We start from the raw sequence: 135344 nt of genomic DNA, 5'->3' as shown, positions 1-135344 counted from the left end.
ACAAAATGGTCGACTCCCGACCAATCATGGACCAAGTGCAAGAGTTCCAGCTCATCATCCACGACCTCGCCGCCGAGGGAATGGCCATGCCTGAAGCTTTCACGGCGGGCACGGTCATTGAAAAACTTCCACCCGGCTGGAAGGACTTCAAGAGCCACCTTAAGCACAAGCGAAAGGAGATGAATCTTGAAGACTTGATCGTGAAGTTGAAAATCGAGTCAGACGTGCGCAAACGCGATGGTTTGGCTAAGGGTCATGGCCCACCTGTTGCAAAGGCCAATCTGTTGGAGCGGGGCGGTCCCTCCAACAAACGCTCCCGTCCAATTGCAAAGGACAAGGGCAATAAGAAGCAGCCTGCGAGGAAGGTTGAAGGCAACTACTACAACTGTGGCAAACCTGGCCACTTTTCCAAGGACTGCTGCAAGCCGAAGAAGAAGCCGGCTGCCCACGTTGTTGAAAAAGAATTCAAGGACTGGGATGAAAGTGACCTTGTTGTTGTGGTCACGGAAGAAGTCAACCTTGTTGATAACAAAGGTGGCTGGTATATCGACACTGGAGCTACTGCCCACGTTTGTGCCAATAAGAGCAAGTTTGCCTCCTACACCGCTGTTGAAGGGAGGAAGATCAATATGGGGAATCAAGCCTCGTCTCAAGTCCTCGGCATTGGAGACGTGACTCTCATGATGACGTCCGGCGTCACCATCACTTTGAAGGATGTGCTGCACGTCCCGGACATCCGGAAGAACCTAGTGTCAGGATCAATACTAGTGAATAAGGGGTTTAAACTTGTATTTGAATCTGATAGGTTTTCTTTGTACAAGTTTGGGAAGTCACTCGGAAAAGGCTTTGTAACCGATGGACTTTTCAAGCTTAGTGTAGCTGTACGCCATGTCCCTAAGCCGTTGGCTAATAATAAGAATGCATCTACTTTTTCTTACTTGAGCTGAGTGTTCTAACTTGTGGCACAATAGATTGGGACATGTAAATCAAAATGCCATTAAAAGATTAGTAAGTTTAGATTTACTAAAGGCAAATGAAGTAGAAACTCAAAACAAATGTGAAACTTGTCTTGAGGCAAAAATGACTAAGTTACCGTTTCATTCGGTTGAACAGAACACGAAACCCCTTGAATTAATTCACACGGACGTATGTGACTTAAAATTGGTGCAAACGAGAAGTGGTAAAAAATACTTTATCACATTCATAGATGATTGCACAAGATATTGTTATGTCTATCTTTTAAGAAGTAAAGATGAAGCAATCGAAGCGTTCAAAAATTATAAGAACGAAGACGAGAATCAACTTCGATGTAAAATCAAAATGATTCGAAGTGATAGAGGAGGTGAATACGTAGCCCCGTTTGAGGAATTATGCAACGCAAGTGGTATAATTCACCAAACGACTGCACCATATTCACCATAATCTAATGGTGTTGCAGAACGCAAGAATCGAACTCTCAAAGAGATGATGAATGCGTTACTGATCAGTTCGGGGATGCCCCAGAACATGTAGGGGGAAGCTGTTTTGACCAATTACATCCTAAACAAAATCCCACTCAAAAGTAAGGACGTTACTCCTTATGAGTTGTGGAAGGGAAGTAAGTCATCCTACAAATACCTCAAAGTGTGGGGGTGTTTGGCTAAGGTGATGGTTCCTCCTCCCAAAGAAGTTACAATCAGTCCTAAAATGGTTGACTGCATCTTCATTGGGTATGCACTTAATAGTAGAGCATATCGATTTGTTGTCCACAAGTCTGAAATACCAACTGCGACCGTGGGAACAACAATCGAGTCAAGAAATGCTGTATTTCTTGAAAACATATTTCCTCGCAAAGACAAGGAAAATATTGTACCCAATTCTGAGACGAGAATTGAGGATGAAGCCACTAGTTCTAAATCAGCGGATGAAGAGCCAGAATCGCGCAAGTGAACATGGCCTGATCCAAACGATGCGGTACTAAGACGTAGTAGCAGGGTCAGAACACCAAAGACATTTGGTCCTGACTATATTGCATTCATGTTGGATGAAGAACCAACATCGATAAAAGTAGCCTTTGCTAGCCCAGATGGGTTGCATTGGAAAGAAGCTGTTCAAAGCGAAATTGAGTCAATTTTGCTAAACCACACGTGGGTGTTGGTTGATCTACCTGAAGGTGCTAAACCTTTAGGATGCAAATGGGTCCTTAAAAGAAAGTTTAAGGCCGATGGAACAGTGGACAAGTATAAAGCTCGACTGGTAGTCAAAGGCTTTAAACAAAAGGAAGGGTACGATTTCTTCGATACATACTCACCTGTAACGAGGATTACATCAATGCGAGTGCTTCTCGCGATTGCTGCTGTGCACAATCTTGAGATTCATCAAATGGATGTTAAGACTGTGTTTCTAAATGGTGACCTTGAAGATGAAATCTATATGGAACAACCTGAAGGTTTTGTAGTACCTGGACAAGAGAAAAAGGTATGCAAGCTGGTTAAATCCCTCTATGGATTGAAACAAGCGCCATTGCAGTGGCACTTGAAATTTGATAACGTGATGTTATCAAATGGATTTAAAATCAACGAATGTGACAAATGTGTCTACATTAAGAACACTGATAATGGATACGTTATAGTGTGTCTCTACGTTGATGATATGTTAATCATGGGTAGTAACACCCAAGTGATTAACGACACGAAAGCCATGTTGAAGAAAAACTTCGACATAAAGGATATGGGTCTAGCCGATGTAATTCTTGGAATGAAAATTCTAAGAACATCCGAAGGAATCACCTTAACACAATCTCATTATGTTGAGAAAGTATTAAAGAGATTCAATGCCTATGATGGCATCCCGGCTAAGACGCCTATAGAGCTCAATGTTCACTTGAGCAAGAACAGGGGTGAGCCCGTTGCACAAGAAGATTATGCACGGGTCATTGGATGCATTATGTATCTTACTAATTGCACTCGACCCTATATTGCTTGCGCCGTGAACAAGTTGAGCCGTTATACGAACAATCCAAGCAAAGAGCATTGGAAAGCTCTCGTAAGAGTTTTGAGATATCTCAAGTATACTCAAAATCATGGGCTACACTTTTCGAGATACCCCCGGTACTTGAAGGGTACTGCGATGCAAATTGGATATCCGATAACAAAGACTCACTTTCAACAAGTAGATATGTCTTTACTATTGGGGGTGGTGTTGTCTCGTGGAAATCCACGAAACAGACATGTATAGCCCGATCCACCATGGAATCTGAATTCATAGCTTTAGATAAAGCCGCGGAAGAAGCCGAATGGCTTAAAAACTTTCTTGAAGATATTCCATGTTGGTCAAAGCCCGTGCCTCCAGTGTTAATTCACTGTGATAGCAAAGCCGCTATTGGGAGGGCAAACAGTGGCTTGTACAATGGTAAGTCTCGACATATTCGTCGACGACACAATACCGTGAGACATTTGATCACAACAGGGGTGATTACAATTGACTACGTGAAGTCATTGGATAATCTAGCGGATTCGCTAACCAAAGGGTTAAATCGTGATCAAATGAATAAATTGCTGGAGGGAATGAGTTTGAAATCCACAAACTAAAGAATTGTCATAGTGGTAACCCAACCATGATGACTGGAGATCCCAAGAACTTGGTTCAATGGGAAAACTAAGCTATGAGAGTTCGTGTGAAACACTCATCTATATCTATTTCCTAGAGAGCAATAGAGTGTTTGAAAAACTTGCCTAGTGGCGAGGTTAAGTCTATGACTTTTAATGATTCATAAAGGATCTCGTTGAGATGAAGTTCTCAAGGAGACTAAGTATGGCAAGATACTTAACGAGAAATCACCTATATAAGTGTGAAGTGGGGCCGCTTCAAACTATACACTTATGAATCCAAAGTGGTGTCCAAGGCCTGAAATGGACACAAAACGTGAGAACGGATGAGGTTGAGGTGTTTAAGTGTTAACATCATTGTCTCGGTGCACGCCGTGGAGGAATAGTTCAAAGCAACGTGCTACTAGTCCGCCTGTGTATCTGATGGTGTTGACTATGGATGGTTCAAAGCAAAAAACTACCTATCCTTATGCTTACATACCTCTTGAGGGTTGATCTTGTGTCTGCATACATATGCATTTTGCAATTTCCACTCATGTGGGGGATTGTTGGAATCGTGCTTGGTCAAATGATTTTTGACTAATAATAAATATTACAAAATATTTAATTTTATGAAATTAAATGCAATAACGTCGATCTACGTTCCGAGTAGATGACCGTAGTATATTCATTTTCTCAAATCCGATTCCCGGTGAGTGAGAAATAATATATTAAAGTTGGTCACAATAAAGCTAGAAATGAGCTATGTGAAAAGGCTAAGGGATTAATTAACTAAGTGTTAATTATCCCACATCGGGGATGATAGACTTCTTTGATGAAGTATTTAATCAGATGAATTATTATGTGTAATAATTATCGTGGAATAAGACGGGTGACAGAGCCCACACGCGCCCACACGCGCGCGCGCCGCCGTCGCCCGCCCGCGCACCGTGACCCGTGACCCGTGACCCGTGCCCCGTGCACCGGGTGCCTGGTGCCTTGGTCTTTGGGCTGTTTTTTGGAGCTGGTCGTTGAGCGTGGTTCGAGCCCCGCTTGTTCTTTTTAGACCACCCCAAACTCCACGCTATCCCCGACTGGTCTGGTCCACGTCATGGTCTCGCTGGACCCCGACGCATGACGGGAGACAAAAGGTTCCCGCTGGACCCCGACGCATGACGGGAGACAAAAGGTCTCCGCTGGACCCCGACTCACAACGGGAGTCAAAAGGTCCCCGCTGTACCCCGACGCATAATGGGAAACAAAAGGTCCCCGATGGACCCCGACGGTCCATGGTGTATCCCGTCGTGTAGCATGTCCAGGTGCGTCGTGTCTCTTCAGCTCCCACTGGCTAGTGCACCAGTCAATAACCCCCGGCGGTTACGGTCAAGCCATCATGGCACACATAATGGCTATTGATTCCATCAATGCCCTGCAGGTGGACTTGGCCTATAAATAGGCATGCATCCATTGCATTCTAGACATAGAATACATAAGCATTCCTGCATACACGCTCTCTCCGTCTCTGCATATCTTCCCATCGAAGCTCTGCCCCCGCCTTACTCCCGTTCGCCGGAGCTCTGTTGCTAGCGGTGCTGCTACTTCAAAGACGGAGCCGTTTTATCTTTGGGGACGACACGCCAAATCGAGAGCACTACCGGGGCGTATCTCGTCTTGCGGAAAGAGGACTCCTCGACTCGGCTTACCGCTTTCCACAGATATTTTCCTGTGTAATTGTTTCAGTTTTTCCGTGAAATTTTCCTTTGTTTATTTTCATTGTAATTTTCGCCCGACAAGACTTGTATCTCATTTCGACAACATAGTAGTAGTAGTAATTTTTACCAATTTATATAAAAAATTTATATCATTCAATTACCCCATATTTTCATATACTACAACCTAATTATAAATAACTCAATCATTCAATTACCCCCATATTTTCATATACTACAACCTAATTATAAATAACTCAACTAACATTGTATCAGTGCGAAAGTATACGTTTTCTCCCCAAATACCTTATGTAAAATTATGCCCTTTGAGAAATGATACGTATAGTATTAAATATCTTATTTGTTTTATTTCATATATTTACATTAATTCTATTACATTAACAGTGTTAATTGTATTTTTAATTCTATAAAGTTCATAAAAGTCAAAGTTTGATTTATTATTTTATTAATTTATTTGAAATAAAAATAAAGAATAAATCGAACTTTAATTTTATAACTTTTGTGAAAGTAAAAATTGAAATTTTGTACTCCATATATTAAAATAAAAAATATATATAAAATAAAACAAATAGCAATATACATCAAATGATGATAATACTCATATAAGATATGTACTCCATATTAATCACTACCAATACTATTTTTTATATTTAGTTTTGGTTGGTTTTATAAAAATATGAGTGTACAATTTAGTGGTTTATGTTCCCTTTGAATATAATATCGTTACTTTAAAAATAACAATGACTTAATTTTGAATGGTTGTTGGTAGTTCAAGTTGTTGTCTTTGACCAAATAGCTTAATAGTTGCTGCCCAAATTTGAATTATTCGTCTTGTAAATTTTAATAATATACGGGGTGTAATGTAGATAGTTTGATTATTCATGAAAAGGAATAGGTAAAATGAAAGTCGATGCCCCAGATGTGTAATTGAAATGGCCAAATTGAACATCAATTTTTTGTTAGTTTTAGTAACTTGGGTTATTGATTTGGACGAATTATTTTTTTATAATATATACTCCGTATTTGAATTCATGTGTTGATTATACTAGGACAGAATAAAAAAAAGATGCTTACAAAAAAATATATAGTAGTATTGCAGAATAAAAAACGACACGAAATTCATTTACAAGATCCACTGCCTTCTACTTTAAATACTATAGGTTTAGATCTATCTAGAATGAGAATGATTTAAAAACTACAGGTTTAGATCTATCTAGAATGAGAATGGTTTGGAAGGTTGATATATCCTATTTGGCTAATGTATTTATTCATTTATTTGAGTGTAGCATATAAGTTTCCTATTAATTCGGATAATGTGATATGCTTGGATGTACATAAGCTTTTTCATTAGTTTAACTTAATACTCTCGAAACAATTTTTACAGATATTGTTAATCAAGAATTATATAGTTTAAGTTATTAGTTTAAATAGTCGCTTGAGGTAGCACTTTAAAATTCATAGATTACATACTGATAAATAATAAATTTAATTGGAATAGGTACTTAAGATTGCACCATCCCCTGAATGGTAGTTACTGTACTACTTTTTTTTAAAATGAAGGTAAATTTGATTTTAAAAAAAGTAGGTCCACAAGATTGCATTATATAATTATATCGTAAGCATCTTCAGTCTTCTTATATGTTTGCTTACATGAGCATCACTATTGTTTAAGGCACTTAATTCATGCTAAGAATATCAATTTCATAGTATTACTTGTATAATTTGATTCTAAAATATTAAAATTTGTTATTGACACTTTTAATCCTATAATAAATTGCTAAAATTAAAGTTGAATATGATATTTTATTGTTTATTTTAAGTTTTAAAGAAAATTAACAAATTCAGATTTTATGATGTCGATAATAATAAGAGCATTGCGCACATATGATAAGGATTAAACCAATACTGTGTTCATAGACAATGCTCATATAAGATTAGTAAAATACTAACATTTATGGTACGATATTATAAGAATTAATCAATTTAAGAGTACAAAAATTTAATTTGAGTACTCGAAATATAAGATATACTTTTATTATTATTATTATTATTATTATTATTATTATTATTATTATTATTATTATTATTATTATTATTATTATTATTATTATTATTATTATTATTATTATTATTATTATTATTATCATCATCATCGTCATCATTATCTTCATCAATTAGTTCGTTGGATTATAATAGTATTTTACATGTCATGCCTATATTAGATAATATATTGTAATAGCAAAATATAAGAAATATGCATTATGTGATTAGCACAGAGACGGAACTACATAGTGCCAAGCATCCGCCCCGGCGGGGCTTAGCCGGCACCAAATGCTGATTACCCCTTACACGTCTTTCCTCCGACCAGTCTCCGCCCCAGAGAGGGCCAGCCGTTTAGTCATCAGACTTGAGCGCCGCCTATACTCTGAATCAGAAAATTGAAAAATGAAGGAGAAGAGAAGACTTGGGCTTAATAGTTTTGGGCTAATTATTTAATTGTTGGGCTACTGTTTAATTTTGGGCTATAATACCCTTTATATACTTTCGTCTTTTTAGTTGTATAAACTTATCTTCTAGTCAAATCTAATTAAAGTAATGACTAATTTTTTAATTAATTTGAAGAAAAGTTTTTTTAAGTTGATGCTCTCAACTTTATTTAGCGATCCGATTCAGAAATACTCCAATTTTAGTAATTATGAAATTAACATATGAATTATAATTTGTTTTTTATGGATTTTGAAAATAATTAGTTATATATTTGTGTTGTAATTTATGTTCTATGATGTCCATGAATTTGATAATATATTTATTCAACTTTTATTTATTTATTTATTTATTATTATCATTATTATTTATTACTCTTTTCGTCCCATTAAATATAAAATGCTTGTTTTTCGGTATAAGATTTTATATTGTGTTATTTTGTGAGTTAATAAAGAGAGACTAAAGTAAGAAAGATGTGCACTTCGGCACATGATTTTATGTATTGTTGTTTTGTGAGTTCACCACCCGCTGGGAGACTTTCGGTCTTAATCTGCAAGCCCGGTCAAGCAGGATTAATCCGATTCCACCGCAAGTGTGTTCGAAATGGTCAAACAAAAAAAGAGAGAGAATAAAGTAAGAGATGAAAAAAATAGAGATAATGTTATTTTCTTTTTATGAAGCGTTTCATTTTTAGTTGGACAATCCGAAAATGAAAACGTTTTATTTTTAATGAAACAAAAAGAGTAGTATTATTTAAAGTTTAGCACCGGCTTATTCAAATTCCTGGTTCCGTTACTGGACGAGCATACATCTTCGCAAAAAGACAAAAACTAAATGTAGATTTTATCATGTAAATGACAACATCATCAACATCATATTATAATGACAACATTATTAGCACGGCAAAATGCCAAGGCAATCTGGATTTTCAAGTGTTGTTGCTACTAAATAAATTACACATATCAGGCACAGGCTATTTTCTGTGCATGACTCAAAACTCGATATCTTTATAGATCTATGATTGTGCGACATCCAAACATAAATATTTGATTTATATTTAAATAAATAAAGAATAATTACTTAACATAACGTAAGAGTAATTTTTTTGAAAACATAGTGCATTAGAGCATCTCTAATGGCATTAGAGCATCTCCAATGGCGGCATCGGCACCGGCACGCCGATTTTTTGCGGACGCCGGTCCTGACGCCGAACCATTGCAGCCGGAGTCGGCGAAATCGGCGTGCCCACGCCGATTCTTGGGCTGACGCCGATTCTCACGCCGATCCGCACGGCGCCATTATAGGCCCCGGATCGGCGTCATACCGGCGTTAGATTTTTATTTTATTTTTAATTTTTCGAAACACTATACATACGCGCTTTGGCGTCGGTCCGGCCATCAGTTTTGTCGCCAACGGCAACCAGCATGATATGGGCTACTACTTGGCGGATGGGATATACCCTAGGTGGTCCGTCTTTGTGAAGACGATCCGGTGCGCATCAGATACGAAGAAGGCCTACTTTGCGACGCGGCAGGAGTCAACGCGAAAGGACGTGGATGGTGCATTTGGTGTGCTTCAGGCTCGATGGGTTGCAGTTAAGGGACCAACGCGTTTGTGGAATGTCGACTGCATTGCTGATATAATGTACGCATGTATTATCATGCACAACATGATTGTCGAAGATGAAGGTGTACAACTGACTAATTGGGCCAACAGCGATAATGAAGCAGGTCCAAGCCACGGCGTCGCCGCCGCCAACGTACGAGGTGGGGTACCTCACGATGAAGAAGCCCTCCTCCAAGTACATGCCGACATGCGTCAAACGGATGCTCATATTCGACTCCAAAAGGATTTAATTGAAGAGTTGTGGGGGCGGAGGATTGCAAGGCGTTAGTTTTTATTTAAAATTATGTAATTTTTTTAAATGTACTTTTTAATTTAAATGAAAATAGTATATTTTCGCGTATATGTGTCGTATATTTAATTCTGTATTTTGTGTGATTGTTAATTGTTTGTTTTTCATAATTTAGTGATGTGGCTGGGCTATTAAATGTCCAGTTACTTGTCCAGTTGCATGTCCAGATGATGTGGCAGGAGGATTTTAGTGCTGATGATGTGGCAGTGGCAAGGCTATGGGAGGGCTATTGCATGTCCAGAACCACTGGAGATGCTCTTAGAGCATCCACAGTAGGAAGTGGACAAGCAATAGCCCAGCCATAAACTCCTCTGCCACATCATCAGCACTAAAATCCTCCCTGCCACATCATCAGGACAAGCAACTGGACAAGCAACTAGACAAACAATAGCCTAGCCATAGCCTAGCCACATCATCAACACTACAAATAAATAATGAACAATCGCACAGATACGAAATTAAATTTACTACACATATACGAGAAAATTCAATAATAATATTAAAATTTTAGAAAGTACATTAATTAAAAAAAATCCATTAAAAAAATTACATTACTTAAAAAAAAACTCATAATCCACGCACGAGCCCCCGGCCTCCGCCTCACTCCTCGCCGTCGTCGCCGTTGTCGCCGCTATCCGGGACCCCCAAATTTGCGGCATCTGAGCCCGGGTCAGAGCCCCCACCTGTGCCGCGGCGGGATTCAAATCCTCTCGCATACTCACAAGCACCGCGTGAAAAAAACTCTTCTCCTCGGGGTTAGTTGCATTCTTCCATTGATCTATGACCTTGATCATCTGAGCCCGCGCTTGTTGACGCGCCAAGAAGACGAGGTCGACTGTCGAGCTGCCAACAGGGGGGATGCTGACTGGACCTCCTGGGACCTCTGGCGAGCCCGTTGCGCCCGCCTTTGACCAACCGGGCGAGTGCGGCGAGTAAACGCGGGAGGGGAAGGGGTCTCCTAAGCATCTTCGGGGAGGTCGTGGGAACCGCCGCTGCTGCCGCCGGCGTAACCACCGGAATAGTTCAGGCGCTGTTTCTTCGGCCAGCCAGCATCGACACCTGCCCGAAACTTCTCGGAGTCCATTAGCACCTCATAGCAGTTCCAGTAGGTGAACTCCTTGTAAAGCCCGTGCAAGGGGAACTCTTTCTCCGCCATCCTCCTGCAGTCCTCGTCAGTTTGGCCACTGGACTTCATTCGGAGGGCGTTGGTGTACAAGCCAGAAAATCGGGAGACCCCAGACCGGATTTGGTCCCACCCCTTCCGGCACTCCTCCCTGCTGCGTGGCCTCTCCGCCGGGCAAAATGCCTTGTAGGTTGCTGCTATTTTAGCCCACAAGTCGAGGATCCTCTGATTGTTCGAGGCGAGGGGGTCATCGCAGACACTCACCCATGCCTTGGACAGCGCGACGTTCTCCGCGTCCGTCCACTTCCTCCGTGGCTGGCTGTCGTCACTAGCCGGCTGCGACGACTCGCCGATCACCCTCTTCCCCTTCTTCTTCTTGGGCGCGCCCCGACCCCGCCCTACTCCCCCCGTTTGAACGGGAGTGCCCGCATCCCCGAGATCTATTCCCAACTCCTCTAAGGAGAAGGTCTCAAACCCTGTGAACTGCGTCTCCGCTGGGGTCGATGTGTGCGAAGAAGCAGTACCAAAATTAAAACTGGGGCGATAGACGTTGCCCCCCCGGCGTCTCCTGCATCCCCGCCCCCCCCGGCGTCCCCTGCATCCTCGAGTTCCCCTGCGTCATCTGCATCCTAGGTGCCCACCCCGGCATCATCGAACCCCCTGTATCCCCTGCCATCCCGGCGTACCACCCCGGGTGCCATCCTAGGCATCAGCTGCTGCCAAGGGTAGTAGTACCCGGGCATCGGACCCCATCCACCTCCCACGGTACCCGTGGGAGTTTGAGACCCGCTCGTCCCCGGAGTAGGCTCGTTGTTGTGCTCCATTTCGCGTTGTTGATCTTGTACAGAAATTAAGATAGAGAGAGTACTCGTTAAAACAAGTGGTGTGAATGAGAATGAAGTGCAAATCGCGTATATATAGTGTTTCGAAAAAAGGAAAAAAAAAGCTCGCCGATCGGGAGGCTGCAATAGCGGCCAGCGCACCGGCGAGCGCTCGGGAATCGGCGTGCGCTCGCCGTTTTGATCATCGATTTGGCGCTCGCCGGCTGCAATAGTTCGGCGAGCCGGTGCGCTCGCCGCTATTGGAGATGCTCTTAAATGCCCAATAAAGTGGATTTTTCGTACACAACCGCTGACGCATAGAGCGCTAGATGCCAGTATAGCCCACAACCCGTTGGCTGGCCCGCATAGCCCGCCAAATTTATAGGGTTATGGCTGAAAATTCATAGCCCGATAAAATTAAAACCCGATTAGCTCATACCCGATTAACCAGCAACTCGTTAGGGCCAGACCCGAAAACTTGATAAATTTTCTATTATTCTATTTTTTTACTTCGAATTTGACATTTCATTGATTAATTTTATAATATGTATATAACTAAAAAAATAACTTTCAATTTTATATTAAATACACAATTTATATATTGAAATTTTACTAATATAATAATTGATAAATAAATTAAAAACTTCAATTTCACTTAAAAATATTTAAATTTCTAAAATTTGCATTAAAATTTCACGAAATATCTCAAATATTAGTATTTGATCATGTTTATGATTGAGTTTAAGCATATATCTCAAATTATCATAACTAAATATTTTGCATTTTATGAATATAACTAATTTTCGTCATTATTTATTGGATTGATCGCTTGTTAATCTTATCGGCGGCAGCCCGATGGGCTGGCCCCCCGAAACCCGAGGTTTCAGGGTTAGAGTTGAACTTCCGTAACCCGAAAAAATTCACAACCCGATTAGTTCACATCCGATTGACCCGTAACTCGAATAGGGCCGGCTCGATTGACATCCCTAATACCCGCCCCATGAGCTACAAAACGACAAAAAAGAAAACGAAGGGAAAGGCCCCAACAACTAGTGTAGTGAAAGAGAAGTAATAAAATCCAGGCTTGGATTAAATTGGTAAAACATTGTTAATCAAACAATATTTCAAGAAAATTTAGAGAGACGCGTGATATCATCAACAATGTGAACTATGATCAAGCGTTTACATTTAATATCCTCTCTTATCTCCTGATTTACTTTTTGTCTCTCGTGATCTCATCTATCTTCTTCTTATTCTATCTAAGTATTAAATATATCGCGACAATCCGACAATCAACATTAATATTTAATGCCAAAAATTGGATACAAGTTATATTTAATGCAAATTTCACTTTTTTTTATAATCAAACAAATTATTCATTTGATTTACAATATATATGTAGAGATAAGAAGATAGACCATAGAGAAAAAAAACTAAAGATCATATAGGAGAGAAAGAGAATACAATAAAGGAAATGGACAAAAATAACCTTCAAGGATTTGAGGGCAATTTTGTAAAAAACTTTAAAAGTGAACAAGTTATTTTAACAATGATATATTAAAGGCCATAATCATTTGATAATATAGAGAATAAACATTAAAATAAAAGGAAATAATGTAGAGAATACTCATATTTATATTATTCTTCTTTTTTACTTTATTTTCATTTTAACTATTTGTTACTATTTTTTTCAAAATAAGTGTAAAAAATGAAATGATTTTACTACTATGAGATAGATGAAATAGTAAATTAATAGCCGTTTCCATCATTATTTACTAGTATGATCAATTTATTATCATGTAAACTCATGCCTAATTTACCATGATATAAATGACAACCCGATCACTTCCCATGGCATCATGTCATAAAAAATGAAATATCAAGGCACCATTTTCATTCCAAATTTGTATAACTAATTCCAAAATAATACCGCATCTCTCATAATTAGAATTAAGTGTTGATTGTTGTTATAATTAAATTTTCATATAAAGATAATTTGATAACCACAATTAAAGAATGCATGTATTTGAAGATTAGAGAAATTGGACATAGTAATAATAAAAAGTTTTATGAAGTTTATCATGGACATTTCCTTGTTTGGAAAGTATGGAGAAAGTGGCCCTAAACGAAATATAACAGTTTTTACTCTATTTCCGTTTTTAACCCGGTAATGTTTTATTTTCTGCTGTGTAGGTGGATCATCTGTCTCTACTCCATATATACACACACATATATATATATATATATATGTATCGTATTGTATGTATCACAGTGCCAAATCTCAACACCGAAACCCCTCACACCCCACGCACTCTCTCTAAATTCCCGATCTCTTCTAAAATAACAATCCTCCGCGGATTCTCAGTCTCATTTCATCTAGTACTGAATCACAGACACACGATTTTCGTTTTTGTCGAGTTTGTTTAGATTTATTGTTTCGATCATTATGTTTTATTGATCTGGAATTCATTTATTCCCGATCTAAGAATTGCGTGTTTCTGAGTTTTGTTACGCGAAATCGATTGTGTGCATGCATCGGAGATTGGACGGGAGCTTTATGTCTCTGGAGAAGGGGATTAATTACCGGAGAAATTGATAAAATTAGTGAAAATGACAGGGATAGCGCCGAGAATGAATAACAATACTATCTCTGATAAAAACGATACTAATACTTGTTACAGGAATCCATCTACGGGGAATGTGACGGCACCCTTCCATTCATTGAATGGTTCGTCCGATTCTAGTAATGGATTCTGGTCCCAGCACCGTGGTGATTTGAGCTACAATCAGCTGCAGAAGGTATATATATGCGTGTGTCTGTGATGAACCTTTAATTTGATTAAGATTGTTTTACGCCAGAATTGAAGAATTGCTACTTACATGTTTAATTGGATGCTTACCGTCTACTTTGGATTTTCTGTGGCTAACTATTATAGACTCGAATAAGATTGCACTGAAGGTGCAAGTAATATCTATAAACAACCGTCCAAGATCCGTTTCAATTACCTCTAAGTACTTTGGGTATGTGATGTTCCATTTATAACTGTAACACTGTTATTTTACTAATATGGTGGGTTGGAAAATATAATTTGTGTGAATAGCATTTGTCTACCAGAAAAATTAAAGCAGCACCTGCACATGTTTACTTTTGTACTGATCATATAAGGAATGTGTTATTAATCAGACCATTGCATGCATAGTTTCGCTGATAGTGCCGTTCACCAATGAAAGTACAGTGTATTCTTTAATAGCGAACCTAGGATTGTATTACCATTTCTCATTGTCAGTGATCTGATTTCTCGTGGTGCACAATCGATATAATGATCGAGGTGATGGCAAGTTTTAATTTAGGTTGCAAGCTACACCAACTGGATTTTTTTCATAGATAGTTATTTGTGTTGCAGTTTTGGTTGGAGATGACACCACAAGCCCGGAGGAATCTTCTTAGGATAGATAAGCAGACACTCTTTGAGCATGCTCGTAAGAATATGTACTGTTCCAGGTGCAATGGTTTGTTGCTTGAAGGTTTTCTGCAGATTGTTATGTATGGGAAGTCTCTACAGCAGGATGCAGTAGGGGACCCTCACAATGTTAGAGCCACAGATAATCAAATTAATGGAGATTTGTGTATGGACGATGGGTGCCATGATGACACTCAAGATCCATCTGTCCATCCATGGGGTGGATTGACTGCTGCCAAGGATGGGACACTCACACTTTTGGACTGCTACATGAATTCAAAGTCTTTAAAGGGGCTTGAAAATGTAAATATCAGATTGATGCTACTGATTCTGTGATTATGATTTTTATATGGCACATTTAGTTTACATGCTTTATTTAAATAAGGTGTTTGGCAGCGCACAAGCAAGAGAAAGGGAACGTGAATTGCTCTATCCTGATGCATGTGGAGGGGGTGGACGGGGATGGATAAGCCAAGGAATTGCAGGATATGGTAGAGGGCATGGAACAAGAGAAACATGCGCTCTTCATACTGCCAGATTGTCTGTGGAGACATTGGTGGACTTCTGGTCTGCACTCGGAGAGGAGACTCGGCTATCTCTTTTGAGGATGAAAGAAGAGGATTTTATTGAAAGGCTTATGTATAGGTATACTATCTTGTTTGGCACTGATATCCACTTGGTTATCTTGAATCCCTCCACCTAAATTATAAATCAATGGGGGACTATAGGTCCAAAAAAGTATAAATATATTGATGATGTTGGCTAATGTCAGACTTAAGATTCTTATAAAAAAGTTGAAATATCTGTTGGCATATGTCTTGTGGTGTATGTGCGCTATCATTACTTGTATTGTATGAAAAGTCCCCTGATTAGAGTACCTGGATACTTGTTTCTAGAATGTATTTCTTAGCCAACTAAACCCATTGACTAGTCAGGGATGTATGATTACTCAGAGGCTCATTTGTTGGAATAGGTGCTTGTAATAGACTAAAGATAGAATATAGCCTAGTTATTAGAAGGGCGTAATGTAGTTGTTTGGCTCCAGTAGCAGTCATGCCTAAATGCTTTTCGAGCTATACAAATATAATATTCATAACAATATAGCCGATCTTAGAATAAACTTCATTCCTACCCTCAATCTGGGACTAGGCTGGACTTCTAATGCTCAACCCACCTATTCTGAATGCTTAACATATATGAATCTCTCCTTTTGCAGGTTTGACAGCAAAAGATTTTGCAGAGATTGCAGACGAAATGTCATACGTGAGTTTAAAGAACTGAAGGAACTGAAGCGCATGCGAAGAGAAACTAGATGCACAAGTTGGTTTTGTGTGGCAGACACAGCCTTCCAATATGAGGTCTGTAATTTGGGCGGTGTTGCTATTGAATTTCCCTCATTTTAGAAATCAGATCCTCAGCATAGTATTATTGCAATAAATCATTTCTGGATAGTTGATTCATTTTTTATTTCTCCGTCTCAACTATCAGGTTTCTCGTGATACAGTACATGTTGATTGGCATCAGACATTTTCTGATGCATTTGGTACATATCATCACTTTGAATGGGCTATTGGAACAGCAGAAGGGAAATCCGATATATTGGAGTTTGCAAATGTTGGTTTGAAGTGGAAGGTGCAAGCACATGGTCTAGATCTAAGTGGCTTAAATGCATGCTATATAACTCTACGGGCTTGGAAAATGGATGGGCGCTGCAATGAACTCTATGTGAAAGCTCATGCTTTGCGAGGTCAACAATGTGTACATTGCAGGCTTGTAGTTGGTGACGGATTTGTAACTATTACTAGAGGGGAAGGTATCACAAGGTTCTTTGAACATGCAGAGGAGGCTGAGGAAGAAGAGGTAGTCAACTAGCAGTTTGAGTTCTGATTTCCATAATAATCCTTCCCCACATATTTGTTCTTCTGATCTTCTCATGCCATTTCCATCTGCTTTCAGGATGACGATTTTGTGGACAAGGATGGGAATGAACTTGATGGTGAATGTTCTCGTCCCCAGAAACATGCGAAGAGCCCTGAGCTTGCTCGGGAATTTCTTCTAGATGCTGCAACTGTCATTTTTAAGGAGCAGGCATGTTACTTTCACTTTCCCCACTTTACGTTTACATCTACTTGAAGTTACCTAATTTGTTTCAGTAAATAGGTTTGATTATTGTGCCAAAGAAGTATTCGTGAAAGGATTTTCTTTTCTTCAATGAGGCAATGTGTTTATCTATGTATGCTTAGATTTGTTCATATTTGGTTGCTAAATGTTAATGCAGCAGTGATATTTGCACAGGTTGAGAAAGCTTTCAGAGAAGGAACAGCACGACAAAATGCGCATAGCATCTTTGTGTATCTTGCTCTTAAGTTGGTAGAAGAACGTGTACATGTTGCCTGCAAGGAAATCATTACATTAGAAAAACAGGTGCTTAACATATGATATTGTTAGTTCTGGCTCAGTTGTTAGCCTCCTCACGTTCTTGCTCAAAATAGGATTGACCTGTGATTTCCACCATAATTGTGATTATATAGATGAAGCTTCTTGAAGAAGAAGAAAAGGAAAAGCGTGAAGAGGAAGAACGCAAAAGCGTGAAGGAGTACAGGAGGGCAAAAGAAAGGGAAAAGAAGCTTCGAAGGAAGGAAAGATTGAGAGAGAAAGAAAATCGTGAAAAGAAATGTACTGAATCACATTTAAATTCTGTGGTTGATGTTGTTTCAAAGGATGAGCCTACGACGCCCATTGATGAGGGGGTAAGTATTGCTAGCGGTAGAGACTCCAGAGAGTCTCTCAGTGGAAGATGTGAAGATAATCCTTCCAGTCCGTTGTCTCCTGATATTCAAGATGACCAACTTTTGACAGGGTACACTTATTCAAATATGGATAATTCTACCGAAGATAAACTGGATGAGGAATTCGGCAACACAAGAGACTGGAACTCCTCATATCCATGCGATCACTTCAAGTATTCTCGCAGGAAGCTGAAGTTCTGCAAAAATTCAGATAGGGATTTGAACTCAAAATTGTCTGACAGGAGAAAGGATGCAACATTATTGGAGAATGGGGTTGTCAATAGCAAATATGAATCCAGCTATCATGCAGATGGTTTTGAACTGACAAAGAACTTCAATGCCTTTAATAAGCAATTTAGAACCAATGGTGCAAAGTCTAATGTTAGAAATGGCAGCAAGTTCAGTGAAAAGTTCAAGTGGAGCAATAGTAGAACATGTGATAAATTTGCACCCTATTCTTGCCGCTGTGATCACCATCATGAGTTCAGATCAAGGCCAGAGTCGCATATTGTAAGGGTAGTGAAGGATCCTAAATATGTTAATAAGTCCGAGTCTCCAGCTTATGTCTCGAAACCATATTATCGTAGCAAAAGGTATACTCAAGCGCAGTGTGCACGTGAGATTACTGGGCAACCTAAAGGCAAGATTGCTGGCAACCCTCTTACCATGAAGAAAGTTTGGGAACCATTAGAATCACAGAAGAAGTGTGTCCGAAGCAACTCAGATTCTGGTGTTACGTTGAAATGCACCTCCAAAGTCGAAGTCTCTGAATCCGAACAGCTCCTCGATTGTTGTTCCTCTTGTTCCGGTGAAGTGGCTGATAATTCAGTTCAAACAGATCACAAGGATAATGATCCTACAGATTTACCAAGGTCTAGAGCTAAGAGCTGTGTAGAGATAAACAATGACTTCCAGACATATGAAAATTCCCATCACTACTCAAAGGAAGGTGCAGCAGAGGATGGTGAGTTATGCTCTACAAAAAGATCTACACTTGGAAAAGTAGGTTCATCCGTGAGCACCTCTTCCAACTCTGGTAACTGCTCATCCTGCCTCAGTGAGGGTGACAGCAACGCATATTCAAATCACCAAAACCTAGGATCAACATCCACATCTGATTCAGAAGAGTCTAGTCAGAATTCAGAGGGAAGAGAAACATCCCACAACATTGGGGTTGGGATAACTGCATCTCTTAGTGTTGTGGAAGACCAATGTAAATTAACTGAGCTGGATGCTACAAGTGAGGGGCCGGCTTCTGAAGGAACAAAACCGAGCAGTTTTCTTAAGAAATCTGCTCCATGTTTTGAGAGTGGGAGAGAAAATCTCACTACAAGCGCTCAACCTCAGAGTGTGCTCCCTCAGATGCATAATCAAAGCATAAACTACCCCGTTTTTCAGTCTCCAATAGCTAGTTACTACCATCAGACTCCAGTTTGGCCAGTTGGTCATACAAATGGGTTGATATCCTATCCTCCCACCAACCACTATTTATTTGCCAATGGTTTTGGATATGGTTTGAATGGGAATGCACGGTTGATGCAGTATGGGACCTTGCAGCCTCTGCCACCCTCATTACATAATCGTGCTCATTTTCCTATTTTTCAGCAGGTTATTGGCGTTGATGCAAAGGAGACTGCTAAGGTTGCTCAGTTAACTTCACTAAAAGCAGTACAGCATACCACACAGAAGATGGATCCAACTAATCAACCTCCTGCAGTAGTTGATCCCAAAGAGAGGGGGAAGCTTGAAAAAATGGCAATGGGAAATGATGGCTTCTCTCTTTTCCATTTTGGTGGCCCTGTAGCTCTGTCAACAGGATTTCAAACTGATCAAGCTACTGTGGAAGAAGGAATCATGGGAAACACTCACCTTTACGATGGCGATATGTTGTGCAGTAAGAAGGATTCCGTTGAGGAATATAACTTGTTTGCTGCAAACAATGGTATAAAGGTTTCGATCTTTTGAGATAATTTCATAGCAAGGCCATTTAAGTTTTTTTTATATACTTATGCCTATTCTGAATCCTGGAAAGCTTTGAGGAGTTGAAAACCTCTTCATTTCTTTTTTGTAGCTGAGTGATGAGCGATGCAAGCTCGAGAACTGTAAAATTTCTTGGTCCGAGAAAATTTTGTCTTCTATTTTCAGTGATTGTTGGATTTTTCTGTTTGTTATTCTCCGGTATCCAGATTTCATTTTGAGTGTATAAGATCAACTTCGTTTTCTTTATTTTAGCGGCATTCATGGCTGTGTTTCCCGTTGCATCATACATGCAAGATTTTGGATGTGGTTGTGTTTTTGGGGTGTGAATTAGGGGGGGAGGATCCCCTAATAACACAGTGCAAGATTTTGGATGTGGTTGTGTTTTTGGGGTGTGAATTAGGGGGGGAGGATCCCCTAATAACACAGCACCTCGTGCTGTGTTTTCCCCACAGTAGGGGATCCCCCCCCCCGTGAATTGAGATGCCCTCTGATTTCTGCGTGCGTGTTAACGATTTCAAAAGTTATAGAGGAAAATTAATGGTCTCCAATTGTGAAGAAAATGAAAAAATTTCACCTTACACTTGAGTTATCCAAGTCCATAAATTTGAGAGAAGCTAACTACTTTTTCTAGCATTAGTCCCATTAGGCTTGCACTGTGACTGAAAACCCATAAATCTTGTAATGGCACATTTAAACAAAATCAGTGAGCTGAATTGGATAACACCATTTGCGATATTGAAGACGAAATGGATTACACTTAACACATCTTCAACTGCAAGAAATGTATTGATCCTTTTGTCATCCTACTCCTGATTGAATCTCATAACAGCAAGGTAGATGCCAGGTTCGTCCACGAACTCCAGCAGTTGGAAAGAATGGTTAGCCATAGTGCTCTGCAGAGTCATTTTCTCTGGCAAATTGGAAACCACTACACCTGGATATTGTTGTTTCTGCTCTTCAACAGCATCCCTTCCATGGGGATGACTGATCACTACTGTTGCTCCTGAGAATCCAAAAATGAATGTCAGAATTATGTGAATCAAGAACCGTCACCACACTGATGCATCATAATACAGACATACAATGTATCAAACGTGATGAAAAAGACAAGTGGTAACTATGGAGGCTAGTGTGAACTATTAAGGAGTTGATAAGGAGTAATCACACAACTAACCTAGCACTAGTATTTCACAAGAAATGCAGTAGGCATTAACAAAAAATGAAAGCATAACAATCCAGGAACAATGTAATAGGCAAGTATCCAATCAACAAGTTATTCCCATTTTACCTGGCAAGCAGCGCTTAGCGAGAGCTGCAAGAACCTGATCGAGTTCAGAGGACAAAGCAGGGAGGAAATACAGATATACTACATCAAAAGCCGTCCATTTCTCAGGCACATCTATTAATTCCCCTTGCCAACATTTGACTTTATCATATCTTTCTTTGATGAGTGCTAGAATTAAAAGAGAGTCATGGACAACGAGTAACTGCTCACAAGGGGAAGAACAAACGATCCTATCTACAAATGCTTCAGAACCAACAGAAACAAGAACCTTTGATGTTTCTTTGATGTTTCCTGCAGAAATGATGCGATCAATTTTCTGCATATGCTCTCCATCAGTATCTGTATCATCAAATTCAAGAAATGACCAATCCTTCTCCAAAAATTCCTCAAACTCAACTTCGGACACTGCCTCTTGATTTGCAGCAATAATGGGAAACCGACGTGTGCATGTCCGATTGGGTGGGAATTTGACCAAATGAGAAGGGCACACATGTATATTAGGAATAAGACTAAAACTAAACAGAGGCAGGGAATTAAAACATGGTTGTGACACAAGTGAAGGCGGTCTAACTGGGACGAAAGAGGAAATTGAATGTAAGATATTCATAACAAAAACTCTGCGTGGATAAGCTATTCGCGTCTCAGCCTCCGGGTAGCTATACAAGCATGCACTTCCAGCATTAAGTGTCTTTCCAAGTGAAGATACTTAAAATTTAGCAACAAGAACAAAATGGAACTCAGCCTTTCTCCCTGCCCATTGAAACACTAGAAATTAAAGACAAGCAAAGTGATGGCAGGGCACAAGAAATAATCTTTACATTGGTACAGAATAGGAACAACGAGCAGGATATAAAACTCAAGACTAATAATCTAACGTGGGCCTACTTCAATCACACTGATTACATCATTGGAAAAACTATCAATCAAACCATCATTGGAGATGAATATCTAAATTCGACGCATTAGTATCAATAGCTACGATAATTCTTTCCCAACATTCTTCAGTTACTGATGAAGAAATGTATGATTATTAAGTCAATTAAACTGAAGAGGGCAAGGAAGAAGGAACTAAATTTAGCAAATGTTAAACAGAAAAAAATTCATTTGTGAAAAACATCTATAAAACGAAAATCCCAAGTTTATAACGAAAGAATGGTTATGTCAAACTAGGCATAAAATAATCAACGATTCACATGTTTTACTTACAGAGACTATAGCTCATAATATAAAATCAAACATCTATTGAACCGATGGAAAAGATGGGAGCAAAACAATAGAGCATACCTCTGAAACTGAGAATACGGGATGCGAGGTTTTACAGATAAAGAAGAAGCACGAAAGCAATGAATTAATAAGGTAGATATCACTTCACCCCTCTGTCTTTACTTTATTAACATTTTGGCCCTTAAACTCAACGCTTTTGCCTCTTCTGTCCAATTTTTTTGTTAGGTGGTAAATGTGAATGTGAAGTATGCAGTATGCTTGTAGTCTAGTAAAATATGGTAAATTAAACTATTAAAGTGCAAGCCATATCTTCAATTATGATTGATTGATAAGTTTACAGAAATTGCTAATAATTCCAAATTATGTTTATTCTTTATATGTTTCTTAGTTTAAAGATGGTTTAAACGGATGAAAAACTCTCTTTTATGATCTATAGACAGAATTTAAAGAGTCAAGAAGACACAAGTTGAGAAAAGGAAAGGAAAGGAAAGAATAAAAAGAAAAAAAAATGAATGGGTTTTGTTTGAGCCGTTTGAAAAACGCTCTACGTTTTGGACAGCTGAACACAAAATGTGTTGATGGAAGTCGAACTTAACATATCAAACTGCACTTTACACATTATGTATTTTACATGAATACAAAATGTGAAAATGTGTTGATGTGATGGAAGACAGAAATTATTAGTATAGTTTTACCATAATTATTTTTAGGCCTTAATTTATTTTGGATAGATAAATGAATTTAAATTTAAAGATCGCGCGACTTGAGCCTAAAAATTTTGGCATAAGACATTAACTTGAATTTTGGCATTAAGACATTAACTTCTCCATAGCTTCTCACAATAGAATGCCAGTAGCTTCTGGCAGCCAACTACGCCAAATTATAATTTAGTTTTAGGCCCTTAATTATAAATTCATTACTGTAATAGTACTATTTTCTTTCCAATTATATACTCCGTAGTAACGTTTACTTTGACTTAAAACATATTTAAAAATATAGAAAGTTGTTTCGAAGATAACTATATTATCCCTTCAGATTTAGCATTATACACATTATCATGAGATGTAACAATAAAATAATTTACCATTCGTGTATTCCACTATTTAGCGCCTTAATTATACCTAGGGGTGGGTAGGTACGGTATACCTTACAAAAACCACCATACCGTATACCTTACCGTAAATTTGGTATGCGAAAAAATCATACCTTTATCTTATCAAAATTTTGGGTATACCAAATTCGGTATACCTTATTTTCAGTATGGAGAATTTTCATACCGATATCGTACCTCATTTTCAGTATGCCGTACCAAAATTCGGTATACCATACTTTTGCGATATACCTTACTTTCAATATCAATGAAAATTAAATATTTGAGTTTTTAGAATACTATTTATATTTTATAGTAATTTAAATAATATACGGGGTATTAAATACTAGTATATTTTATTCATATTATATTATATTTCACAATAAATTTTATAATTTAAAAATATATAAAATACTTTCCATATTATTATATTCATATTTTACAGTATATACCTTAAATTACGGTATATACCGAATTTCGGTATGCCGCGGTATATAAAAATTCATACCTTTACCTTACCGAAATATTTCAGTAAGGTATCATACCGTACCGAAAATCACTGTATACCTAAAATTCGGTATTTTCTTTATTTTTTCGGTACAATAAGGCCGGTATTTTGGTATTTCGGTATTTTCCCCCAGCCCTAATTATACCATTATAAATTTCATTTCTTACCTTATACACCCTCCAGGCCCGGCCCTGGGGGGGGTCGAGCAGTGCCCCCGCCCCGGGCCCCCAAAACGTTGGGGCCTCCAAAATCCAAATACATACATGAGTATATACATGCTACTGGGCAACTTTTAAGGTAATAATATAAATTGTATGCTATAAATATTGTCTTGGATGTATTGAAGTGTTTTATTACTACTGTTGTTATTGTTACTATTAGTTTATAGTATTATTATGAGGCCCCTCTTTTAGTTTCGCCCCGGGCCAATAAAAACTCAGGACCGGGCCTGACACCCTCCGTCCCCGATTAATTGTTACTCTTTTTCATTTCGATTCATCCCTCAATAATCGTCACACTTTACTTTTATCATAAATGGTAAGTAGGTCTCACATTCCACTAACTCACTGCACTCACATTTTATTATAAAACTAATATAAAAAAGTGGGTCACACATTCCACTAATTTTTTCAATCAACTTTTCTTTACATTTCTTAAAACGCATACCAGGTCAAAGAGTGACAATTAATCGGAGACAGAGAGAGTATTCTTTAATTTCATCTTATTGTTTCTGATAATATCCAACTACAATCAATAATTTTTTTAACTTCAACTTCTAATTTTAAATGACACTCTAATTAGGAAGAAATTTCATTTTAATTAAGTAAAATTACACGCCACAGAGTAGTGTAATTTATTTATAACAACAAACAAAGCAACACCAGCACAAACGTAGACTAGATTCTACAATGGTGCGACCGGAATATAAACATCGACACGATCAGATTCCAGCGCAAAGTAGTTCCGGAAACAGGCCTCGAAACGGCCCATCTCCGCGGACGGCAGCGAAACCAACGCGTCGGAAACACCCAACAGATATCCTTACGGTGGCTGACGATTCCCCCACGGGAAAACCACCTCTTCAAATCCCAACCTCAACCAAGAACTCACCATATACTCTCCACACGGAAGCCCCTTATTGATTTCCAGCCAATCAATGGCCGATCTAGCGTAGTCGTCCGTCACTCTAGCGGGCCCCTCCGCCACCATCTTCACCAGAACTCCACCCTCTCGATGTCTTCACACACGCGTACGCCACCAGCAGCGCGTTGCCGCAGCTGCAGCCTGGGCCGGAGGTCGATCACGTTCAGCCGAGTGGAAACCCTCTCCTTGTCGTCCTCCTGTTTCGACAAGGCCTTGCACTTCCAGACAAGCGCCGCCACCACGGTCAAGCTGCTGATTCGGCCATTTCCTTTAACATCTTGACGTGGCTAGGGCTTAATTGGAACACTCTGTACTCCAGTTCCTCTCTCTTGCAGTCGAAAACCGGGGGGCCCGAGAGGGGGGCGAGGTCAGGCTTGAAGAACTCGGGATGGTCGAACGCTGGTCTTGGTGGAGACCTGGCGGACATGAGGCGGCGGTCGAAACATGGGACCACCGCCAATGGCTGGTCGTCGAAAGCCTGAGAAGCTAGGTTTTGGTTGAAACCCTTGGCGCTCATCCGGTCCATTTTAAAGACGTCACCTAATTCGGGAGTTGAACCATAGACGTCACCTAGGATTTAAATGAGATTTGTACAGCTGCTGATAGGATGATGTAAGAAAATGGATCGGGAGGAGCATATATGGAGTGGTAGTACTATTTTTAAAAAACAAATCTTAGGTTATATCTGATGTAGACAGATCATTAAATACTGTATAAAGTTCATCACACATATGTGAAAGATTAATGGGCTAGATTAGATTAATAGGAAATAATTCTATTGGGCTTGGTCCAATGTTACAATTATTATACTATATATATGTTCTATTGTAGAGAACATAATACAGAAAACCTAATTCTCTAAGAGAGAAAAGCGGCGCTACGTTCATAAGAGATTTCCTAGCTTTCTCTATAGAACGATTGTACCGAGGAATTGTTCCTGCATCGGATCAGAATACACGTGGACCTCGATAGTAGTGGATTCAACTTGCAGGACACAATCGTAGAAGAAAACAACACAACAAGTAAGATTTAGTTCCGTTGTGTATTACGTGCTTAACTTGCAATATGATTATGAATCTAGATCTATTATTCTTGTATGCAATTTCCGCTGCGCTCATTAGATGAATACAAGAATTCCTGACAGTGGTATCAGAGCTAAGGGCTCGATTCATAATTATTTTGTTTACAAATTATTTGTGGATTAACCGTGGTAATGTAATTGGATTGTATAGTCACATGAGAAATTAGATTTCAAGTTGGAAAATTGAAATTAGATTTCAATCAAAATTTACGTAATGTAATTGGATTTCGATTTACGTAATGCAATTGGATTTCAATCAAAATCAAAATTTACATAATGTAATCAGATTTCCTTTTAAAATAATAAGGCTGCTCGAAGGGTTTGATTGGATGGTTCAAGACATAGCCTCGAGAATTTACATGTATTGAATATTGGTTTACTACCATGTTCGTGAACCATATTTTAACAGATCAATTAAATATTGATTTGATTCATTCAAGATTTGATTCACGGTTGATTTGATTCACCGTTAATTCGATTAATATATTTTAAATAATGATATTGTGTATCTAATATTGATTTTGAATTAATCATGTACAATTATTATAATATAGATTATTATTTAAATTCATTAATTCGATTACTGAATACTAATAATAATAAATAGATTATTAATATTAATTTGGAATTAATATTAAATATGTGATCGTGATAATTTAAAATCAATAATATTAATCAAGCCAATAAATTATTACTTACTATTATTATTTTGAATAATAATAGTAAATGTGTTTTTAATATTGATTTAGAATTAATATTAAATATCTGTTTATATTAGTTTAGAATTGATATAGATTAGACGATAAATTTATTAATTGGATTAATGGATTAATGAGCTATAATTTGTTAATATTATAATTTTGGAATAATAAATAATATATGTGCTTGATGATGATTTGGAATTATTACTTGATTTACAAATATATTAATTTAGAATTAATATAGATTGGATAAATTTCGTTAATTAGATTAACAAATTGGGACATAATTATCATCTGGAAATGATAATATATACTCCACAGCACAATATTAATTTGGAATTAGTATTAAATATGAATAATTATATTAATTTAGAATTAATATAATTAAATCCACATTTAATTAGTGAATAAAATTTGATTTTATTTGTTGAGCATTATTTGATATCCTATGTGATAAGCATGCTATTTGATTTATGCTTATTTATTTAACTATAGTAGTTAGAGACCGTGTTATATTATGTCTGGGTAGGCGGCGCCCAGTATGTGTAGTCCGTGTTATACTATGTCTGGGTAGGCGGCGCCCAGTATTTGTAGTCCGTGTTATACTATGTCTGGGTAGGCGGCGCCCAGTAATTGTTTGAAATTTAATATTGGATATTATATTCACAAAATTAGTATCACAAAATTATTCCCCACAAAATATAAGTCTTGTTTTGAAACAAACGCGTCGTCCATCACAATTGTTTGATGCTCCTAGCCTTTTCGACCACGAGTTTTACGCCCTCGCGTTTACTCTAAATCTACAAGGTTTAGGCTCATTCATAGATGCATGGTTGGCATCGTATGATGGGGTTGACTTGCTTAAATTATTTTGAGTAGCCCTCGTAACCAGAATAATTTATGGACGTATATTAATTAGATTAATAAACCAAGAATTGTAAAATTGTTGTTACAATTGGCTTGGAGGCCTACCTGGTGATATTATTGTAGTCATCAGCCCTCGCAGAGGCTGCAATAATATAGACTTGGATCTTGGACCACTAAAATTTATATTAGATATAAATTCGTATTTTATGTTTGGGGGACATAATATATGTTAAAATTAGTGGGAGCTAATCGATACAATAAACCCTTGTTTGATTAGTGATGCGATTGTGATCTTTGTATGCTTTTCTAATTTTCTTTTCGTTTTATTTTCTGTTCAGATAATATGTCAAACTTAGCTTATGAGTGTATGATGGAAACAAACAAATTGACTAGGTCAAATTTCACGGAGTGGCAGAGAGACTGCCCAAAACTCAAGGCACAAGGTGCAATGAGTGGGAGCTCAGCTATGTTTGTCATTGAGATAAATATGTCTATGAATAACTCACAATCCTGGGTATTGGATACCGCTTGTGGTTCACACATTTGTAATAATGTGCAAGGTTTAATTGACAGCAGGAAAGTGAGGCCTGGGGAAGTAGACCTACGTGTTGGAAATGGAGCAAAAGTTGCTGCCGAACGCGTGGGAACTTATAGATTAGATCTTCCCTCAGGACATAGACTAGATTTACATAATTGTTATTTCGTTCCAGTTATTTCAAAGAATATTATTTCCATTCCGATGTTGGACATCGAAGGTTTTTCCTTCCATTTTGCAAACAGCAGGTGCTCGTTTTCTAATAATGGATTGTTTTATGGAAATGTCTCTTTAGAGAATGGATTATATATGCTTGAATGCAAACGGGATATTCTCAATGTGCAAAATAAAAGACTTAAGCTATGTAATACGGATAATGCTACTTATCTTTGGTATTGTAGACTTGGTCATATCAATGAGAAAAGGATAGCGAGATTGAGAAAGTTAGACTATCTAAATTCATTTGATTTTGAATCATATGTTGCTTGTGAATTCTGTCTCAAAGGAAAGATGACTAATAAGCCACTTTCTGGGAAAGGGGTGCGTGCTAATGATGTGCTAGAGTTGATCCACACAGATGTGTGCGGACCGTTTCCAACTCAAGCAAAAGGTGGTAATTCGTACTTCATTACTTTCACTGATGATTTGACAAAGTATGGATATGTGTATCTTATGAAACACAAATATGAGGCCTTTGAGAAATTTATAGAGTTTAAGTGTGAAGTTGAGAAACAACTTGGGAAAAGTATAAAAACTCTTCGATCAGATCGAGGAGGGGAATACTTGAGCCGAGAATTTCTTGATTACTTGAAATCGCATGGAATTCAGTCGGACTGGACACCTCCTGGTACACCACAAATGAATGGAGTATCTGAAAGGAGAAACCGAACATTATTAGATATGGTTCGATCCATGATGAGTTTAGCTAGTCTTCCTTTATTTCTCTGGGGTCATGCTTTATTGACTGCTATTTACATTCTGAATAGAGTTCCATCTAAATCAGTTGAGAAAACACCATATGAGTTATGGTATGGCAAAAAGCCTTGTCTTAACTATATGCGGACCTGGGGTTGTCCAGCTTTTGTTAAGAAACAAATGACTGATAAGTTGAAATCTAAAAGTGAGAAGTGTTACTTTGTGGGATATCCTAAACAAACTAGGGGATACGATTTCTACTGTCCTGAAAATCACAAGGTGATAACATCAAGGAATGTGACGTTCCTTGAAGACAGTTATGTCTGCAAGGAACAAGGTCAAAATATAGTAGATCTTGAAGAAATTCAAGAACCACAAGTTAACAATGAGGATGATGTATTGTCAAATGGTTTGAACAATAACTCAGTGGGAGTTTTTGATGATCTATTGGGAGGGGAAAATACTATTAGAGGAGACCTTAGAGGGACTCTCGAAGAACCTCCTCAAGACAATGAGATGCATCAAATACAAGATGATACAATAGTTGCATCACCTCTACCTCAAGAAGATCATAGTGATATTCCTGGGACTACTCACAATCAGAATGAACAGCCCGAGCCAGAAGAAAACCAACTCAATAGGCCTAGAAGGATTCGTCGTGCACCTGAGAGATTGAATCAAATGGTTGAGAACCAAGATGATGAAGTTGATTTAGATAACGATGAGCCGAAGACCTATACCGAGGCGGTGTCAGACACCGACCGATAGAAGTGGCTTGAAGCCTTGATATCTGAAATGGACTCGATGTACTTCAACTTAGTCTGGGAACTAGTTGACTTGCCAGATGGGGTTTACCCCATAGGCTGCAAATGGATCTTCAAAAAGAAGAGAGATGCAGATGGCAAAGTACAAACCTACAAGGCTAGGTTAGTGGCAAAGGGTTATAGTCAGCGTGAAGGCATTGACTATGATGAAACCTTTTCGCCAGTTGCTAAGATCAAGTCCATTAGGATATTACTTGCAATTGCTGCATACTACAATTTCGACATTTGGCAAATGGATGTCAAAACCGCATTTCTCAATGGAGAATTAGAAGGCGATGTCTATATGACACAGTCAGAAGGTTTTGTATCGAAAGAAAGGCCGAATGCAGTGTGCAAGCTAAAGAAGTCCATCTATGGACTTAAGCAAGCTTCGAGGAGTTGGAATATTTGTTTTGATAGAACAATCAAATCGTTTGATTTTGTCAGAAGCAAAGAGGACCCATGTGTTTATAGTAAACGCGAGAATGGAAACGTTGTCTTCCTCATCATATATGTTGATGACATCTTGATTATGGGAAGCGATCGTTCCATGATGCAATCCGTGAAAGAATGGTTGTTTAGTTCCTTTATGATGAAGGATCTGGGTGATGCTTCCTACATCCTTGGAATCAAGATCTATCGAGATAGACCGAATAGGATGTTAGGATTATCACAATCCACTTACATAGACAAGTTGCTAAGGCGCTTCTCAATTGAGAATTCTAAGAAAGGTTTTCTTCCTATGGGACATGGCATTGTATTGTCAAAGAAGGATTGTCCTTCTAATGACAAAGAAAGAGACAACATGAAAATGATCCCGTATGCTTCGGCTATAGGATCTATTATGTATGCCATGATTTCTACTAGGCCAGATGTGGCCTAAGCGCTTAGCATGACAGGCAGATTTCAGCAAAATCCCGGTGAGGAACATTGGAAAATTTTTAAGACTATTCTTAAGTACCTTAGAAGGACTAAAGAATATTTCTTAGTCTATGGTGGACAACCAGAGTTATCAGTTACTGGGTACACTGATGCTAGTTTTCAAACAGACCATGACGACTATAAGTCTCAGTCTGGATATGTTTTTTGTCCTCAATGGTGGAGCAGTGAGTTGGAATAGTTCCAAACAAGGTACAACTGCCGATTCCACCACCGAAGCCGAGTATATTGCTGCATCTGAAACTGCCAAAGAAGCTGTTGCTTTGTTAGAGTTCGTTAAAGAACTGGGTGTCATTCTGAGTGCCAATAGTGCAATACCTTTGTATTGTGACAACATTGGTGCTGTTGCGCAAGCAAAAGAACCCAGAGCTACGAACAGGAACAAGCATGTTCCCAGAAGATATCATCTGATCAGAGAAATAATTGAAAGAGACGACATAAAATTAGAAAGAGTACCCACTGATGATAATTTGGCTGATCCTTTCACCAAACCGTTATGTATAGCAAAACACAACAAGCACTTTGAGAGCTTAGGTGTTAAGCATCTTGGTAGATGGCTTTGAATCAGTGGGAGTTATAGTTTTATATGTCTTAGAAACATTTTGTGTTGAGACAATATTACTTGATCACATTATATGAAAATTTCTTTTCTATGGGTTTTGTGCACTTATTAGAATAATTGTTTTAAATGTTTGATTTTATTCTAAATATTTGTTCCCTTGAATTATGACTGTCGTTAATGGTGTGAGACATTAATGATATAGTATAATTCTAAAATAGCCCTAACCAATGATCATCAAGAATGGGATATTGATGATATGTTATAGGTTAGCATGGGGTTTGCAACACATTCTTCGAGAATGTAGTTGCTCTCACAACTATGAGATATTAGATACTCGTGATGGACATATGGTATACTTTGGAGAGTATTGGTATACCTTACTATTAAACTGTTTTGTTGAGTGTCTACAGTTTATTAGTACATGAAGTATGTAATAGTCCTTGGATCTGAGGTCATTACACATTTTGTTTATTGAGTGGTGTGCTTTGACCTTGTACAACGCTTTGCCTCCCCTCGGAGGATTAAGACACGGACTTGTGTTGGGTACATCATAAGATAAATGGAAATGGTAGTTGAGCCAAGAATGAGATTCATTCCTCGATTAGAATTTCGAGAGAACACTCAAATTCTCTATATTACTTGACCATTAAGTCATTGGCCAATGCAAAGATATATTCAATTAAAGTAATTGAATATGATCGAATGGGTCATTTAATAAAGATGAGATAAAGTGATTGAGCTATTTGGATGACACATGACAAATCTTAGGCTCAATCGGGTGGTTCGTGAATGAAAGGATATTACTATAAACTTTGTGTAAAGGCTTGTTTACCGAATTCACGTAAACGTCATTCATATATCGAGCTACGCTGCCAACGCAGTCTAGGAGTTTTGTGCAGACTTCGATTAGATCGTCGTCGATAATGAGGGCCTAAAGGGTCACACTATATGTGTATTTTGATCTGCTCAAGGGTACAATGTTAGAGCTGTGTATTATATCTAATGCTAGTCCAAGTGGGAGATTGAAAGATTAATGGGCTAGATTAGATTAATAGGAAATAATTCTATTGGGCTTGGTCCAATGTTACAATTATTATACTATATATATGTTCTATTGTAGAGAACATAATACAGAAAACCTAATTCTCTAAGAGAGAAAAGCGGCGCTACGTTCATAAGAGATTTCCTAGCTTTCTCTATAGAACGATTGTACCGAGGAATTGTTCCTGCATCGGATCAGAATACACGTGGACCTCGATAGTAGTGGATTCAACTTGCAGGACACAATCGTAGAAGAAAACAACACAACAAGTAAGATTTAGTTCCGTTGTGTATTACGTGCTCAACTTGCAATATGATTATGAATCTAGATCTGTTATTCTTGTATGCAATTTCCGCTGCGCTCATTAGATGAATACAAGAATTCCTAACAATATGTGCACCGTACCGCTACCGCATTAATTTGTGATTTGTAAGCGCGACTGTTTTGATAGTAGTATATTTTATACTTTTAGAGACGCAAATTTAAGTATAATAAGAGTGTATATATATAATATACATATCAATTTTCGGAGTTGGCGTTGAAATGGGTACATCATACGCGCATGTAGATGTAGGCCACAATTTTAAAGACACGTATGGATTAATTATAATAAATAATAGAAGTCGGGGCGGGGCGGGGCGGGGGCCTGCCAATCTAATATATTCATGCCACTAGTAGCTATATATAAGAGCAACCACAATGGTTAGGCGCGGCTATATTATAATAAATAATAGAAGTCGGGGCGGGGCGTGGCCTGCCAATCTAATATATTCATGCCACTAGTAGCTATATATAAGAGCAACCACAATGGTTAGGCGCGGCTATAGCCGCGCCTCGCAGCTAGCTCGGGGCGGTCCATAGTGGCGGAGGTGTCCGCCCACGGGGGGACGACGAATTTGGGGCGGTGGGCGGCGGACACTGGCGGACACACGTTCAAGAGGGGAGTGGCTTAAGCCCTTCCCAAACTTTTCTTTTTAATATATATTTATTGTAAAAATTTTAAATTTTTATTTGAAAAGTATCTACAGCTCTCACCAAATTGATGTCTTCGAAATATAATAGTTGGAGATTTAGTGAAAAGGAGGGGCTGAAAATTAAATTTACAGAGAAAACTACCTACATTTCATCAATGGCCGCTCTATATAATTGGGAAGAAGGAGAAGATAAACTGTTAAACTTAAATCAATGTAATAATAATAGAGTTGAAAATGTCAATTGCCTACTTAATCATTAAATACGTGGCTGTGGCATGTTTTTAGATTTAAATAATTTTAAAAGTGCCACTAAATTTAAAGTTATCATCCATCCAGTAGTAACAATTGTAAAAATTGTATCCTAAACTGACACTACCGTTTTTTATTCAAATGGCTATTGATAACTGAAAAGGGTTTCTCAAAATAGTTAAATTTGTGTTGGATTAGTTTTATGTAAAATATCTGTATGCATTTTTATAATTATTATTATTATATATTTCTTTTGTTCTATAAAAATAGATAAACTTATCAATGACAAGAGTTTTGATATGCAATCAGTAAAATAAGGGAAATGAAAAAAAAGTAAGAGAGAGGAAAAAGACAGTAGAAATAGTATTAGTGGATTATGAAATCTACATTATTACAATCCATATTATTAGTCGTAGTAATATAAAAACTTTCATATTTATACTCTAATTTTGGCGATGGCCCAAAATAGTAAAACTAATTTTTTTAGGATGGATGAAGTGTTTTTTATATATACTCCCTCCGTTCGTGAAATATTGTCCACATCCTAGCGCGGATTTTAAGAAATGTGAAGAAAAGTGAATGAAAAAAGTTAATGGAATGTGGATCTCACATTTATATATTAGTTTTACGATAGAATATGAGTGTATGATTTAGTTGAAAGTGGACTCCATAAAAATAGAAAAAAAACACAAAGTGGGCAACAAAGACGGACCAAAATGAACAATATTTCACGAACTGAGGAAATATGTATATTTTGTTAACAATAAAATTTTAGTAAAGCCCCTACTAAAATTTATTTATGCGTCCGCCACTGGCGGCGGACGACGGATAGGCGACGGGGGGGCGAGGACGCGGCTGCTCCCCTGTGCGCCGCGGCTAGAGCCGCGCCTCCCATAGCGGGCGGCGATCGGCGCGGCTGTTGACATTTTGTTGATTTTTTAATTTTTTTTTATTTACCTCTATAAATACCACTCACCTCCGACGAGGAAGCTGACTCCGACACCGAGTAGACGGTGGCGGAGTTTTTAGTTGTATTTTAGTTTAATTATTCGTTGTATAATTTTACCCGTTTGCAATACAACGAATATTCGGCCCCGATTACCTCGTTTTCTAATTATTTACGCTGCGATGATTTTAATTATACCTGATTAAAACTAAAAATATTTTAAAATGAAAATTGATTATAAAATTTGGGGCTATTGAAAGTGTCCACCATAGTGGGCGGAAACAAAATTTTGGGGCTATGAACAAAAAAACTGGGACTATGGACAAAAACTGGAATGAGGCTATTGGGGTATCCGCCTTATCGTGGATACCCTAACCAATACTTTTCATTATTGAAGAGTCACTCTTTTAATAATAAAAACAAGACAAACTGACCAATTCTGAAAAAACTACACAAACGGATCATAATTTGTTGGTCTTGATTTGTGGCCGGGATAGAATAATGATTCAGGCAAAAAGTATCAAGCTTGACTGGTATTTTAATTTAATGTTGCAATTAAATTTAGAACACGGATCAAACTCATGCAACCAAGCTAATTTGAGCTGTGAATGGCGTAATTAATCTAAATACTGTAGCTGGGAAACGATGTAAATTGTAATGGTAATGCTTAGCAAATTATATTGGGCATAAATATATTACATATGTATATCCCACCAGCATGGGATGACTTTTTTCCAACCTGAATTAAATTAAGATGCACGAACAATTAAACATGTATGAATGTGTGTAATCATTATATAGCTAAATCTTATTGAGTCGTCACTTGATTATAGAGTTTATTTTAATTATAATGCATACTAGTACATTTAACAGTTCATGATCAGCATACTATATCGCATACTAATACATAATAATTTTCTTTAAAGCTCCTCCTCAATGTATCCAACTATATCTCATATTTCCAAAAACTTGGGCTTAATTAATGGTTGAGAAATTGTTAGCAAATCACTGTTCACTATTGACTTTAAACACGAATTTCCTTATACTTCATATGCTTAATGTTATGATCTACTCATTCATTGACAACCATTTATTGCTAAATTAATGTTATATTAGCACCGCTCTCTTTTATTTTCAATTTTATCCTTAGTTTATTTTTTTATTTTGTGTTTGACCTATCTATTGGAGTACTACTATAAAGCATTATCTAAAAGAACATTATTGCAATTGGGTGTGAAACGCAGGAACACAGAGACATGTGTATTCACATGACTCCATATGTTAGCGAAACATGACTATGTGACATGAACTTATATGTTCAACTAGGGCAGGTAATTCGGTCATCGGTTAGTCGGTTAACCGATGACCGAACCGAATAACACACTTCTCGGTTAACCGATAACCGACAAATTCGGTTATCGGTTCAGTTCGGTTCCAAAATTAAGGCGTCTACTCGGTTATCGGTTCGGGTCGGTTCCAATCGGTTCTAACCGATTTGAACCGAATTACTCCTTTAAAGCTATTATGATTATTCTTTTATTTATTATTAAAAAATATCATAACTTAGATTTCATTCTTTCAAACCAGAAACTGAGAAAAGAAATGGAGAAACTATTACAACAAGCATCTAACTAGATTTGCTGTTTTGGTCCTGCCTCAGCAGAATAAAAATAAAAAATCATCTGGAAAATGGTGACACAAAGAAGTTTTGATGAACGTAGAGTTAAGCAGAAAGGTTTTTCCTTTTACTCATTGTATAGCTTAACTATTTTTGTTGCTAATGTTGATTTACCAGCGGAAATGGGAAAAAGTAGTCGGTGCATTTCTGGACTCTGGTGTTTACAATCAGCACAATTTACCAACGGATCTTATCCGCCAGTAACTGCGGGCACGTATCATCTGCTAATTCCTTTTTTATGGAGTAATTTTGTTTGTTTTTATGTTTCTGGTCGACAAATATCACCTTTTTTGAATTTCGGTTCCAGTTCGGTTAACCGGGACCGAACCGACCTAGTTCGGTTAGGAACCGAACCGAACCGAGGCAAATTCGGTTTCGGTTCGGTGCTTCAATTTCGGTTCCTTTTGATTTCGGTTAACCGGGTATTCGGTTCGGTTAGAACCGAACCGACCGAATACCCTGCGCTATGTTCAACGTAACAACAATGTGATGTCATATATGTATAATTAATTTTTGTAGTACTGAGTAATAAAACTAGTCGACTATATATATAAATATATATATGGTCATGATAATCTACAAACCCTCTATAATACAAACTATACAAACTTTAGGCGTTGACATTGTTGACGTTACCCCCAGTGACAGAATTTGTATTAGGCGTTGACATTGACATATGAATCCCATTTCTAATCGTTGATTACTTACAAGGAGTGTGTAGGATTAAAGTTTGTAGTTTGTATTATAGATAAGGGTTTGTATTTGATCACACCTCTATATATATATATATATATATTAGTTACCTAATTCATTATTTTATCAGATATTAAATTAACATTTGATCACACCTCTATATATATATATATATTAGTTACCTAATTCATTATTTTATCAGATATTAAATTAATAAGTGTGAGAATAGTAATTATCTAATACATTATTTGATCAGATATTAAATAGTAGTAAGTGTGAAAGGCAAGAAGTTGAATATTTGAGTGTAGTATATTGAATCGGCATCTTTTGGTATTGCATTGTTATTAAAATTTTTATTTTTCTAAATATATGGGAAGGAATTATTTTGTCACGTAGTTAGTCGTTTTTATTATTTTTTATTCAGTTTAGTGCAGATAATATTAAGTAAATAAACAAGAACGGTTATACAAATTCTTTCAAATTGGTTACTTGTAGATGTAAATTTAAAACTCAAAAACCCAAATAGATTTGGACAGTATATCGTAAATGATTGCTGCGTGGATTCAAAATCACTACTAGTTGATTTATGATATTGGTGTCGTAAAACACTGAATAACATAGAGATAAGTATTTTGGTGTGGTTAAAAATATATAAGCTAGATCTCAGTTATTATTCATTTTTTAATCTATTCGATTGATCTCCAGCAATGGGTACTTGTTATGCATTACTTTGATTTATTATAAGGTAAGGCTAAAGGTAAAGAACATGCTCCTAACATTCGGACGAATCATGATTGTATCAATTCTATATTCAACTCCATATGTTATTGGGGACGATGTGTCATTTTTTCACGCTAGAAGTACTAAATAGTACTCCTTCGTTCCCTTATATTAAGGCATTTTTAATTTTTTTGGTAAGTTCCCTCATAGTCGAGTCATTTCTGTATACGGTAACACTTTTTCTCACTCTTACTTTATTTTATCTACTTTATTCACTTTCTACTCCATTTTCTCTACTTTGTCGTTTCTCTTACTTTTTTTTTATCTATTTACTTAATACACTAAGCATCTCTTTCTTAAATTCCGTGCCAAAAAGTTATACCTCAACTATGAGGGAACGTAGGGAGTATAATTAGAGAGTTGTAGAATTAGAACGATACAACCTAGCCTATTCTGGAGGCTAATATGAGAATGATGAAAAATCGTCTAATAAGTGGAATAAAAGCTTATTTTTACACTAGCTGATTTGCGCCACTAGAATGGGTAGAATAGGGTGACAAAAGTCACCCGCCCAGGAAGAGGTCTCTGGAATGGTCTGAGTTGCTCACCCAATCGTGTTTATTGTCACACTTTTCTTTTTTCCTTCAAGTGGCAGGAGGAAAATTGGAGATGAGTTGTTTCTATTATGAATGCTCTAATACAGTGACGACGGTGTCAGAAATTTTATGTTGTAGGAACCAAATTTGAAGTATTTATTGGTGTCGCACCGTCGTAAGCAGCTGCGATATGAGCAACAAGAGACTACAGAGTGTTACAAATAGTAATGAAAGAGAAAAAAAAATTAAAGGATAAGTGATTGAAACAAGAGACATAAATGGTGGTTGTCGTAGCATCACAATACAAAAAATACATAGTAGTATTTCATAAATAGAATTTTAAGACTAACATAATTCTAAAAAAAATACATTATATATGTATCGTACTCCATAAAATATAAACAAAAATATTGAAAAAAGGGAAACATAAAAATAGAATATAAAAGAGAATATTGCGAAAAAAACATAACAAAAATATAAGAATTTTGATGAAAAAAGCATAAAGAAATCACACGGAGAACTATAATGGAAAATTATGAAAAAATTAGAAGAATGTTGAGGATAAAAAAAAATATACAAGGAAAAGTTTGAGTGGAGAGAGTATGCGAAAATTATGAAGAAATACGAAGAATGTGGAGGATAAAAACATAAAAACGGATGGAAAAAGTTCATAGTCACAGATGATCTCTTGACTTCTTCATTAATATCCAGCGGAGAAACCAACTCCACCTAGGGCTAGGAAAATATACCGAAATACCGCACTTACCGTACTGAAAAAATGCCGAAAATACCGAATTTTCGGTATACCGTACTTTTCGGTACGGTATCATACCGTACCGACAGTTTTAGGTACGGTAAAGTTATGCATTTTGTATATACCGCATCATACCGCAATTGCGGTATATACCGCAAATAACACGGTATACCGCAAATACGGTATATACCGCAATTGCGGTATATACCGGAAATCACGGTATACCGCGGTATACCGCATATTGCCGTATACCGAAATCACGGTACGGTATACCGACAAAAGCGGTACGGTAACGATATCTAAATTTTGGTATACCGACTTTTCGATATAACGCAATTGCGGTATACCGACAAAAGCGGTACGGTAAAGGTATGGTTTTTGGTCATACCGCATGGTACGGTACGGTATGCGGTATGGCCATTTCAGTGCGGTATACCGTACCGTTCCAACCCTAATTCCACCAACGCTTTGATATATATACTATAACAATTTCATACAGATACTCCCTCCGTCCCACAGTAATTATCACTCTTTTTCATTTTGATCCGTCCCAAAAGAATTGTCACACTTCTTTTTTGTCATAAATGGTAAGTAGGTCTCACATTCCACTAACTCACTTCACTCACATTTTATTATAAACCCAATATAAAAAAGTGGATCCTACCTTCCACTAACTTTTCCAACCAACTTTTCTGTACGTTTCTTAAAACATGTGCCCATAATAAAAGTAACAATTATTTTGGGACGAAGGGAATATATAATAACAACAAATTTTGTTGGGAACCAGCGCCCCCAGGCCCCAACGCAGCTTTGTCTCTATTCTAATGTCTTATGGATAGACCTGTCCACGGTTCATGAACCGGCGGTTTCGGTTTTGGCAAATATTGAACCGGAATCGAACTGTGAGGCTGTTTCACGGTTTCAGTTTCGGTTTCGGTTCCGAACCGCCGGTTTTCGGGCGGTTCGTAGCGGTTTAGGTTTGGTTTCACGGTTTTTTTTCCTTAATTTTTTTTGCCATGTAGTTTGAAATTATAAAATAAATTGGAATAAGGAAATTGACTGTTTAAATTGAATTAAGACGAATAAGGTGAAAATGATATCAAATTTACAATTCACATATACAAATTACAAGAATTAGGTGAGTGTGAGTGAGGATAGAAGGGAGTATTTGTAGATAAAAATAGGGGGAAATGAGATCAATTTGAATTTAAAATTAGCATTTAAAAAAAAAATTAATAAATCAAAATAAAAGAAATGATGTTTTGTGCAATCAATTTTGAATAGTGCAACTATCACTCACCGCCAACCAATCAATTTTGAAGACTACAGATTCATTAATCAATGTTAATTATAGTATTATGCTTTATTTAAAGTAACCAATTCTTCAAGTTTTACTAAACCATGTTGATAAATATTTATTAATAATGATCCACACTCCATAGACTCCATACGTAAAAAATTGTGTTAATTAATAAAATCGGAAATAGTATTATAAAGTTATTACCATAATAGAGTATAGTTTTCATATAAGAATTAACTATGTTTAAATTTATCATTGCATTGGCGGTTCGGAACCGTGAACCGCGTTTAACTGTCGGTTCGGAACCGTGCAGAACCAGCGGTTCGGTCGCGGTTTCGGTTTGAAAAATTTGGAACCTGAACCGAACCGCGGTTCTAAAATTCACGATTTCGGTTCAGAACCGTAACAGGTGGTTACGGTTTTGGTTTACCCGCCGATTCGATAAACCTTGGGTAGCTCTACTTATGGATCCAGCTATAGATCCGATGATTAATGGATATTATGACTAAATTTGCATGCATAGTCGGATAGTCCCATGGTACGTGGAACGTATGGATTCGGAAAACGAGTGTCGTTTTTTTGAGAGTGAAAATAAATTTAGATTAGAGCTTAACAAAATTCAACTCAAATCCGGTCCATTACCATTTCACAGATGAAAAGTGAGAACCATCAGTATTTCTTAATTCTTGCCTTGTAGCATGTAGTAAATTCGTTCAAAGAAACACAACAATGGGCTGCATAAGTCGGCCCACAGGATAATTTGTTTTAGAAATAATAAGTACTTCGATTGAAATGACTACTTGTGATATGATAAGCATGAGTTGCGAGATTATTTTAGTTATAAGGAAATGATTATGACTAATACTTATCATATAATTATCCATTTAAATTAAATAGTGAAATTCCATCTAAAGGAAATAGTGAAATTTTATCTAATGAACCAAACATACTACATATTTAATCATGAGATATAATCTTGCAAATTGAACAACTCCTAAAACTATTTATGTCGAGGAAATATAGAATTATCTTTGTAAAACAAATTTTTAACTATCCAAACAAACGATAGATTATTTTGGCATGAGAACAATTTGTGTTGCATCCGTGTGCGACATGAAAACAAGAAAGTGCACTGCAAATTCTAGCGAACCCGAAACTAGTTAATCCACTTAGGTGGTGTTCGGTTTTCAAGATAAAATAATATTTAAATATAATCTATAATTGAATTGTGAGATTATTTTAGTTATAAGAGGTTAGCTATGACTAATTATCCCATAATTATTCATCTAGAATTGAGTTGTGGGATTGAATTTTGCAAACCGAATACCTTATTATTTCAGCATCAAACAAAGAACAAAATATAAAAAAGACTGAAGGGATAAAATTTAAATAACAAATCCACCATTGACTCGAATGACTTGACCATTGACCCATTGGCCCGCATCGGAAACGAGAAACCCAATAATCTGGGTAATATCATTGGGCTGGCCTAGTCGGCCCATTGGGCAAGCATCCACCAACCTCTGCACCGTCTCTTCACTCTTACCCGCGAAAAACAGCTCCGTCGCCACCGGCCCCGGCGCCACGCAGTTCACCGTTATCCCGCTCCCCTTTAATTCCTTCGCTACAATCTTACCCATCATCTCCACCGCCGCCTTCGACGCCGCATACGCCGCGTACCCCGGCAGCGCCGCCCCCACCACCGAGGTCGATATCAGGATGATCCTCCCGCCGCCGCCCCGCGCCAGCCGGTTCGCCGCCTCGCGGCAAGTCAGAAACGCGCCCCTCGCGTTCACGTTGAACATCGCGTCCCAATCCTCGACCGTCGTGTCGGCTACGGCTGGATACTTGGGATCCGAAACTCCGGCGCAGTTTATGAGGATGTGCGCTGGAGTTCCGAATTCCTGCTCCGCTCGACCGAAGAGCGATCTGACGTCATCTGGATTAGACACGTCGGCATTCACGGCGACGGCGATTGGAAGAGTTTCGGCGGTGGCTTTGGCGTTGAGCTCGGAAGCGAGGAGATCGGCTTGGGTTGAGCTGGAGGTGTAGTTGATGACTAGCTTCGCGCCTAGTGAGCGAAGGTGGATGGCGATTTCCCGGCCGATTCCGCGCGAAGCTCCTGTCACTATTGCTACGCGGCCATGGAGATTTGCGGAGGCGGTGCTTGCTGCCATTGATGCAATTGAGAGGTATGAAACTGTGAATAATTGCAGGTTTTTGAAGCTCAATGCAAACACAGTTGCACTTGCAATATAAATAAATAAAAATTGGTACTACTAGTTTGACCATGAACTCAATTTCATTGGTAGTAATATATTTATTGAATCAAATCAACCATGTTCTCTAGTGAAGCTGAGGTAAGCGAATACGTAGCATACTGATCATAGAATCATGCCTTCGCACCCACAATCTATTAAATAACTTGTTGGCCTTTAAAAAATCTTATACTCTAATTAACTTGTTAATGTTTTGGAATCAAGCTTCTGAAAATGAAAAATAAAAACTACTAGTATTAATCTCTAGAAACACTGGTTAAACAAGAAGCTATAGATAGTGATTGGAAAGTGTGCTAAAATCTTAATTTGTATCATATCAAGGAGAGGAATATACATCCTCAACTAGAGTCTAGACACTTGCAAAAGTGGTTCTTTACATATCTCAAACACAGAGAAATTTGAAGAGGACAGTTTGTCACCGGTGTAATGGTGAACTCCAATCAAGATTCTGTTGAGGATAGCCTTTGTGCATCTCTTGGGGAGGAATGAATGTGTCCAAGGAAAGCCCAGGAACATTAAAAGCAAGATCATCAATGCTGTAACTCTCTTCCATCCTGGTAACCCCATGCCCTGCTCTGAGGTTATCTCCGAACCTTGTAATGACAACGCTGGATTGGCCAGAATGGGCGATCATCATCCCCTCCACAGGACGGTAGTCCTCCACTTTAGTGGACATGGTGGTTTCCCAGTATGTTGGGTGGCAGCCAGGGGTCTGGATTCTGGTCAAGTATGAGTCTTCCAAGTAGACGAGGAGGCCGCTCCTCTGGCTGAAGTAGCCCACACTCACATGCTTGATCATCTCAGCAGTGGTGTCGCTCCTCTCAGCTAGATCGCCGTGCTCTGCTGACACTTTGAGCACGAAGCAGTCGACACCTGAGACGTGCTTCTCCCCCATGTACTGAGCGAAAGAGAACACCTTTGATATGGCAAGTGGATCCAGTCCCTGAATAAGGATTTAACGGTTGGTGCAGGATGGTAAAAGAATAGGTAAATAGTGTCCAAAAAGGGTACTAACATTCTCATTGCTTCTATTACCTAACTATACCAGCAAAGAGCTAGACCACAGTTGAAGTAATAATTTATCATTGTGCCAAAGACTTGTAAAACTAGAAATGTTGCCAGCAATGAAAGAGAAAGATGGGGGAGGCTTGCCTGAAGAGCGCGTCGGAGAGGGCGGACGCCCCCCTTGGCGGCATGTGCACCGAGCCAGGGGGTGTGGCGCCAAGCCAGATTGCCGTCGCTACCCGCGACGACCTTGTGGCCGGCTACAGCCAGCTCGATCAGCCATTTGTCAGGAACCATTTGCCATATGACGAAGCAGCCCTTTTGGGGAACTCCAGCAGGGTCATCCACCATGGCCATCGCCACCGTGCCGGTTGCGTACATGTTCTTGACCTCTCCCTCGAGCCTCCGGCAGCCGGTTGCGGCAGTGAAGTGGTGGATTATGTATTGAGCCGAGGAAGACACCTAATTAAGGCATGAATTTAAGCAGGCAGTAAAATTGTTTTGTGTGGTTGGAGCGGATGAAATGTTAGTCGGCGCATGCATTAAAGTGTAGTGCAGCAATAAAATCGATTTGTGGGTGGTAGTTGGATGAAATGAATAGGAGATTCTTGGAGGCGAATATTGATTAATACTAGACAGCGAAGTAACATACTAATACTAAGAGTCAGGTCCTAATCTTAATGTTAATCTAGTAGCATAATAGAAATGATGTAAAAAGCAAAAAGAGAGAAGAAGACTGACTTGAGAAATGGGGAGGAGGGAGTGGACTGAAACGGGAAAGAGGGGGCAGCCCAGAACGCTCAAGAGAATCTTGAGATCAGATTTCTTGTGGAAAAGCTGAGGGAAATGGTTTCTCAGCCAGTTGGTCCACGTTTGAGCTTTCTTGCTGCAGCTTTCTTCATTTGAGAGCTCCTCTGATACAGGAGCCAGACTCACACGATTCATCTCATTGGCAACCTTTCTTCTTCTCTCTTTCGATTTGGTCTTATATTTAGACTAGAGAGAGAGAGAGAGAGAGAGAGAGAGAGAGAGAGAGGGGAGTCTGTTGAAGACTTCTTAAAGGGTGCACCTGGACCGGGATTTGGCCTTTTGCTCTAACCACGTGCACTTGATGCGCGTGTCGGGACAATGCATGACTCAGTGGTAGTTGTAATACTGCAGCAGCAACCAATGCACAGCAAGTTTAGTTTACTAAAATCGGAAGCACATTGACTCGTAAATCTTGACGCCATTTATTAGCCAGACTCAGATTAATCGCAGTGCCGAATTTTTGTAGCAAGGATGATGGAAATTTTCATGCAGTTAAGGTGTCGATGTATACTTAAATAGCCCACCCAAGCATGTGAAAATTGAAACTGTGGATTATTAAATTATTCGAAGATCTAATCGAGGAAAGGTAGTTAGCAAACTGGGATATACATATACTCCGTATTAGATTATTTAAAAGCGATAAAAACACAGAACCGTACGTCGTGAGCTGTTTCTGTTTGACATTTTGCAACAAAGAATCTGGAGTTTGTAAACTGAGCCCAAGAGAAAGAGGAGTTACCTATTATGTTACTCATCTATAGCACGAGACTTCAATCATTATCCTCTTAATCCCATTAACCCTGAATCTGAATCTAAACTTACAACTTTAATTATAATCACTCAAAAGCAAGGGCTTTTAGCCTTTTAGAGTGGGAAGTACTTGGGAAACCATATAGAATTAAGTAAAAAAATATTTTTTGAAAAGGATATTAGAAAGGCGCGTGGTAAGATTTGATTAGAATTAATGGTGGATGGGCACGTTTTATATTGGTTGGAATTATTTTTGTAAAGAGAGCTTTTAAGGGAGGCAAGGCAACGGCAGCCATTGCGTCTCTATCTGTAATTATGTTCTTTCTGGTATGTTTGGTACAAACATAGCTTATATTTATCCTTGTTTCCCCTTAGAGCATCCGCAATAGCGGACGTCAGATGAGATGGACGCGGACGTCCCCGACGGACGAGAGGTCGTCCGTCGATTTCAGCGAACGTCCGCTATTGCGGTGTGAGGACGGACGTCCCATTTTACTGATTTTTTTTCTTTTTTAAAACTCTATATATACGGCTCGTTGCACTTCGTTTCATTCGCACCACTTGTATTGACGAGTTTCTATCTCTCTACTTTCATTTCTTTTGAAGATAAATGGAGCACAACAGTGATTCTCCCTCCACGAGCGAGTCACAAACGCAGACGTTCCCTGTTGGAGGTGGGGGAAACGCCGACGGAACTATAGGGATGCCTGGGATGTTGCCCGGAATGGCAGCGATGATGCCCTAAATGACGACGATGATGGGCGGGTACTATGATATGTACCCTTGGGCGGGTGGGATGGTGCCCCAAATGTCGGGGGTGAGTAGAGGGATGGTGCCCCAAATGCAGGGGGTGAGTGGAGGGATGGTGCCCCAAATGCCGGGAATGATGCCGGGTATGGTGATGCCCGAGATGGTGCAAGGGGTAGCAGAGTGGGGGTCTCCCAATCACCTGGGGACAACGTGTATCACCCCTACATGGATTTATTGTGTAGTGACAGTGCTCAACTGGAGACTCAATTCACCGGCAATGAGACTTTCTCTTTGGAGGAGCTGAAGTTATCTCCGGTCAGGGAGTCTCCCACTGAGATACCATCGGCAGCAGAGGGACGGGGCAGGGGCAGGGGCAAGGGCAAGGGCAAGGGTAAGGATAAGGGTAAGGGCAAGGGCAGGGGCACTAGTCAGTCCTCGCGTGTCCTCATCGACGAGGGTGGGGCGGGGGACGAGGGAGAGGAGGAGAAGGAGGCCGGCGAGGGAAAGAGGACCGTCTGGAGCGAGAGGAGTGCGTCGCGCTGGCAAAGGCCTGGACGAGTATAGTCGAGGATCCCTACATCGGGGCTAACCAGACTATCGACAAGATGTGGTGGCGCATTAGCCAGAACTACATCAAATTCAGCCCTCCAGGTGGGAAGCCTCACAGTGGAGAGCAATGCCAAAAATAGTGGGAGCGGCTGAGGAGACAACTCACCCGATTTACCGGCATCTAAGAAAACAACGTCCGTACGGCAACCAGCGGCATGTCCGTGGAGGATGTGAAGAGTTTGTCCATGCACCAATTCATCGACAAGAAGAAGAAGTTCGGCGCCTTCAAATACTGGGATGTCTATCTTGTGCTTGCAGGATTCCTCCAAGTTTTGTGCGGGTGTTGAAGCTGGCTGGCCGAAGCGGGCAAAGCTCAACTCCTCCGGCGAGTACAGCAGCAGTGCCGGTTCCCACGACCTCCCCAAAGCCGCCGCAGATGTTCCGACCCCTCCATCGTTTTCCTGCCGCCGTCGCCCAGTTGGGCAAAAGACCGCGATGCGGGCGGCTAGGGGAAGCGCCAGCGGGTCCCACGAGGTCCAATCGGCAGCTCCAGCTCCATGTCCTACCGAAGACAGTGCCGAACTCACCCACCTCGCCCGCATGCAACACAATCATGTTTTGCTAGAGACCATAGAAAAGTGGCATGCGGCGACTGATCCCTTATACAAGGAGATGTTGAAGGGGGGCATCGACAATATGAGGCGCGAGTTAGGCCAACCACCCCTGCCCGGGAGTGACGGCGGTGATGGCGGGTCTGGCCAAGGGGACGACGAGGAGTGAGTCGGGGGCTGCGTGTGTTGAAGCTTTGGGATGTTTTTTTTAACTAGGTATTTTTTTTGAACTATGTAAATTTTTTGTAATTATGTATATTTATTTTTTAATAAAATGGTTGCATTTTCTCCATATTTGTGTCGAAATTTTAATTCCGTAAAATTGCATATTTGTAAATTTGTGAATTTTAATTATTGGGATGTCCTTGGGAATGTCCACTATTGTGGAGTGGGATGTCCTTATGACGTGGCAGTGCTGTGGGAAATCCTTATAACGTGGCAGAAGGTGTTTTGGGATGTCCGTCGGGACATTCGTCCCTATTGTGGATGCTCTTCTGAAATTAGAGACTTGATCACCATTTGTATATACACGTGTCATTTCATTTGTGTTTCCCCCTACCTTATTTGACACTTATTCATTCTTTATCATCTTGTTAATAATTTTAAAGTTTTTTAAATGTTTAAAAGTAATTTTCCATTTATCCATGATATTTAAAATCTCTTTTTAATATTTTTCAAAATGTCTAATAATAATATTTCATTTTTTGTGTGATAATTTGAACCACCGGTATATTAGATGGAGGAGAACCGTCTTACCAACTAAATTGTATTTATCTTCAATAATTTGAATAAAGTTAGAAATATGATTTTCCTTGTTAGGGCAGAAGTTAACACAGATGCATGAAAAAGCAAATGCAGTGCTAAATGTCAATTATATATTTTCACACTTTGATTCGATACGAAATTTAAGCAATGTAAATCACAGTTGGTGACCGAATTTTAGTTGAATGTAAGTCTATACTATATAATGAGATATGAATTAGATTAATGTGTAGTTTATTTATTAAAAATAATAAAAATAAAATTAGATATGAACGTTTATTTTTTGCAAAATAGGATAGATGATGTATACAAATCAATATAATAAATAGTAGCCACATAGCTACGTTTGTGTAAAAAAATTATTTTATTTCTAATATAATTTCAATAAAGAGGTTTATTTTCACCCGAAAATCAAGTTAATCCGATATCGCGTATTAGACGAATAAATGTTGGAAACAAATAGGAGCAGCTACACCTCCTGGGCCTGATTCATCTTATTTTATGGGCTTTCATCAATTTGTCGAATAAGATGTGTCCAACAAAAATGGATTCATATTTAAGATTTTATTTTATTTGAAATCAATTTTCTTTTGAGGTAAAGATAGCATATTATTACAGCGAAATACCAAAAAGACTAAAAATTTTGAAAGAAAAATGAGTGAGAGATGAAGATATAGAGAGTTTTTTGTTGTGAAAAAATTGATGTGATTAATAAGGTATTTATAGATAAACCCCTCCCCCGCACGAGTCTTTCCGCGACGAGCCACCTGCAACACGAGCTTTGCGGATGCCCTAACCCCTGACAGAACCAACGATCACATATACCACAGAGTTGGCCCAAAATTCTACATGCTATGCCCAAAAAAACCTCAAAAAGCATATGAGGAATCAGATTATTGAAAGGATGAACTTTTCTCAAATTAAGGTTTGACTATATAGTAAGATAACCATATTGTTGATTTGTTTTGGTAAAAAAAATGATATCGATATATGTGTTGGAGATTAGTGGGTCCACTTATTGTGTATTCCATTATTTGATTGCAGCCATTATAATATGCTTATCCTGTACAACGAGATAATTAGATACTTGCGTGATTTGACCGACCTTATATGATATTCATCAATTCATGAATATCTTTCCCCTTTTATAAAAACCAATACACACAGCTTCCGCTATCTCTCAGCAACTCTTATTTGGTGGGCTAATAAAAGCCCAAAATTGAAACTAATAAGTAATTTGGTCCAAATAGTCCATGCTAACAAGACATCATAAAAAAGGTTAAATAAATGATGTTATGACGATAATACCATGTACATTAGAGAGCAAAGTCAAATTTGATGTCTTTATCTATTTTGTTTTTCGTGCTGGGGCTTGAAAATTTATTATGACAAGATGAATAGGAATAGCCGAATAGGCAGACAGTTGAAAATATAGTAGCACGGCATTGGACATGCTCTCAACAATAAAAATTAACAACAGTAACAGGGACAGGTGCAAATTACGGCTCTGATTATGATGTGTATATTTATTTACTATTTCTTGATCTAAACATCTTATTTTATGATCGTGATTGTCATAATATTAATCCATTATTTCCTAATCTGAATTTCTTCATTATCCATTAAGTAAATATTTAAAAAGAGGCGCCGTCGGGAGAGAACTAATATTGCAAGCCACAAACTTAATTATATTGCGAGAGCATGTTGCCACAGGCCCACAATTGGCATGAATAAAATAAACTAAAGAAGAGGTGCGAAAGCAATAAAAATAAGAAACCAGGGAGCACAGATATAACAAGAAATTAAAGGATTAAGAATATGACAATGATGTAATAGGATGCTAATTTAAAAGATTGAACAATTAATATCCAATTGCAAAAGTGGCTTGTAATCAATTAAGGCCTATAAACCTAATAAAAATAAAAATTAAAATTATAACCGTTTTGCAATTTGCCCCTCGTAATAAATGTGTGATAAATGTATATGCTATGCTATTATGTTAAAATTAGAACATCCGAACAAGAAAAAACTGACATACTACTAATAACATGTAGATGTGATTATAGGGGTGCGGCTAATAAGTAAAATTCTGTCAAAAATCAAAGCAAATCTCAGTCCTTGAATCCTTAGATTTGATGGTTGTGATAAGTTACATTATTAGATTAAGATGTTACATTATTAGCCAAGCTACACTATTAGACTAAAATGCTACATTATGTTACTAAAATAGTACATTATTAGCTTAGTTACATTATTAGACTAATAATCTACATTATTAGATGACATATGACATTAATCTGACCATTAGATCACAAAATTTAATGGACTACAAGTGTTTTGATTTTGAACAATATTTAACTTATGAATCTGAATACATCCATGTGAGTATATATCACAAACCAGATGTATAGAGATAATTATACGGAGTACTAGTACTACTATATATCGGGTTATCATTTAACTATAATTAATAAATCTATATATTTATACGAAGTACTGTATACTGTTAATTATTTTCTCTCATATATATTGGAAATAGATTAATATAGTTATACGAGGTATACTGAAGTATATATAATCTAATAGTACAGTATTGAATGCCGTTCAATCATTAGCGAAATATATAACGTTCAATAATTTTTCTATATTTTTATTATAAAAAATGAAAAAAAAATAAAAAAGAAAAGTCGATGCATTATACGAACTTGGATATTAAGGGAATCCCATGTGCAAATGGCCCTACCCATATGACTTCTCGTAACAATTTGCTTGTATCCAACTCCACTATAGTCTCTACAAATACAACTTGTTCATCGTCTCACCGTGTTAAAATTCATAATTCTTGTCCCACATCGATTTGGTAACGATCCTAGCTCACCTATATAAGTGTGGATAACCCTCCCTTTATGAGGCCTTTTAAGCGGTGAGTGACTCATTTCTAATAAACCGTTCTAATCTCATTTTCACCCATTCTCTATTCTATTTATATGATACTATTATCTAATTTATCTAGAGTTATAGACTGATAAAGAAATGCAAGAAAATTTCTGATAATAATGGATCGCCTTTACAGTATAGAAAAAAGTTTTTTGTGTGTGATCTACTAGCCACTGCTATAAATTATGAGTATTATAAATTTTCCACCTCATATGTTATCGGATATCAATCGACATCAATTTATGTCCATTATTACATGAGTGGAATTTTCGTAATGCTTCATGATAGCTAACTACATATGTTTGCAGCTCATTTTGTGAAATAATATCCAAAGACCTTCCAAATTGAGAAATTGAAGCAATTTTCCAACTACAATAGCTATTTCTTCTAGAAACATGCCACATATAATACATTTCTCGCACAATTAAAAATAGGGAAATTGGTCCCTAAAATCATAAACTTTGCCTAAAATTAGGTATTTCCCACGAACTCTGAAACTGGTATATATAATATCACAAATTTTGCACTTTGTTTGGCATTTCTCACGACATGTTTATTACTATATTTGACTAACTTCCGATGCTTTTTTTTTTATCATATTTGACACAATTAAATCAACGTGGTTTTCAACGTGACTTTTTATCCTACATGCTATGAACTTAAAAAGTGGTTTAAAATATCATAAACGTATCATGATTGCCTACGTAAAATAAGATTTTGATGAAAATATCTTATTTGAGTGAGTTTGGGAAATATCAATTAAAATGCAAAGTTTATGATATTATAGACCAATTTCAAAGTTTATGAGAAATACCAAATTTTAAGCAAAGCTCATGGTTTTAGAGACCAATTTCCTTAAAAATATAACTGAATTGAGCATTTTTTGTCACTAAAAGCATCAAATACTATGATATTCATTTTCATAATTTCTATTTTGATACAATGGAAAAAATGAATAATAGATATTTATTAATAGGCATTACCACGAAAAGAAAAGAAACATACAATTGTCATTTATAAATAAATTTGATTAGGTTATTAGACTAACCCTAAAAGGCTAAAGTAGCCAAAATTTTAAGGACCGGAATTATTCCACCTTCAATGGCTGTGCATACTCCAATATAAACTTTGTTTAAAAGTAGAGATTCACTTACTTAAATATTCACCCATTTAAAAAAAAACTAAATTAATATTCTGAGGGGGTGTTCGGTTGGCAAGATTAAATCTCATGATTAAATATGTATCATGTTATGTTCATAAAATTGAACCCTTCAACTTAATCCTAGATGGATAGTCTCATGATAATTAGTCATAGCCTCCCCCTCCAACTAAAATAATCCCACAACTTAATCCTAGATGGATAGTCTCATGATATTAGTCATGCCAACCGAACGCCACATGAGGTGATAAAGTAATAATCAGGTTAAGCTTTTTCTAAACTACGACAAAAGCATGATTACGAGGAGCCTCAAATCAAACCAGCTTAATTAAAGATGAAGTCCAGTGTTTTAAAAACCAGACCGGACCGGCCGGTTCTACCGGTCCAACCGCGAACCGGCAAGCAATCCGGTCCGGTTCACCCCTAGAAACCGCCAACATGTTAAACCGCTGCTGACCGGCGAAACCGGCCGGTCAAACCGGTTCAACCGTGAACTGGAAATCGGTTTTAACTTTACAAAATACTTTTTCAAAATTTGTTGTTGGCAAAACCAATGTCCTCTTCTCTACATACCAACACTTTTACCACTCCACCATATGACCATTTTGAAATAATATGAACATTAATTATTCTTATACACTAAAAATGATATTTTTAATCCACATAAAATAATAATTCATTTTGATTTTATATTATTTTAAGAAATTATTAATTATAATATATTTTTTAATTATGTTTTAATAATCACTAGATTTTTACAATATATATGAGTTTGTAATTACACATAAATTTAATATGTTTTATATGTAAATATAATTTATTATTACTTAATATTAATATCTTTATTGTACTATATATTTAATTTATATACACTAACCATTGATATTAATATTTTTACATAAAATAACTAATTATTCATGTTTAATTATTACTTAATAGTATAATATTATTTTGTTCAATACACTTTTTTTTAGTTATAATGAAATTTATCTATTTATATATAAAATATTAAATTTTTTTATCTACAATAACTAATGAATCATATATTTATTTTTATTTACCAACAAAAATATTTATGAAATTTATTCATTTACTACTAAATTTTAATATTTATATTACAACTAAAATATAAAGTTAATATTTTTTATATATTATTAATTATATGTAAATTTAATATATTTTGTATATTGTATACTTAATTATATGTATTTGCAACAGTAAAACGGTTCGACCAGTGATTGAATCGGTTGGACCGGCTGAACCATGAACCAGTAGCTTTGCCGGTTCGCCGACCGGTCTGGTTTTTAAAATATTGATGAAGTCTGATTAGGAAAGGAAAATGCATTCATACGAAAAATCAATTTTAAATTGCCAAAAGTCGTTAATATTTCTTCCATGTCACATAAAAGCCATGTTTGGTCCATTTTACGTGGAAATGTATGTGTGTGTCGTGGCCCCACTTATCTGTAGTTTTCTTTTTGGCTAAGTTTTTGTTGCTTTAAAACTTCTCTTTCATCCTTTGTTTCTTTTGCCTATAAGTAATGATTTCCACATCACTTTTAACTAACATCTCCTAATTTTGTTGTATTAATATAATTTCTACCTTATATCATCATTCTTATATAGTTTATCAGGTCGGAGTGTATATCAATTTCCTTTTATATGTCTTATCACATCATTGTAAACCACTAATTCTAACATTATCTACAATTATTACAAAAAGAAGCATTAATATAGGACTAAATAAGAACCAACGAAATGTAGTATATAACACACTACATATAATCATTTTGTTAATAGTTTGGTATGAGTGTTATAAACGGGTAATCATAACCGACGGAATAGACTATGAGCATCCCCATCCATGCTCTTAGGCAAGAACATGGAAGTGGGTTCGGACTCACTTTTATTCATTTTTTAATGACTGCTCTTCCCTAAGAGCAAAACACCTACATCCATGCTCTTCCGCAAGGACATGCTCAAAGGTCTCACCATTCTATTATTCAATTTAAATAAAACATTTCAACAATATTAGAATGCATTAAAAATACCCGGAATATTATTACAAATTACTTAAAAAATTAAAAATTACATAATTCAAATCCTAAAAATTAAAAATTACATAATTAAAGTCCTAAAATTTAAAATTACATAATTAAATTCATAAAATTAAAAAAAAATCCACTACTCGTCGCCAAATTTTGCCGCATTGTGTGTCTTGTTTCGATCCTCTCTCGCACCGTCGTATGCACACCTCGGCGTGAGGGAAACCTTGCGGTTGAGCTTCCGGCTTCATCCTCGTCGTAAAAGTTAGCCGCCCTCGGTCCTTCGTCAGCTATAATCATGTTGTGCAAGATAATACACGTGTACATGATGTCGGCAATATTCTTAGAGTACCACAACCGAGACGGGGCCTTCACAATGTTGAATCGGCCTTGAAGGACCCCAAAAGCTCTTTCAACGTCTTTCCGAGCTGACTCTTGACGCTTTGCAAAAAGAACCTGTCTCGGGTCTTGCGGATTGCTGAGCATCTTCACGAAAGTCGACCACCTTGGGTAGATACCATCGGCGAGATAGTAACCCATGTTGTATGGATTTCCGTTGACGGTGAAGTCGACCACCGGTGCCATACCATTCAAAATATCATTGAAGAGTGGTGAAGAATAGAGCACGTTCAAGTCGTTGTTGGATCCGGCAACATCTAAATATGCATGTCAAATCCATATGCGGTAGTCGGCGACCGCTTCAAGGATAAGCGTTGGGCCGCTGCCTTTGTGGCCGCTTAAGTGTTGCCCCCTCCAAGCATTCGGGCAATTCTTCCACTTCCAATGCATGCAGTCAATACTGCCAACCATACCGGGAAAACCGTGGACTGTTTCGTGAAGATGAAGCAACTATTGACAATCTTCGGTAGTGGGTGCCCGAAGGAATTCCTCACCGAAAGCAGAACGAATGTCGTCGCAAAAATTTTTGAGGGATAGGATTCCAGTTGACTCACCCACATGCAAATACTCGTCGAAGAGGTCAGCCGTTTGCCTAGTAGCAAGTTGTCGGAGGGCACAAGTACACTTCTGCAACGCCGAGAGACTTTGCCGACCGGTTGCGTCGCTATGTGATTGAAAGTATTCAACACGAGCGGACAATGTGTTGACAATACGCACAAACAACCGTTTTGACATGCGAAACGGCGCCGGAAGTAATCTTCCGGAAACCGCGGCGTGTCGGAAAAATAGTTGGCAACGAGCCTTTCATGGGCTCCCTCCCGGTCACGAGGAATGTAGCGGCGTTTTGATCTAGTTGGTTGAGGAGGAGGGGCAGGGGTGGCGGCGACGACATAGGCGGCACGTTATTGTTCATAGTATTCTTGTTCTCCCCGCTCCGCTTCAGCCATGATATCGGTGAAATCTATTTTTGAATTTTTAGAGAGGGTTTGAGTAAGAGAGGAAGATGGATGATGAATGTGTTGTATGAGAGAATGGATGATGAATGTGTGTATTTTTAGATGATTTTAGGATTAATTTTTTAAAAAAAAATAAAAAAATTTAAAAAAACGGTAATAAACGGCTATATTTTTTGGGAATCCGAAAATAATTTTTTTTTAATTTTTGGTATTATTTTCGATTTAAAAAAAAAAGAAATTACAACGGCATTGTCGTTAGCCAATCGCACGCTGCCACGTTGACATGCTCAGCGGCACAGACGTGCTCTTATTATCGAGCAACGCCGTGCCGTTGGCGCGAGCACAGCGGCGGGCGAGGCTGTATCGCGCCGCTGGCACGGACGTCGTCCGCCCTGGAGAGTAGCGATGGGGATACTCTAATCAGAAATAATGGGCACATGGTTGGTGCTTGTTTCTAAGGCTAGTTAAGGAATCTCTAATATTCCGGTGTATTGGCGTCTTTATTCGAAGAATCTGATATTAGTTAATCCGATTAATCCCCAATTATTACTAATTCTTTAATGTTTATTTATTCAATAAGCATTGGTAGCTGACATCTGCACCTATTTACGCACAAAAATTAAGGTTGGCCCAAGCATTTCAGTGTTGGAATCGTGTTTGATCAAACGACTTTGACTAATAATAAATGTTACAAGACATTTAATTTTGTGAAATTAAATGCAATAGTGTCGATCTACGTTTTGAGTAGATGACCATAGTATATTCATTTTCTCAAATCCGATTCCCGGTGAGTGAGAAATAATATATTAAAGTTGGTCACAATAAAGCTAGAAATGAGCTATGAAAAAAACTAAGGGATTAATTAACTGAGTGTTAATTATCCCACATCGGGGATGATAAACTTCTTTGATGAAGTATTTAATAAGATGAATTATTATGTGTAATAATTATCGTGAAATAAGATGGGTGACAGAGCCCACACGCGCGATCCGCCGCCCGCCCGCGGCCGTGACCCGTGCGCCTTGTGGCTTGGCAATTGGTCTTGGGGCTGCTCTTTAGAGCTGGTCGTTGAGCGTGGTTCAAGCACAGCTTGTTCTTTTTAGACCACCTCAAACTCCACGCTATCCCCAACTCATGGTGGTCCTGGTCCACGTCATTTCCCCGCTGGACCCCGACGCATAACGGGAGACAAAAGGTCCCCGATGGACCCCGACGGTCCATGGTGTATCCTGTCGTGTAGTGTGTCCAGATGCGTCGTGTCTCTTCAGCTCCCAATGGCTAGTGCACCAGTCAGTAACCCCTGGCGGTTACAGTCAAGCCATCATTGCACACTTAATGGTTGTTGACTCCATCAATGCCCCTGCGGGTGGACTTGGCCTATAAATAGGCATGCATCCATTGCATTCTGGATATAACATACACAAGCATTCTTGCATACACGCTCTCTCCCTCTCCGCATAATCTTCCCGTCGAAGCTCTGCCCGCGCCTTACTCCTGTTCGCCGGAGCTCTGCTGCTAGCGGTGCTGCTACTTCAGAGACGAAACCGTTTTATCTTTGGGGACGACACGCCAAATCGAGAGCACTATCGGGGCGTATCTCGTCTTGCGGAAAGAGGACTCCTCGACTCGGCTTACAAATTATATCTACGGTTTATAGTTTCTAATTTGTTATTTCAATTCAGTTTATTTCTGTTAAGTTTCTCTGTTTTTCATTGGGTTGTATTACGCACCGTTAGTGTATCTTTTGTATCACATTCTATTTCTAATACCAACATTCAGAACGGCCATCATGTATATCACTATATATGTATTGTTACATTATCATCATGTTATAGGAATATATGTATTGTGAATCATACAGATTGTTTTCAAAAGGAAAAATTTGTTCTTCACTTAACAGCCATTTGAAAATGCTGTTGCGTCTTGTGGTACGGGGATATAAAAACATCTGGATGAAATTATCAATAAATTGGTATTACATTAACTTTGTCTTGAGGAATTGATTAGTGCTCGAAGACCTTCTAAAATTCATACTTCATTCATCCCTAAAAAATAGGAACAAGTTACATTTTAGTTCTTCTTTAAAAATTATGAGCCTTTTAATTTAGAATTTTTTTTCTCTCCTATAAAATGGAACTCATTTTCCACTAATATACTTTAATTACTTTTTTCTTTATATTTATTTTTTACTTTATCAATTGTGTATTTAAAATTTATACCCATTTACAAATTTTATTTTTAAGGAATGGGGTGAATATCAATATAGTAAATCCACAAGAGGCTGGTAAATTACAAATACTATCTTGAACACTCGCAAATCGAGTAAGTACTTCTTTAAAAAATGATGTGTATAGAACTATAGATGTTTTTAAATCGGAATAGTAAATAAATCAGCAAACCTTTTATTAACTTTTCAAACTAAATCAGCAAACCTTTATATATATAAATGAATTGAATATATATCCTAAAAATATATATAGTTCAGATAAAATATTATATATTACAATAGATATTAAACCTTATATTTAATTAATTATATATTATATAAAAATATTAATCTTTTAGGTATTGATAGAGTATAATTAAAATTTAGTTTGTGATAAATACAATCAAATATGAATAAAATTAATAAATATTATAAATTAATTTAAATTATATCAATAATAATATAGTTTTGTTAATTAAATGCTTATAACAATATAAGTCAAATATGAATTATTAGTTCGTACAGAGAAAATTTTAATGTTTTATATATATGTATAATTAGTTTAAATTTAGTGAATAGTAAATATAATTAAAATATTAAAAGTAATATTTATTAATTTATTTAAATATAACTAAACATGAGTTATTAGTAAGTGTGGAGAAAATTTTGATATTTTATATTAGTACATAATTATAATTAAATTCTATATTATTATTTAATAAAAGAGTTTGATTTGAAGTGTTAGATTTGATAACCTCACTCACCAAACCACAAACTCTAAAAAAATATTTTAAAAATTTTGGTCTGATTGACCATCCATCCGAAATTGGCAATTTATCCAATTCAATTTGAGACTTTGAGTCGATATCAACTGGTTTAATGGATCGGACCAATCACCAGTCTACATATGAACTGATCGAATAAGCCAATCCAATATAACTCATTGAATGTTTCAATTAAAATATTATCAAAATTTGATAGTGGAATATCGATATGGTCGAGTCAATGACATTGGGTCAAATATACTTGCATATCATATTCTCATCATCTAATAACGTTAGATTTTATACATTAAAGTTGAGATTATTCTACTTTTATTTTAGAAAATTTATCGCTTTTAATAGGACAATTTTAAAAAAAAAAACATCACATTTAATGAGACGAAAAAAGTAAGTTGTTTTTTGAAATCTTCCATAACGCTTGATCTAATGAAAATAGGCAATATGAGCCCCAATCTCTAGAGCTCCCATTTTGTTCGAAGGGAACCTCAAGGTGCCCTCTCATTTTCATTAATTCATTCCATTTAAGTCGACCATTTTCATATTGAAAACATTTACAAATATTTTATTTTCTAACTTAATCACTTATCTAATATTTTAAAAGAACTTTTCTTGTCACTATAATGCTCATTCGTAAGTTTTTATCAGCCTAAACTTTAAATGATCTAAACAACCAAACAAAAAAAGATACAGAAAAAAAATCCAAATTAAAGTAAATGTAGATGATAAAGATAAAAATCACTAATTGATAAGATTAGAAAATTGAGGCACATAGTATCTTAGAGCATCTCCAATGGCGGACGTCCGGTCGGACATCCGGTCGGACGTCGCGACGGGCGACCGGGACGTCCGCCATTGTGGCGTTTAGGGTCGGATACGGACGTCCCGTGAGGACGTCGGGTGTCCTCGGACGTCGGCACGACGGGCGGGTGGACGTCCGCCATTGTGGCGTCCAGTCGGACGTCCGGTCGGACGTCCCGTTTTTAAATTTAATTTTTTTTAAACTCTATATATACGGCTAGTTGAGTTTTATTTCATGTGTGTTTTTTCCGATGAAGTTGTTAATTTTTCTCGTTCGTATTCTCGGTCAAATTTTATTTCCGTAAATGTTAATTGTTTTATTTGTAAATGTATGATTTTTTTTAATTGCGGGATGTCCTAGTGGGAAGGGCGATGGGAAGGGCGGATTGTGCAGGGGATGTCCTAGTGACGTGGCAGTGGGATGGGAAGTCCTAGTGACGTGGCAGGAGGTGTTTTTGGGATGTCTTAGTGGATGTCTTAGTGGGATGTCCGCCCACTGGAGATGCTCTTAAAAAGAGAATAGCATGATTCATGCCCCCATTCCTCACCGCAAAGCCCACAACACTTATGAGCCGTGGGTTTAAATTTAAAAAATTATGAACCTATCAGCACCTCTAAATTAAAAATGAATCTACAGAGAAAGTAATCACATAGACTTGCTGTTTTTCAATGTCCCGAATATATAAACTTATTTTCATAAAAAGTACTAGTAAATTTTTGAAACTTATTTATAAATATTTTCATTTAATTAACATAAATATAAATATATCTAAAAGTTTTACTATATAATTTTTTCTAATAAGTTTATTAATGTTCGCGAAAATCTTAATCGAACTTATATTCCCTTCCTCTGCCAAAAATAGTCATTTGATTAACGATAATACGTATTTTAAAGACGAATTAGTAAAGTAAGAGAGATAGTGAGAAAAAATGGGTAAAATATAAGATAAAAAAATGTGAATAAAATACTTTTAATAATTTGAGAGAAATTTTTTATTTTTAAATAAAAGAAAATTTTTCTGAAAATTATAAAAATAAAAAAGATGAGATTTATTTTAGGGAGTATGATCTGAAATGGAGGTGGTAATTCATCTGTTATTGATAAAAGCGATGCACGCAATTTTCGGATAGTTAATTATACACTACACGCAAAATGACACGCAAAGCGCAAAGGTTGATTCAGTTTCGAAAATGCATATGCACTTGTTAATAATTGAAGATCATACGAGAAGTGGCACTGGCATGACATACAAAACAATGGGGCAGGGACCATTTTGTTAACTTTTTGTCTAAAAAGCATAATCTTTTTTCACAATTATTATATATACAAAAATTAAACTAGTTTTAACTTGGATCATTCTTAAAAACTAGACAAAGTCTAAATACTGAAAAATTTTCAATAAATAATAATCATATACACCATTTATAATATGGATCACATAATCCCTAATACTCATTTCACTATATTCATTTTATTCAAATAAAACTTCAAAATATACTATTTTATTAAAATTTACAAAATAATCTATCCTTCCATAAAAAATAGTGAGTATCATTTTATTATTTTAATATGTTAAAAAAGAATAGTTTCATTTTTAAAAATAAAATATTTTTCTTTCATTCTTTATTTATTTTTCTCTTAATTTAATTTAATTTATTTATTTTACTTTTTTTATATTATAAATTTTTTATTAAATTTTATGTCATCTACAAAGATTAATTTATTTTAGAAGGAGGATTATACTTTAATGAGTATTTTTTTTTTATGGAGGATTTACTCTAAGCCTCATGGCATGAATAACCTCGTCCCCATTTCCGGCCTCAAGTCCCCTCCACGTCATCATTCCTCTACAGTTGCAGCCCAGACCCCAACTGCTCTAACCCTGCAGGCAACAACCCGGGCCACAACTAATAAATGACAATATTCACAATTTCAACCTATTTTACACGTAAAATAAAAAACACCGAAAATTTATAATACGAAAAATTTCATTTATACCGCGAGAATTTCATTTTTAATACAAATACAATAAATTATAACCTAAAAAATATTAAAAAATTAGAATATTAAAAAAATGCAAAAAAAAATTAAAAAATGCAAATCTGCCCACGTCGCCCCTCTCCCTCTCTTCCTTCTTCTTCCTCCTCCTTCTTCCTCTCCCCCTCCCTCTTCTTCCTCTTCCAAAATGTAAAAATTCAGAAATTGCGGCCCGAACCCTCTCGCCCCGGAAGCTCCAACGCCGGCCCAGGCCGGGACGCGGGACCAGCCTGGGCAGTGACTCCACCTCCTCCAATGCTTGGGACGGGCCGGGACCCGCGAGATGCGGCCCGACCCCTTGCGTTATTCATGCTCTCAGATCCCCCGTCCTTGTCACCTGGGGCTTAAAATTTAATCTAGAGATATACTACGTGTCATCCAAATCTCGCATGAATATGTGAATTCCCAAAATTGTCCGTGGGCTTTAATTGGATACAAGACAATTGCAGGGCGCATTGGTCCCACTTCAGCCTGCCCTTATCCATAGTCAATCCAACTTACTCAATATCTCTCTCTTCCATGATTAATCTCTATGGATAAGATAAAATATTCCAGATAACTAGAGATAATGCAATACTAAGCTCGCCTTCATCCAGTCATTCCTGCAGCTCTTTTTATTACTAGATATTTTTAGTACTAGATATTTTTCTTTTTTTTTTCTTTTCTCTATAAACGTATCATGATTTTCGTATACCGTTGGCAGTAAATATAACATCATTAGCAACAGAAAGTATTAATACAAAACTTTAATTACACTGATATGAACGAATTTAAACCATTAAGTTTACCTTAATTAGATTTTAGAATCATCGTTAATTCCATTTTATATTACTCAATTTTTTTGTTTTTGATTTCTTGCATCACTAAATATGTTTTTAAATACATATTCTTAATTCTACAAATAATATATAGAAGTATTAATTAGTTGATTTGTTTTCAAATAAAAATATAAGTAGAAAACATAAGATCAATAAATTCTATTTATATGTAGATTTGTTGAAAAATAAAATTTATTTCAAAATCGTAAATTTAGATATTAGTCCACAAAGTAATGTAACCAGGAGTAGTAAATAACAACATTAAAATTACAAATAATTTACGCTTACTATTATATCTATAATTCATACTCCTACTTTTTAGTAGTGGGGAGTGATCAATTGTTAACTCATTCTTTAATTGCTAACTACAACTAATTTAAGACCATAGAAATTTAGAAATCTAGTGGTCTAAAATTTGTCATGTATAATTTTCATTTTTATTAATTAAATCGAAAAAGATAAAAAAAAACTAGCAAATTAGGGTTTTGGATGAAAATGTCAATATATTGTTTTGAAAATATCAACACAATGCTTAGAGAATGACATTCTACATGTATTATATTGACGTATTTTATATATTAGAGCACCCACAATGGGGCGCCCGATGGCGTCCATTGTCCTCGGGCGCGGACGACGCCATCGGGCGCGGACGATGGCACTATTGTGGGTGTCTGCCATCGGGCGCACCCGCCATTGTGGGCGCGACGGACTATAGCACGCATTTTATTTAAAAAAATGCATTTACCAGGGTTCAAACTCGGGTCTATTGCTTGGAAGGCAATAATCCTAATCATTGGGCTACACACACTAGTTAAGATATCTTGAAAAATAAATTGTTTTATACATTTATTAAGATGAAAATGTGATAAAAATTAATTTTTATAAAATGTATGTAATTTTTATAACATGAATTTTTCTAATTTTAAATCCAATTACATTACTAATAATGTGACTCTACTCTTGACTAACTCATAAGCATATGAACATTAATTTTTATAAATGTATGAACATTAATTTTTATAAATGAAATGGAGTTTTTTCCCAATTTTTGTAGTTATTTAAATATTTAAATAAAAGAAAATGCATAGGTGCGCCATAGGGCGCGCTTTAGGGCGCCCCACTGCAGGTGAGGGGTAGCAGGATAAAACTGATGACGTGGCGCGCCATAGGGCGCCCCACTGCTAATGGTCTTATGTTGACATTTGTTGTTGTACGAAAAAATTGAAAATTTTTGATTTTTTTTTTTCAAATTTTTGACATCGGAACATATGCAAGTGAGATTTCGTTGAAAAATCCTTATGAAATTATCTTTAATTTGATATATGTTTTGCGAAAAAAAAAATTTAAATCGAAAAAGTTATATGTGTTTTAAAGTTATGTGATCTTTTTCAAAAGTTAGTTACAACTAATTTATTGTAAATTGACTTTAATACCCTTATTGACGTTTTTTGTTGATCATATTAATATTTCGGGACTGATAAGCTAGACCCTTGATTGAATATCTAAGAGCTATTATTTAATTATATTTATCAATTAAGTATTGAGTTAACAATATAACATTCCTCCATTGTTAGCAGTAATACGACTATATACTCCAGTATAACTATATCTTGCTATACATAGAAAAACAAATTATCCAAACAACTGACTACACATTCAGAAACTAAATGCATTAATTAACAATTGACTAAAAATAAAAATAAATATATAGGAATTAAATAATAGTATCCAAATAGTACTACAACAGTTTTTTGTTAAAACTAGAAAAGAAAAACTAAAAAATCTTTGTTTAATGGAGTATTATGTTTATGTTAAAGGAAGAAAATAAGAAAATAAAATATATGAGAGAAAATGTAATACTTTTTACTCAAAATAGAAATGATTCTACTCCTTTCGTTCGCCATTAAATGTCTACTTTTTCCTTTTTTATCTGTCCGCCATTAAATATTCCATTTCACTTTTACTCTATTTGGTAAGTGGACCCTACATTTCACTAACTAATTTCACTCACATTTTATTATAAAATTAATATATAAAAGTAGGACTCATATTCCACTAACTTTTTTACCCACTTTCCTATATAAAGTGAAACAATTTCTTAAAACTCGTGCGGGTCTAATATGAGACATTTAATCACGGACGGAAGAAGTATTATTTTAGAATATCCTAAAAACAAATATAATTCAGTTCATGCATAACAATGAATACTAGTATTAATCTTTTTGCTCAAAATAGAAATATTCTATCATTTTTAAATGCGCCAAAAAAAATACTACTCCTTATCTAAAAAATATATTTATCAAATATCAATAAGAGAAATCTTAAATAGAGATATTAAATCAAATCAAATTGAAGTGGAGTATATTTCAATATATTTATATATGTAAAAATTACATACAAGATGTAGTACTATTAAACTAAATCAAATTAAGATATAAGTATTTATTGTTGTTATTTATATTTGTATGTACTGTGACATACATGGCATAACAATACAATGTGAATCAATGGTTCTTTTTCTAAATAAAATTAATATGTACTCCATCTGTCCTATTAAAAATGAAACATTTTCATTTTAGAATTGCCCCATTTAAAATGAAACGTTTCCTAAAATAGAAATATATCTATCTCCATTTTTTCATTTATCTTACTTTACTCTCTCCTAATTAACTCAAAAAACAACACTACATAAAAACTCGTGCCGATTTTCAAATATTGCATATTTAATGGGACGGATGGAGTATATAATATTGTAGTATGAATCATTGGTTCCTTTTCTTTTTGTATTTTCTTATAATATGATATTAAGACACTAGAGCACTATACATCAAATAATGGTCCAAATTGAATTTTAATTACTATAGTATTATTTTTTAAAATGTGTTAGTATGTAGACAAATTATAAAGAAAATGATCTCCGTACTCAAACTGTCGGTGTAATGAAAATATACACGAATTTGAGTTTCGTTAATATCACTGGGACATCATTTTCATACATATTAATTTCTTCATTAATATGGGATTAATTGTTGAATTAAACAAATTCGTGTTAAATTGAATTGAATATCACATGATAAATTTGATATTTAAAGAGGGAGGACAGTTGACCACATTTAATAGAAAATAGTAGGGATAAATATATACACAAAATATCTTAAATCCATATATAAGAGATATATATCTCAAAATCATAATCCATAATTATAATATAGAGAAATAATTCAGATATATGAGAAGATAAGGCTAGTTCAGACAATGAAATAAAGACATCCACATCTATGTAGTAATTAAAATAAGAATACATAAAAGCATATCAAGCAATGGTGTGGGGTTATCAAAGGAGTAAAAGCATAAATTCCAAGAGCAGCGAGAGTGCCACGTGTCAACCACTGATTACATAATCCACAGATTTTTACTGCCCGTCCCTGATTTCTTTCTCCACTATAAAATCTCTTATCCATCGCTCACAATCTCTTGTGCACTTTTCTGTTACTCGAAATCATCAAATTATAGTATTCAATCAAACACAGTAATCCCAATTCCTCCAATTTTCAAATCACAGCAATCAATCAAGAGCAGCTCATCCTCCGGCGATGGATGAAAGGGATTGGAGTGAGCTGATACCGGGTCTACCGGAAGAAATCGGGCTGGAGTGCCTGACCCGGATGCACTACTCGGGGCACCGGGTGGCTTCCTGCGTGTGCAGACGGTGGCGCCACCTCTTCCAGAGCAAGGATTTCTACTACCACAGGAAGCAGACGGGGTTCACACACAGAGCGGCGTGCTTGGTCCAGGCCCTCCCGGCGCAATCGGGGTCGAAACCGACGGGCCAAGCCAGGTACGGGATATCCCTAATCGACCCGGCGACGCAGGGGTGGGAGCGGGTGGAGGCGGTGCCCAAGTACCCGGAGGGGCTGCCCATGTTCTGCCAGCTGGCGAGCACGGAGGGGAAGCTGATCCTGATGGGGGGGTGGGACCCGTCGAGATGGGAGCCCGTGAGGGACGTGTTCGTTTACGAGTTCACGACTCGGAGGTGGACTCAGTGCGCCGACATGCCGTCGACTCGGTCGTTCTTCGCGATGGGGGCGGCGGAGGGGAAGGTGCTGGTGGCAGGGGGCCACGACGAGAGCAAGAACGCGTTGCGGTCGGCGTGGGCCTTCGATGTGAAGGAGGGGGTGTGGTCGGAGTTGAGCGGGATGAGCGAGGAGAGGGACGAGTGCGAGGGGGTGGTGATGGGGTCGGAGTTCTGGGTGGTGAGCGGGTACGGGACGGAGACGCAGGGGGTGTTCAAGAGCAGCGCGGAGGTGTATGATATGAGGACGGGGGAGTGGAGGCGGGTGGAGGGGGCGTGGCCGGTGAGCCGCTGCCCGAGGTCGTGTGTGGGGGTGTCGGGGGGGAATTCTCTCATCTGCTGGGCGGAGGCGGAGACGGAGGCGCCGGTGCAGGTCGGGGTGGACGTCGGGGATTGGACGGTGGTGGCAGGGGCGGCCTATCAGGGGGCGCCGCACGGATTCTATGTGAGGGAGAAAGGGCAAGAGGGTAAATTCACCAAGGTCAGTGTGTGCGATGACTACTCTGGGTATGTGCAATCGGGGTGCTGCGTTGAAGTTTAATTAAGTACTCCTACTACTTTATAATCAAAGTCAGGTGCGGTGGTGACTTTGATCTCACGTTGCAAGCGATGTGATTTTGAATTTTGAATCTGTATACAAAATGAATACTCATCCTTTTTAAACCCTTGTTGCTGTTCTGTTCTTTTGGGTTTTAGCTTTTCTCTACTGAGTGAGTCCTAGCATCTTCATTTATTAGTATGGACCCAACCCAGCTCTTGACCTTTTCACTTTTATTTTCATGCTGTTGCATTCTTTATTACTTCTTGTCTTATAATACTGTACATACCCACAGCTTTTTACACATACAGTGAGGGATGTTTGATCAGAAAACCATTTCAAGAGAGCTGAGATAATTTGCCAAAACAAAATTCAGTTAATGTCAGTTATGGATCCTGAAATCTAATTTCTTGATGTTCGACAATAGAAAGGGACGGAATGGCGAGGTGTGGAAGATTGCCTGGTGTTCCGAGAAATGGCGACCTTAGATATATTGCTTGCCATACATTCTGGAACTGCAAATCTGTCTTAGTCTGAAAAGAACACAGTTGTTGCAGCCTTAATGGCTTCATTCACATACAATTTCAGCTCCTGAATCAAAGCTACCTTCTATTCTACCCAACTTGAGAGTTGTTCTTCAGTTGAAGTTACCATTGTATGAAACAGCAGGTACTCCATAAGACACTGCCACAGGGTCTGATCCGAATTCACAAGACACAAAGAAGTAGTGTTCCAAGGAAGAGTACTTCAGTTTGAAAGCCCACCCTCCTCCATTGTTGCTAAATCAAAATGCATCCATGTTTCTTTCTTCTCATTTATATGATCACCAACACTGGGAATAAGTGTTTTTATATTACTCAGTGGCCAAAACAAAATGACGTTGGGAATACTTATCTATAGTAGTTGGTTGCTTAGCGCCGGCCAACTGTGATGGGGGCATAAAATACAAACTTAGCTGCCGTCATTCTCTGTGGGCCGGCCGAGCATACGCAATCCTCAACCCCATTCCTGTATTTCTGTCATGTTCTATACATTTTATAAGCAAGATTTTGTTAGAGCATGCCCCAGGCATTGTGTTGGAGACCGTCATATCTCATTAATCTTCACTCAAATATATTTCATTACTTGGATGAAAAAGAAATCAAATTTTGGAATCTAAATATACAACTGGAACCCCTCCTTTATAACGCTTTACAATCTTGTCGAAAGAGCAACTATTACTATGACAAAATTGTACATGCTATGTATGGTATTATACAACAAAGGATGCATTGTTACCCGAATTTGGACTGTAGATGATCATACGGTGTTGGAAGTAGAAGTGGAAGTGGGAGGAATTAGTTTAAGGCATAGTGAACTCGCTCAAGCAGGCGAACAACCTGATTAACCATTACTGGAGTGGGAGGTTTCTGGCTTAGGTTTGCAGGTAACGCCAGAACACCCTCTTGTTGCATACTTGTCAGCTCTAAGAATTGAGCCAGAATGTCCCCATCCAGTATCTTAGGCACCCCACCCTGTCCGTTTCATTCCCAAAATCAAAACAAACTGTTAGATCTATCTCTTCTCTCTACACACACATACACACAGAGAACACAGCCACAATCTAATCACTATGCCAGATTGATTATAAAAAACAGACACCACTCATAAATAAGTAACTAAATACTCACCCGACATTCGCGGCTGCGGAACTCATTGTGATCATTTCCCAAGATTGGAGTAGTAAGAGGGTCAATAACCAACCTAGCCTGAACATCTTTTAATAGCTCGTATTCCTCCCTGCAAAAATAGATTCCATGCATTCTTACACAACTTTCCAATGCTTAATCTAAGAGAAGTAGAGAACACATTCGAAATAACAGAAAATTGATAATATCATAGCAACACCAACAAAATTATTCTTCAGAATTTCAATTGATGGGAGCATTCACAACCTAGCAAATATAATATTATATACATTGTCATAAACACAGAACTATCTGGCAGGACTTATTTACATAAGGCGTGCTATCTCTAGTTCAATCACAAAGGAATAAATAAAAGAAATACGACAGGGTACCTTGTCATAGGAATGAAGATTATTATGCTTCCCAACAGTGTCGATGCCATGACACAATTTCTTGACAAATTATTGTTAGTACTACCAGCATCACAGTCCCTTAGCACATCATCTGCTGGAAGTTTGTATGAGAATGATCCCTGGAAGACGATGCATACAAATCAAGCCATTTAAGGAAACTTCTTAAAAAGGCATCCTTGTGTTTATGCTATGAGAACTAAAGGAAATTACCTTCCTCATGCTCATGGCAATTTCACCCATATAATAAGAACAGCTTAGAGTCAAGTTCCGTTCTGGACTAACATTGTCTGTAACACAAGTTAAGCAATGATATTAATGATTATTGCAGGTTAGTAATGGGTTCTTAACAAATGGCTACATAGCCCAGGTAAACTCACCTTCTAAATGATTTGCAGACGATAAGACAACAACACTCCCCTTCCGGTCTGAAACAAAGGCAGTATCATCATCCATCAGGACACAATCAGCGACCAGTCTCTGGACAGGATCACAATATATTTGCTCCAATTTTCTGGAATCCTGGACATTAAGTGACAGTGTCTCAATCTTACACCAATGTTATTAACACATCATTAACCTATTAAGAGTTTTTTTTCCTTAGTTATTGTTCTTATAATTATTAAATGAATTCATCCCCCATCCTGTTTTGCAGACAGCCATTCACAAGGATAAAGTAAGACAAATTAGCAACTATAGTAAACCCTAAAGCCATCCACTGACCTCATGGTATGAATAGAAAAGAACACCATCTCGGCAATCACCAACAGCTATCCTGGTGAAATGTGCAGTCAGAGTCATTATCGTAAAACGTGTTCTTCCAACTGCCAGCCTTCTCACCCTTTGAGAGTTATCATTCGGAAAACCACACACATAAAACTGAAAAAATAAATCTCTCTTTAGAAACTCCACAACAATAATCTTCAAAGCAAGCAGTGGCTGTGAGCAGGTGATATTTCACGACTTACAGAATTACCAGCGGAAGCCAAGAAGTAGCGGTCAAGGTAAGGGCAGACAGCGGTAACCAACCCTGGCCAGACAGCTGAATAGGCCAAGCGTAAGTGCCAGGCTTCAGTTTCTTCAAGTTTGACACCATCAGAGCTATTATCATCTGGACTACTACAGATACTACTGCACGAAAGCTGTTCTGCAGCATGACTACCAATAGGTGAACTTCTCTGGGTCATAGAACCAGTGTCAGAATTTTGTAAGTGTTCAAGGCAAAGAACCACCAAGCGGCCTTTTGTACTGTAAGATTCAAAACATACAAACTTTAAATGAATAAAAACAATTAATTTTGACCCAAAAATCAGAAAAATTAGTGAACTTTTAAAAACAAGGATCAAGCCCATTGCAACTCTAAGGTTATTATTTTATTAAAGGAAGCTTTCTATAATATTAACCTCTCAGCTTCACCACTTGGCATAATAGCTGGTCCAGCAGATGAGCTAGTTCCAATCACCAACACGTTCTCATTCCCAACTTTTACAAACTCCATGCATTTCCCCGTCTCCCCAGGTTCAAATTTGAAAGATTCCAAAATTGAGCCACTCAAAGAATCCACACAACAAACATCCGATGAGCATGAATCATTATCCAACTCTGTCCTCATGACAAGCAACAGCCTGCTTTCGTTGTGATATAAAACTTTCCTTGGGGTGCCGCCAAGATGAAATTTCTGCACATTAAGCCTCTTACTCGGCACCATTTCCACCTATACAAATTAGAGAAAAAATGTTATGCCAAGTGCTCTTCGTATGAAATTTATTTCACCTTAATCATACGAGTAACAAGATAAAAGACCCAAAAGCTAATATGTGGTCAACAAAGAAATGAAGGCGGGTAAAATACGTGTATAATACAGTCGATGTTGAACACTAATTTGGCTTAATCATGATTGCCTCTACTTATGCAGTGCTCCAATATACTATGATATATGAAAATGTTCTGGACAAGGATAAAAGAATGAAGGGGCTTAATATAGATCAACAAATGTAAGAACCAACAACTTACCAAGTGGAGACTATTTTCCGCAACAAACAAGATTCCTCTAGGGCATTCAGTCGAACATACAGGAGTGACATGAGTAGAAGGCTGAAATGATATAGATGTATAAGATAGGCTGTGTCTTGCAGTCTGCAATAGCCAAGGCCTATCACTGAGAGCAATCATATCAGCATCAATTGAATCACTTAATGAAACCAAGAAAACAGGTGTGATACCAATACGACGTACAGCAATCAGCTGAAGATCAACGGGTAAGTCTCCTTCAGTACTATAGGATGTACTGGACATAGACATTGGTACTTCATTCTTAGAAGAGACCGAGTTTGACGAGACCTGGAAGTTAATTGTAGAGGTACCAACAAAATTCTGCTGAGCAGGTGGCCTAATTGGAAAGGGTGTTGAGACACTAGGCCACTCAAACCTAAGTAGCATTCCATTCCTTAATCCTGAAAGAACATACGGGCGGTCAACTATAACAAGTCTCACATCTTGTGGAACACACCCACTAACAGAAGTCCCCATAGTGTTTGTTAGTGATATGGTCCCTGTGGCAAGAACTTGTAGCCCCTTCTCATGTGTAAAGGACACAACTTCTACTGAAGGCTTATGAGTACCAATAACAAATATATTATCAACATGATCTCCAGACGGAGAGGTTGTCACAAGATTATTGACTGAAAAATCCATCAAAACTTTATTCAGATCAGGGTGCTTCTGAGGTATTGAGATACAAGATAACTCATTCTGCAATTTCACACACTGCATTTGATAAATATTGTAATGATATGCCGACAAAGTTCTAATACCAAGGATGAATAAGAAGGATGGACTGGATGTCGCTACAACTATTATGCTCTGCCCAACAGCTCCGAGACTTATAGTCATATTTTCAGGGAACCATGATGTGCATACTGGAGATGACAATGGAATACCATCAGGAGGCACTGCTGCTCCAACGGGCAAACAAAGTCTAACTCCAGATTGGTAAATTTGAACTAATACACCATCAGCCACAACACCACAAGCCAAAGTACAAACATCAGGCCTAAAACCCACCAAGTCAGTTACATCAGAAAAGCTAACACCAACTGAAAGAACTCTGGTCTCTTCCACAAATGACAGTACTAGAAAAGAATGGTAAGGATCCGAAACTTTCAATTTAACAGTCCATGTACCAGTTACACCTTGATAAATTGGAGTAGTTTTCAGTAATTTCTCCACACTGATACCACTCCGAATGATCCTTAAGGATCCCTCAGATGCTATCCCAGAGCAGGCAAACATTTGATCATGTTTTTCATCAGGATAATCAACAATACACATGTCCAAGATTGGTGCGATGTTTTGAATTGAACTTCTGTACTGTAGAAATCCCTCTTCAAATTTTAAGATCATCCCATCAGCCATATCAACAATAGCTGCCAGAAATCCACCATCAAGCCATAACAGAGCATTGCATGGTAGACCTTTATAAAGACAATCAGATAAAATTACTCTAGGGCCATCTGACTCAAAAAGGACTTCAATTGCATAGAGATCCCCAGAGTCAGCACTAAATAATATTCTAGGAGCATTAGTTATAATAGGTTCCCAACTCCATGAGCAAACATAATTAGAACCAGGTAGTACGTTACTATAGTCATCGATATTCATTGGATCATCACTTTTATTTATGTCACCGAGCTCCAGTAAAGCAGAGGCAGCGACACTATAAATACCTTCTTCATCCATAATATCTGGTATTCTAATAATGTTTTTGAATTTCGTTTCCTCCACCGGTGTGAAATTTAAGCTTGTCCTGTAGACACAAGAAGGGCTCTGAACATTCCTGAAATCCATTAGGACAATATCACCGGCCCTAAAGAGGAAGGCAAACCCATGAGACTGAGGGACTTCAACTATATGATAAGCTAACGGTCCAGCTTCTGCAAATTGATATACCACATGTATAGCTTGTTCCACAATGTCCCATTCTAACAACATAAGCTCATTCCGATAAAAAGATCCGCGCCTGTAGATCCCGAAGGTGAGCTTTTTAACAATGGGAATAAATTCTTAATATTACAGTAATTGCTAAATACAATAGAAGCAAGGATCAAGATAGTTGAAGGGGACTTTATGAGTAAAAGGTAAAGTAGCCATTGTTCTCCATGAACAGGCAGATAGTAACCTATTAAGAAGAATGGCCAGCAAAGGATTTTGTTCTTGTCCAGTTTGATTGTAATCGCGCGAGATGAAGCACATGCTCCATATAGTACCAGAAATATTAGTAAAACCTTTTGCAGATTCCAAGTGTCCATCTTTTCCAGGAGGAACAAAGATTTTCTGAAATGAAAGAACAGTTTCGGCATCCAGTTAACTAGTTAAACTGCAAACAGGAACCAGAGAAGGGTGAAATAACATAAACCTTTGGAATACTGTACCAGCATTGACTAACCTTCTCAATGATATCACCACTTTCAGACATAGAGACCGAAAAAATAGCCAACTGATCCTCATACGCACTAACAGCAACATAACAACCACTGTATAGAGCAAAGCAATTAGCTACCTACATGAATAGCCATTCTACAAGCTCTGAGAGGCAGACACATGACTGTCTACTGATGCACGGGGAAGTCTAGAACAGGAAGCAACTCACCTGGAATCAACCGCCAGCATCCTTCCAACTTGATGCCTTGAATTTCCAGGATCAGAAAGTTGAACATGGCTTAAAGGGAAAAACCTATACTCCAAAAAGGGGGAAAACATAAGGTTTTGGGCCCCAAGCTAGCTAGCTAAACTAAGTCAGCGAGATATAAAGGTACATATTGCAGAAAAGGAACCTGTGCATTTCATTGCAAAAGGTCAGAAATGAAAGCTTTCCGGAATCAGAAACCACAAGTAAAATGTCCTTCCCCAGTATCTAGAAAACAATTTTTTTGTTTCTCATTAGTATATAGAAAATAATCAAGCAGGTGACATTCAATTCATTATGAGCGCCAAACATGAACTTTCATTAACTATTGAGCAACACAAACCTTAGGATTCTGCACATGAAACTTGTTGTTCCAGGGAAGGACTGCAAGATCTTTTATAGTGCCAAACACAGGTTGTTCAGAAATAGATTGAACAATCCCATCTTGATCAATTATCACCAGTTCTATTGAAGATTCCTGGAACAAGCATCTACGGTTACGATATATTTGTATATGCTGTAGAAATTACAAGCTATTCGTATCTCAAAGACATACACACAAAGGCAAAAATACACTAGGAATGGACCATGAAGCTATCTAGTTGATCTTATACAAAGTAATTGTACGGTATTAGAGGCGGAATCGCAAGGAATGGAGCAGCTTTGACATAATGAACATCTAGATACTGCGAAAAGATAAAATTTGAGTTTCTTACTGATATAATTTTAAAACGTGATATTCAGCAAGAAAAAAAGGAGGTGAGATGGTGCGGCAATTGGTCCTATGTGATCGATGGTAGATGCCCTAGATCATACCTTTCCGAAGACGACGTCGTAGGAAGATGGGGAGCGGAAGTGGCCGGAGACAGCTTGAAGAACAACGCTGCCTCTGAGGACTGTTTTGGCCAAGTAAAATGCATCGGAAGGTGATCGGAGGGTAGATGCATTTGGGCGTGATGACGACGACGATGCAGATTGTTCTTCAGAAACCGCCATTGATTAGGGTTTTAGAATTTAACAGACAAGGGAAGAAATCCAATCACTTGAGTATAAAAGCTGTGGATTTGAGACGGGGGTATCGAAGCTTTGATTGCGCAGTCATGTGCTGCTGCCGTTGCTGCTCCTACTCCATTCCGCTTATTCTATTTCAATCATGCCAGACCGATTTCTCACGTGCCAGAGCGCACCCCCTTCAAATGACAGCATTGCCCCAACTCATGACTCCCCTCAATCACCGAGTATTATTTTGCATATTAAATTCACTAAATTTTGTCGATTGGTAATGATTTCACATAATTTATCAAAATAAGATTAAACTGCTGAATTTAGAGAGATTGGTTAAATATAGTACATGTTTTTCTGCAGCATCTATTTTCCCATTAAGAGGCGCACTGCCCAAAGGTAGGCGACGCGGCGTCCATTGTCCGGAAGGGAGAAGGGGAGCGATGGGTGAGGCCGGCAGAGCGGGTCTGAGCGCGTCGCCCCGTTGCGTGCACTGCCGGTGGGGGTGGGGGTGGGTGGGTGAGCAAATTTTTTTAATTTAATTCAAAACTCTATAAATACAACATATTTTTAATTTCATTTCATTGCATTTCTTTTCTTTTCTTTTCTAATCTATATTTACATATTCACCTGCAAAAAAATGGATTCGAACAGGAGCGCTTTTCTGGCAATCGGAATGAGCAACAATAGAGGGATGAGTTTGTCATTGAAATGTCTGGAATCCAACGAGGGCGGGGGACTAAGAATCCAACCGGATACTACCCCCTATTCGTTGCAGGGTCGAAACCCCAATCCTTTCCAACTGTCGGTGATGACTACTGACGACTATGAGGTAACCGATAGGGAGCTGATATCGAGCCTGGGGATGAGCAATGGCAATAACCAGCGTCTGCATAGGGCTCAAGAGGTACACAATGAAGGAATCGTTACATTTGGCCCGCATCTACACCGACGTGTCGGAAGACCCCATTCTCGACAATAACCAAAAGTTCATAATTTCTTTTTTGGACCGGGTTACCGAGAAGTACAACACGAGCAGGCTGAAAGGAACATCTACGTGATTACGACATGCTACAGAAGCATTGGTTCCGGGTGCAGAAGGACATGAGCCACTTTGCTAGAATTATGGTCAATATTTAGGAGACATGGCCTGGCGGCATAGTTTTGTGATTTTTATTGACATTGTCCAGAAATTGAAGGATATCTTCTTCGGAGGAGAAAATGATTTTCAAGTACCATGAATTTTTTAGCAGTCCTCTAGAAGAGCCCCAAATTCAGTGGTAGGCCCGATGCTGAATTTGGCCCATCGAAGAACCAAATCTCGGCCGACGAAAGTACTCTATGAGCGAAGGAGGTGCAATCATCAACCTGAACATGAAAGGATACAAACCCGCCAACTACGCCCGTCTCCCATCACCCAGAGCCGTTCTATGGGGCTAAAACGGCGAATATGAGAGGTTTGGCGGGTCCGAGCACTAAACCGCCCCATCTGGACCCGTCGGGACCCGTCTCGACTGTATACAAGGTTGCTTTTGTTAGAGCATCCGCAGTGGCGGACGTCCCGGCGGACGTTAGACCGGCGTGCCGGACGTCCGTCATTGTGTGCATGTGACGCGGATACAGACATCCGCTGCGGGCACCGCAGTTCCGCGGCCTTCCGCTGACGTCCGTGCGGACGTCCGCCATTGCGTTGACTCTCACGGACGTCAGCGCGGGCGTCCCGATTATTGCATTATATATTTTTAAAAAAATTCTATAAATACGTCTCGTTGCACTTCATTTCATTTGCACCACTTGTATTAATGAATATCTCTCTCTAAAATACTTTTCTTTCGAAGAACAATGGAGCATCACGATAACGATTCCCCCGCTACGAGTGAGTCACAGTCGCGATGCCCCAAATGCCGGGATGATGCCCCAACCTCAAATGGCGGCGGGGATGATGCCTGTGTACTACAACATGTACCCGCAGTGGTATAATATGATGCCCTAAATGTCCCAGATGCCCGGGGCGAGTGCTGGAATGCCCTAAATGCCAGGGATGATGCACAGAATGCCGGGAATGATGCCTGGAATGTCGGGCATGATGCCCCAGATGCCCGGTATGATGATGCTGGGGATGATGCAGGGGTCGCCGGCGGCTGCGGGGGGAGTAGGCAGGGGATCCCCCAATCACCGGTGGACAACATCTACCGTCTCCAGTTCAAACCGCCAGGGGGGAAGCCTCATAACGGAGAGCAATGCCGAAAACAGTGAGAGCGGCTGAGGAGGCAGCTCAGCCAATTTGGCGGCATTTACACAAACAACCTCCGTTCGGCAACTAGCGGCATGTCTTCCGAGGATGTGAAGCTTCTGGCGCACCAGCAGCCCCGACAGTTGAAAGGGGTTCGGGGAATTCAAATATTGGGAGGTCTATCTTGTAGTACAGTCTTCGCCCAAGTTCACTGCGGGCGTTGAATCTGGCTGGCCGAAGCGGACATGCTCCGCAGCCTCAACGACCTCGCAACCCTTGATTTCGTCCTCCACATCTCCGCCGGCCCCGTCGCCCCCTGCCGTTCCACCGTCCTCACCTTCACGCACCTCCTCCACTCGCGCTATAGATCCAAATCAGGTCTGGCGTCCTACATCAACGACCTCGTCCACGTCAGCGTCGTCACCGATTACGCCAAGCCAATCGTCGACGAAGTCATGGCCGTCTATTGGGTGGCGGACGACTTCACCGGGGTGGTGGTGGTCCCTCCGGGGGCGTCGCTGCGGCTGACGGTGGTGAAGCTGGGGGAGGAGGTGGTCGGGAAGGGGAAGATTTTGGGGATTGTGAGGGGGATGAATGGGAAATTCGATTCGATTGAGCAACTTACGGTTGGGGAGAATTTCTCCCCCGGGATGAGCAAGGGCTTCTCGATCGCGTCGATTGCGATTATCAATTGTGTTGGATGTGAGCTGGATTGAAGAATCAAGCTTAATCATAATGCACTCTAGGTGTTTGGTGATATTCCCCACTTGGGAATTAGTTGCTAAGAGTTAGATTGAAGTTTTAGCTATTTCCCTTTTTTAATGTCAACTACGCACATATAATATTAACTACATATACAATTCATATCAACTACACACATATAATGTCAAATAAATATACAATTCATGTCAACTATATACATATAATGTCAATTACATATATAATTCATGTCAACTACGTACATATAATGTCAACTACATATATCTACATACATATTATATGTAAAACGTTGTTGTTGACATAAATAATATAGGTCGTTAACATGAAAATATTTGTTGTTGACATTAATTATTTGTAAAATGTTGTTGTTGACATAATAGTTGACATAAATAACCTTTGTTGTTGATATTGTAGTTGGCATAATGTCTATGTAGTTGACATCGCGCGAAAATGACAATTATGCCCCCTAGTTGACATTGCACAAAAATTGTGAATTAATGGCTGAAAATGCATCTTAGTTCTTAATTATGCCCAAAAATCTCAACTTAACATGACCCTTATGCATATATATATATATATATATATATAGTAGTGATCTATGGCAAATACCCCTTAACCAAATAACTAGAGAACAAATAATAACCACAAGATCAAAAAAATCAAGGGCTAGTATTAATTTTTGAATTTAATGAGATATTAGCTCCCTCAATCACAAATTTACTCCATAATAACAAGTCAGGGGTATTATGGTCATTGCACATCGAATTAACTCCAAAATCATGTTCGAAAATTGAATTAATTTGAAACCGCGTTTTCTTCTCTCTTCTCCTCTTCTCTGTTCACCATCGTAAAATCGCCGATTAAACCGCATTCAAGCCGTCGCCGTCGCCCTCGTTATCCAGTCGTCAACATCATCTCCTTTGTCGAACAAATGGCTACAAATCAAAAGGATTTTTCGAAAAGTAAATTTCCTACTGATTAACAATCATTTGTAGGTTTGATTTTAGATCTGATTTAGATTTGTTTTTTTGTAGCTTTTGAACGAACCAAGAAAAATACAACCGGAAGTTCTGGTTCTATTCACCAACGTTCGAACCGTGAGTCATTCCTACTATTTCTTAATTTTAATATACAATATTTTCGTGTATTGTGATTATGAAAACCGTAGTTTCTGTGGTTAGATTTATAGTTATTTCACTAATGTTAAGTGATTATGAAAACCGTAGTTTCTGTGGTTAGATTTATAGTTGTTTCACTGATGTTAAGTGATTATGAAAACCGTATGGCCTTTGTATTATGTTTACATGGTTAGCTTTATAATGTTTTGCAAATAACAATGAAGTAAAATTAGAGTAAGAGTGATGTGTTTTATGAACAAGAGTAAAGTAAAATCAGAATAAGAGTGGTGTGTTTTGTGAACAAGAGTGAAGTAAAATCAGAATAAGAGTGATGCGTTTTGTGAACAAGAGTGAAGTAAAATCAGAATAACAGTGATGTGTTTTGTGAACAAGAGTGAAGTAAAATCAGAATAAGAGTGATGTGTTTTGTGAACAAGAGTGAAGTAAAATCAGAGTAAGAGTGATGTGTTTTGTGAACAAGAGTGAAGTAAAATCAGAATAAGATTGATGTGTTTTGTGAACAAGAGTGAAGTAAAATCAGAGTAAGAGTGATGTGTTTTGTGAACAAGAGTGAAGTAAAATCAGAGTAAGAGTGATGTGTTTTGTGAACAAGAGTGAAGTAAAATCAGAGTAAGAGTGATGTGTTTTGTGAACAAGAGTGAAGTAAAATCAGAGTAAGAGTGATGTGTTTTGTGAACAAGAGTGAAGTAAAATCAGAGTAAGAGTGATGTATTTTGTGAACAATAGTGAAGTAAAATCAGAATAAGAGTGATGTGTTTTGTGAACAATAGTGAAGTAAAATCAGAGTAAGAGTGATGTGTTTTGTGAACAAGAGTGAAGTAAAATCAAAATAAGAGTGATGTATTTTGTGAACAAGAGTGATGTGTTTTGTGAACAAGAGTGAAGTAAAATCAGAATAAGAGTGATGTGTCTTTGATTTTTTGCTATGTTGATTTTTTTTCTCATATCCATGAAGCTGCTGTAGCCGAAATAAGGTCTAAGATTCGTGAGGATAGACCGCCACAACTTGCTGCAACTACAAGTGAAATAAGGTCAAAAAATCGACAAGATGTCCTTCGAACAACAACTTCTCAAGAAATAAGGTCCAAAAAAACATGATATGTAACAAAAGCATAAACCAGAGAGTGAGTTATTTAATTATTTAGTATCTTAGTGAAATATATTATGCATTGGGCAGAGTCATTAATGTATAATTTTGAGCTATATTAAGTGTGTATTCATGAATTTGACCACTTTTTGTATGTCTTCTAGCCTCAAAGAGTGGGAGGTCACAAACCAACGATGAACAAGAACTGCCTGCCAGAAAGAAACAGGCTAAAGGAAAGAGTGTTAAAGATATTAGTTGTAAAATCAGAAGACCTAAATTGGTCGTAAAGATAGGGGAAAGTTCTAGTTGATGCCATTGAGAAAATGAACTCCAAGCAAATAGCTGCTCTGGAAGAGATGGGTTTTGGACAGCTTGTGCATATGAAGATCCGAAGTATTCCTGCTGATATGACATTTTCACTCCTTGAAAATTTTAATCATGACAACTGCTCCAGAATAAAACTTGTTGATGATCAACCATTACACATCACTGAGGAGGATGGGTATGCTACGTTGGGACTGCCAAGAGGAGAGTTGATGATAAAAAGGGAAAAGAAGCATGACATGAATGATGTGATGATGACCATTGTAAAGGCTAAGAAGAACAACTTTGCAATAACCCCAACTGATTTGCAAGAGCAGCTTGATAGTGATCTAGAAGGTGGTGAGTGGTTTAAGAAAATATTTCTTATTCAGTTGGACAATGTTCTGATATCACCAACTGCCAACGGAAAATGTCATGGCCGTATTTTGGACGATATTGGCAACATTTCCAATGTGAGGCGGTACAATTGGTGCATCTACGTTTTGGATACGCTAATCACAACACATGATAGCTGGAAACTCAAGAACAAATCCACCCCATTCACTGGACCCATCACTTTCCTATTGGTCAGTTTTCTATTTTAACCACTCATTTATAATGAAGTAAAAACATGCTTAGAGTGAAGTAAAATCATACTTAGAGTGATGTTTGACATGGTTAAGTGATGTTTCTTTGACTTTTTGCTATAGTGATGTATGTTGTTAACAACAGTGAAGTAAATGCATGGTTAGAGTGATGTTTTGTGAACAAGAGTGAAGTAAAATCAGAGTAAGAGTGATGTGTTTTGTGAACGAGAGTGAAGTAAAATCAGAATAAGAGTGATGTGTTTTGTGAACAAGAGCGAAGTAAAATAAGAATAAGAGTGATGTGTTTTGTTAACAAGAGTGAAGTAAAATCATACTAAGAGTGAAGTGCTTGTAATGCATTTTATTATTGATCTGTTTTTGCAGGCTTGCTATGTAGATAGGGTTGTCTACCGAACAAGATTGGTGGTTAGAAGATTCCTAACTGTCCGGAACTGGACAACATCTATTCTAAAGGAGAGAGGACAGATGGAATTCGATAATGGAGGCATCATTAGCAGATGAAGCATAGAAAGTATTATTGACCCTGTCTCCATTGAATCTTTATATGAAGCCCCTTCACCACAACTGGAAATACTATGCCAATAGCCAAAGTAGCTGACGCTCCTTTAACCGATGAAGCCCCCCTTTCAACTGATGCAGCTCCTTCGTCTAATGAAATCAAAAGTTCAATTAGGGAGGCTGCAAATGCTATTGCTAAAATGATGAGGTATATAAAGGATGCTCCAGCAAATACCAATGACACCAATTGCTTCAAAGTTGCAGCCATAAATGCACTAAAGATGGTTGGTATGGAGGTTGATCAAGGAGACCAAGCTGTGTCTAAGCCAATTGACAACATGACACAAGCTATGGAAGAGGATCAAGAAGACGATCCAGAATGGATTGAGCTTATGGAAAAAATGATGGAAGCCCATGATGAAAAATGCAAATTAGTGAATGAAGGCACATCAATTTTGCCTGATATTAACTTGGGAAAGAAACCAGTAAGTTGGAGATTTGAAACAGAAACCATGGATATTTTAAACAATTTGATTGTGGTCTGTTGTATTTTAACACTTGACATTTGATTCAGAGTGAACTAAAAACAATTTGTATTATGTTGTGCACTAATTCATAATATTTTTTTTACCTTTTTGAGTTTTTATTCTTATGTTATATCACATTTCACTATTTGCAGGAGACAAATGAATTTTATGAAGATGTAGCTAAAGCATCATCACAAAACACACAGATGAAGGTATAAAAAAGTGCTTAGAGTGATGTGTTCCATTGTTAAGTGAGGTTTCTGTGATATATGCGTATAGTGATGTGTTTTGTGAACAAGAGTGAAGTAAGATAAGAATAAGAGTGATGTGTTTTGTGAACAAGAGTAAAGTAAAATCTGAGTAAGAGTGATATGTTTTGTGAACAAGAGTGAAGTAAAATCAGAATAAGAGTGATGTGTTTTGTAAACAAGAGTGAAGCAAAATCAGAATAAGAGTGATGTGTTTTGTGAACAATAGTGAAGTAAAAAATCGTGCTAATAGTGATATGTTTTCATTTCTTATTATGAAAATAGGACGACATTGTGGATGCCCAAATTACATCTGCAATAGAATCGTGCATGGCGCTAGATGCTGATGATGATTATGTTTAATAAGAGTTGAAAGTATCAGGCAAAAATCCTTCAACCGAAATAGTAGTTTACAATCCAAACCTTGTAAGTGTACAACAATGACATATCTCATCCATTCACCAACACTTTTAACAAACATCAAGTGAACTATATGTCTTATATAGTGAATTATATACACAATACAGTGAAGTTTTCATATAATTCTTGCCCTGACAGGCAACTGCTAGGATTGAATAAATGGAGATACGTTCAAAAGCCGAGAAGAGAATATCAGCTGCATTGAAATCTCCATTCCATGAAAGAGTGGTTGAGGCTAAAACTAAGTTTACCTTGAAAGAGTCACAAGACTTTTTGTGGATTATGACAACATATGAATTAAATGAGTAAGATTTATATTATAGTTCTGATTTAGAAGAAAAATATACAAAACATGTGCTAACACACACACATGTTTGAACAGGGACGCCATAGTGTATGATGATGATGTCATAATGGTAACAAAAAGAGAATTTTGTTCACTATTGCCACATACGCTAATAGAAGTGGGTGTGATCAGTACGTGGGCTTCTTATTTGAATAACATGGAAGAATACAAGGTTCTATCTTCACCGAGGCGCCTCTTTTTCTCAACATACCCATCCGTAAGAATAATATAAATTTTGAAAAATTAATTGCATGGTATATGTTCATTATAAAGCATGTTTACTTCACTACTAATCATATTCATTTCAATATATGATATTTTAACTTCACCATAAGTCTATATGCACTACAAAGTGAACTAAACAAAGTTCATTAGTTCTATAAAACAAGACACAAAGTGAATTATTTCTATCCAGATTTGACATGTCTCATCTTTCAGCTGTATACAGTTGTTCACCAGCCTGATGGGGTCGACCTTATGACCATAATTGATAGATTCTGTGACAATTTACAAAATGAGGTTGAACAAATTCCATATTTCAAATGGGCCGAAGTAGATTTGGTAAATACTGAATACAATTGATTATTTGTGATATTCACTAGTTGTTTTTAGTCTGAAATTATTATTATATCTATGTAGGTGTTCTTTCCAATTTGTGCTGCGGAACATTACTATACCATATGCTTCAGATTTAGCACTAAAAGTATAGTGGTGATTGACAATTCAAAGAATGGTGACGATGAGGACATAACAGTCAAATATGGTAGCATACCTGTAACTGTGGTAAGTATACACGATTCATAGTGAAGTATTTTTGTGATTACAGTGAAGTATAATACTCTTTATAGTGAACTACATCTGATATTCATGATGATATATTGCAGATATTGTATTTTTGTCATTATTTGACAAAAATGGGGTACCACAACCAAAGCAAATCAATAAAGGATGTGAGCATAATAAGACTCAAAATGCCTTGGAGAACAACATCAAATGTAGAAGATTGTGGAGTTTTTTTGATGCGACATTTGGAATGTTATCATGGTGAGCGCGAACGAGATTGGAAGTGTGGATTAACTACAAGAAGCAAGGGAATACTCTAAAGACTAAGAGCAAAGTAATGCAGCGCATTATTATTGTCGGAAACAAATCATAAGGCATTGAATAACTTGTCAGTAACATCAAAGCATTATGAAGAATATGGGAAAACCAATAAAATAGATGTGGAAAAAATGATTGTAAACTTCAAACGTTCATGAACTATTGTAGAAAACTTTATTTAAATTCAATAGCAAGTATTTATGTTACATTAATATCTTGTTTACTATTTAATTCACTGTTGTGTTGTATCTACTTACTTCACTGAATAAGAAACTAGTGTTTTGTGAACAAGAGTGAAGTAAAATCAGAATAAGAGTGATGTGTTTTGTGAACAAGAGTGAAGTAAAATCATAATAAGAGTGATGTGTTTTGTAAACAAGAGTGAAGAAAAATCACAGGAAGAGTGATGTCTTTTATGAACAAGAGTGAAGTAAAATCAGAGTAAGAGTGATGTGTTTTGTGAACAAGAGTGAAGTAAAATCAGAATAAGAGTGGTGTGTTTTGTGAACAAGAGTGAAGTAAAATCAGAGTAAGAGTGATGTGTTTTGTGAACAAGAGTGAAGTAAAATCAGAAAAAGAGTGATGTGTTTTGTGGACAATAGTGAAGTAAAATCAGAATAAGAGTAATGTGTTTTGCTAACAAGAGTGAAGTAAAATCACAGTAAGAGGGATGTCTTTTGTGAACAAGAGTGAAGTAAAATCAGAATAAGAGTGATGTCTTTTGTGAACAAGAGTGAAGTAAAAATCAGAATAAGAGTGATGTGTTTTGTAAACAAGAGTGAAGTAAAATCATGCTAAGAGTGACGTGTTTTGTGAACAAGAGTGAAGTAAAATCATACTAAGAGTGATGTATTTTGTGAACAAGAGTGAAGTAAAATCACAGTAAGAGTGATGTGTTTTGCGGATAACAGTGAAGTAAAATCATAATAAGAGTGATGTGTTTTGTGAACAAGAGTGAAGCAAAATCAGAATAAGAGTGATGTGTTTTGTGAATAAGAGTGAAGTAAAATCACAGTAAGAGTGATGTGTTTTGTGAACAAGAGTGAAGTAAAATCAGAGTAAGAGTGATGTGTTTTATGAACAAGAGTGAAGTAAAATCAGAGTAAGAGTGATGTGTTTTGTGAACAAGAGTGAAGTAAAATCGGAATAAGAGTGATGTGTTTTGCAAACAAGAGTGAAGTAAAATCACAGTAAGAGTGATGTGTTTTGAAAACAAGAGTGAAGTAAAATCAGAATAAGAGTGATGTATTTTGTGAACAAGAGTGAAGTAAAATCAGAATAAGAGTGATGTGTTTTGTAAACAAGAGTAAAGTAAAATCATACTAAGAGTGATTTGTTTTGTAAACAAGAGTGAAGTAAAATCATACTAAGAGTGATGTGTTTTGTGAACAAGAGTGAAGTAAAATCAGAGTAAGAGTGATGTGTTTTGTGAACAAGAGTGAAGTAAAATCAGAGTAAGAGTGATGTGTTTTGTGAACAAGGGTGAAGTAAAATCAGAGTAAGAGTTATGTGTTTTGTGAACAAGAGTGAAGTAAAATCAGAGTAAGAGTGATGTGTTTTGTGAAACAAAAGTGATGAACTTATTGGCACTTGAGCTTAACAGAAAAACTAAGTTTGCATTGAGATAAAATTCACTCAAAAGTGTAATAAAATGAATCATTAGTGCTCTAAAAATGCTACAAAGTGAACTATTTCTATCCAAATCCTCATTGCCTCTGATTTTCCTTCTCATTAACCTTTTTGTAATTCCTAGAATCATGGTGTCCAATCTCTTGACAGTTTCCACACTTTCGGCCTGGTTTCATTGCTAACTTCATTGCTGACTCCCTCTTCGATTTCTTCCTACTTCCACTTCCCTTTGTACTAACAACATCATGAGGATGAACTTCAATAATGTTCGGAACATGTGAGCCATAGAAGTTCTCAATCAATGTTCTCTTCTCTATGGAAGACAGAACAACACCTTCTCCAAGAAGCTGCTTTTTACCTTCTTCAATAATTGCAGCAAATGCATTGATTTGATCAATGTTCCCTTCAATGCTTTGTGCTGTTTCAATGAATAATGCATACAAGTTTTTAAATGCAATCTTCTTCTTGTCCACAGAAGGGTGTATTTCTTGATTATCACAAAAACCTCCATGTATTGGCTTCATAAACTGTGACTTCAACCATCTTCCTCCACGCAACTTCTCGGGTATCAACTTAACAAAATTATATTTCAACACAGAAAATATATGGCTGCACAATAGACCAAGTCTTTCAAATTTTTTGCATCCACACAAATAGGTGTCATCACCAATGGAGTAAGTCACTGTCCATGAGTTTGAATCCTTGTCCTTTATGTTATATACTTCAATATCTCTATTGGTAGACATTCCTAGAGTCGCACAAGACAAAGAGAAACATGCATATACTATCTCTTCTTGAATTACATTATAAGCACTACCACTATATATCGTTGATGCATGTTTCTCAATTTCCAATCATGTTCGCAAAATAGGCACTTTTGTTGAATCATAGTATTCGTGCTTTGCACTATTACTTCTTTGAGTCTCCAGAGCATGGTTATAGTTCATATAAAATTGCATAAGGTTAGCCTGAGACTTTGAGTACCTTTTAAAGAAGCTATTTTTGTGATTTAGATAAAGAAGTTGTCTTTATCAACGAACTCATCGGAAAATCATGGAAAAAGGGCTGGAACCCAAACTTTTCTGGGTGCAAACATTGATGAAAACTAGTCATTATTGGTCAGCCCATATCTTTCCATTATAGCATGCCAAGTTTCCTCAAATGCATAAGGTTCTATCAACTCTGACCATACACATGCATTCAGTTCCTTTTTTAATTGTTCACTACCAAGCATGTTCTTTGGCAATTTGTCAGCAACTTTATTCATAACTTCATTGCTGACTCCCTCTTCGATATCTTCCTACTTCCACTTCCCTTTGTACTAACAACATCAGGAGGATGAACTTCAATAATGTTCGGAACATGTGAGCCATAGAAGTTCTCAATCAATGCTCTCTTCTCTATGGAAGACAGAACAGCACCTTCTCCAAGAAGCTGCTTCTTACCTTCTTCAATAATTGCAGCAAATGCATTGATTTGCTCAATGTTCCCTTCAATGCTTTGTGCTGTTTCAATGAATAATGTATACAAGTTTTTATATGCAATCTTCTTCTTGTCCACAGAAGGGTGTATTTCTTGATTATCACAAAAACCTCCATGTATTGGCTTCACAAACTGTGACTTCAACCATCTTCCTCCACGCAACTTCTCGAGTATCAACTTAACAAAATTATATTTCAACACAGAAAATATATGGCTGCACAATAGACCAAGTCTTTCAAATTTTTTGCATCCACACAAATAGGTGTCATCACCAATGGAGTAAGTCATTGTCCATGAGTTTGAATCCTTGTCCTTTATGTTATATACTTCAATATCTCTATTGGTAGACATTCCTAGAGTTGCACAAAACAAAGAGAAACATGCATATACTATCTCTTCTTGAATTGCATTATAAGCACTGCCACTATATATCGTTGATGCATGTTTCTCAATTTCCAATCTTGTTCGCAAAATAGGCACTTTTGTTGAATCATAGTATTCATGCTTTGCACTATTACTTCTTTGAGTCTCCAGATCATGGTTATAGTTCATATAAAATTGCATAAGGTTAGCCCGAGACTTTGAGTACCTTTTAAAGAAGCTATTTTGTGATTTAGATAAAGAAGTTGTCTTTATCAACGAACTCATCGGAAAATCACGGAAAAAGGGCTGGAACCCAAAATTTTCTGGATGCAAACATTGATGAAAACCAGTCATTATTGGTCAGCCCATATCTTTCCATTATAGCATGCCAAGTTTCCTCAAATGTATCAGGTTCTATCAACTCTGACCATACACATGCATTCAGTTCCTTCTTTAATTGTTCGCTACCAAGCATGTTATTTGGCAATTTGTCAGCAACTTTATTCATAACGTGCCACATACACCACTGGTGTCTTGTATTGACAAGGACCTCCTCAACAACAACTTTCATTCCTAAGTCTTGGTCGGTTACAATGAGTTTGGGAGCCACGCCCATACACTTTACAAATTGGTTAAATAACCATGAAAATGAGTTGGCATTTTCCTTGGACAAAAGGCCAGCAGCAAATGTCACTGGGCGACCATGATTATCCTTGCCCGTAAAAGGAGCAAATATCATACAGTACCTAAAATGAAAAACAATTCACTATAAGCATGCAGAGAGATACATCACTCTTATTACGATTTTACTTCACTCTTGTTTACAAAACAAATTACTCTTATTATGATTTTACTTCACTCTTGTTTACAAAACACATCACTCTTATTATGATTTTATTTCACTCTTGTTTACAAACAAAACACGTCACTCTTACACTTCTCTATTAACATCAGTGAAACAACACAGAGACTACGGTTTTCATAACCACTGTTATGTACAAAACACATCACTCTTAGTATGATTTTACTTCACTCTTATTCTGATTTTACTTCACTCTTGTTCACAAAACACATCACTCTTACTCTGATTTTACTTCACTCTTGTTCACAAAACACATCACTCTTACTCTGATTTTACTTCACTCTTGTTTGCAAAACACATCACTCTTACTGTGATTATACTTCACTCTTGTTCACAAAACACATCACTTTTACTCTGATTTTACTTCACTCTTGTTCACAAAACACATCACTCTTATTCTGATTTTACTTCACTCTTGTTCACAAAACACATCACTCTTATTCTGATTTTACTTCACTCTTGTTCACAAAACACATCACTCTTACTCTGATTTTACTTCACTCTTGTTCATAAAACACATCACTCTTATTCTGATTTTACTTCACTCTTGTTCACAAAATACATCACTCTTACTCTGATTTACTTCACTCTTGTTCACAAAACACATCACTCTTACTCTGATTTTACTTCACTCTAGTTTACAAAACACATCACTCTTACTGTGATTTTACTTCACTCTTGTTTACAAAACACATCACTCTTACTGTGATTTTACTTCACTCTTGTTTACCAAACACGTCACTCTTAGCATGATTTTACTTCACTCTTGTTTACAAACAAAACACATCACTCTTACACTTCTCTATTAACATCACTGTATTGCACAACTTACATCACCGTGATGAACAATTAACTTCACTGAACAATTTAACAAAATAGTAATTAGTGTGTACATACCTATTTGTTGAGTATGTTGTATCAAACGAAACAATATCACCATACAAATGGTAGTTTCTCTTGGCAGTAGGATCACACCAAAACAATCGTGTCATCCTATCCTTTGAGTTGACCTCATACTCATATGTAAATGCACTACACAGCTCCTTCTTCCTTCGCATCTCATTCAATAACATTTGTGCATCACCTCCTTCCACGTATGCTCTAAGGTCACGTCTATAGTTGCGCACTTCTAAAACAGTACACCCTACATAATCTAATCCACCAAGCACTTCTTTAAGTAAGCTAAAACTTAAAGTTGGACCAATGTTTGCATTAGCACAATCGAGGATGAATTTCTGATGGACTAAATCCAAATTGCGGTTCAAATTCATAAAACGCTTGTGGCGTTCCTCAACCATCTCGTGATTATGTTCTTCAACGAAACTTTGTATAACATAACCAACACCTATAAAATACTTCCAAGACACTTTAGCATTACAATAGCACTTAATAGAAGAACGCTTGCGTTTCACCTCAGATTGTTCACTCTTTCTTTGCTTTGTACCTTCTCGGCTACACACCACGTAAATTCAAGTAATGACATCTTTTTCCTTTTTCGATCCCTTTTTACGGGTGTCAAACCCAACACATCGAGCATAATTGTTGTAGAAGTCCAATGCACGATCAAGGGTCATGAAACTTTGTCCAATTTTTGGTTTCAATTCATCGGGGCATTTTGGTACGTAAATCACTGTAAAAAAACACATCACTCTTATTATGATTTTACTTCACTGTTGTTTACAAAACACATCACTCTTAGCATAATTTTACTTCACTGTTGTTAACAAAACACATCACTCTTATTATGATTTTACTTCACTCTTGTTAACAAAACACTTCACTCTTATTCTGATTTTACTTCACTCTTGTTAACAACATACATCACTCTTATTATGATTTTACTTCACTCTTGTTCACAAAACACGTCACTCTTATTCTGATTTTACTTCACTCTTGTTCACAAAACACATCACTCTTATTATGATTTTACTTCACTCTTGTTCACAAAACACATCACTCTTATTATGATTTTACTTCACTCTTGTTCACAAAACACATCACTTTTATTATGATTTTACTTCACTCTTGTTCACAAAACACATCACTCTTATTCTGATTTTACTTCACTCTTGTTCACAAAACACATCACTCTTATTATGATTTTACTTCACTCTTGTTCACAAAACACATCACTCTTATTATGATTTTACTTCACTCTTGTTAACAACATACATCACTATAGAAAAAATCCAAGAAGCATCACTTAACCGTGGAAAACATCACTCTAAGCATGATTTTACTTCACTATTGTTAACAAAATACATCACTATAGCAAAAAAACAAAGACACCTCACTTAAACCTTGGAACACAGTGCACTCTTCAATTCACAAAACACAAACGCTTCAATTAAAGCCTATATACAAAACTTTAACAAATAAAATACATCACTCTAGCGTATTTGAACATCAACTTCGTCACTCTAATCATGATGAGAACAAACACGAACTTCAACTTCGTCACTCTAATTATGATCGACCGTAATTGTTATAGAAGTTAACGAATAATGATTATCTTTAGAAGTCTCAGCTTCCTCGCCCGAAGATGATGAATCGGAATCGAAATAATCTTCGCCCGACCTCATAATTGAATCCATTGATTTGAATCGCGATGAACGGATTGAATAACGAATTGAATCGCGTCGAATTGAATTCAATCGCGATTTGAATGAAGTGATCAGATTTGTAAGGAAATTTGGAAGGAAATCGAAGAAGATTTGATCGCATATTTGGAATAAGAAAGGAACGGAGATTTGGAAGAGTTCGCGTAATTTGATCGCATGCTTAAATTCAGAAAGTAATTTCCAAAAATACCCCCCTAGCATATTTTATATTATTAAAATAAATAATATTTGTTCCATTAAGATGTGTGGCTGATATTTGTTCTCTAGTTATACACTTAAAAATAGTTATATCTTGATCACTCACCTATATATATATATATATATATATATATATATATATATATATATATATATATATATATATATATAGGTGAGTTAAGGTCCTTCGCAACTTTTCAGTCCAATGTTCTTTTTAATCACAACCCTTGTATCCTTGAATTGGATGGTTGTGATGATCTGCATTATTACACTATAATGGTGCATTATTAGTCGGTGTGCATTATTCAACTGAAAATCTGCATTATTAAATGACACGTGTCATCAATCTAACCGTCGGATGACAGCTGAGGTTAAAAAGAACAAAGAACAAAAGATACAAAAAGGAAATGAATACATCCATATATATATATATAGGGGTGCATTATAATGATAACCCCAATTTCCGTAATAACCCTATAACTAAATCTGGACCACACATTTTTAAAATCACGTGGTCTAGATTCAAACTTAGATTTACTTCATAAAAAAAGTGAGGGGGTAAATATGTCATTTCGCTCATGATAAAATTTACGTATCCAAATTTCGCTCATTTAATTTCTGAATTTCGTTCATTTTATCAGTCAGTCAAAAGTATCATTTTATCAACTCAGAGTATCATTCTATCCGGCAAAACTATCATTCTATGCAATAAACCTATCATTTTATCACAAAGCAGTAAACGTATCATTTTATCAACTCAGAGTATCATTTTATAAGGTTACTGTCATTTTATCCGCTTAGATTATCATTTTATCAGGTAAAAGTATCATTTTATTAAACAAAAATGTCATTTTATACACTAAAAATACATATCATTCTATCGGCTGAAAGTATCATTCTACCCGGCAAAACTATCATTCTATCGGCTGAAAGTATCATTCTATCCGGCAAAACTTTCATTTTATCAGTTTTATGTCATTTTGTCACGTTAAAGTATTATTTTATCAGCTTATATGCAATTTCTTCAGGTAAACTATCATTTTTAGAAGGTTACTGTCATTTTATCCACTTAGATTATCATTTTATCAGATAAAAGTATTATTTTATTAAACAAAAATGTCATTTTATACACCAAAAATACCTATCATTCTATCGGCTGAAAGTATCATTCTACCAGGCAAAACTATCATTCTATCGGCTGAAAGTATCATTCTATCCGGCAAAACTATCATTTTATGCAGTAAACCTAACATTTATAAGCTAAAAGTATCATTTTATCAACTCATAGTATCATTCTATCCGGAAAAACTATCATTCTATGCAATAAACCTAACATATATCATTTTATCAATCAGTCAAAAGTATCATTTTATCAACTCAGAGTATCATTCTATCCGACAAAACTATCATTCTATGCAATAAACCTATCATTTTATCATTTTATCAGTCAGTCAAAAGTATCATTTTATCAACTCAGAGTATCATTCTATCCGGCAAAACTATCATTCTATGCAATAAACCTATCATTTTATCAGTCAGTCAAAAGTATCATTTTATCAACTCAGAGTATCATTCTATCCGGCAAAACTATCATTCTATGCAATAAACATATCATTTTATCATTTTACGTGATATTTGGCGAAATTCAGAAATTAAATGAGGGAAATGACAGTTTTACTCCCGCGCTTTTTTTTTGTGAAGTAAATCTAAGTTTGAATCTCAAAACTATCATTCTATGCAATAAACCTATCATTTTATCATTTTATCATTTTACGTGATATTTGGCGAAATTCAGAAATTAAATGAGGGAAATGACAGTTTTACCCCGCGTTTTTTTTATGAAGTAAATCTAAGTTTGAATCTCAACCGCATGATTAGAAATATGTGTGGTCCAGATTTGGTTATAGGGTTATTACGATATTTAGGGGTTATCATATGATCACGACTCTATATATATATATATATATATATATATATATATATAGTAGTGATCTATGGCAAATGCCCCTTAACCAAATAACTAGAGAACAAATCATAGCCACAAGATCAAATAAATCAAAGGCTAGTATTAATTTTCGAATTTAATGAGATATTAGTTCCCTCAATCACAAATTTACTCCATAATAACAAAGCGGGGGTATAATGGTCATTGCATAGAGTGAAATTTTCAGTCCAACTTTGCTCATCAGAAACCTCCAGGGTAGTCTCGGATCTCGCCGGTTTTGGTGGCGGAGGAGGATCCGCAGTCGATCAAAATCAACGGCAATTCGTACGTTCAGGTTAAAAACGGAAGGAAGTCTTCGTTGGGCGGAGTTCCGAGATCCGGCTCCGTGAGGAAGATGCACATGCGATGAGCAAAATTGGCAGTTTGATGCGGATCAGTTCTTAAAGCTGTTATATTTGGATATTGAAATTCGATATTGAATCTGTGTGGACCTTTTAAAGCTGTGAGTAGTTGTATTTCACCAAGAGTATTGTGGTTCTGTGAAGTTTTTGAGAATCATAGTGGCAAAAGATAGTGATTTAGAGCATCAAACAATGTTAATACTTAGTTTGTGCACTCTACATGTTTGATTAAATGCCTAATTGATTTAGAAGCAATGCTTACAGTATGATTAAATGTGAGAACTCGTCACACTTCAACGCAATTTGGTGATTTCATAGCTACGAATTTCAACGTAATTTGGTGATTTCAAGAGTGAAGTAAAATCATAATAAGAGTGACGTGTTTTGTGAACAAAAGTGAAGTAAAATCAGAATAAGAGTGATGTGTTTTGTGAACAAGAGTGAAGTAAAATCAGAATAAGAGTGATGTGTTTTGTGAACAAGAGTGAAGTAAAATCAGAATAAGAGTGATGTGTTTTGTGAACAAGAGTGAAGTAAAATCAGAGTAAGAGTGACGTGTTTTGTGAACAAGAGTGAAGTAAAATCAGATTAGGAGTGATGTGTTTTGTGAACAAGAGTGAAGTAAAATAAGAGTAAGAGTGATGTGTTTTGTGAACAAGAGTGAAGTAAAATCAGACTAAGAGTGATGTGTTTTGTGAACAAGAGTGAAGTAAAATCAGAGTAAGAGTGATGTGTTTTGTGAACAAGAGTGAAGTAAAATCAGAGTAAGAGTGATGTGTTTTGTGAACAAGAGTGAAGTAAAATCAGAGTAAGAGTGATGTGTTTTGTGAACAAGAGTGACGTAAAATCAGAATAAGAGTGATGCGTTTTGTGAACAAGAGTGAAGTAAAATCAGATTAAGAGTGATGTGTTTTGTGAACAAGAGTGAAGTAAAATCAGAATAAGAGTGATGTGTATTGTTTTTGTATTCAACCTCTATTAAATTTGTACATATTTAACCTTATCCCCATGTGATAAGTTTATAGTGTTTGTATTCAACCTCTATTAAATTTGTACATATTTAACCTTAAAATTAAAGAAATTATTGGCATTTCCACATAATTATCGTCAAAATATTTGTGTAGTCCTATTTGAGAAAGCTCACGGCCTCCATTTCCATCTAGATTCAACATGTAGAAAGCTTCGGAGTCACGGCTGCCAACCACCCTCTCGAAGCGGGCCCTCATATAGAGCAGCTCCCTCTCCGCCGCGCTCCCATCGTCCTCCACCGGAATCACTCCGGCTCCCACCGACACACTCTGCACCGTCCGCAGCAAACATCGTCTCCACCCTGCCGAATCTTTCCGACGCCAACTCGATTGACACCGAGGCAGAATCCATTGCGGAGAAGCGCCTCGCCGAGAAAATCTCTGCCGCCCTTGACGGTCGCGATAACCCGCTCAAGGAGACCCCCCTCCACATTGCCGTCCGCCTCAACGACGTCGAAGCCGCCAGCATCCTCGCTGCAGCGGGGGCCAACATCTACCTCCAGAATGCTGTCGGGTGGAATGCCCTCCAGGAGGCCCTCCTCCGCCGCTGCAAGGAGATCGCCCCCATTCTCATCCATCATGGCCACCTCAACACCTGGTCCAAGTGGCGGCGACGCCTCCCACGCCTCGTCGGCGCCCTCCGCCGCATGCGGGACTTCTACACGGTGATCCCCTTCCACTTTGAGAGCTCCATCATATCCTTCATCGACGTGGCGGTCGGAGTCCGTCCAGTCATTTGCCGCCGCGTATAGCCGCACTTTCTCCCGTTGCAGTACATCGTCCACGCCGCTTCCGCGAAGAGGCGCTGCGAGCTCCCTCGCCCCAACGATCTAATTTCCAAAAATACCCTTGACCTATTTTATATTATTAAACTAAATAATATTTGTTCCATTAAGATGTGTGGCTGAGATTTGTTCTCTAGTTATACACTTAAGATTAGTTATACACTGATCAATACTCTATATATATATATATATAGGGAGATGATCAAAATAAATATGTGTTTAAATCCAGAAATGCAGACCAAATCTTGGCCCTAGGATTAGATGATCTAATGGTCAATAATTAACCAAAAACACGGAAGGTCATAATTAAGCAATTTTAGGTCATATTATAATATTTGGATTTAATGTCATGCTAAGATCGTTTTAGGTCATGCTTTGTTAGCATGACCTAAAAATTACCTAATTATGACCTAAAAGTGCCCTAATTATGATATTGTTCTGCGTTTCTGTATTTAAATCTAGTTTTGCATAGATCAAAACCCTATATATATATATATATATATATATATATATATATATATAGGGGAGCGTTATTCTCCTTTTCACATCTTAGATCCTTTTTCCTTCTTAATATTACGCGTTAGATCTAAGGCATCAACGGATCAGATTGATTCTATAAAACTGGTTCCGTGTTGCATTATAGAAGGTGGTTGTATGCATTACAGGGTTATTATTGACATTTGACGGAAAAGTAACTGCCACATTTTGGTATATGCGAATAATGCACCACATGGTCACGAGTAATGCATATAATTGACTATATAATGCACAATATGTGAACTGCAATGCATACGAATAAGATGTACTATGTTATGATGTTTGGACACACGTTTCTTGATTCCCCTAAGGGTTTAATAAGCTTAGGGGCTAGGGTATAGTACGTAGACACGTATGTAATCTTCACATGGTAACGAGTAATGGATATAATTGACTATATAATGCACAATTTGTGAACTGCAATGCATACGAACAAGATGTGCTGTGTTATGATGTTTGACACATGTTTCTTGTTTCCCCTAAGGGTTTAATAAGCTTAGGGGCTAGGGTATAGTACGTACGCATTAATAACAAATTATAAAACGATACGAATAATTCACCAAATTGTCACGAGTAATGGATGTTATTAACTATATAATGCACAATATGTGAACTGCAATGCATACGAATAAGATGTACCATGCTATGATGTTTGACACACGTTTCTTGTTTCCCCTAAGGGTTTAATAAGCTTAGGGGCTAGGGTATAGTACGTAGACATTACTAACAAATTGTTGTTATTGGAATATACATATGTGCATTATTTGGTTTAGGTAGTGCATTATGTAGCTGTTAATTGTCATTATCTCAGTATATTATGCATTATTAGAGGTATTGTGTATATAGGTTAATCAACGGATTGAAGATTACATACGTGCATTTAGTAATGTCTACGTACTATACCCTAACCCCTAAGCTTATTAAACCCTTAGGGGAAACAAGAAACGTGTGTCAAACATCATAACATGGTACATCTTATTCGTATGCATTGCAGTTCACATATTGTGCATTATATAGTTAATAACATCCATTACTCGTGACAATTTGGTGAATTATTCGTATCGTTTTATAATTTGTTATTAATGCGTACGTACTATACCCTAGCCCTAAGCTTATTAAAGCCTTAGGGGAAACAAGAAATGTGTGTCAAACATCATAACACAGCACATCTTGTTCGTATGCATTGCAGTTCACAAATTGTGCATTATATAGTCAATTATATCCATTACTCGTTACCATGTGAAGATTACATACATGTCTACGTACTATACCCTAGCCCCTAAGCTTATTAAACCCTTAGGGGAAACAAGAAACGTGTGTCAAACATCATAACACAGCACATCTTGTTCGTATGCATTGCAGTTCACAAATTGTGCATTATATAGGCAATTATATGCATTACTCGTGACCAAGTGGTGCATTATTCGTAGCGGTTTCCAGCCATTATTAGATTACTATTGTACCCTCATAATGCACAAAATAGGACAAATAATGCAACACGGGATTAATTACCCAATGTTGATCTTGACCGTCCATTTCTCTAATCTAATGGCTGATATTAAGAAGGAAAAATGAGGAAATATAGGAAAAGGAAATGAATACATCCCTATATATATATATATATATATATATATATATATAAATAGCGTACGAGCCTACAAATAAACCGTTGACGAACGCAAACGGTTAGAAGTAACAGCAATCCATCAGCTCCGAGAGAAGACGCATTCGAGCCAGAACTTTTTTTTATCTCAGGTGAAACAATTTCTGCTCAAAATTCTGTGACGTTTTAAAATTCTTTCCGCTTTTTTTTAATCTTGTGCCGTCACTCTGAGATCGTCAAATGCATCACCGGTTTAATGATTTCATTTCTCCGTAATTCGATTAAATAGGCCTTTTCTTCGGCGGATCTTCCTGCTATTTTGTTCTCTTTTTTTCTTTGATAGAATTGATTGAGGAGAGATTGATGTGATTAGATGGATATATGCAAATGCAGTTTGATTTTCTTTTGTTATTTTCTTTATTGTAACGGTGTACAAATTATGTTGGGCGTTGGTTCATCACTCTGATCTAGCTTGGTTTATTTGTGATTTACAATCTAGTCAACGTTTTCTTTTGTGATTTGAAAGAATGCAAATCTATCTGATGATTCATATCATTTGTTGTATGTTTGACATCCATTACACCGTATCGCCAACCATCTAATGTTTACTCTTCTTTATAGTGGTAGGAAGATAGCACAAAATGTTGATTCGCTTGAAAAAACTATTTTTTGTTACAAATAAGATATCATGTTTGGCTAGGATTAATGTTATGGAGGAGAAGGAATAGCGATCTAGTGCTGCATTTTTCAGTTTTTGGAGGTTTAATTTATTGATTTTGCATTCAGTATCTGATTTGATTTTACAGTTGTCTTCTTAGGCATGGATCCACCTACTGAAGGTATCAAGCTTAAACCCGAGAAACTCGATGAAGAAAAGGAGGGTGGGCCTTTGCTTCATTGTGATTTTTGTGATGCTGACGTAGTTGATAAAATAGCTCAATCATTTCTTCCTGGTTTGGCTTCGGCATGCATTGACAACACTACTGGTGGTCTCTTTAAGACCCTTGCTACTGTGGCCGTTGACATCAGAAAGGAAATGATTGATTACCTTATCCAACGAAGTGAAAATTTTGTAGCTGAATCAGTTGTCCTAGAAGGTGGTGGGGATGTGGCAGTATCTGCGGACCCTTATGATATTATATCTGATTTTGTTGATGATTTTGTCCATTCCAAAAGAAATTTCTTCAGTCGAGTTTCAGGATGGCTACTTAGTGAGAAAAGAGAAGACTGGATAGACGATCTTGTGCAGGAGATGGAGATAAATGGTTTTTGGTTGCTAAACCGGAGGAGCACAGTTGCACAAACGCTCTTGAAAAATCTTGATTTCAGAAATACATATCATTGCAACATGAACTTCAAGTCTCCGGAAGATTTAGAAAAGCACAAGTTGAACTGCGATTTTAGGACATTGTCCTGTGGAAATGAGGGATGCGATTCTTCATTTAGTGCGGCTCAGATGGACCATCATGATTCTACCTGTCCTTTTAAAATGCTTCCATGCGAGCAGAAGTGCCCAGATATCGTAATGAGACGTGAGATGGACAGACATTGCATCACTACATGTCCAATGAAGCTTGTCAAATGCCCTTTTCACTCAGTAGGGTGTCAATCCACTGTTCCTCAACGCACAATCGAGCAGCACAGGTCTGATAATCTCCCCAGCCACATGCTCTATATCCTCCAGGTTTCTCACAAGGAAGCATCACCAGAAGCTCTGAAGCAAAGGGTAAAAGAACTGGAAAAGGTAAGCTATAAAAATTGGTTGGCATCTGCTAGTGTATAACTGCTATCTGAACATACAAAAAAATTGGAGATAATGGGTCCGTTAATTAGTTCTCGTAAACTGATGCTGAATTGAATAAACATATCAGTCTAGTTGAAATACAATAACCCATACTATGTAATACTGAATATAAATTCAGCATGTTCGGTAGTTCCTTTGGATGTCTGCAACCTCTTTGGCTTATCAAGAAAATTATATGGTCGTAATATCTTCCTAAGATTTTCAAAAGTAGATGTATTTTGTTATTCTTTAGAAAACAAAATAGTTCAAGCAAAAATGAGTATTGATTTCTTTCTAACCTGTTTTTATTCTCATGAACAGTTAGCATCTCCTGGACGATTAGCATCAGCTCGTGATGCTAGATCTTTGACGCATGTGGTCAAGGATCTTGAAGCAAAGCTTGGGCCTATAAAGGTGAAGACAAATAAAGGAAGTGAGGAAGAGGTTAAAGATTTGATTGATCTACAGGAGGAGAAGATAGATACAGAAGCTAAGATGAATGTGGCCGCTAAACCAGTGAAATTTGATGAGGTTCCTGCTGTAAAGGAAGCAACTGCTAACTCACACTCGGATGGAAAGAAAGAATTGATGGAATCATTTGGTGATGCCTCACAGAGAAACGAGGATCAGGTGATTGCATCAGATTCTGTGCCAGAAAAGAAAAAAGATTCATCATCTCAGAGCGACCATTCATCCACAGAAGAAGTGGTAAATCCCATTAAAGAAGTGGCTTCCACACCAGCCATCCATCATGAGTTATCCCCAAATGAATGAATCAACCAGTGTCAACAATGACTCACCTCGTGGGGAAGTAGAAAAAGAGATGTAACATATAGATAAAATACGCACAACATTAATTGAGATCGTATAAGTTAAGGTATCAGGACACACAGTAGAGTTGCAGATGAGTCCTGTTTTGTCACTTTACCATTTTTTCCCCTACCTCTTGATCATATTTATATAAACTTATTTCGTTCATTCCTCTGCCATCCATGAAATTCATCAGCTGAAAATATAATTACCCTACAAGCCATTGGTTTGTTTGCCGGTATTGGCATTCAAACCAATGGCTTTCCCGTGAAATATAATTTGGTGCAGACTGTGCAGTGAAGTTTATTTAATAATTGGATTGTTGTATCAACATCTAGTTTTTCGTTGTACTGCATGCAAACATAGATGTTCATATATTAAAAGGTTTGGGAATGAAAGTTGCCAATGATCTGAGTAAAAAGCTTTGGATTGGATTGGCATTTGTAGTTTGCTTTTCTATTTTCTGCGGTGGGAATCTATGCAAATAACGAGTCCGGAAAGGAATTGAGACATAGTAGTCGGATATATGTGGCTGTTATTTTGGTTTTGTAGTGAGACAAAGAAACCAGTGGTTTAATTCTTGAAATTGAACTGAAACTTCCCACACCAACTTCAAGCAAGTGCGGCACCGAAACTTCCCCTCACCCAAAGCTGTTATTAAAAAAATATTGGGTTATAAGCTAATTTAAGATTATGTACATATGTTTTGGAATAATTATCAATAAGTGTGGCGACAAAGCTGAATTCCAGTTTTTATAAGAAAAAGTAGTTTGTGTTTGCAAAGGGTATATGCACATGGATCGTGGGGATTCGGAAGTTGCAATTGGAATGGATGATGCTTCCTCATGTGTGCTATACCACATGCACTTGTGTTTTACATTTGGAAAAAGATCTCTAGGTTCCACCCCCTCATTTCACCTATACTATATATAGATTGTTTTCATGCCAGTTGAGGTGCAATTTGAGAGAGAGACACACACAAGCAGAGGAAAATCTATGTTTCTGTTTCACTATTTTAAGAAAGTATCAGATTAACATTTATTACTACAAATACATTATCAGGAGGTCCTCTCTCCGTTTGGTTTTTAGCTCCTGTCTCATTGAATCCGTACACCATTTATTTGTATCAATCACATTGCTTTTCTGTTCAAGATTCTTGCATTAATCGGAGGTAATATATTGTAAAGATCCCATCTTTTTTTTGTTAAAATTCGTTTTCCGTTCTCTCTGTTTAAAGAGCATATTGTTTTGGGGTTATGGAATCCATGATCATGCATTTCCTTCTTTATTGTATTGTCCATGTTGTAATCGCTTCACATATTATATGTTCAATGCGCATTTCATTTATTCGTTCTCGCCAATAAAAATTGATAGCCCTAAAAGGAATTGTCTAAGATGTTGATCATATTCTCTGCAGTCTGCTCTACGATACATATATATATCCCGTTGGTTCTGAGAGGAATGGGAGTGACTTTTTCGTGCCAATTTGCCGATTTTGACGATTTGGATGCTCAGTTAAAGTGTGTCTTATTTAGCGGCAAGGTTAGCCCGGATGCAAAAGCTATTGAATTTGAGACCATTGATTGTGGAAAGATGATCCTTGAGGGGCCTCTTAGCATTGTAGGAAGGGACTTGGACCCTGTAGTCTCTCCTGAGGAGCATATGATGCCTCAAGCTCTGCCCAAATCTGATGATCTTAGACATGAAGCAGCCTTAAGGTTGCAGAAGACGTACAAAAGTTTTAGGACTCGAAGGCAGCTTGCTGACTGTGCAGTCATAGCCGAGCAAAGATGGTACCAATCTGCAGTAATGGTTATGTGTTTGTTCTGTTCTGTTCTAAGTTTTATTCTTCGGTCTTGTCCAGGTGGAAGCTGTTAGATTTTGCTGAGCTCAAACGTACTTCTGTGTCCTTCTTTGATATTGAGAAACCAGAAACCGCTGTTCAGCGTTGGTCTAGAGCAACAACCAGAGCTGCAAAGGTGTGTAAGAGCATAGGAATGATTCTTTACTTCCATTGGTTATTGGATTTTTAAGTTCAACTTCTTCATTAGGTAGGGAAAGGTCTGTCAAAGGATGAGAAGGCGCGTAAACTTGCCTTGCAGCATTGGCTCGAGGCTGTAAGTTTGCAAATTGTTCTTTCTCCTCGATTTACTAATGGACTTACCTCTAACAATACTCATCTCCACTCTCGTACGTAGATTGACCCTAGACATCGATATGGTCACAACCTGCAATTCTATTACATTCGTTGGCTCCAATGTGAGAGCAGGCAGCCATTCTTTTACTGGTAAGGCAAAGATTTGCATGCCTCTTAAATCTCAATGATTTAAGAATTGTGATGATTGAAGTTTGATTTGCAGGCTAGATGTTGGAGAAGGTTGGAATGTGAATGTAGAGAGATGCCCTAGAGCGAAACTTCAACAGCAATGCATAAAGTATCTTGGGCCGGTAAGATCTATCAGAGATTCGTACGAATATGTAATGGAAGCTTGAGTGATCCTTGGTGGTTGCAGGCAGAGAGAAGCTCGTACGAAGTGATGATATCGGATGGGAAGTTTGTGTACAAGGAGAGCGGGAAGCTTCTAGACACCAAGGAAGCAGGGGAAGATGTGAAATGGATCTTTGTTCTAAGCGCGTTGAAGGTGCTATACGTGGGGCAGAAGAGAAAAGGCGGGTTTCAACATTCCAGTTTCTTGGCTGGTGGAGCTACACTATCAGCTGGACGTTTGGTTGTACAAAACGGTATCCTCAAGGTAAAATGTGTGTTCTTATCACGTTTTATTTATTTATCTTCCCTGCCAAACAGCGTTAATACTGACTGACTGACTTACTGATACTGATACATAGGCGGTTTGGCCTTACAGTGGACACTATCTCCCAACAGAAGAAAATTTTGAGGCACTAATGACATTTCTTTTGGTACACAATGTTGATCTCAGTGGTGTGCAGGTCAGATTACATATATGTATATGGGAACATCAGCTGTTATGATTGTAAGCAAATTGATTAACTTTTTTGGTGCAGAAAGCTCCTGATAATGAAGACGAAGCAGCTGGTATTCCGCTTCGTAGAAATAAATCGGCACCTGCAGAGGTGGGCAAGCAGGATAACGAGATTATGAATATATCAAGGTGGTCTCGGAGACTACAGTCCAAAATCAGTCTGCTTAATATTCAGACAAGGACAGAGGAATTCTTCTCTCCAAGATATGTGGAGAGCCCGACGGATGGATACGAGACAGCAGATGACTCTCTATCAGACTCAGACTCAGACTCAGATACGGAGTTCCTGATCTCAAAGGAGAATCTGTTCAAAGAGGAAAAAGAGGAAGAGAAGGTGGTCTCAGAAGAGAAGATAATGAAGAGAATAAACTCGCATAAAGGGATAAGATCATATGAACTGGCACAGAGCCTGTGCTGCAAATGGACAACGGGAGCAGGTCCTCGGATAGGATGCGTGAGGGATTATCCGGTGGAGCTGCAGCTGCGTGCGCTCCAGGAGGTCTGCTTCTCTCCCACTCCCAGACACACTCTCCCTCGCATTACCACTCCAACAGACCTAAAGCTTTAACCTATTCTACTTTGCCAACATCTCATTACAAGTGTAAACCGGTTTAACAGTAGTGAAATCAAGATTTTTGATTCATGTTTTATGTATATTACATAGATGAGAACAATCTACATATATTTGTCACCTGTTTTTTACCAATCAAATCTCAACTTATTTACAGTTAAAAAAGGTGCATGGTGTGGCCGAACAACATACATACATTCTGCAAACGAAACAGCTTCCTCTCTTCTACAAACAACATTGCATACTCCCACTGGATGGATGCTCTTCTCTCTGTCTCATAGAATTGCAACTTCTCTGGCTAGATAAAAGGAAATAAAGCATACTCCGCATAAAACAGATTCCATATGAACCGGTAAAAATTAGAGATCGCTTCCTGCAAGATTCAACTATTTGAATTAACTTGTCATAATTGGTAAAATATGTAGAGTTCATGATGCTTAAAAGATGCTACATTTCTCTTATTAACTTAATCAAGAGTCAAGACATATAAATTATTGCTCAAGTTTTTTCAGAAACTCCCATGTTGATGGAAAACCCACCTTGGTTTGCTTAAATCATGTCATTCCAAACAGTATATAAACAGAAAATAACACATTAGTTAGAATTACCTTAGTATAGTTCGCCCTTTCCAGTACCCAAGCCTGCAATACACAACAATTTCAAATAATTAAAATAATGACTTACACTTAATCATCTCAAGATTTTGGAATTTATGCCTTGCAATGTTGCAGAAGAATTAGCTGAAATCATAATTAGTCGCGCCTCTAGAGTGGAGAAGATTAATTATTTGAAAAGGTATTAATGGCTCCATTCTGGAGTTACAGCTTTGCATAGCAGTGTGGGAACTTTTCTATTTGCAGATGGAACTGAAGCTCCATAACGCAATTTGTTAACCAGGGGAGGATATATGTTCAGATTTGCCATAGTAGTGTTTTTTTTTTTTGTAGAGGAAATATGTCATGCTAGAGTAACAAAAATCATAAAATGAGCTGATCTAAAGAGCAGACTAATTCAGGGATCGTGCATAAAGGCATACACCAAAAAAAACATACCTGGAAAAGTAAACATACGGCCAACGTAGCATGTGTAGGTATCATCAAGCTTCTCTTAAAGGCCTGCAGTATGTTATCATCAAGTGTTATAATTTGACTCGTTTCTCATTTAGTATATGATAGCTGTGAACCTACCTGAGGCAAGTAAACTGCTGCTGCTACAGAACCAATGTAATTTATCAACAGGAGCCCAGATCCAAGCAATGCAATATTTCTCACGCCAAGCTTTGTTGCCAAAGTATCAATCTGAAATCTATCAATTTATACTGAAATGTGAGATTTTAGTCATCGGACAAGCCTCTTATATCAGAAAGGACTTAATCTGGAAATTTAAAGCAAGAATAGGAAAAACCATTAGTCTATTACCACCAACAAAAGTTGGTTTAGGACTTACTTGCGATCACCTTCAACATCTGGAAGATCTTTAGTTATTGCAATAACAAGAGCAAATAATGTTACAAATGAGGTGATGAAGGCAACTGGATAGCTGCAGATGGAAATTCGTCATGAAACTTCAATCAGGAAAGCAAGCAGAGAAGCATAATTGGGAATTGGCATAAAAATCTATTTTAAAATGTATTGAGGATTTCAGTTTTTTTACCTACTGTCACTTTTGATCTATGTGCAGATGAAAGTGAGTAAGAAATTGATCAACAATTTACCTCCATTCAAATGTCAGGCCAAGGGCAGCTCTTGTGGCATAGTAGACACCGTAGTTGAGGAGGAATCCTCGAACCTGCAAAACAGTTCTATGCACATTAATGTCTACGAAATACTAAGATAAAACCTACTATCGAATTTAAGTATGTTAGTTTGGCTGAACTATTTGGTTTACTCAACAAGTTCCCTTGGACCTTGCAGGAAATCACATAGTACAAGGAGAAACCAGAATTAGGATTCAATCGTAGCTACAGCTTCACTAATTATAGGGTGCTTCTTACCAAAATTTCCATCCTGTTGGTGCTCTGAGGGAGTATAGTTCATGTTTCTGATAGTAGTATCATTTATTTCAAGACCCTTATTTTATGTTACATATGTTTCAAAACCAATTACACCCCAATTTCTTTCTGGGTTGTTGTGTCAACGACACCTTCTGCCAACCATGTAAATGGCTAGTAGAAACACAGAGAGAGCATTGACAAGAACAAGAGATCATAAATCTAGAAGCTATAGTCCAGTTAAGTTTAAAAAAAAAGTAGCTGGCATTGAGTAAAATCATACCGTAGCTATTATAAGAAATGCCACAACAGGAAATCTCTTCATCCGAAGTGGGGGCACAGAATAGATGGTTCCAAGGAAAAGACCAAGACAATAAAGTTTAGTAATGAAAGGACCAAAGTTGAGCCCAACTAATGCAACACCAGCAGCAGCAAGCAACAACACTAAAATCCATGCTGACTGTTCTGAGAGATCTCCTGCAGCTATAGGCAAGTAAGGTTTGTTCACCCTGCAAAAGAGAGTGTAATGTGTAAGGCAAACGAAAATCAATATCTGTTTAAAAAATGCAAGCATTCAAACAAAAGTAAAAGTTCGTTTTCAACCCTTACTTGTCAATACCAACATCATATATCTGATTTATGCCGACTATAAAACCATTTCCGCAAATGAGTGCTAGAAGGCCGGATAATGCTTTCAACAATAATGACCACCTTATCAGATTTGGGTTCTCGATTAAAGCTCTGGTTACTAAAGAACTGGAAAAGAAAAGACACAAGTTGAGCAGATTAAACCTTAAGTTGAAGATGTTAAGGGAAAAGAATGGCGATGAATTTCTCACAAAGATCCTAAGGTAGTTCCACGTATTGTATGGGGTCTTAGAAATCTCCAAAATGCATCCCTGAATTGGAGGACTTTATTCAGCTGTGGACCAGTTCCCGCTGCATCAACTTTAGAGCAGGCCTGAGAAATTAAACTTTCATGTGAACTCCATCACTAACTACTTTCACTTTGACCATTTAAATTAACATGAGCTACATATATCTTTTCCCTTTTTAATCTCGAACAGAGGATATATAGTTTGAACTAAAAAAACTCAATCAGCAATTACCAGGAGCAGTTCTGAAATGACACACTATATCTAAAAGTGACTTGGAAATTTTCATATCCTTTGACAAATCAAAATGATGAGCCTTCAGCATTATGTGAAGCTTAAGTTTAGTGTTAATACTAGTTTCAGTCTGAAACAATAGGGATGTGACTGAGCTTGTTAATCAAACTAAGCATTGATGCATTTTGACCAGGCAACAAAGTTGAAATTGAAGAAGCATTGGCATTCAAGTTGGAATTTTGAATATGAGAAAAGGGAAAAGAAAATAAAAAGGTAGAATGAAACATACCAAGATGAAATGGCGGCGGCGGATTGCGGCGGAGGGGAATTTGAGAGAGGAGTTGGAGAAGTGGAGGTAGGAAGGGGCAGTGGTGGAAGCAGGAAGCTTGAGTCTGCAGCCAGGATTGGATAAGGGGGCAATCTTGAGAGCGGAGCAACATGGAATTGAGAGCTCCATCTCCGTCAGTCACGACAGCGCTGCCGAAATTCTCTCTATAACAGATTTGTGGTCGCGACGGTCATTTCCTTCTACCTCAATTGGTCATTGGTCTTGGACTAGTGGAAGAAGCCCAACTTCTAATTCCTAAAAAATAATAGTTTGGGCTTTTGTGGAAGCCCATCTCCCAACAACACAAACAAATATTGGCATCTTGGTTAGGCTATAATTTGTACTCCACGTGGCTTTGATATCTAACCATATAGAGTAAGTACTAAAAGGAAATTAATACATAGTTTTACAATGTCATTTTTACACTTACCGAGTTGCAACAATCTCTACTAATTTAGCTGAACAAAGAGCTGTCTGTATACACCAGGCCTTTCTCAAGCTGTATATAGTTATATCCTCTATAACTATAGTTTTTCCAATGGGAAAATTAAAATAAGGAAATGACGAATAGAAGCGTGAGAGTCCAAAAAAGCATTAAGTAATGACGAATGAGAAGGTTTGGAAGAAGAAAGAAATAGTGTGTGCTTACGCATATGAATGGCGACTCCTCCTTGTAAAATATTCTTCCAACCCAATAATGGGAGTATATTACTATGTTTCACAAGTCAAAAGTAGTCGAATACTGCCAAATGAGCTCTTTTTGAGATAGAAAGGGACAACTAACCTGAATTAGCATCCTCATTCCTCTAGATGCTCATTTCCCATTAAACCCACTATATATTTATTACAACGAAAATCAATATGAGAATCAAGAACATATCTTCCACAATTAATGTGTAATTAAGAAAAGAAAAGATCTATACTTATATAAATTGATTGTATTTTTGGTATAAAGATGTGTTCTATAAATAGTTGATGTAGTAAAGGCAGAAGATCCCTTTTTGTTACTATGGTCACCAAAAAAGAGCATCTGCTTTTCATACTCAAATCAAACTAATTGAGCATGCAGCAGTAGCATAGTACTAATAAATTATTAGTGTAATTTTTGTTGTTGGTTTGTAAGTATGAATAGTAATTAGTCGTCTAGTTTTGCTCCAAGTGGCAAGCTCTGGTGCATCGGGACTAGAAGACAAACATACCCAGCCAAACAACAAATAACCAACTACCCCTCTAAGAAATTGTAAAAACAATTCTTCTTTGTTGACCCCACACAACATCTTTTATATTACCATTCCTCTCCTAACGTTGTTGCTGTACAAGTAAAACGTATGTCGCCTTCATCTACTAATTAAAATAGCTATAAATAGGTGCTACACAAACATGTGGTGGCATAAACTAAGTCCTTAACCTTGTCAATTCCAATGGAAATTAAGTTCCAACAGCAGGAGAAAGTGAAGCTCCCCCCAACCAAAACCACCAAAATGAAAGCAGGCAGCCGCAACAAATTCATCGGAGTTAGGCAGAGGCCTTCGGGGAGATGGGTGGCAGAGATCAAAGACACAACGCAGAAGATAAGAATGTGGCTGGGAACCTTCGAGAGCGCTGAAGAAGCTGCTCGTGCCTACGACGAGGCCGCCTGCCTCCTCCGTGGCTCCAACACTCGCACCAATTTCGTCACTCAGGTTTCCTCAAACTCCCCTCTCGCCTCCCGCATCAGCATGCTTCTCAACAACAACAAAATCAATAGCGCAAATGCAAATCCAAAACCAAAAAAGAAGCACCAGCAGCCTCAGCCAGCGTCTAGTCAAGCCGTGGAATCATCGACGAGCACCAGTCCCTTGTTTGACGATGATGTCTATAAGCCTGATTTGGTTCAATTAGTCGATGATGATGCAGCGGGGGGATGGAGTTTTGGAGGAGGTTTTCTGTTGCCTCAGGCTCAGGAGATGATGATGATGTTAGAGCTGCCCGATGAGAATTCGGAGCTGTTCGAATTCGAGCGCATCAAAGTTGAGAGGCAGATTTCAGCTTCGCTTTATGCTATAAATGGTATTCACGACTATATGGAGACTGTCTACGATCCAACCGATGCTTTCTGGGATCTTCCTCCTCTATCTAATCTAAATCTCCCTTCTTAACCTCATTATTTCCTCAAGTCTTAACTTATTTTTCTCTATCAACAAACCACATTATTCAATCTGTGATGCCGATTGCAATTTCAGAGATACTCTGTAACTTCTTTTGTGCTCTACTGATAAAAGGCAGAGAGCTGGAACTATATCTGCTCCGCCTAATATATAAATATATGGAGTTTACACCAATTCCATGTAATACATTGTAATTCGATTTTGCAGCATTACCATCATTGAAGAAGCCAATAAATAATCAGACAATGGATCTAGGTTGTTGGGAACGTTCTCTCAATGGGACGTTAAGGAAGTGTATGTTAAAAACAAAATAAGTATTTGACTTATACATGAAAATCCAAATCATGTGGATTAGTTGAACATCAACATTGAAACCCTATCACCTCTCTCTTAGTTTTTAGGAGAGCCAGATTCTCAAGCAGAAGCATTCTTCCAGTATGAGTGGGGCAATTCCTATCCTCTCAACCTTGTGTTCCGATATGAGGAGTTGTCACGTAGTGAAGCATCGTGGGGCTTGTATTCCATCACGTAGCTGTGGGGAAGCTTTAGATGCCGCTTGATCGAGTCCCTCAGAGCCATCACAGCCTGGTTGTACCAAAAAAGAAAACATGTTCATCATACAAGGAAAGATAAGGATTATGTGAATACGTTTGTATTACAAGAAAAGCACCCAACCTGATGGTCAGATGCATTGCGGTTCCAAACGCTCAATATATCCTCATTAAAACGGATACTCAGTACTGCACCACAAATATTATCGCCATAATCAAGTTGATCTCCTACCAACGCTAGAACCTGGAGGTCAATAGCTATGCAACAATTAGTAGGTAGCGTTTAAGATTAAAAATCATGAATATTATAAGTAGCTTACATAATTAAATAAGATACATGCACCAACACACACACACATAAAAAAAACAATCCACCAAGTAACCGCAAGACCAGACTAATATACTACTTAGCTCCGATAGATGATATCTGATCAGAAAGTACTATATTATCAAAGCCAACTGAACATAGACAGGGACACCAGAAAGGTTCCTCAAATGACAGCTCTGAAAGTTGTTTTAAATTACACCTTGGGTGTGTGGACTGCTATAGGTGGAAGTTAAGATTAAGATATTTACTCCAGCAGGAAAAAGAGGATCATTTTTATAGGGAAGTTAGTTTCCATACCAGGTCCTCCCAGAAACGGCCTGACACAGCCTTTTTAAGTCGGATAATCCATTTCCCACCATTGCGGTTAGCAAAATCCTGATAAAAGAATATAAATTTGAGAGATTACAATCCATGAAAATAAAAGAAGCAAAAATTAAAAAGCTACTGGAACAACCCTATGTACCTCCCATAGCGGACGGATACCGTCCTTGAATAGATGCAAATCCGTTGGGCTTGGCAAAGTTGAAGGGCGGGATAGGTGACAGTAGCATACCCAAAAGGCTTCAACCTGAACCAGTCATGATGGATTTGAGAATACGAACTTTAGTTGAGGTGAAGCTCAAAGCTTAACTGCCTCCAAAAATCATTCATGCACAAAAGAAGAACTTACCGTACTGAAATCCGCTATCTTCTTAATATTATCCTCGTATGATGTTTGAGTTCTGACTCCAGGAGTTCGACGAGTGTACCAAAATACAAATTTGTTCTGAAGATGATATATCTTGCATATATCAGAACCAGGAAAGTGGATTTGTAGCAATACATTAGCAATAGTTTATTCATTGCACAACATCCATTTAGCTAGCTCCGGTCTCAAGGAATAATGTACTGTCAATGAAAAACATATAACCATTCTTCGATCGAACAGATTCTGGAATGGTCTATACTAATAATCCACTGGTGGTAATCTAAACTGATTATAATTTAAAATCCATCATTCTCATTGAAACCAATTCTTAAATTATTGAAATGGATTTTTAAACCCATCTAATTTTAATTGTATTTACTATTTATTCGGAATCCTTCATTCCATACAGCTTAGAAGAAGATTGCAAACTAAAATCACACTATAGGAAGATGAAAGGGTTTTAAAATTGGAGAATTACATAGTAATAGTGAAGAAGACACTAATCTAATCCAGCCTCATTTAGAATCGAATGAAATGAGACATGACTATGTAGATATAAGATTTAATCACTGTACCACTGGCTCACTACCTATGTCATGATTTTCAAACTGGAAACTTTCAAACATGATTATAGGTCAAAATGTATAAGTAACCGAATCAATCATGTTTTGTTGATTGGATCTTATAGCATTGTCACCCCAAAGGGTGCAAATCAAGATAAAGTATTGGCTCAGTTAATCAAATCGAAATAACATTAGTAATTGATTGTGCAAGGCATCCCCGATTGATTTAGGGGAAATGGTCCACGAACACAATAGACCAAAAACTAAAATGAAATAAGTGAAAATAAAGTAAGAGGGTAAAGAACATCTTTCAATACAATGGTGAATTTATCGATTAGCAACAAGCGCTGGCCACGAGAAAGATTAGTGCTTGAATAGCATAACAGGAAACGCGGAATGTTGCAGTAAGAAAATAAAGTTGAAGTAAAACTGAGAAAAAAGGGGGGAAACGAACTCTGAGGGGATGCAGACCGGCCTTGAGATCGAGGACTAGGCGTTCTCTATCTTCGTCGGAGGATGCCTGGTTGTTATTGTTGGCGTCGTTTTCGTTTTTCACCGATACCGATTCCATTTGCAATCCCTAACCCTCCCTCTCGGAAAAAGCTAAGTCGGAAATACTCTTATCTACAGTCGTTGAATGAGGAAACAAGAAAGGTGCGTATCTGTCGTAACTTAATCTGTATGCTTTAATATCTGGTAATTGGGCTTATTTGTTGACCCATTTAGCTGGGCTGAAACCATACCACCAGATTTAAAAATGGAATAGGCCCATATTTTTTCCTTATTGCTTCTAAAATTAATCGAAATATAACAATAATGTATATGATATTTTTTTACTATCATAATTTAGTTTGATTATTCAATTACCCTGAGTTAATTGATTCCCTATTTATTTTGCAAAAACGTTTACCCTAAAATCATCTTCTCATCTTCTTTCTATAGCTTCTCTATGCAAAAACGTATAGATTCATATGCAACAAAATTTTCTGCTCGATTTTTCATTCTACTTTACTTTCTAATTCACATAATCATGCGAGTAAGCTCTCCCCTCCTTCTCTCGCTCTTTCTAAGTATGCTTGTATATATATACGTGCGAGGGTGTGTTTGTGTGTGAAGTAGAGCATAGATAAAATTCTTAAATTTGGTGTGTCTGCAAAATGGTGTTCATAAGTGAGACACTTTTTTTAATAAGATAAAATAATGGAGTATAGGAAAAAGATTGAGAATATTTTGTCCAAAACCGTGATTAGCGTGAATTTTATGCATTTCATTTATATTGATAATACTGTAGTTTAGAGTAGGGTTGGCAAAATGGATCTCGGGTATGAGATACCGATACCCGATATAAAGAGCTCATACCCGATACCCGATATAAAGAGATAGAGATCACATTTGTTATAGTATTGCATAAAAAAATTCTCATATTTTTTTGTTTCCTTTGTTGCTAAATATGGAGGATGGTGAGAATAATATATTTTCCGATTTCCAAAATTTCTATCCTTCCCAAAATTCAGAAATATACAACAACGATAAGGGTGTTGGCCTATGAGACTTGCACAACGAATATTTGAGAATGAGCGCACAACTTATTTGCAAATCTCTCATCAAGTTCATTGAAGATGCAATTTCTAACTTCAATGACAAGTACTCGCGAAAGCTCACAGGGAATGGAAATATTGTACCACTTCATGGGTGGACAATATTTCAAAAGAAGCAGGGATCTGACAATCATCTTGGAAGGTAGCATCTTGAGATCTGTGGATTTGACATGATTTTTTTTTGGGACTCCACGTTCAAGAAATGATATTAATGTTCTTCATCAATCTCATATTTTTTATGATATTTTGGAAGATTGAGCACCAAAGGTCAATTCATAGTAAATGGCCACGAAAAAAATATGAGGTTTTATCTCAATGGTCGGGATTTGTCAAATGTATTCCAGGTCCACAAATCATGCAGCAGAAGTTGTTTGCTCATCAAGTGTCCGTGCGAGAAAATATTGAGCGAGCTTTTAGTGTTTTGCAAGCTCGTTTTGCTTTTATCAAATATCCATGTCTTATTTGGGAAAATAATAATTCCTAGCACAATATGATAGTGGAAGACGAAAGAAGCATGTATTTGAACTATTGTTATCCAGCAGAATTCATTCTAAATCGACTTGGATACAACAGTCGTGAAAATAAAGATAGAAACGAGAATAATGATTTCATATACTCTACGAATAGGATTGCAAGTCTAGCTTCTTAATAAAGAAGCTCAACTTCTTAATAAAGAAGCTCACAAAGATCTGCTAAATGTCTAGTTTTCATTTTAAGTACCCATTATGTATATTCAATTTTGTATTTCAATTGTAATTTATGTTTTAATTTGTATGTTTCAATAATTTTTAATTTGTCATTTATTATATTATTTTATAAATTTATTATGTTGTAATAAATATTTTATGTAATAATATTATTAATTAATATAAATATAAGTATATAATAGTTTAGTTGGATGACCATTTATAAATCGTTAAAGAAAAAAGTATGATTAGATTAGATGAATATTGATAATATGGAAGATGATACGGAGAAAATAAAAATTAATTAAATATTAATAAAGTGGAGGATTGAGTTAGTTGGATGCTATACATAGTCTAAAGCAGTGGCGGACCTACATGAGAGTTTGGGAGACCCATGAAACCCCCAACAATTTCAGTTATTAGTATATATTTTATTAATAGGACAGTTGGTAAGTTTCTTGGACTTGCAACTTTTAGGTCCGTGTTCGAGTCTCATCAAGCTCATTTTTAATTGTATTTTTACTATTTTTATGATGTTTTTTATATTTCTTACATCAATTACACAAAAAAAATCATGTTTTATGTTTTTTTATATTTCTTACATCAAAATTCATGTTTTATGTACTTCATTAATCAATTAATGAAGCATTTTTTTTTGCTAGTATTTTTTTTGATGTATTTTCTATTTTTCTACAACTATTATACACAAAATTTTCATGTTACATACTTCATTATTTAACTTATTTCAAAATTTATTCATAATTAATAATATTAAATATATATACATATACTTAGTTTCTATATCATTTAATTAAATCTATCCCATCACTCATTTCTCATCATAAGAGCATCTCCAATGGGCGGACATCCCACTAGGACATCCCAAAAACACCTTCTCACATGTCACTAGGACTTCCCATCCCACTGCCACGTCACTAGAACATCCCCTCCTATGTCCGCCCTTCCCACTAGGACATCCCGCAATAAAAAAATCACAATAATTTAATTACGTAAAAACGGAAATATAATTTTGACACGGAATACGGGAAAGCAAAATACGGGCAAAAATACATATTCATAAAACATAAAAAACACATAGTTAGAAAAAAGCAAAATACACAGTCATTCAAAAAAAAGAAAAATACATAATCCAACATCCCCGGCTCACTCCGCGCTGTCCTCGTCGCCCGTGCCGTCACCGTCGCCCGTGCCACCCCCATCGTCCCCTCCGCTAATCTCGGCGCCATCATCTCCAATGGGGGGCATCCCCAAATCGCGCCGACATCCATCGATGACATCCTTCAGCATCCTCTTGTACAGCAGATCGGTCGTGCTATGCCACCTATGCATGGTTCGGATCAAGCTTGTCGTTAACTGCGCGCGGGCGAGGCGGTCGATATCTTCTTGGGGAGCAGGGGCCTCCGATTCGACCTCGAACGACCCGCTACCGCCGCTGGTTCCCCTAGCCCTCCGCTGCGCAGCCTTTTGTCCAACCGGGCGACGACGACGGCGAGAGTCTGATTGCGGTAGCGGGGACACTTCGTCGGCTTCCGGGAGCTCGTGCGAACCAGCACTGCTGCTGTATTCACCGGAAGCGTTGATCTTCGTCCGCTTCGCCCAGCCCGATTCGACTCCCCCACAAAACTTTGGGGAATCCTTCACCACGAGAAAGGCCTCCCACTGGTCGAATTGTTGAATTTCAAGGCTTTGTCAGGGTACTGAGCAAAGGCACGGTTCCGGACATCCTCCTCGGACATACCGCTGCTTGCCTGGCGGAGGTTGTTTTGGTAGAGGCCAGCAAATCGACTAAGCTTAGGCCTCAACCGCTCCCACTGTTTCCGGCACTGTTCGGGAAAGCGACGCTTCGCCCCAGCCGGTTTGTGTGTGTGGTAGGCTTCAGCGATCCGATGCCACAGTCTGTCAATATGCTGGTTGGCACCGACATAGGGATCCTCGACAATTGCAATCCAAGCCTTCGCAAGCGCGACGTTTTCCCACTGGCTCCAGATCGTCCTCTTTCCCGTCTCCTCATCCTCCTCCTCTGCCACCGTGCGTGAGGAAGACCCTGGGGCTTTCCCCTTGCCCTTGCCACGTCCCTTCCCCCTGCCCCCGCTCATATCATCGGGCGTCTGCCTGACTGGAGATATCCCCAACTCCTCAAAAGAGAAAGTGTCTATGCCGGTGAACTGAGTATCCGGAACATAAGTAGAAGGGGTATCAGTAGACTGCATATCCACAACCGGTCGATAGACATCGTCCGCTAGTGGTTCAGGACCCCTGCCACCCCCTCCCACATGCATCATCCCCGCCATCATCCCCGGCATCATCCCCGGCATCATCATATTTGGGGTCATGCCCCCCATCATATTTGGGATCATGCCCCCCATCCCCATCCCCGGCATCATCATATTTGAGGTCATGCCCCCCATCCCGGCTACCCTGGGCATCATACCACCCATACCACCCATCTGTCCCATCCAATTGTACATATAAGGGGACATCATCCCACCCATGGCCCCCATCTGTCCCATTCCCGGTACCGTTGTCGCATTTCCGCTTACGTTTCCCTCCAGGTCGATGGGAAACGCCGGAGTCTGCGACTCGCTCGTGGCCGGGGAGTTCCTATCGTTCTCCATTAAAAGTAGAAATGAAATTTGTAGTAAAAGAAGAGAGAAACTTGTTAACAACAAGTGGTGCAAATGAAATGAAGTTCAACGAGCCGTATATATAGGGTTTAAAAAAAATAAAAAAAATTCGAACGTCCGAGCGGAACGTCCGAGCGGGACGTCCGACCCTTGACACAGTGGCGGACGTCCGCCCACCCGTCGCAGGGACGCCGTATCCGACCCTAAACGCCACAGTGGCGGACGTCCGGGTCGCCCGTCACGACGTCCGACCGGATGTCCGACCGGACGTCCGCCATTGGAGATGCTCTAATATTGTTGCAATTTTCGGCTACTGCATCCACCAATCTAAAGAACAATCATAATTAAGCTTCCGGCCCGTAAGGGGTCGACCACCTCTTATCCCTGAATCCGCCCACCGAAGTGAGATAGTATTAATTAGGAATGGAAAAATTCAAAAGAAGAATGAGAAAAACGGGGTCGTTCTCAAACGCGATGCATCCCTCACAGATGTGCTGCTGGGCAAGAGGGATCTAATAAGTTGCAGACGCTCTAATATGAGTTACAAACAGAAATAAATGTTCATTTTGTTTAACATTAAAAGAATTTAATCAAAAATCTGGTCGTATACTTTACATATAGTAGTAGTAGTACTAAATAGATATAATTTGAACCTGAAAACTTGAAATATAAATGTGACAGGGCATCAGTTTTAAAAAGCTCGATTTTGTAGCTTCACGGTTTGATAAGCACAAAATACAAATAACTCATCATCTGCCCAGAAAAATCAAAATGATTATATATACAACCATAGGCCAAAGAAAAGAATAAAACAACCCTAAATCGATACGATTCTTCATAAACAATCGGCACCAGTAAAGAATTTGTCACCATTTGACACAAGAGTTGAAAACAAATGGTAATAATAGTACAAACCAATAACTTTACAACATCGAAATGAAATAGTAACGTGTGTGAAGCAGAATAAGTAGGAACAAGACAAAAGGTGTGGTGTCCCCAGCACTCCGTCTGAACCTAAATGGTAACTAATTTGCGCATTTCACGCACAACCAATAGATTATTCAAGAGGCATTGCATCAAATTTTCCTAAATACGTAAAAGAAAAAGGGATTCCTAATTCATCTAGGACTAATTTACAGATAGAAGATGTCAAATGAATTTTTTTTTAAGACTACTGATGAGTAGCTAAAAGCACAGTAGCCTCCTGTCATAACAGGCCTAAACTGAGACGAGTCAATACGATTAGGCAACTCAAAGAGGCACAACAATCACAAAATATATAACGGGAAAAGAAAATCGAAAGCTGTAGCTTTGGAGAAATGGAGAGTAACAGTGTATAGCAGCAGATCTAGGGTTTTCATATTTCCTTATCTCTAAGTGGGCTGTGCAAAATTATGTTTAATGTTGGGCCCTTATTTATTTTCAAATACTACTATTAACATTTACTTTTGGATTTATGTATTCTATTTGCATAGGTCGTAGGGGGTCGGATGTGACAACTCCAAAAAATCTAATCAATGAAATTTGGTAACGCTTGATGTAGTAGTTTTAGTACATTTCAATTTTTTATTTTTTTAATGTTCGGTATTTATTATTTGTATTTTTCGCCTTTGGAATTAATGCATTTTCCTGTTAGTATTAATTTCTCATTTAATAATTAATGTAATTATAATTCAATTATTTAAATGTTAAAAAGTTGTAGCTGAAGTTGGGGCTGATTACATTGTGGATTTTGGAGATGGAATATGAAAAAAGAGTTTGTGGCTGAATTTTGAAACCAGCACTATAGATGCTCTAAGTCTAAGGTGATGACCACATTCACATTTATAAGATTATTTGTTTCATCTCAAAAGTTGGATAATTCAAAGCGTTCTTCTTTCCATATAACAATAATGCTACATTTTTTCTCTAAGAATGAAAGAATAATTCATATTGACGATAATTGTACTATTTGCACATTTTGAAAGGCTGTACTCTATCCTATCAATTTTATAGTATAATCTAGGAGTATCTATTATAAGGAGGTGATCACATTTATATGATTATTAGTTTCATCTCAAAGTAGTACAATAATTCAAAGCGTGCTTCTCTTTATGTACTACTCCGTAGTAGTAGTAATAATGTTACTTTTTTCTGTAAGAATGAAAGAATAATTCAAATTGACGATAATTGTACTACTTTCACATCTTTATTCTTTTGTAAACTTTTGTTGTTGCAATTTTCAACCTGTTTTCATCATTTGAAATTTCTATCAAATTTATTAGAATAAATTACAATCAGTTTTTGTATGTATTAAAAAGCTGACAAAATAGAAGAAAATGAAACTTTTTTTGTTGCAATTTTCAACCTGTTTGTGGAGTGGTGGAAAATCTTTGTCGGCTGGGTGGACCATGAGCCCATGTGCCGGTGATCCAGCTGCAACCTTGTGTTTTTTTGTTTTAATCCTCCTCCATTAACTAATTAAAATCCTTCTCTAGTTTATAGACTGCATCTGATTACCAACTATTACGCAGATTAAGTTTAAATGCCAGAATTGGAATTCAAGTTTAGCATCAATGCGAATTGCTTTGCTGCTGATCTTTAGTTTGCCAATCATGTTCATATTTAGCAGTAATTTCAATCCATACACAAATGACGACAATTGATTATAAAAATCAATAGATTAATATAAATTGAATCGAAACAGATGTTCCGTACAATATGATGAGATGAAAGAATGGAGAAAAAACTATAAGAAGAAGAGCCTCAAGCAGCGGCTCCTGTATGTAGAGAAATCAAAGAGTCGGAAACAACTCTATACAAAATAATATAAACCCAATGAATCCATGAATGGAGAATAGAATGGGCATTTAGATAAACAGTTGGAGTGCGAGAGCGCCTACGGAAGCCAAGGCAGCTGGCAAGAAAGCTGCGGCGTCGGATGCAGGGCTCGGTGCCGGAGCCTCCTGCGCTGCCACGCTCGACACACCCATCAATGCCACGGCGGCGGCCACCAACATCATCTTCTTCATCATCTTTATGAGAGAGAGAGAGGCTAAACTAGGTGTTGAGTGAGAGAGAGGTGGGCTGGTCTGCTGTGTGAAATGGTGAGGATAGATGGAGTGAGTTATATTTGAGGCGGGCAGAGGAGACCGTTGGCCTAACGGCAACATAACGTGGGGGCCAGCCCTCTTTCTCTGTTTACAATTTTAAAAATATCCTGCCCGGGCTGCCCGTCTTGGTGCCACACAGCTGTCACCAACGCAACGCATCATTAGTGGAGCACCTGTAAGAGCACCCGCAACGCGGTGCCGTCGCCGTTCCGGAGGAACGGTTTCGCGGCGGCACGCGTTGCAGCGTGCGTTCCGTCGCCATTCCGTGCCGCCACCGTTCCCATGCCGTGCCGCGTTTCGTTCCTCCGGAACGCGGAACGAAACGTTCCGCCACGCGCCGAGGCGACGTGGCGGACTCCCATTCGACGCGTGAAGCCCACTCGCTGCCCCGCGAGTGGGCTTCGTCCCGATGACGCAATAATTCATTTTTTTTTAAAAAAATTTCGAATTTAATAAAAAAAAAATAAATTTTTTTTTTATTAACGGTAATGAGACCGTTAATTTTATAGCCGTTTGTTTTTTTTTTTTATTATTTATTTATTTACTCTATAAATACTCCTATTTCATACTCATTTCAATCACAAACACACATCTATTTCTCTCTATTTCCACCCCAATTTTCATCTCAAATCAACTCTATTTTCCTTCTCCCAAATTTAATCAAACTAATGGATCCTTATGAACAAATGCGTCAAATATTGGAACAATCACTTGAAGAAGATCGACGACGGGAGGCGGAAGAAGCCGCTCCGCCCCAACGTCGCTCCCGTACGTACATCCATCGTAACCGGGAGGAAGCCGCCGCAAGGTTAGTACGCGACTACTTCTGCGATAACCCGGTTTGGGGAGATACGTACTTCTGCGATAACCGGGAGATACGTACTTCCGCAAGTTTAAGTTGTAACTTTGTTTTAATGTTGTGTGTTTTTTAATAAAATGTGTTTGTTTTTTTAATTGAATTGAGTTGAAATTAAAAAAAAATGAAATTGAATGAATAGTAATTTAAGGAACGGTTAAGGAACGGTTAAGGAACGAGGGTTGCAGGTTCCGTTCCTTAGTTAAGGAATGGAGTAAAAAAGTACAGTGGGGCCCTCAAATAGTGGTTTAAGGAACGGTTTAGGAACGGTATAGGAACAGCGTTGTGGATGGCCTAACACACATTTTTCCTTTGCCTGCTTTACCCCCATGTTCTATGGTCATTTTCTAACTTGTTCTAGACTATACTCGACATTTCATTTCAGATATTTTTTTCAGCTCAATATTAGGACTACAACAACAATACTCAGTGGAGTATTTTCCTTGATTAACAAGTGCGACAACATTTAATCTCAAGTTTAAAGGTTGCGAGTGACAAGAATTTCATTCCAAATAATCGAGCACCATTGCTCTAAGAATTCCATATTTCAAAACCATTTCACTCAAATGTCAGTCATACCATAACATCACATCTACTACTACAATTGATACCCTGTTTTATTTTATACACCAAATCATACCATACTATTTTTGTTAATTTTCAAATAAAAATAAATGGCTGTGACATTAAACTTATTTAATCGGAATTTCTAAAATTACAGTAAATATAATTTTGTAATTGCATATTAAATTTCTGAATTACTAAATTTGAAAAACGCAATTTAACTATGAAAAACTGAAGCATGTGCTCTCCTACGAAAGCCAAATACATTTCAAGAATAAAATGACATCTATTTTTATGGTGGGAATAAGTGGATCAAAACTGCCATTTTCACCACTAGATTTTTTGAAATAATTTATTTTGCAGTATGTTTCACTGTAAATAATTCCACAAAATAATTTCCCATCTTTCCTAGTTAGCTACTCATAAATATTTTGCTCGTCGAGCTAAATACTGATTAATTCGAGACTAATATTGATCTCAACCCACTCCACCACACCGCAGGAGCACCGCTGTGCCAATCCCAAGCTCGCCTCCCGCCCTCTCCGCCAATGATGCAGGACCTGACTGCACCACCAATCCACTCGGTCCAGTTCCAATTCCTGCGCTTAGTGATGATGCATCAAATCCGGTTGAGTTTGGGAATCAAACTAAACTTGCAATTGAGCATTAGGCTTAAAGTTGGGAGAATGTATCAAGATTGAATGAGTTATGCTTAGGCCTCCCTCCTCTAACTGAGTTTAATGTTTAAAACATAAGACAATCTGATCAAGCCGAAATGTCAACCAAATCCCTGACCAGATGAGAAATGATGAAGTTAATGAGAGCAAACACTCTTTACAACAAGTTCACAAAATAGGACTAATAATGATTCTCCAAAATCGCAATCACTCTTGTATTATAACCATCTACAAGGGTAAACTTCAATTATCTGAATGACAAGAAAAAAGTTCCCAGGAAGCAGGCGCCTATGGCATAGGGATAACAGAGGAAGAGGGTCACAACCTCAACCAGATGAAGAAATATCGATATTACTAAAAGAGGTTTCCCTCAATTGATCTGTTGTTTGGCTGCTTGCAGCATTTCTATAATAAGAGTCTTCACGTCCCTACAAAATGTCATTACAAAGAATCAGAGTGGTGAACAATAACACCTGCCAAAATTCTTTTGTAGAAGATGCACTAAGCCACACCCCATCTCTCTTAAAAACTGTGGAAGCATATATAACACCAAAACCTACTTTCACTGCCTCAAGGTCTAACTGAAAATCCTATATATGGATGAATTCATGAGATAATTCTCTAGCTTATTTAGACCAATGCAAGCAAATAACAGCAGAATTACTCACTTTCTCTCTGTTGCACGCCTAGTAAAAGGGATTCGAAGCTTGAATGTTTTGCCTTCATAGCCAGCCTAAAGAGAAAATGGGCAGAGCAAAAGATATTATACTAAGTTATATTACAAAGCCAAACACCTTGAAAACACTAGCATGAAACTGAAGACATATAAAGTAGACAAGCCAAACTTCATGGAAGTGAAAGATACAAGAAACATGAGAATTCAGATGTTGATTCAACCTTCACAGTGAAACCAAGACTGTCTACGTCCAACATGGTTGCAAATTCCACCTGAAAAAAAAGTAATTTCAGAATTCTTGAATGCAAGTTTGATTGTCAGGTTATTGTAAAAGAGACGGCAACTCCCTTTGATTGAATAAGTATTTATGCAAATTATCAGAGAATAACAAACATGGAGACTACAACATGCTCACGGATAATCTATATAAGCTATGAAGTAAAAAGGAATTACAAAAGCATATTTTATTTCTCTTTCTTGCTTGCAACTACTGGAACATTTTTCACATGTGAGTTAAAAGCAAGCTTGCATTTTCATTTTTGTTCTCACTACTTACAAAAACAATCTATGTCTATTCTGTGAACACGTTAGAACAGCCAACATTTCTCATGTCAGAATGGAGCATGATACTCAAATATAAAATGAACAACAAAATACCGGAATGGACGTAGAGTGCTGCACAATCAGCTTTGTGTCATCTGCATGATCCTTATTCATGTGAGACTGGAACAAAACAAGATTAACATAGTTTAGAGGTGATCACCACCAAGAAAAGTATATATCTATCTATAAATAGCGAATAACTGATATGCAGTAGGCCATACTGTTATAGGCTTAGAAAATTGATATATAGGATCCACTTTTGCAGTTCTAAACTCCGCATTGCTGAGTTCTGAAATCATGGGAATAGACAAAGGATATAAAAAAAAATCATTTTGCAATCATCTCAAAATGAAGAGACTGAATGGACTTTCCATCACAAACATTACGTCGTAAAGGAATACACACCTCCAGATGCTTGTGAAACTGTTGCGACACCTGCGACATATTGTACAACTTTAGGTTCAATGCGCAAGAACTGGAAGTCGCTAAAGTCCACCTTCACAATAGTTAGTTATCTCAGTACGACAATATATATCCGTCACATAGGGGAAGAGAAAACAAGAGATAACCGAGCTAAAAGTTACCCAGAATGCATCTGGATGCTTAGTCATGTATGCAGTCCGAATAGCTTCCATATTGCTGTGATCAGCCTATGTCAATTTATATGGAGCGTGTCAACCCAAACTGTCTTAAGAGAGTAACTGCCTAGCTATAGTTTGATGTATTCAGCCAAATAAAGAAAATTATAGAAAGGAGTGAATCTTACCGGGACAGCATCTCCCTGAATAGTAACAATAAGGTCAGACCTGTCATCCGGATCTTTTGCCACAAGTAATGAGCATTTTGGATTGGCTACAAGGTTCTGAACCAATAATAAAAGTTTGAATTCCTCCAAGTAGAAGTTTTTAAGTGACTCTCAAACTGCAAAAAACAGAGAATGGTGCTACCTTTGTATGATCTGCTAAGTTACTAACAGCAACTATGGGAGATCCGTAAGCATCACAAGCAAAGTCAACCATGGACCCGAATGGATAACCATGGTGCTCCTGCATAAGATAATGTCAATCAATAACACAAACTCAGACACGCATAACTGAAGAGGTATTGGAATAACACCCTTGAAAGCAGAGAGCAACAGTAAATATGATCAATTTTATATTAGTACCCGAGACAAGGAGGAGAGAAATCCCCGGACACTATGATGAAGGAGTGTCCTAACCTCCTCGATAGGGGGAAGCCTAGTCGCCTTTAACTGAGGAAAAATAAGTAAAAGATCGATTTTTAATGTTGAGAAAAAGATCAACAACATCAGCCAAGTACTAGCAATGCTGTTATAGCCTAAGCACGTACCTGATGATCATGGAAGAGTTGAGAAAGATTGGCTTCTTCGTTATGATGCGAAACCTGTGCAGAATTAGTAAAAGGGGATGCAAACTATGAGTGATCAACCCCATAATTCATAACGAGGATCATGGAAAGAAAGAGATGTAAGAAATAAACAAGAAAAGATGGGAGTGTTACCTGGGATTGGTTGGCCATGGCGATGATGCCAAAGAGATTGATGAGGGAAGAAGGTAGAGGAGAAGAGGGTGGGTGAGTGATTAATCTAGAACACTCTTCTTCCCATATATTGACTTAGTTAAATTAATTAAATGGCATTGATGATGTGTTGGAAAAGCATGGCTTCGGCTGTCCTGCTCAGTCAGCTATTGATTGATTGGTAATCATAGCGATACTGATAAAAACAAGCCTATTTTTCTCGACAACTTTTCCAGTTAGTATGTATTTGAAACAATCATAGAAATACTTCGAAAGTGGGGATTGATCATTTACATCCGACATCACAAAATGGCCCAATACACACATGCTCCATTATCTAGGTATGGGATTCATGGAGCTTAAAAAAAAGGAAATACACTCCACATGGTTGCTGATGAAGACTCTAGATGTTCACAAGAGAGTTCCTTTTTTCTATTAAAAAACAGCTTGCCGTGACAAACGGTATAAATATTATAATTTGATTGATTACAGAATGTGAATTCAGTGGTTCTAATAAACAACAGTGCGTATTAACTAACCATGATCAAAGATGCAGAAGGAACAACTTCCTCATATCATTATCATTGTTATTGCCAGAAGCCACATCTCCAACATCAAATTTATACAGTTACCACAACAGAGTGACCAAAATACAATCTTTATTGTCAAATTTCAAATATTAGCAACCGCAACATCCATCCATCCATCAACGCAAATGATATATTTTGAAGACAACATTTATAACTTTACATAGTCTCCTATATAGATCTAGTAAATACAACAGAACCTTTTTCTTTTATTCAGATCATGAGAAATCAATCGGAGTGTAGATCGGGGTCAAGATCGGATTGGGAAGAAGAAGAGGAGGAAGAAGAGGATAGATAGGGGTTGCTGGGAAGGGGGAAGCAGAAGAAGGTCCAGATGCAGAAGGCGAGGCGGCGGAGGTGGCGAAAGGGGAAGCAGAAGAGGAGGTTGAGCACTTGATCGGCGCTGAGGCGCTCCGGATTGCACGCTATGTATTGGCACGCATTCGCCGACAGCTGGGCCACCGCTACGATTGCTGGGCTGTTGAACACCATTTCGATCCGATTTTTTAGTGGATGATTATGTTTTTCCTTTTTCTTTTTTGTCGATGGGGAAGGCAAATCTATGGTGAAGCGTCTGATTCAAGTCTCTCTACCTATGACATTAATTTCTAATCTAACTAATCCACTTAATTTGTGCATTTGTTTATTCATTATTTTTATGAAGCAGACGGCGGCACACGGTCAAACAATTTACCCTACAAAAAGTAGTAGGAGTAGTACACAACTATGCTTTTGGTCAGGATTTTGATATGGAAGAATAATCTTTATTTTAAAATTTATGAATGAAAATTGTATGACAAATTCACGTGCGATTTTGACCTTGATTTGGAAATATATGAATTTAATTAAAAAGTTATTCTTTACTTACTAAATTGTTACAGAGAAGGGTTAATAGTATATAGGAAGTATTATTATTTTTAATTAATTAATGTTTATGAGGTGATTTTTAATATGAAATATTTCATTCGTCCGTCATTAGGAGTCTCATTTGAGTTCGACACAGATTTTAATAAATGTAAAGGAAAGTGGATGACAAAAATGAGTGGTCCATTTTATATACTCTATTAGTTTTATACTCCCTCCGTCCTTAATAATTCGTCACCATTTGACCCGACGCGAATTTTGAGAAATGTAATATAAAGTGGGTTGAAAAAGTTGGTGGCATATAGTTCCTACTTTTATATATTAGTTTTATAATAAAATGTGAGTGTGAATGAATTAGTGGAATATAGGGTCCACTACAAAAAATGGTAAAATTGAAATGTGACAAATTTTTAGGGACGGATAGAAATGAAAATAGGTAACAAATTTTAAGGGACTAGGGAGTAATATAATATGAGTGCAATGAGTTAGTGGAAAGTAGAGTCTATCTATCATTTATAGTAAAGTGAACCGGGACTCCTAATGGTTAACAGACTAAAATGATAAACAAGGACTTCTAATGAGGGACAGACTAAAATGGTAAACGAGACTTCTAATGGCGGACGGAGGGAGTACCTTAATGTTGAATCATGAACATGTACTTAAAAAGTTATTTTTTTTTAAAATACATAATTTATGAGGATTATCATATTTTCCAGATAAATAACTGGCTCTGTAAATTGTAATCATACAAATAGTTTTTTGTACTAAGATTGTGAAGTAATCAGAATACAGAATAGCATAGATACAGAATTACTAAGGTAGAGCAGACACAAATTGGTAATGAAAAGATTAATGATGTACAAGTAGAAGAATAAAAGAAAAGGGGGAGGTTGCATTGCATGGGTAACTATACTATACTATACTAGGTGAGTTGGTTGATCTTTCTCCACAAGTATCGGCCAGTGGCCATGTCCGTGAAGAGCGACAAGGCTTCCATCATCCGAAATTCGGAAGGGCGGCGGCGGCCCTGCTGAGATTCATTGGCCTTCCATGCCAGGAAAGCCACCACGATCGCCGAGAGGAACACCAAAATGAATCGCATCGGACACATCTTCAATCAAACTGCACACCACAACAAATACAAGTAGCAAGTTCAAGTTGTGATTGATTTCAAATTTACAATTACAAGGTGAGTTATGAGAGATGATTTATAGCATAGACAAAGGAACGCAAACGCGTTTGGATTAGTTGCGTTTATAGTCTGACCTGACCTGGCAATCTCTCCTCTTTCTCTGACTTTTTCTTCTTTCACAATTATATAGTCAAATTTGATTACTATTCAAAGTCAAATATGTTTTCACTTGTTCTCCATATCCGACAATGATTTTGAGGCCCAATATTATTATTAGTTTAGATTGGGCCATGAATACATTTCTCGTCGGCCCAAATATCTATATTTGGACCTTTTGATAGGGCTAAGAAGTGAAATTACAGTGCCATTTTCCCTTTAAAAAGCCCTTCGAATATTAACAAGTATTCTAGCTCTTTTTCACTTTTTGTCCTACTGTTTAAAAATAAAGAAGAAAGAAAATGAAAAATACGTGTAAATGTAATGAGTCTTGTATCATAAGAATATGAGAATATGAAAGGATGATGTAGGGGTAGCTCTTTTCTTTTCACTTTTAGGCATTCATATTGCATCATATGCTTAGGCAATGCATGTATCAATTTCCACCAATCATATTTAAAAAGGCATGTCCACTGCTTTTACTCAATTTTATAATAAAAGAAGTTAACTTGCTAAACTCTTCTATCTTGCATGTCAACCACTCCATTATTGATCTTTCTTTATAAAATATGTTAGAAAGATATTTTTCTTGGATTATAAAAGTTTCTTTTAAATTAAAGCATAATAGCATCCGCATCGGAGAGCACACCGTTGTCCGTCAGTCCATCCGTAACAGCGGCACGACACCGCTGTCCGCCGCTGCGCTCTTGCCGCTGGCACGGCGCTGCTCTTAGCTAAGAGCACGTCCGTGCCAGCGAGCAGGGCGACATGGCGCGTTTCTATTAGCCGTTGGCATTTTATTTTTTTTTTAAAATTCAAAAATAATACCAAAAATTAAAAAAATATATATATTTTTGGATTCCCAAAAATATACAAATTTTATTACCATTTTTTGAAATTTTTTTAAAAAAATTAATCCCAAAATCATCTATAAATACACACATTCATCATCCATTTGGGCGAAATTCGGCCACGAGTAGTGGGTTTTTTTAATTTTATGAATTTAATTATGTAATTTTTAATTTTTAGGATTTAAATTATGTAATTTTTAATCTTTAAGACTTTAATGAAGAAAATTTTAATTTTTAGGATTTTAATTATGTAATTTTTAATTTGTTTGTAATTTGTAATATTATTCCGGTTATTTTTAATGCATTTTAATATTGTGGAAATGTTTTTATTTAAATTGAATAATAGAATGATGGGACCTTTGAGCATGTCCTTGCGGAAGAGCAGTGAGTAAAGGTGGGTCCGGGCCCACATCGGTGCTCGTTGGCAAGAGCACGGATGTGGATGCTCTAATGCAGGAATGAAATACTATACATGCATGAACACATACTGATGGATCCGCGAATTTCTGATGTTTGTAAACGCTGGTAGAGAAAAAAGACTACGACACTATGAATTTACGTGGTTCGATTTACTGAAGTAAATCTACGTCCACGGGAAGAAGGGAGGGCAAGATTGTATTGCTTGATCTGGGATTTACAGCTTACAACACAGACTTGCTATATGATATCGTATCTCTAGAGAGCTTAACCTTTTTCTATCTGATCTAAGTTCTATTTATATCTTGAACTAAGATCGTGGCTTGCATCACCACCCTAAGTCGTGGATGTCGTGTAGGTCATGGCCTAAGATCGTGGATGTAGCGTAGGTCATGGCCTACGATCGTGGCCTGAGTTGACACCGAGTGGTAGTGGGTGTGTTGGAAGTTGTGGAAATCCTGTATGGGTCCACTAACTCCTTGTTCGGTCGAATACTGAGACCGAACTGCTTTGGTTGCCGATCTGAGAGCAGAGCTTGATGCCGACCTGAGAGCAGAGCTTGATTGGTTGGCTTTTACCGAGCTGTAGGCTGAGGCCGAACTCTTTGTTCGGTCGAATACTGAGACCGAACTGCTTTGGTTGCCGATCTGAGAGTAGAGCTTGATTGGTTGGCTTTACCGAGCTGTAGGCTGAGGCCGAACTCTTTGGTAATGCCGAACTCATACTCTTCCTTGGGCTTTGGGCTGATGGGCCGTCACTGTTATTGGGCTTGCCATTAGGGTTTAGTTCGTACCCCATCACTACCCCCCCCGAAAAGCGAAGTGAATCACTTCGGCGAGGTGAGTCACTTCGGCATTCTGGATAATGGTAAGGGGGAGGCTGACGTCAGGGGACGTGCCTTGCGCGTGCCTGCATTAAATGCGACAGTAAAATCCGGCCGTTGAATCCTGAAAAGGTGGGATTCGAAACGGCGCAACGATTTCGAAATCTTTCCCGAATCTGATAAATATGCTCTTTCTTCCTCATTTGAACACTTTTGCTGTTGCGTCTTCTATACTCTCTCTTTCTCGAGAAATTTTCTTCCGCTTTCAAGAGCTTCTTCAGACTTTCTTCACCTTCAAAAAGTAAGAAAAATGGCTTCTATTTCTTCTTCGGAGTCGGGTAGCGGTAGGAAAGGGGGCAAGGGGTCTTCTAGCCGGAAAGAGTCCGGGGAGAAGACCGTAGAGTATTTCCATAGTATTTTGAGTAAGGATACTGTGATATCCCTACCCGAAAAATACTTTTTTCCTGGGGGGAGGGCGGTGGTACCTGACGGTGATCATAGAGCTGACTCCCCGCCGGAGGGTTACGCCACCGTGTACGAGGCCTGCTTAGAATGCGGGCTTCGTTTCCCCCTCCCTTCTGCCTTTATAGATTTACTAGATTTTTTTCAGCTTCCTTTAGGCCAGGTGATTCCGAACTCTTGGAGGCACTTGTCGGCCTTCGCTGCCGAACTCCGTAGGTTAGGAAGGGATTTGTCTTTGAAGGCGATCCTTAAATTCTTTCAATTTAAGAGGAAGGGGTCTTGGTTTTACTTGATCCCCGTACAGCCCTTTAGGGCCTTTTGTAAAACGAAGTGGCCGAAGTGGCAAAACCGCTTCTTCTATTATGATAGGACCGCGGCTCCTAGTTTTCCCTGGAGAGGGCCGAAGTCCGTTATCCGTCATCCTCGGCCTGAACCGTTGGACGAGCTCGATGGCGAGCTCAACAAGATTCCCATAGTTAGGAAACAATACACGGAGTCTGAGCTCGTCAAGGGCGACGTCGTGTTCGACATCTCGTCTTCGGACGAAGAGGCCGAGGGTGAGGATTTCTCTTTACCTTTATGCTCTACTGCTTTAACGAAGAAAACTAACCTTGCTTTCTTGCTTTTTGGCAGTGTACATGCTGAACAAGGCTAGCCGCAAATCTTCGGAGTCCAAGGAGCCGGAGAGGCCGAAAACCACCAGCTCGGCGTCTGATGCCGAGAGGACTCCGAAAAGGCAAAAAACCTCTTCGGATCCGAAGAAGCCGGAGTCGACTTCGGCAAAGGGGAAGGGGAAGGCCCAGAAGCCCCCGAGAGCGCCAGAGAAAGACGTGGTCTTGGCGCCTCCTTCGGAACATATCTGTGAGCCGTTTTTATGGCCCACGGACTTCGCCGAGGTGAATTCTCTTCTTGATTTTCTGGCCTTGCTTTTTTCTTGTATTTTTTGTGGCCCCTTTGTTGACTTTTTTCTTTATTCATTTTCAGAGGAACGATATGCTCTCCAAGCTTGTCGCCGTCGAACTCTCCAAAGCGTCCAATGACTATGCTGAGATGCAGAGGAAGTTGGCGGCTGCTTGTCATCGGGCCGAACAGGCTGAGGCTAACTTTGAGAAGGCCAGAGCTGCTAGGATTTCGGCCCAGGATGAAGCTCAGTTTGCCAAAAACCAGCTCGTCATCCAGCGGGAGCAGACGAAACGGAGGGATGCTGCTGCCGTGGTTGCCCAAGGGGAGGCTCTCCGTGTTTACACGGAGAAACTCTTTTTGAGCAGCCAGTTCTCGGCCTTTGTCGGTAGTCTGGTAAGGCTAATTGCCGATAAGGGCGAGCAGGGGGCCGACGTCGTGCTGCCTCTGTACAGCCGAGAGATAGCAGCTCGGCTTCAGAATCTGCCGCTCCTTGAGGAGCTCGCTTCATCCTCGGTCCTGCTTTCTGCAGACCGAGTCCGGAGTTGTCGAGCTGATCGGGACGAGAACCTGGAGGCTATCTTTGCCTCCGTGGGACCCGTTTCACCCGCTTCGACTTACAACGGAGAGGGTGAGGCCGAGCCGCTGGAGCTGGAGGCCGAAGTCGAGCGGGCCGGGCATCCGGAGAAGGAAGCCGATCAGGAGGCGGAGGCGAGGCCGGCAGGATGCGAGGCCGAGGCTGAGGTAGCTCAGGAGAAAGAAGCTGAACCAGACCAAGGAGCCGGAGACGAAGCTGGTGGAGTATGATTTCGTCTCCCTTCTCTTAGTCTAGTTTCTTCCTTGTAAAATGGCCTTGAAGCCCTCCTAGTGTAAAAAATTTTCCTTGTGAATGAAAAATTCTCTACACTTGTCTTCGTATAGCTTTTCGTACTCGCCTTTATTCCTGTTGTATTTTACTATCTGCTCGGTACAGCTGCCGAACTAATATAGCTGCTTTGTACTCAAGGAGATGGAGATACTTCACTAGAAACGGCTGTACTCTTCGGCTTTAGACGAAGCTGAGAAAAGAGCTATAGCCGATCAGACGAAGAATGACGAGCTTCTGGCTCGTTTAGTGAAGCTGGAGGCCGATAATAAGGACTTAGAGTCCGATAAGAAGGATCTGGAGGCCGAGCTGAATACGACCATTGCTGAGAGGACTGCGTACGAGGATTACATCCGTGTGCGCGGGGGAGTGACCATATCAGATGTTCAGAGTCGAGTTGACGAACTGTGGGAGGAATATCATGTACTCCGGAGGAACAATGCGCTGGAGAGCTCGGCTTGCCAACAAGTTGTGAAATCATTGCGGCGCTGGGCTTCTCGGTACAACATTGTTCTTTCTCGGCGCCCCTCCATAGAAAGATTCCTTCGGCATATCGTGCCAACATATGCTCGCACTCCAGATCAAACCTCTGGTTCCCTTGTTCAAAATCCTACTCCCAGTCAACAACGAACTCCGGAACAGCCGGAAACGTCAAGACGAGAACGGGCTCAGGAGCAACCGGAATCGTCAAGACAGGGACGGACTGAAATTCGCCGAGGAGTTGTGACTATGAGCGAGCAAGATCAGCAGATGCTTATTGCAGAGACTCTTCATCGCCGAGGTGTTAGGACTTCTCGGGCTCGGGGAAGAGGCGTTGGGTCGAGGATAGCATCTCGTCGACCTGCTTATTCTTCATCTGCTCGGAACAACCGAACTCGGCTTCCAGAGGATTTTGCAGATAGGTGGCTTAACTTCAGCAACCCTGGACAGTAGAATAGTCCTTTGTAATAGCGTAACGCCATTTTGTAGGGTAGCGGAGTTGTATGCCGAACAAGATTTGAAAAATGAAATTTTGTTTTCGCTTCTAACACTGTATTTACAGCTTAGCGAAAAAATTTCATCGTACTCGTCTTTGGTCTTATGAAGTAAACTTCTTTGACCGGACTCGTCTTTGGTCTGATGAAATAAACATCTTTGACCGGACTCGTCTTTGGTCTGATGAAATAAACATCTTTGACCGGACTCGTCTTTGGTCTGATGAAATAAACATCTTTGACCGAACTCGTCTTTGGTCTGATGAAATAAACATCTTTGACCGGACTCGTCTTTGGTCTGATGAAATAAACATCTTTGACCGGACTCGTCTTTGGTCTGATGAAATAAACATCTTTGACCGGACTTGGTTTGTGTTCTAATTTGGCGATTTTTGTTGCCGGGATCGAACTTTCCCTTGTCCTAATTCGGCGAGTTTTATCGCGTGGATCGGACTTTCCCAGTTAACCGAAGTGGTCTTATGCAGTAAACCTCTTTGACTAGACATGGTCGTCCCCGGTCTTATGAGGTAAACTTCTTTGACCGAACTTGGTCGTCCTAATTCGGCGAGGTTTATCGCATGGATCGGACTTTCCCTTATTGCAGTTCGTTTCAGACGAAGTGCTTATTTCTTCAGCCGAATTGTGGTCTTGTATCTTCCTGAGAAGCTTGGACTCACAATCGTTGGCTTATTGCAGTTCGTTTCAGACGAAGTGCTTGTTAAGCTGAATTGCGGTCTTGTATCCTCCTTGGAAGCTTAGACTCACAATCGTTGGCTTATTGCAGTTCGTTTCAGACGGACTGCTTGTTAAGCTGAATTGTGGTCTTATATCCTACTTAGAAGCTTGGACTCACAATAGTCTTTAATAATCGATCTAAAAAGGGGATCAGTCTTTAAAGAACGATATACCTTGGTACCATTTGTAAGAGACGACAAGCACATAGAGACAAAACACATAGAGAAAAAATGAAAAAGATGAAAGAAAAAAACTTTAAACCTTTTATAAAACGACAAGTAAAAGGTACAAGTAAAAAACAAACAAATAAAAACATGTACCCCTATGACCGACCTAGACACAAGACAGACTGACCGGACTTTGTCTCTTACAAGTGGAACTTCTTGAGGTTGGAGACGTGCCATGTTCGGGGTACTTGTTCTCCTGACATGTGAGTCAATTTATAAGACCCTTTGCCGAGGACTTCTGACACCCGATACGGACCCTCCCATGTGGGCTCGAGTTTGCCCAGCTTTTCTGCTCGGCTTACTTCGTTGTTTCTCAAGACGAGATCTCCCACTTGAAATTGAAGCTTTTTCACCCTTTGGTTATAATACCGGGCTACTTGCTCCTTATACTTGGCTGCTTTTATGCACGCCAATTCTCTTCTTTCTTCGGCGAGATCTAGTTCTGCTCTCAGTCCGTCGTCATTCATTTCTGAGGAGAAATTTAGAGTTCGGGGACTGGGTACGCCGATCTCCACCGGAATTACGGCTTCAGTGCCGTACACCAGACTATACGGAGTTTCACCGTTGGAGGTTTTGGGCGTAGTTCGGTAGGACCATAGGACTTGAGGGAGATTTTCTACCCATTGTCCTTTGGCTTGTTCTAACCGAGCTTTTAACCCTTTCACCAGAATCCGGTTCGTTACTTCCGTTTGTCCGTTTGCTTGGGGATGGGAGACCGAAGTGAACCGCTGTTGAATGTTCAGCTCTTGGCACCAATTCTTGAACGTCTTGTCGGTGAACTGAGTCCCATTATCCGAGATGAGGATGTGGGGTATGCCAAATCGGCACACTATGTTCTTCCAGACGAAGTCCAATGCCTTTGAGCTCGTTATCGTAGCTAATGGTTCAGCCTCCACCCACTTCGTGAAGTAGTCCACGGCAACGATAAGCAATTTCATTTGCCGAGGAGCTTGAGGAAGTGGTCCCACTATGTCTATGCCCCATTGCATGAAAGGCCAAGGGCTTTGCATAGTGTATAGATCGGTCTGCGGCATCCTTGGGACATTTGCATGAATTTGGCACTTCGTACACTTCTTGACGAGCTGCACTGCCTCTTGTACCATGGTTGGCCAATAATATCCCCATCTCAGAACTTTTTTAGCTAAAGCTCTGGCTCCGATGTGGCTACCGCACGATCCTTCATGAACTTCTCTGAGGATGTAGTCCGTCTCTTCTGGTCCTACGCACCGCAATAACGGCTGGAGGTAAGACTTTCTAAAGAGGACTCCTTTATGAAGTTCGTACCGAAGTGCTCGGCACGTGATCTTCCGAGCTTCTCTCTTATCCTCGGGCAATTGTCCTTGATCCAGATACTGCAAGATCGGCGTCATCCAGTTCGGCGAGCTGGATACTGAATGTACCTCGGCTTCATCAATGCTTCGATGCATTAATTCTTCCGCCTTTGAGCTCGGATCTGAGGCCAACTTGCTTAAGGTATCTGCTCGGCTATTTTCCGCTCTGGGAATGCGGATTATCCGAAAATAGGAGAAACTTCGGCTGATGCTTTGCGCTTTGTCCAAATACTTCTTCATTCTCTCGTCACGAGCTTCACTTGTACCCAACATGTGATTTACTATGACTTGTGAATCACAATGGACTTTGAGAGATTTGACGAGCAGACTTTGCGCTAACTGGAGTCCGGCCAGGAGGGCTTCGTACTCGGCTTCATTATTAGTAGTGGGGAATAGAAACCGAAGTGAGTAGGTTACCTCGTGTCCGTCGGGAGCGACAAGTAGAATACCAGCTCCACTTCCCATCTTGTTTGAAGCTCCATCTACGAATCCGCTCCAGCAGTCCGGCGGTTCTACTTCGGATTCCAAGGGCTGTGCTAGTTCGGCATTGGCAGAATTCTTCTGTTCGGCAATAACAGGAATTGCTTGATCGAACTTTGCTTCTGCAAGAAAATCTGCCAAGGCTTGTCCCTTGATGGCTTTCCGAGGTAGATATTCAATTGTGTGCTCTCCCAACTCTATAGCCCACTTGGCGATTCTGCCTGATGCTTCTGGTTTGGTCAACACTTGCCGAAGTGGCAGATCAGTTAAGACGCATACCTTGTGAGCATAGAAGTATGGCCGCAGTCTCCTTGCTGCATTTACTAATGCTAGAGCAATCTTTTCCAGAGGTTGATACCTGGTTTCTGGACCTCTTAATGCTCGGCTTGTAAAATAGATGGGAAGCTGCTTTAGGCCTTCTTCTCGTATAAGCACCGCGCTGATGGTTTGATTCGATGCCGCTAAGTATAAGAATATTTCTTCGGCTTCGGTTGGAGCAGAGAGAATAGGAAGCTCGGCTAGATAACTTTTGAGCTCGTTAAAGGCCTT

At 38.1% G+C, this 135344-nt stretch overlaps 15 protein-coding genes, 1 non-coding gene and 1 pseudogene across 18 annotated transcripts; 6 read left to right on the top strand and 11 right to left on the bottom strand.

Annotated features, from left to right (window-relative positions):
- The first annotated feature begins 13912 nt into the window (after window positions 1–13912).
- Window positions 13913–20115, top strand: LOC121798684. Its single transcript, XM_042197808.1, has 8 exons — window positions 13913–14438; window positions 15044–15403; window positions 15486–15745; window positions 16317–16458; window positions 16589–16960; window positions 17057–17188; window positions 17396–17524; window positions 17632–20115. Exons 1-8 carry the CDS (start codon window positions 14250–14252, stop codon window positions 19852–19854), a joined length of 3807 nt encoding a protein of 1268 aa, XP_042053742.1. The 5' UTR covers window positions 13913–14249; the 3' UTR covers window positions 19855–20115.
- Window positions 20116–20417: 302 nt separating this feature from the next.
- Window positions 20418–22517, bottom strand: LOC121797659. Its single transcript, XM_042196301.1, has 3 exons — window positions 22439–22517; window positions 21158–21904; window positions 20418–20872 (listed from the first exon to the last, which is right to left on the bottom strand). The coding sequence occupies exons 2-3, from the start codon at window positions 21759–21761 to the stop codon at window positions 20673–20675; spliced, it is 804 nt and encodes a 267-aa protein (XP_042052235.1). The 5' UTR covers window positions 21762–21904; window positions 22439–22517; the 3' UTR covers window positions 20418–20672.
- Window positions 22518–24879: 2362 nt separating this feature from the next.
- On the bottom strand, window positions 24880–25645 carry LOC121800685 (annotated as a pseudogene).
- Window positions 25646–41784: 16139 nt separating this feature from the next.
- Window positions 41785–42899, bottom strand: LOC121800412 (NADPH-dependent aldehyde reductase-like protein, chloroplastic). The gene has a single exon (XM_042199984.1). It carries the CDS (start codon window positions 42649–42651, stop codon window positions 41860–41862), a length of 792 nt encoding a protein of 263 aa, XP_042055918.1. The 5' UTR covers window positions 42652–42899; the 3' UTR covers window positions 41785–41859.
- Window positions 42900–43009: 110 nt separating this feature from the next.
- LOC121800411 lies at window positions 43010–44786 on the bottom strand. Its single transcript, XM_042199983.1, has 3 exons — window positions 44500–44786; window positions 43906–44220; window positions 43010–43696 (listed from the first exon to the last, which is right to left on the bottom strand). The coding sequence occupies exons 1-3, from the start codon at window positions 44701–44703 to the stop codon at window positions 43169–43171; spliced, it is 1047 nt and encodes a 348-aa protein (XP_042055917.1). The 5' UTR covers window positions 44704–44786; the 3' UTR covers window positions 43010–43168.
- A 20615-nt stretch (window positions 44787–65401) lies between these two features.
- Window positions 65402–67613, top strand: LOC121798681 (F-box/kelch-repeat protein At2g44130-like). Of its 2 annotated transcripts, none has more exons than XM_042197805.1 (2): window positions 65402–66775; window positions 67166–67613. In XM_042197805.1, exon 1 carries the CDS (start codon window positions 65722–65724, stop codon window positions 66739–66741), a length of 1020 nt encoding a protein of 339 aa, XP_042053739.1. In that variant the 5' UTR covers window positions 65402–65721; the 3' UTR covers window positions 66742–66775; window positions 67166–67613. The 2 variants fall into 2 exon arrangements, with proteins under 2 accessions (XP_042053739.1, XP_042053738.1); XM_042197804.1 differs by having other exon boundaries at window positions 67034–67613.
- A 216-nt stretch (window positions 67614–67829) lies between these two features.
- On the bottom strand, window positions 67830–74732 carry LOC121798680 (probable splicing factor 3B subunit 3). The gene is made up of 15 exons (XM_042197802.1): window positions 74316–74732; window positions 73843–73977; window positions 73648–73727; window positions 73464–73547; window positions 73260–73347; window positions 72993–73147; window positions 70829–72833; window positions 70219–70529; window positions 69784–70063; window positions 69539–69694; window positions 69196–69337; window positions 69029–69105; window positions 68798–68937; window positions 68409–68517; window positions 67830–68252 (listed from the first exon to the last, which is right to left on the bottom strand). The coding sequence occupies exons 1-15, from the start codon at window positions 74493–74495 to the stop codon at window positions 68076–68078; spliced, it is 4119 nt and encodes a 1372-aa protein (XP_042053736.1). The 5' UTR covers window positions 74496–74732; the 3' UTR covers window positions 67830–68075.
- Window positions 74733–76979: 2247 nt separating this feature from the next.
- LOC121800684 (stress-response A/B barrel domain-containing protein UP3-like) lies at window positions 76980–77450 on the top strand. Its single transcript, XM_042200203.1, has one exon. It carries the CDS (start codon window positions 76980–76982, stop codon window positions 77448–77450), a length of 471 nt encoding a protein of 156 aa, XP_042056137.1.
- Window positions 77451–85437: 7987 nt separating this feature from the next.
- Window positions 85438–86106, bottom strand: LOC121800683. Its single transcript, XM_042200202.1, has one exon. The coding sequence runs from the start codon at window positions 86104–86106 to the stop codon at window positions 85438–85440; it is 669 nt and encodes a 222-aa protein (XP_042056136.1).
- Window positions 86107–87497: 1391 nt separating this feature from the next.
- Window positions 87498–89365, bottom strand: LOC121800682 (protein FAR1-RELATED SEQUENCE 5-like). The gene is made up of 2 exons (XM_042200201.1): window positions 88965–89365; window positions 87498–87951 (listed from the first exon to the last, which is right to left on the bottom strand). Exons 1-2 carry the CDS (start codon window positions 89363–89365, stop codon window positions 87498–87500), a joined length of 855 nt encoding a protein of 284 aa, XP_042056135.1.
- Window positions 89366–97259: 7894 nt separating this feature from the next.
- LOC121798678 lies at window positions 97260–99946 on the top strand. 2 transcript variants are annotated; one of them, XM_042197800.1, is made up of 3 exons: window positions 97260–97337; window positions 98004–98929; window positions 99290–99946. In XM_042197800.1, exons 2-3 carry the CDS (start codon window positions 98006–98008, stop codon window positions 99740–99742), a joined length of 1377 nt encoding a protein of 458 aa, XP_042053734.1. In that variant the 5' UTR covers window positions 97260–97337; window positions 98004–98005; the 3' UTR covers window positions 99743–99946. The 2 variants fall into 2 exon arrangements, with proteins under 2 accessions (XP_042053734.1, XP_042053733.1); XM_042197799.1 differs by having other exon boundaries at window positions 97262–97337; window positions 97992–98929.
- Window positions 99947–101182: 1236 nt separating this feature from the next.
- LOC121798677 (IQ domain-containing protein IQM6-like) lies at window positions 101183–103364 on the top strand. The gene is made up of 8 exons (XM_042197798.1): window positions 101183–101571; window positions 101643–101757; window positions 101830–101895; window positions 101977–102065; window positions 102139–102226; window positions 102292–102531; window positions 102626–102727; window positions 102803–103364. The coding sequence occupies exons 1-8, from the start codon at window positions 101240–101242 to the stop codon at window positions 103346–103348; spliced, it is 1578 nt and encodes a 525-aa protein (XP_042053732.1). The 5' UTR covers window positions 101183–101239; the 3' UTR covers window positions 103349–103364.
- Window positions 103365–103390: 26 nt separating this feature from the next.
- On the bottom strand, window positions 103391–106988 carry LOC121798679 (homogentisate solanesyltransferase, chloroplastic-like). The gene is made up of 10 exons (XM_042197801.1): window positions 106740–106988; window positions 106181–106302; window positions 105951–106097; window positions 105625–105850; window positions 105066–105139; window positions 104798–104890; window positions 104539–104656; window positions 104404–104466; window positions 103960–103992; window positions 103391–103724 (listed from the first exon to the last, which is right to left on the bottom strand). Exons 1-10 carry the CDS (start codon window positions 106905–106907, stop codon window positions 103650–103652), a joined length of 1119 nt encoding a protein of 372 aa, XP_042053735.1. The 5' UTR covers window positions 106908–106988; the 3' UTR covers window positions 103391–103649.
- A 1154-nt stretch (window positions 106989–108142) lies between these two features.
- Window positions 108143–109164, top strand: LOC121801373 (ethylene-responsive transcription factor ERN1-like). Its single transcript, XM_042200852.1, has one exon. It carries the CDS (start codon window positions 108200–108202, stop codon window positions 108914–108916), a length of 717 nt encoding a protein of 238 aa, XP_042056786.1. The 5' UTR covers window positions 108143–108199; the 3' UTR covers window positions 108917–109164.
- Window positions 109165–109177: 13 nt separating this feature from the next.
- LOC121800300 (eukaryotic translation initiation factor NCBP-like) lies at window positions 109178–111708 on the bottom strand. The gene is made up of 6 exons (XM_042199877.1): window positions 111510–111708; window positions 110475–110570; window positions 110268–110372; window positions 110102–110179; window positions 109601–109720; window positions 109178–109510 (listed from the first exon to the last, which is right to left on the bottom strand). Exons 1-6 carry the CDS (start codon window positions 111624–111626, stop codon window positions 109379–109381), a joined length of 648 nt encoding a protein of 215 aa, XP_042055811.1. The 5' UTR covers window positions 111627–111708; the 3' UTR covers window positions 109178–109378.
- A 4955-nt stretch (window positions 111709–116663) lies between these two features.
- On the bottom strand, window positions 116664–116743 carry LOC121801709. The gene has a single exon (XR_006050646.1). It is a non-coding gene; the product is annotated as a small nucleolar RNA SNORD36 (small nucleolar RNA).
- A 4521-nt stretch (window positions 116744–121264) lies between these two features.
- On the bottom strand, window positions 121265–125186 carry LOC121798676 (glutamyl-tRNA reductase-binding protein, chloroplastic-like). Its single transcript, XM_042197797.1, has 12 exons — window positions 123974–125186; window positions 123803–123856; window positions 123618–123704; window positions 123400–123498; window positions 123219–123314; window positions 123037–123102; window positions 122858–122948; window positions 122674–122741; window positions 122507–122572; window positions 122071–122121; window positions 121842–121906; window positions 121265–121601 (listed from the first exon to the last, which is right to left on the bottom strand). The coding sequence occupies exons 1-12, from the start codon at window positions 123989–123991 to the stop codon at window positions 121544–121546; spliced, it is 819 nt and encodes a 272-aa protein (XP_042053731.1). The 5' UTR covers window positions 123992–125186; the 3' UTR covers window positions 121265–121543.
- Window positions 125187–135344: the final 10158 nt, after the last annotated feature.

Source organism: Salvia splendens, chromosome 4, assembly GCF_004379255.2.
Source record: "Salvia splendens isolate huo1 chromosome 4, SspV2, whole genome shotgun sequence".
NCBI classification, from domain to species: domain Eukaryota; kingdom Viridiplantae; phylum Streptophyta; class Magnoliopsida; order Lamiales; family Lamiaceae; genus Salvia; species Salvia splendens.
This window is presented reverse-complemented; position numbering and strand designations above follow the sequence as displayed.

Bases quoted from the DNA above. Each gene is read 5' to 3' on its own strand.
- LOC121798684 (XM_042197808.1), top strand. From the start codon at position 14,250: ATGACAGGGATAGCGCCGAGAATGAATAACAATACTATCTCTGATAAA. The intron at 16,459-16,588 runs GTCTGTAATTTG...CTCAACTATCAG, and splicing joins ACACAGCCTTCCAATATGAG to GTTTCTCGTGATACAGTACA. The intron at 17,189-17,395 runs GCATGTTACTTT...ATATTTGCACAG, and splicing joins CTGTCATTTTTAAGGAGCAG to GTTGAGAAAGCTTTCAGAGA.
- LOC121797659 (XM_042196301.1), bottom strand. From the start codon at position 21,761: ATGAATATCTTACATTCAATTTCCTCTTTCGTCCCAGTTAGACCGCCT. The intron at 20,873-21,157 runs GTAAAATGGGAA...TTGGATTCTCAG, and splicing joins CGCTAAGCGCTGCTTGCCAG to GAGCAACAGTAGTGATCAGT.
- LOC121800412 (XM_042199984.1), bottom strand. From the start codon at position 42,651: ATGGCAGCAAGCACCGCCTCCGCAAATCTCCATGGCCGCGTAGCAATA.
- LOC121800411 (XM_042199983.1), bottom strand. From the start codon at position 44,703: ATGAATCGTGTGAGTCTGGCTCCTGTATCAGAGGAGCTCTCAAATGAA. The intron at 44,221-44,499 runs GTCAGTCTTCTT...TGCCTTAATTAG, and splicing joins CCCTCCTCCCCATTTCTCAA to GTGTCTTCCTCGGCTCAATA. The intron at 43,697-43,905 runs GCAAGCCTCCCC...ATCCTTATTCAG, and splicing joins CTCTCCGACGCGCTCTTCAG to GGACTGGATCCACTTGCCAT.
- LOC121798681 (XM_042197805.1), top strand. From the start codon at position 65,722: ATGGATGAAAGGGATTGGAGTGAGCTGATACCGGGTCTACCGGAAGAA.
- LOC121798680 (XM_042197802.1), bottom strand. From the start codon at position 74,495: ATGGCGGTTTCTGAAGAACAATCTGCATCGTCGTCGTCATCACGCCCA. The intron at 73,728-73,842 runs GTTTGTGTTGCT...ATTGTTTTCTAG, and splicing joins TTCATGTGCAGAATCCTAAG to ATACTGGGGAAGGACATTTT. The intron at 68,518-68,797 runs GTACCCTGTCGT...CTATTTTTGCAG, and splicing joins ATCTTCATTCCTATGACAAG to GGAGGAATACGAGCTATTAA.
- LOC121800684 (XM_042200203.1), top strand. From the start codon at position 76,980: ATGCTCCGCAGCCTCAACGACCTCGCAACCCTTGATTTCGTCCTCCAC.
- LOC121800683 (XM_042200202.1), bottom strand. From the start codon at position 86,106: ATGTCTACCAATAGAGATATTGAAGTATATAACATAAAGGACAAGGAT.
- LOC121800682 (XM_042200201.1), bottom strand. From the start codon at position 89,365: ATGGTTGAGGAACGCCACAAGCGTTTTATGAATTTGAACCGCAATTTG. The intron at 87,952-88,964 runs GTATGTACACAC...TTTTCATTTTAG, and splicing joins ACAACATACTCAACAAATAG to GTACTGTATGATATTTGCTC.
- LOC121798678 (XM_042197800.1), top strand. From the start codon at position 98,006: ATGGATCCACCTACTGAAGGTATCAAGCTTAAACCCGAGAAACTCGAT. The intron at 98,930-99,289 runs GTAAGCTATAAA...TCTCATGAACAG, and splicing joins GGGTAAAAGAACTGGAAAAG to TTAGCATCTCCTGGACGATT.
- LOC121798677 (XM_042197798.1), top strand. From the start codon at position 101,240: ATGGGAGTGACTTTTTCGTGCCAATTTGCCGATTTTGACGATTTGGAT. The intron at 101,896-101,976 runs GTAAGTTTGCAA...TCTCGTACGTAG, and splicing joins TGCAGCATTGGCTCGAGGCT to ATTGACCCTAGACATCGATA. The intron at 102,728-102,802 runs GTCAGATTACAT...TTTTTGGTGCAG, and splicing joins TTGATCTCAGTGGTGTGCAG to AAAGCTCCTGATAATGAAGA.
- LOC121798679 (XM_042197801.1), bottom strand. From the start codon at position 106,907: ATGGAGCTCTCAATTCCATGTTGCTCCGCTCTCAAGATTGCCCCCTTA. The intron at 104,467-104,538 runs GTAGGTTCACAG...AACATACTGCAG, and splicing joins CAGCAGTTTACTTGCCTCAG to GCCTTTAAGAGAAGCTTGAT. The intron at 103,725-103,959 runs GTAATTCTAACT...TGAATCTTGCAG, and splicing joins AAAGGGCGAACTATACTAAG to GAAGCGATCTCTAATTTTTA.
- LOC121801373 (XM_042200852.1), top strand. From the start codon at position 108,200: ATGGAAATTAAGTTCCAACAGCAGGAGAAAGTGAAGCTCCCCCCAACC.
- LOC121800300 (XM_042199877.1), bottom strand. From the start codon at position 111,626: ATGGAATCGGTATCGGTGAAAAACGAAAACGACGCCAACAATAACAAC. The intron at 110,373-110,474 runs GTAAGTTCTTCT...TGACTGGTTCAG, and splicing joins AGATAGCGGATTTCAGTACG to GTTGAAGCCTTTTGGGTATG. The intron at 110,180-110,267 runs GTACATAGGGTT...TTCTTTTATCAG, and splicing joins GTATCCGTCCGCTATGGGAG to GATTTTGCTAACCGCAATGG.
- LOC121798676 (XM_042197797.1), bottom strand. The intron at 123,499-123,617 runs GTACTAATATAA...TATCTTATGCAG, and splicing joins TTCTCTCCTCCTTGTCTCGG to GAGCACCATGGTTATCCATT. The intron at 121,907-122,070 runs GTTGAATCAACA...TTTTCTCTTTAG, and splicing joins GTCTTGGTTTCACTGTGAAG to GCTGGCTATGAAGGCAAAAC.